We start from the raw sequence: 111,600 nt of genomic DNA on the forward strand, positions 1-111,600 counted from the left end.
ACGCCCGTGTATCGCTGGTCACGCCTCATTGTTTGAAGGTCGTCATAGAGACCAATACCCGGTGGACACCAGGACAACACATGTATCTGAGGTTTCTCACTGGCGGCATGCACACACTGACTGCCCATCCGTTTACGATTTGCTCGATCCCGCGACAGGGCCAACGAAACGAAATGGTCTTTTACATCCAACCCAGAGGAGGAATAACAGCTAGGCTTGCTACAATTGCTCAGAAATCCCCGGAGGCATCTGTTCGAGTTCTGCTCGACGGTCCGTACGGCGGCGTTACGGATCGATGGTTTGCTGGCTTCGACCGATCACTCATTGTTGCTGGGGGTGCAGGGGCAGGATTCTCTTTGCCAATGATCGAGCACTTTCTGCAACGACAACACGCAGAAGCCGCAAACCCAGAAATGGAAGTTATCGTTGCAACCCGCGATCTTGAATTTCGGGAATGGTACTGTAGAGCATTGGACGATATTATTGCTCGATACCCTCATGCCGGGAACACAAAGGCGCCATGTATCTCTATCTCTTTCCATGAGACGGGAACTTCAGGGGAAAACAGGTCGACATCGTCCAACCCAGAATCTCAGGCATATGGTGGAGACAAGGAGGTGATTGAAACACCCGGGAAGTCTTCCGAGTCTGAATGGCAATCCTCTTCTGGGCTGGTCAGTCTACGCACATACAATGAGCGACCAGATGTTTTCGCGATTTCTAGGCGAGCTATTGAGCAACCAGGGAGCGTTGGTTTAGTGACCTGTGGTCCGGCGTCATTGGTCTTCGACTTGGGTCAAGTTGCAGCCGAGGCCCAGAAACGTATTCTGCAAGGCGGTGGTGCCAGGGAGGTCTGGTTTTACAAGGAGAACTTTTCGTAAGTCTACATTGACTTTTACCCATTGTAGTCATTGAATGCTAACTCGACTATCAAGATATTAAATACAACTCGTGAGCCGCAAAGAAAATTCTGAGTTCTCAGCGTTGTACCAAGTACCTACCAACAATATTTGAATTGGCTGCCCAGTATCACACCGTTAATCCTACTGATCCTTTCCATCATCCTGATTCCATATTGACCTCACTCCGACCACTCCCTCCCCATTCTTGAAAATACTCGTGTCATGATCATCCCTGATGAAACGCAATCTTGTGATTTAGCGCTGTGAAATCAATTAAATAGTCCATGTCGTATACATACACACATCCGCGGTCTGAATTGCTAACAAAACCTGGCATTTCCACGCTCACCGGATGCACTAATGTTGGGCGGACAGTTCATCATCGACTTTGCAGAACTCAGAAGCCAGTGGGCATCTCGCGGCTTGTTTCTCAGTTTGGGTGCGAAGCAAGGGACGGGCACTAATCAACCCCTGGTCGAGATTACGGTTACGTTACCATAGCACAGCATGCGTTGTTACATCAGACTGTTAGTTTGCGGGGCAGCTCTGCTGATCTATCTGTGAAAGTTGGATGAAGTGAGGGGTGATAACACTGAAGCCGAGATACGGACGGAGACATAGTCTTTCTGCATAAATGGTCAATTGACACGACAATGGAGGTAGCTGGAAGCATTTGAAGAGGGCAGGCCACACCAAATTGCGCCGAAACAAGTTCAAGTCATGGCGCTCTTGCAGTTCATCACGGCATTCCTCTGCAGTCCTGTGTTAGCAGGGGGTCTCCAACTTCTGCCGCCCACCCTCCGAACTTCGGAATCCCCTTCAGGCGCCGTTTGGCAAGTGGATAAAAGCCCGAAGACTATCTACATCGAGAACAGTCTTGCCTCCAAAGCCGATACAGATGGCTTGACTCTCATTCCACCAAATGGCCACGACTTTGCGAAGCTCTTCCAACAAGACATAAGCGAGCTTACAGGTGTCAACTGGACATTACAGCGCGTCGATCGTCTCCCTAATGCCGCCAACGCCACTGGCATTCTTCTCGGCTCTTTCACCAGCAACAAATCGTCGCTCACTTACGAAAATGGCAATCCTACGTCGGAAGGTTATGAGCTCGTCATCTCCCCGTCTGGCGCCTTCATCGGCGGCACAGGCGCGCGGGGGATGTGGTGGGGGACCAGAACCTTGCTCCAGCTCCTGCTGGTAGGGAACGGGACTCTGCCCATGGGGCGATCGTTTGACGCGCCGGCATATGCTACGCGAGGCTTCATGCTCGACGCCGGACGCAAGTGGTACGCGCCCACTTTCCTCAAGGAGCTGTGCAGCTTCGCTTCCTTCTTCAAGATGAGCGAGTTTCACTATCATCTCAGCGACAATTACCCGCTCAATCGCGGGCAGAACGCGTCGTGGCAAGACGTCTACTCCCACTTTTCGCTGCGGCCGGAAGATGAGAATTTGCTACCGATCCTTCATGGCCGGGAGAATGAAACCTTGTCCCGAGAAGACTTTGCTGATCTTCAGAGTCATTGCGCGTCAAGAGGTGTCACAGTTATCCCGGAAATCGAAGCACCAGGCCATTGCCTCTACCTGACCAAGTGGAAGCCTGAGCTCTCGTTGGCCAAGCGCGACTTGCTCAATCTGTCTCATCCTGATACTATCCCGACCGTCAAGCGTATCTGGTCGGAGTTTCTCCCCTGGTTCGAGACAAAAGAAGTTCATGTTGGCGCAGACGAGTATGATGCGACGCTGGCTGACGACTACATTGGTTTCGTGAACGAGATGTCTTCTTTCATTAACTCTACTACCGGCAAGAGAATTCGGATCTGGGGAACAAACGAGCCATCTGAAAACAAGACGATTTCCAAAGACGTAGTCATCCAGCACTGGCAATACGGCGAATCGGACCCGGTTCTACTGGCAAACAATGATTACGATGTTGTCAATTCAGAGGACTGGTGGGCATATATGTCTCTCAAGAACGACCATATGCCAATCCTACCTGCTCGCTACCCGCAATTCTTCAACGAGACTCGAGTCCTCAACTTCGCCAACGAACCAGAGTGGCAGTGGACACCAGCGGATTTCAACCCTTTCAATAAGACCATGCAGCTACCAGATAGTTCACCAGCAAACAGAGGTGCCATTCTTGCGGCATGGAACGACAATGGCCCGGATGCCTCTACACAGCTGGAGGCGTATTATGCCATGCGTCGAGGCATAGCGCTGGTCGGAGCACGCGCGTGGAGTGGCAGTCGTGGCGTAGAGCTGGCAGACGAAGGAGTTGCGCCTAGCATCGACTTCTTCACGCCTCTCGCACCGGGACAGAATCTTGAGCGTGTAGTGAAGAAGCCCAAGTCTGCATGCAAAGGCCCACTAGTCTCATGGTCTCGCCCTGTCAATTATTCCGATGCTGTACACCTTGGCCACGGAAGTAAGGGGATGAACTATACCCTGACTCTAGCTGTTACGGGGCCTTTCACTCTCTCCGGTCCAGATACTGCTCTCTCATTAGATGATAGTGGTAGCATCGCATTCAGTGCGGACGGATGGGCTTATCCTCTCCGGTCTGTTAGCAAACAAGATGCCATGGAACTCGACCCTGGGCACCCAGGCCGGATTTGGTCGAACGTCTCTACTTCCACACACGAGGCAGTGTCGGTGCCGAAGCTACCTGCGAACATCACAATCACCACAGACGTGCCTCACGGAAGCATGGCCTGGATCAACGGGCAATTCGCAGGGCGGTTCGAGGTGTTTGTGTATGGAGGTCGCAACACACTCTTCAGCTGGAGCCAAATGGCCTTCGTTGCGCCATTGGAAGATATACATGGCCCCGGGCTACAAGGTCTTGTGGTCGACGGAGTTGCTAATGCAACTTAGAAGGAGCCTGTACACCTATACCAAGAGAGTACCGTTATGTGTTGCAAAATATTTCATCCCGCACCCATATCTTGTCAGAGGCTATGTCTGATCCTTGGTGATCTCGACAGTGACCCCTTCCTACCTGAAAACTAATAAGTCTGGTCCTCTGTCACCGACAGCCCGCACCCTAGATCTGACCTCAAGCGGACTACCTTCATGTATCACGAAGTGGTCGTCATCAAGTTCATCCTCCAGGCCGAGGATTCTGTACACGTTCCTTCCGACCAAGTCCAAGGCAGTCTTCTCGTCCAGCCGCCCTTCGCCATTTTTGTACGCCGCGCCCGCGAGCAAGCCAAGGTCTCGCACGATCCAATCCTCCTCCAGGCCGATAGCTACATCAACGCCAGCCTGAACCAGGACATCGACACTTGTGCCGTTTGTCAAAGGCGCGCCCGTAAGCGCTCGTCGCTGATCCCAAGATATCGCAAAGGACTGCATTGGTGCCAAAACCACACCCACTTTAGCTACAGACAAGGCGCCAGCAACCAGGTGTGCTTCGGCGCCGCCGTTTACGACGAAGCGAAGCCTCTTCGGCCTATTCACGAGCTCTGAAAGAGCTTCTTCCACGATACTTTTGACGTCTAACAAGGCAGCAATGGTGTCTGCGCTGTGCACAGTCACGACAAGTGCCATCTGCCCTCCCAATAACTTTCCGGAGAAATGCAGCCTCCGTGTACCGGTCTTCCACAGGGATAGCATCATTTGCGGCGAACGATGAGACTGCCTTTAGAAGCTTGCGTCGCATCTCGCCAACAGCTCCTGAGATGGATGAGATTCCATCAGCTCCGCTCTTTGCGGAGAGATCGAGAGTGTAGTGCACAGCAGCATCACGAGCAAATACGGCACCACGGTCAAGGATAGTCTGAGCCCCGGTGAGGAATCCAGTGCTTGTGCCGTGATGCGTGCCGAGAGCTGTGAATTTAGGGGCCGAGATGGCTCTGGTCACACCATAGCGGTGGGCAACTTGCAGTTTATCTGTATCGAGGGCGAGCCCATCAACACCGCGACTGAACTTTCCCCCATCCGCACCGTTGTCGGTGTTGCGCTCCGAATCGACAGCGTTTAGACCGATGGTTGAGCCAAAGGCGGTGAAAGGTGGAGTAATATGACCGTTTTTGAGTTGGATCAGAACACCTTCTGGTCTAGACGCCGCTTTGAGCTCGGCTTCGCAGCTTCCAACGCAGGTAATCTTGCCGTCAGAGATGGCCACGTTGTATGTGTTGCCATTGGCTGCCAGACCATTCACCGTCATGGAGTGTAGTACTTTTGAGATTCCTGTAAAGACAACGTCGCCCCGCATGATCTGTGGGTTCTCAATGACCTCGCCGAGACTCTCGTCGGGGACTATGGTACCCTCATAGGTCTTGTTAAGCCTGACTGGTTCGTCATACTGAGCAGTACCGTCAATCCAGACCTGGACCGGCGTAGCCCCAACGCTCAATGGGTCACTATCCCAGACGACGATATCGGCATCGAAGCCAGGCTTGATTTTACCGAGGCGAAGCTCCATCCCCAGTCTCTCAGCCGGGGCAGTAGTAACGGATGCTAGTGCAGCGTGGTAAGGCAGACCATATTTGTACGCTTTTGCGGCTTCAAACACGACGTGCTGCGCATTGAGTACCGGGTTATCGCTAACGTAGATGGGCGTCAGTCCAGCGTCGTAGAGACGTTTCCCTGCGTATTCTGAGCCCATGGCAGCTTCGGCTTTGTACCACATGTTGTCGGCGAAGAGGGCGGACGCTGGTGGATTATTTCCCCATGCCCGTTTGAGGATCTTGGGAATGACGAGTGAGTCAAAGGCGCAGCATTAAGAGATATCATCAAGGGGTTTGCGATGTACTTACCTCGGGCACGAGATACGTCTGGTGGGCATGATGAAATGCGCGAATGGGAAACTTGAACTCATTCGTGTGATCCACGAAAGCTTCGATGTCATTGATGGTGTAACAATGGGCATGAACATGGACCTGGCCCCTCAGCACAGCAATCAATGCCTCCCATTCCAGATCGTTTTTAAGGTAAGTTTTGACGTGGTCAAGACCTTGAGCTGCGGCGTTGCACCAGTCATCTTGCTCGCGGATCAACTTGGTGGCATGCTCAAAAGCCTGACGGAATTCCCAGCTTTCGCCGAGGCGGCTGTACGGGCCACGCTCGCCCGCCTTCCCATGGACCTGCTTGGAATTCTCGCCGCAAGCCATCTTCATATGCCGCCAGGTGCGATCCGGATCAGCCAGCATATCGAGTACGCTTGTTTCATTGCGTCCGTCAGCAGTTCCAACGGCGTGCTTGATCACAAACGCTTCGCCGCCAATATTGTTGCTGGACCCCGGAAGAATCAACGACGTGGTGACACCGCCGGACTTGATGACCTGGAGTTGATAATCCGTCGGCTGAATGCCATCGATGGATCGGACATAGGGAGTGATATCTTTTGACAGTTCGCTGACGTCCTCATTGCCGTGTAGTGTTGGCAGTGAGTGTACCGCAGCATGGCTGTGCATGTCGATGATGCCGCTGGTGAGCGGCCGCCCATCCGCATCATAGACGAGAACATCCTTGGGCAGAGAGGCTATCGCTATGTCCTTGGCGACCTGTTTGATGAGACCGTGCTCAATGAACACGTCGGCTGAGATCCATGAATAGTCGACAGACCCTTCAGCCGGTTCCCCGACCCAAATTGTTGCGTTCCTGATGACTGTGGGTTTCTTGCTGTCCACGAAGCGGGCGTTCCGCGTCCTCCCGTAACCAGGCGGATCAATCGGTCGACTGCGCAATTTTCCGCAAGTAGCCAGATCCTCTCGTAACTGGCGAGTTGAAAGCCCATGAATCGTAAATTCCGGCCCGGAGACGCCGCCCGTGGGGTGAATTTGTCTCCATTGCGCGTAGACGATGAACGCGAGGCATGCTAAACCAAGAACGCGCAATGTTCGCGACCTGCGGGGTAAAACTTGGAGAACCGGATGATGCCGCCGCCGCACTGACGAAGAAGGGACACGGCGACTTTCAGCCGCTGTCGCCGCTGGCGGGCTGTAGGGCGGCAGCTCATCTGTCTTCTCCGCGCCCGTGAGCGATGCCATTGTTTGAGTCGTCGGTATCGATGGCTGAGGAGGACGACAGGGCCACATGGTGGGTTTGAAGTCTGATAACGGGACATTTACTGGCAACAAGGGACATGAATAACAGCTCCAGGCCTCTTTGGGTGAGGGCGCCCTTGTCCCCAGCTTCCAAGGGGGCTTTGATGATCGCAACAAGGATTCAGGACAGGGCTTAACTCGCCTAAATTAGTTCCGGGCAGCCCAAGCTAAAAACTAAACTCCTTCCCAAAGCTCTGTTTCCTCGGCTGATAATGTGATGGTGCTTATGGATCTGTTGGAACATGGAGCATACATGTATGTAGCCGTAGAGGTAGATCTGTATGAAGATGGCATGAACTTTCACATTACTGGATACTCAGTGCCTAGCCCCTTTTGGTCTGTCATAAGTTGCTCGTCCGGCGGGATGCCTCGATTGACTCTGGCCACTGACGCCATCTAGATCTAGACCCCGCTCCGATCACCGTGCCCCTAGATGGTACACCAGAGGAAAAAGAAATACCGCATGATGAATACGAGAGTGTTTGCCAAACTAATTCGGGAAAGATGCCGATACTTCGACTCAAGTGCCAGAGACTTAGGCACAGACTTTAGACTGTACTAAGACGGCACAGGCACTTCCATGTTCACAATTTTGATGAAGAGTTCAATGTTATTTTTCATCATTCAGGTCGATTCATTCAGTTATGATTTCGTCGAGGGGTATCCCCCACTTCGTGATATGTCAAGCTAACGTAGGTACATGTATTTGGTCTCATTTATCTACACTAGTACAACCGCTTAATGGGCCTCAACCAAAGTCTCCTTCACAGCCGGGGCTTGCTTAAGCTCCTCAGACACCTCAGGCGCGTGCGCCTTAGCGGTCGGCTGCGCGTACGGAGTCCACTCCTCATCGGCAGTCATGCCGCCGTACAACATGGACGGGGGAGCAAGAGCCTGGATATCGGGGGTGGCCTTGAAGAGGTAAAACTTCTCATCGTGCCACTGGCCAGCAGTGACGTATCTTCCCTCGCTGTCCTTGAACATGGTGTCGTTCTCGGCGCGGAGGAAGTAAGCGATTGAGTAGCGGTGCTGCTCGGAGTTATAGGGGACGACGCGGTGGATGCACGACATCATGGTGTGGCCACTGGCGAAGCGGAGGGAGTCGCCAACGTTGATGATGGCGCAGCCCTTCTTGGGAGCGACGAAGCCGAACTCCTTAGTGCCAGGAGGGCGAATCTGCAGACCCCACTCCTCAGCGAAGAGTAGGGTGAGGGAGCTGATGTCGGTGTGCTTCTGGTGGCCGATCTGGGTGTCCTTGATGGGGTCGGCGGGGACGTAGTGCATCATTGCCAGTGTAGAGGTAGAAGGGCGGTCGTTGCGGTGGGCGTTCTCGTAACGGGCAGCGCCGACGAGTCCCATGGCGGAGGAGAGACCGGACAGGACGGTCTTGGTAACCAGGTTGGATCCGGAGATAGCGTTCTTCAGAATCGCCTTTTCCTTGTCGTTCTGGAGGATCTTAGGGAACTTAGGGTCGGATCTTTGAATCTCATCACGGGAAACCTGGAATGGATTAAGTTAGCTAGAGCTCATACTAAGCGCTCGTGGAACTCCCAGGATGACATCTCACCTTGAACATCTCATAGCCGTCTCTGGTGTTGGGAAGACCACCCGTTCGGGAGCCGACAGGCTCATATCTAGGATTGAACCGTAAGTATTTTCTGAGCATTCCAACCTCGTAGATGCGGTAGAGACATACCCGAGATGTGCGGTGATGAGACCGAGCTCGTTCTTATCCTCAATAGGGGCCTCAAAGTAGCGGTGCATGAGCTCCAGGGTCCTTTGCTGGTCGTCGAGGAATCTGCTGCCATCGAGGCCGTTCAAGTCCAGGTAGAAGAAACCCTGCTGCTGGCAGATGCGGAGCATGTTCTCGAGCTCGGCTGGCTCTTGTGACAGGACGCGTCCAAAGTCCACAGTCTCCATGGGGTAGACGGGGACCCTCTTCCCGGACCACTCGACGGTCTGCGGGACTTCGGTGGAGATACCCATTATGAAGCTGTGTGTAGGTATGAGAGAGTTAAGATTTGGGGCAGTGAAGACGGTCTTGAAAAATCGAGTTTACAAATCGCGGGCAGAGACTTTGTTTCAACGGGACGAACAATTCTCTCGTACTTCAACCCCGCCGGCGAGCTCTCCTACTTATACAGTTCGAGACGACCCAGGCCTAGAACCCTGAAGACCTGCACAGCTCTGCCTGAGCTACACCTGAAGCTCCGAGTCTGATCTGCGTAGGCGCACCAACAAGACTCTTTGCCCCTCATTGTCAGCAACGCGACGAGATCCACACACATCATCATTTCTTATCCTCCTTCCAGATTGCTGTGATTAACAATGTCCCATTCAATGAGACCTAAGGTTTCATGCAATAGTGCGGGGTCTCGGGCCAATCGGCACATTTCTCCATATCACATGCGTCCCGCGCCAACGAGACTATCACTGACAGCTCGAGGAGCTCGATGCCTCTTTCGTATCAAAAGTGGAATTCAATGCTCTAGCGCTGCTCAATCTGGTTCGCGATGGCGGCACTCTGGTAGGACCCCGCTGTCTCACACTACTCAATCGGATACGGTCCGTCTCATGCAGGGCGTAGGAATTGCACCATTTCTTGGCCATCTTCTCATTTCTGGAAGAAGGAACCATTGAGTCTAGCCGAGAAAGAAAGCGTCTCTTTTCAATCTCCAAGTTTAGCCAGATGCGTTTTGTAAGTACGTGGACGCGGGCTGTTGGCCTAGGCAACACCACATAAACAACAAACACCCCGCTCTTGGTAGATTTCCTTACATGCTTGGAGGGGCATAATTTTCTTCGGAATTTCATCCTCTCGGTCTTTTACCCGACACTAAGATTGCCAAGCCCGGCAGATGGCCCATCATGCAATGTAATTGCTTATTCATTGGCTGATGTCGGACAGAAGGGATTTACCACAGCTCTCTAGTGTCTCTCCGGCCACACGAAGCTGTGCTGGAGTTCTGCAGCCAGGCTGACAACTTGGTCGCAGACAACGTGTTGTCCGCGTGGCAGCAAACTTGAGCCTTTGTCGAGACAATGCCATTGTCTCCTTGGGCACAGTCAATGAACCACAAGGGTTGCTCTGAGAGGCCGCCACCATCCGGGAGCATCCGCCAAAAGACCCCTGGCTAGGATCTGACACTAGGCGACCAACCACTCATCCCATCCATCTCGAATTGGCGATGCGGGGTAACCTCAGTGCGGTATCCGCGGGAGACGCGAAACATCTGCAAGCGAGCAGTGTTGCACGCATGTAGTTGGGATTCGGAGGAAAGCCCCCGACTATAACCCCCACGGCGATGGCTGACCGAGACGACGGAGTTAAGGTTGTTAAAGGTTGGGATGACATTTGACGTTGCAGCAAACAATTGGCGATCATTTCGAGATGAACACGTCGAAACTTGGCATCCTATTGTGGCCAATGAGGCTGTGGGAGTCGCAACCGAGGTTGCACTTTTCTTAACGAAAGTCGCATTGGCCAAGGGTGCACAATTAATAAAACAGGTTCAATGACTCTTGGCTTGTATTCGGAGTTTCATCACTCAACTGCGAGTCCGTCTGCTTTCTGCGGTAGCAGTCAATCACTGGTTTGCTTCAAGCATCGCAGTCCCTCCTTCATTTCAACTATTGTTAGGTACTTCAAGATTGCTCATGGAAATGATGATTCCACCCAATTGTATCGCATGAATACTCCAATTGCAAAAAAACGTGAATTTCAATTGAACTTCAGGTAAAGTGATGCGCATATATGTCTATTCTTCAGATCTAAACATGGGATTCAACTCTGCTCTAGATTCCAGACGGGAATCGTTGATGTAAAATACTCATCAACAGACTTGTCTCTTTCAAGCTAGGCTTTCTAGAACAGAAGAATCATTCCATCTCTCCCCTTCGACTCTCCTAATTGAGTCTATTTGGGGCATCCAATACCCCAGCCAGTAACAGTGTCACAGCAGTCGGCGTCCTATTCAGAAGTCAGTAACAAATTCAACCGCAGGAAAATTGCAGTGGCTTACACAGGTGGCCGACACAGGAGTGTTGGTGCCCTGCTTCATGACGTTGTAGCAGAAGTTGGCCGAGTTGGACGCGCACCAAACTGAATCGCCGTTCTGGTTCATGCAAGACTTCTGGCCCTTGCCCCAGCAGCAGTCTGTCTGGGGAGTGTTGCGTCCAACTTTGCACTAATTCACTGTTAGTTGCTTTGTGACTGAAGGGCGTCGAAGACGATGAAAGCTTACCTCAGCGGCAAGAACGGCAGGAACAGCAACAGCTGAGAGGATGGCGGTGATGACGACGGAGAACTGCATTTTGAATGAAGGTTGATGATCGAAATATGATCTTGAAATGAGAGTGTTTTAGTAAAGAGTGGAAGACTGGTTGTTGCTTGGATATGTGAGTGTGAGGATGATGAGAGACAAAAGACGTTCAGGAGGGATCATAACGCTTCTTATATCCTTCAAGCCTCGTAGATGAATTTCTCAATTCTCTCATGAACCCGATACAGCCATATTCTCGGTGATCCCGGTTCCAGACTGTACGCAGGACTACTCAACTCTGGACAACATAATCTAAAGCAGTTTTGACAAAGCGAAGTGACTGAACTTAGTTCGTAGAAGACGGTGCATTCTCTAACAGTCTAGTACACCTAAGACTGCTCCGAGATAGATTCCCATCAAACGCCGGTATCCACAACACCTTGTAGGGCTGTGGAGGTGCCGTGCCTGACTGCGGCACCACTCAGCGGTCGAAAACCACGATCCGACGCCGCGCTATAATTGCGAGTGCGGTGCATGGATAGTCTTGACTCAAGCGTCTTTCGGCTCAAGGTGGCGCGATACCGAGGATTTGGGTTGAATATGATCTATCCGTACCTGACTTGCATACACCATCACGGGCCATCTTCTGCTCCAGGCCGTTGGCACGAACTTGGCTTACGACGCACGAAGATAAGGTTTACAGGGGAAAACATCTTCAATGTGAGACTACGAGCACGAAAGCACGGTTGTTAGTTTATAGCTGCTTCATATCGGAGAGTCTGTTTTATGGGGGTAGTGCAGTCGGGGACATCGATCAAATCTAGGTGAACTCCACGTGCCAAGCCAGAGTTGTTAAATGGTAAAGCCTACTAAAGTAAACTTTCCTTTAGTCTCCTGCCAAGATGTGATGGTCTGTGAACGATTATGATGATAGACAGAGAATAAGGTGGAACTTTAGATTGGAAGGAAGAAGAGTGCACAAAGTCGTAAAGACACAATTTGGTGAGAACTCAGTCAAGGTTTGATTTCAACTGTCTCAACTATTGTCGAAAGTCATTCTTGTATGATCCTAACTTACTAGCGGATCGACTGAACCCATTTGTTTAGAATACATCTATTGTGTACGTTTCTACTAGAGGAACCACTGCTGGGAGATGTACCGAAGTCTGTCACTCGACTTTGTTTCAATTAGGCAGGTGAAATCTTGTAGAGCGAAGAATGTGATTTGGTTGTAATCTGCCAGATATGCTATGACCACTCCTTCTATCTAATTTGAATCAATCCCAATACCGCTAGGCCATCTTTCCTCTTAGTCTATTTATTTGGGGCAGCCGGTTCCCCAGCCGTTGAGGGTGTTGCAGCAGTCAGCATCCTAGTATTCAGTCAGTAAGAACTAGTTATTCTCGAATCACCGCTTAAGCTTACGCAAGTAGTAGAAACCATAGCCCCGTTGGGCCCCTTGACATTGGTGCAGTAGTTGGCGGTGTCGGCCTCGCAGAAGTACTATCCTATCCGTTAGCACTGTTTTCCACCATTGACCAAAAGAGGTGTACACACCCGGTTGCTGTTCTGTCGCAAGCAGGACTTGTATCCGTCGTTGCCTCCCCAGCAGCAGTCAGTACGAACAGAGCTTCCGATCGCGCACTGCAGCTTGTTAGCGAGCTCAAATCATCTCATTCCAGCCTGTTGCGGAGCACATACGTGAGCAGCCATGACGGTAGAACCAGCGGTGGCAAGAGCAGCCAAGAGAATGTTGGAGAACTGCATTTTGGAAAATGTGTGAAAAAAGTGAAGATGATAGAATCTTGAAGTAGTGAAAGACTGTGAGTGAGACTTGTCGAGTTTGACTGTGTGGTAATGATTGTGAGTGATGAGTTAGGAAGGTAGATGGTGAGAGGAGAGCCAAGTTGATAACTTATATACACGAGGGCATCTCTTCATCGCAAAGAGCTAACGTACGCAATCAGCAAAGCTAATCTCCAATATCTGGAAATGAAGACACCAATCATGGCGCTATGGCTGAGCCGGGAGATTCTCTAAAGCCGATACCATGACGGCAAAGACAATGAATGCTTGGCCTCGTTCCATCACAAAAGCATGATAAGTTGGTATCCCAACTTCATCTGAAGATACGACTTGAAGTCTAGAGAAAATTGTCAGGGATATCTAGTCAAGGTACGGTGATGTGCCGAAGCTCTGGGCAGACGGTGGGTCATTCACGAGCCCTGCGACGACTTGTCGAGCCACCAGAAGGCCCGAGTATGGGCTATTAATGAATACGCTTGTTCAATATACCTCGTCCTACCGTTTAAAGTGCAGATCCCGTGAGGTAAATTCAACTCTCATCTACTTGCAGTGCTGTGTCATGGCCGGTTTCGGATGCCCAGGCCGGAGTCGAGTCATGGATCCGTGATAACTAAGCGGGGGCCCAATCGCTCGATTGACGTGTCCTAAATAGGCAATTCTAACATTTCCATCATCTCAGCCCCATTACCAGACGAACAAAGTTCTGACTGACTTGGAGATCCAGTTCGTCTTCACTTGTGATTGCACGGTTGGGCATCCCACCTCCTGCCTGCTCGGCATCCCCGCATAGCCGCCTTGGTCTGCACTGTCAATCAACCCAAGACAGACAGGATCGGCTTCTGGGTTTGTCTAGTGAGACTGACTCGGCTTGATCAATTGCCTAGACGCTTACTTGTAAAGGGTTTCTTGCGGAGAATATTGTAAGTCATTATCATCCGTGCAGCCTGTGGGGCGTCTTTCGCCGTTTGATACAGCTCAGCCGCCTTACACCAGCAACTTTCAATCTTATGGCCTACAGACTCTACTTGCCTACTCAATTATGTTGAGTTTGTAGGCTGACTTTGAGACGCGCCGTATTGATTGCAATTAGCGCTTCTTTGATTATCTTGTAAAGTCTGTAGCATTCCTTAGAGACTACCATGAAAGGTCTGTTCTCAAGTCCGAAACCGAACCACACACGTAGTCATTCCATGAGACGGCGATGCCGTCTTCGAGCATCAACGTTAGCATTCCACTTAGTATAAAGTAAGACAGAAATTCCCACACAATCCCAAACTATTCTCATCACCACACTCACACAGTCAACTCACAGTCTCTCACTATCAACACGTTCTCTCAACAATCTCACTTTCACTCACTTCGTTTTCAACTTTACAACTTTCAACCTTTTTCAAATCATCCATCATGCAGTTCTCTAAGATCGCTCTCATCGGCCTTGCCTACACCTCCGGCACTCTCGCCGCCTCTGTGAGTCTCTCATTTCAATTAGACTGTGTCTGATTTCAGCTACTAACGTACGCAATAGTGCCGCATCTACAGTTGGTTGAACGGCGAAGCCGTTCTCGACAACTGCTGCTGGGGTAAGGGCCAGAAGGCTTGCACCAACCAGAACAGAGGCGGCACTGCCCGTGGTACCAGCGCCGCTTACTGCGCTGAGCAGAGCGCCAGCTTCTGCGAGAATGTCATGCTCGGAGGCAACCCGATCACCAAGACTTGCGTAAGCTTTCCTCCTCAAAAGAGTCTTCTCCTATTTGGATTGGTACTCACATTTGAAACCACAGGATGCCGACTGCTGCTCCACTACCACCGGTTGGGGTATTGGCTGCCCCAAATAAGGGCATTCGGATTGGATTCACTGGAGGATACTAGCATACTTTCTTTGTGCTTGGATAGATCAGTGAATAAGACAAGTTGACTCTTACTAAGCCTCAAAATTCTCCTTTTGGTGACATCGTGCCTCTACCGCGACTTTTCCAAATTTCATGTCATACTACCTGGAAGGCAGTGAACACGGAGTATTGCATGATAGAGGAAGCTACTCGTGCCTCGTGGCTGAAGATGGCGGATTACAACATGGGCCCGAGGAACCATTAGTTACACGATATGCGAACGAATACATATAAATCGCCCAGTTGCCTGGCCAAGGCCATAGGACGAGAACTTTGAGAGGAATGCATGAGCAATATCTGAAATGTACATGACCTAGTGGAGGAAGTATTAACGCGTCATTGAGTCCTGCAAAGGTTGCGAGTTCGAAATTGGTGGTCCTACATAATGCCACAGACAGCTCCCTTTTGGCTTTTGTTTCTGGTTAGAACATTTCAGTCACAGTTTTTTATGGTAAACTTCATTGATTTGGAGTCATATCATTAATAATGGGAACTCAGTTCCTACAAATTGTTTCAGCCTGTCATCAGATTATACTAATCATTACTGATTTCTCTATCGTGTACGCGTGGTTGCTTGAGCCAAATCTTTATTTGGCAACAGATTTTAAGCAGATCTTAACGTCTGTGAGACATTTGCCTGATGGCTTTTCACCTTCAAAATTAGGCAAAGGGCCAGTACGCCAGTTCGTACACGTACCCGGTCGCCATCTTCGCGTGCTGCAAGACGTGATCGAACGAGACATACTCCATCGTGTCATTCGGACTGTGGATGTACGGGTTATGGTTGCCGAAAGGGGTCTCGAAGATGAACGACGACGGATAACCATTGCGGTTGGCAGACGCGTGGTCGGAGCAGGCATATCCGCAGACAGTCTCCTCGTAGGGGATATCGGTGTACTAATGAAGAGGACATGTTTTAGCACCGGCGCATCTCCAAATAAAGTTTAACCACGAAATCAGGCTAGATAATAATTAGTAACTCACAGTGTCAATGACGCGCTTCATGAACGCAACCTGGTCGAGGTCCACCCAGTCCGTGACAACGCCGAACCTCTCGACGCCGTCACGGCCAACGTAGCCGACCATATCTTGCTGCAGCATAGACACAACCTGGCGGCTAGAAGCACGGTACTGGGTAAAGATGTCCTGGCTTCCGAGCAGACCAGCCTCTTCGGCGCCGTACCAGTGGAACTCTAGAGTGTTCAGGATATCACCGGACGCGATCTTCGGGTCGGAGAGCAGGACACGGAGGACCTCAAGAATCATGACGGAGCCGGAGCCATTGTCATCTAGTATAGCGGCATCATCAGTCTCTTTCTCTTCATCAATAAAGGAGTGATCAGCGGCGGAACTCACCAGCACCAGGCGCACGACCAGCGCCACGATCTCCAGAAATGACTGAATCAAGATGCCCACCCAACACAACAGTCCGTTGATTGCGTCCTGGAATCGTAACAATAATACTAGGCTGCGACCACGCGGTATGACGCACATAGCGGATGTTGGCCGTGGGGTGTCCCGCGACATCCAGGACGGCGCTGATTTGACCATACAGCCACTCCGCAGACTCAACGCCCGTCTTGGAGAGGTAATACCGATTGTGGAAGGACGAGAAGCGCTCGAGGTGTGCGCGCATGTTGTTCTTGTTCAGCTTCGGGATTAGGGCATTGACGTGGCACGTCTGGTTCATCTCCGTTGGGAAGGGCAGGGCCGCCAGGAGCTTGAAGTCTGCGGAGGCGGCGACGGCGGGGACATCTGACCATTCTGTGATGTCGAAGAAGTGGACACGTTTCTGGACGTGTTAGCTGCGCTCGCGGGCGTGAGGAATAGAGGTAACGTACATCCATCATCTCCCATTTCTCCTCCTCTGTGACGGTGACTGTCTGGCCTGGGGCAATTTCCAGCGTGAAGAGCTTGTTTGGATCGCGGGGCTCGACAAATGAGCCGACGGCCGAGGAGGCCGCGAAGGCCGCGAGGAGAGGAGTGAAGCGCATGATGACAGCGAGTCTCCGCAGTTAGTGACGATGAAAGACTGAATGAACTCCCACTGACATGGGTCATATTAGGTCGCCTGGGCCCTTATATACTCGTCACATCTCCCGGACGGCGGGTCGATGCATCAATGGGATGCTCCAGCTAGTCCCCTCACCAAGCGGCATATTACAGGGATATCACGACTGCTGACGTCCGTAATACTTGTAGCCTGGCAGAAGAGTAACTTTGGTTGAGGGGTAGTTGTATCTCAAGCGCAAACCGGGGCAATGGACCCAAGAGCGGCGCAACTCAATCTCATGTATGCCGAGAACTACAAAGGGAAGTTGGGAATTTGGGAAAGCTTAGCTCGCACGTTGGCGGTGAGTTGAGCGCCCTAAGTGCCAAAGGGAATCTGACTTTGCGAACTTTTGAGTTGGTAGGGCGTAAAAAGTCCCTCGGACCATATATGAAGGTAGATCTGCAGCTCTGTAGAGCCATTGACCAATAACCGCGACGGTAACTATCCAAGACCAACGTCTGTGCTGACAAGGCGTGGGGATGTTCGCTTGGCTGTCACCTCGTCCGAACTTCCAAGACGGTGTCAGGTTTTCTCCATTATCTCTGTCGCGGCTTATGCAGGTCGAGACTTGTTGCGTTGTTTCCTCGTCAGGCGTGGTTGATGTAAACCCGAGAGTTCCGACGGAGAGAGAGATAATATCTTGGAAAATGTAGAAACATTATTTGAGTGTCATCTCGAATGCGCCGAGTTGATGATGCGCCAAGAGTATCTCTATTCGGAAGGTGACTTTTAGCCAAGACGTTGCGCGGGGGCTTGCAACTGAGGGGTTGGAAACCAAAATCAGCCAGGCTTTGTCTGACTTGCGGAAACAAACATCCTAGCATGCCAAGTGTCGCGTAGAATGACCATGGGAAATCAAAACTCCGTGCGCGATCCGCGGGGATGGGGAGCTTCTGCGATTTGATGATGCTTGAGGATCGTGTGGATGAGTATGTGAGGTAGGGACCTCGATGACAATATCAACTCGTCCTTTCGAACCCCAAGATGGTTGATAATATCAGAGTCACCGCTTCGTAACAGAATGTTCACCAGAAACCCAACAAAGGTTGTCTCTCAAATGACCGCCATCCTTCATCCATGCCTTCGCGCAGGGCAATAACCAGCAGAAAACCTCGCACACACCCAGCAAGGCCATCATTGACCACAGGCCACCCAATCAGCCGATACCAGTCAATCCAGGACGGCGAGTACGGCGGATACTTGACTCGAAGAACCCAGGATATCGCAACGAGACTAAAGGTGATGCATTGGATAGCGAGACCAGGAAGGCTGAAGGCGCCTGCGTTGCCACCTCGGGAACGTATCTCGCGTGCTTGTAGAATTGCGGCGAAGATGATGAATGCTGTGGACAGTGGAATGAGGAGGACGTAGTGGAGTAAAGCGAAGATATCTTGGGCCCATCGTCGGGGCTCAGATCTGGATGATGGGAGGCTTGCGTCTACGAGGACTGGGACGATGCTGAAAAGGAGGAAGACGGTGAAGATCGCGATGACGGCTCCTCTTTGGATTCTTTTTCCAGGGCTTCGGGACGCATGCCGTATAGATAGAACGAACCTGGGAAAGAAAGGGTAAGCTCAAGCTCATTGACAAGATCGCGATCGCTTTCAGTCTCCGGGAAACTCACAAGTAGAGAGAACAAAGCCAGACGACCACCAAATGGCCGAGGTTCAGCCAGTCCCCCGCCGTGGCTGGGGTGTTGACAAAGGCGTCGGGTCGCAGAGACGCGCCATTGTTGACGTTGAGAAAAAGGCCGATGGTAAGTTGTTCTGTAGCGCTCAGGAGATTGAAGAAAACATAGTATAGTGAAAAACCATTGCAGTAGCCTTGTTCGCGGATTCGGTGGCATTGTGGTATGAAGGAGATAAGGCTTAGGATGCTGAGGGCTCTGAATGACTGGAGTTAGTATATCGCAGAGAAGGGAATGCCCTTTCCTAGTCATCTGTAGGTAGTCCTCTTTTCACATCCCGGTGGCTTGTCGTTGTCATCATCCGCAAGATTACAATCGACCGGGCGATGACTGATGGGGAGCTTGGGTGAGATGGTAGCAGTCACATATGGATGAAACTCAATGGAAGGTTGCTCACACTCTGGTAAAGTTAGGCAAGATGTTAGGGGCCATCGTGAACCTAGCGATAGCGGAATCGCGACGCCGAAATTTTGACAATGACTAAAAAATGGGCGCCAACTTGAGGCAAATAGGTACCAACATTCTCTCTTCGCCAAACCTAGATGGAATGCGAAAAAGGTGAAGTTCAGACCAGTCAAAAATGCGGTCAGTTGGCTGTTGTATGTTGCCATCGAGTGATCCTGTAGGATTCAGGCATCCCATCACGTGGGTCGTCGAGTCACGACGATTTGATTGAGTGAGAAAGTCCCGAAGGGTCCACAACTGCAACATCCCAGGCTCGCGAGCTAAGAGGATATGTGAATGTACTCGCGGGAAGTCAATGGATTATTAGGGCTATCTCCTATCTCATCTATCGGAACGCCATGTATTATGGCGTAGAGCCGCATTTCCTAATTCATTAATCCATTTGATCATCTTACGCAGGTCCTAGGCCAATAGTATGGCCAACCAAGAGCAAACAGAGCCAGTTCAATTCCCGACCGTATGCAACTCTCCTTCATTACCGTCGACCTACAGCTTTTACAAGATGTAGAACCTTATGCGATACTTCTCACCAAACTGCCAGGAGAAGTCGCAGTGCTCTCCGCCCCAGAGACGTATCCGGGTCTGGCTGGGGTCGTACAGCTTGAGAGCCTTGGTGAGGAGGATGTCGAGGTCCATGTTGCCGACGGTGGTATCCTGACCCCAAGGCCACCAAGCGATACGGCAGGTGCCAACTTGGGCAAGAAGGGTGGCATGGCTGCTTCTGAACTCGTCCCTGCTGAATTGAAAGCGGAAGCGGCGGATAGACATGAAGTTGCGAAGCTTCTCGCAGTCGGCGATGAGGGGAGAGTCGGGCTTGGCGCCGCCCCAAAGCTGGATCTGGCCGGAGCATCGCTTGGAAGGGCCGAGGGGCGTGTCGTGTCTCTCCAGTCTGGTGCCAAGTGCCTTGTTGTCAGCGAGGCGTGTGCTGAGGAGGTTGGCGTTGAGCTGGGCTGTGATGTTGACGCCGTTGCTGTCGGTGACGGTGTAGTCGACCCAGTTGAGCGAGGCATTCTTGTTGCTAAGGATCATGGCCATTTCTGCTGTAGCGGCCATGTCTTCGGGGGAGCCAGACTTGACCATCATTGCACCTTTCTCCGCAATCTCTGGGACGGGAATAGCAGAATTGAGGTCCCGCTTGCCTTCCTTGTAGTCTCTGGGGATGTGGCCCTTGGGTGCATTGCTGTCTCTGTAGATGAGATGAAACTCGCCCATGTGCTTCAAGTGAGTTTCTTTCGCGAAGCCACACATAGCGCCCATCTTACCAACGGTGTAGTCAGATCCGGATTGAGCCCCGTCCCAAAGAAGCATACGCTCAATGAAGTTGGCGATGTCGAAGCCGGTGAACGTGACGTTGTCGGTAGTCAGAGGACGGAAGCCGACGGCACAAGTCTCGTGGGCGGCGAACGGCACCAGTTCGTAGTATTGGTCACCAAACACTGCGACCCTGGCTGTGTTGGACTTGAGGAAGTCGAGGAGCTTCCCACAGTCTCTTCTGAGGGGGCGACCAGACTCTTGCCAATCCGCGGAAAGCCACATGGCATCGCAGTAGGGACCTTCCGCAGGACCACCAATTGTCAAGTCGAATTTCGGCTCGTCGTCCTTCTTGGAGGAGATACCAATGTCAGTGGCATTGATAGCGTGGGCAGTCCCACCACCGGAAATGAAGGCGGAGGTGTTTCTGGGGATGTCGTCAAAGGAATGGACAATGAGGGGCGCCTCACGCTTGGTATCGCGAGTCTTGATGATGGTGGTGTTGTTGTTCGGGATGAAGGTATCATTGCCCACATTGAATGCCGGTTCATCAAGAGGGCCGCGTTGTTGAAGTCTCCAGTAAACAGGAGCAAAGCCCGCATCGCCTTCATAGATAGTGCAGTCAGCCTCACCAGAAGCAGACATGCGGCCCTTGTCTGTCCAGGCCTTGCGGCTCAGTGATCTGTCGAGGAAGTTGGCCATGTCGCCGCTTGAGAAAACGACGTTGTGGTGGACGGTGCGGGTGCGGTAGGCGCAGGAACCAACAAAGGCGACCTCGGCCCAGCGGTTGAGGTCGACCGTGTTGTCGAAGTAGAAGTAGACGGGGTAGCTGTGACAGAAATCGTAGAGGACCTGACAATCATCGCGACGAGGAGTGCCTTTGCCGCCATTATCCTTCTGACTGGCACGGACGGTGCAAAGCTCCATAAGCTTAGGCACCTTCTTGATCTTGAACTTCTTGCCAACGTCATCGGGGAGCTTGGAGACGTCGTCAGCCATGAACACGCCAGGAGCGACATGAATCACGACATCAGAGCCGTTGGCGGCCTTGAACGTGATGGCGCTGTACTCCTCGAAAGGAGCAGGAACCTCAGCAAGGGTCTGCTCCAGTACAATGTGCTCGGATGCAATATGCTCGGGGACGGCGCGCGCGAGGACCACCGCCGCAAAGGCAAGGACTGGCGCAAGAATTATTCGCATCGTGGGACTAGGGAGGTAAGACGGTGTCTCTGGTCTTGAGGCTGTACTTTGGCTTCGCGGAAGGAGATTGACAGGAAGCCAAGTCGCGAAGTGATTAATGATTGGGATTCGAGGAAAGGAGAGAAGAAGAGAGCCAGATGAGGGGTCGATGATGGAGGAAGAGTGAGGAAGTGAGGAAAGAACTTCTCCAAGGAGGCACTGACGGTGAAGTGCTCCTTTGTTCAGGTTTGTGGGGAAAAGGAAAATAAAATCAGGGCTGGGTGATGGGAGGCTGAGGAAAGATACTCGCGTAGCTAGGCGGCGAAGAGGGAGATCACGGGACTTTTTTGCTCCTATTTCCTTTATTGTCGATTAAGGCGGTGAGAGAGCGGTTACCGTAAAGATTTTCAGATGAATATACGTCTGAATCAAAAAGAGAAGGAGCTCTCACCCAAGGAGCTAGGTGAGTAGTGCCTTTCTGAAGTTGCTATTGCGGCTCACCTAGGTAGCTTAATGAGCAGTTGTAGGTGAAGCAAGGTGTATAGCGGCAAGATCACTGGGTAAAAGTTACTACTCACTCTTTGGGAAAACACTTCACGCTTGATATGCCGCGTACGAGATTTGAACTTAAAAGCTGGAATGCAAACACACGAATTTTAGGTAGAGCCACTTTCGAGTTTGATTTACCCATCCGAGTAAACTTTGCCTCGAGAAGCCTGATAAGGACCATATGACGGCAGTAGAGCATGGTATGTATGTGTCGGGCTTGCAGTTGAGGCGGGAGTAAGGAAACTCCTGAGCGGTGACCATCCCTTGCAGGCACTGAGCGACGGCTTGGTCACACACGCTAGAGTACCTTTGGGTTGACTACTTTGCAGTTTTTATTGTTGATGCATTGGAATGGGTGACTTCTTCACTACCAGAGAGCTGCAGTAAAATTAGCTTTGAGAACAATGACCCTACCCGTAATGTCTTTCTTGCTTGAACAGCGGTTTGGTCGTACAAGCTGAATTATCATTCATGCAAGGGCGAGTAGCAAACCCCTCCGACGTTTACAAACTCATTGAATGCAATTTCCAAATTGCGGGGTGATATTGTTGCTGCAATGTTTTGTTTGGTCTTATTTATCTGAGTTTGGTAAGGAAATTATGATTGCTCATCGTAAGATCGGGAGTGTTTATTAGAGTTGACAAGAATCAAAGCTTCAACGCTGTCCAAGCACGTAAACTCTAGTTGCAGAGCCGCTAAGCTGACAGAAACAACTTTATGCCAACCTTCCTTCTTCGTCATTTAGTACATTGCAATCCTATTCTCTCATGGTGCCCCAAATCAGATAGGAGAAGATACCGCGCAAAGGACAGACCATTCCAGGGATATTGAAACGCACGACGTGGCAGTTTACCAGCAGTTCGCAAGTCCCGATTCAGTGAGGATTGATAACCAGCTTCTCTAAGTTGTTCTAGGATCGCCTCACGCTCGCCCTCACTGCTGATCGCCTTTTCAATTCTCGTATAACATCAAAATTCACAGTCTGGGAATGACGTATTCCCAAGTTCACTCTGTTAAACATTTGCGGACGAGCACGCCTGTCTTGAGTAATGCAAGCGTGCCTTGGGGTATGATAGTAAAGTGCTCCTGGCATCAGGCATGAAAAGGTGTTGATGTAAACAAATCAGGGAAGGAGTAGACATAAAATTAAGGAAAGAACTTCTCTTTTAAGTTCTCCAAGAACAACCAAACTACCGGCTAGGTGAGGTAAGTGAAATGATACGTTCCCGGTTGTCTGCTCTACAATCAATACTTAGGCTTCTCCATAGATAGGAAACACGCTTAAGACAGACGTGATCGCATGCGTTGCTGAATTTACTACGAGCTGTTCGATTTCGAGACCGGATGCAGTCTACATATGCTCACGATGGGCCACTTCTCCTCCCCATGTGCACCAGCAATTCTCAGGCTGGAGTATGTCCAAACTACCCCTCAAGGATATTGATCCAAGAGACCATGGTCATCAATATGACCAACAATTGAGACCCTATTGCAGAATTTTCGACTTTTTTGTCAAATGCTTTGTGTAGATGCGGCTAATACGTAGTGCGCGTTTAGCTGCCGCTGGCTTCTTGGACCTTTCCTCATAGGAGCCCAGCAACACAAAGGCTCAACTAGAGTCTAGCAGTGGGATGCCTCAAGCACACATGATAGCTGTCATTGGAATTGAGAGTCTTAGTCAATCGTTCCAGATCGGGTTATTCCAAGCAAAGCACCTGCACCCCAAAAAAGAAAAATCGGCTATCTATCCGGAAGAAGCACACCTTGGCTCCCATTGAGCCACACCGTAGCTCATGTTCCCGCGGTATGATTGTCAATGTACGTCTGTCATGCATGTCAAACCTCTGAGTAAATTGGTTCGATATCGTTGGTAATGAAGCGGATCGCCGGAACCGGAACCTTGGACCGGGGGGCTGGGAATGTTTCCCGTCCGTTATCAAACGAGTCCGAGGAACCCCCCCGCCAGCCGACGAGTCATTTTTACGCCTTTGGGCCCCGTCGGGCCCCGCAGAAACATGCCAACCCCATAGAATGATCCGGGGCCGCCATGCAATGCTGCAATAAACCGCAGCAATAAGCATGAACTAGCCAATTCCCCGGGTTGGAGTCTGTTGCTATGCCGTAATCTTATTCTGCCCAGACCAGTTGATCCCCTCCAGCTATCAAGATAAGTATCAGATAAGACCTTTCGTCGTCCATTCACATCTCGTTACAGGCTGACAAACATTGAATACGGGGGAGACTCAAGAGCCCACTCACCGAAGCGGCCCAAGATGGAGACCATCCCGGGACTTAACCACTAGGTTGGTATGGCTCTGCCGACGACGGCACTGGTCACTATTTTGCCGAGCTGATAAGAGGAAACCCGAGAGCACGGAACCAGCGTTCGCCTGCCTTAGCCTCGAGCGCATTCGGAGCCCAAACCCACGTGTGATGGGACCTAAGCCGTCGAGATAAGGTCGATGATGATTCTCTGGGCAGAGTATTGGTCAATTGGAGCATCTTCCATGGTTTCTAGCGTTGACATGGAAGGGCCGGGCGAGTTATTTTTTCCCACAAGCCGGATGTTGACACCGGAACCCATGGGAATTCGAATTATTTCTTATCGCCTTGGCTACAGTCAAGTATGTTCGCGACAAGTCGTATCCAGCAATCGCTATATAAGACAAAGTAAATATGCCGCCAAGTTTCGTTCAGCCAGCAGAGCAGTTTAGAGCATCTCCCTCTCTTCATAGCCCCCATTGTCCTCTGGAAATTCACCTGTAACTTCGGTGACGTTTTCTAAGCACGACAAACAGCCAAGATGCAGACTCGCAACCTCCTCCTCGCGGCCTCCCAGCTGGCTCTCGGCCTCGCGGCCCCGGCCCCGCTTCCGGCATACAATCTCCTCTCTACCCGCGAGACGCACTACAACGCCAGCCTGCCCAACATCACAATCTTCGCCACGGGCGGCACCATTGCCGGTTCAGCTTCCTCAAACGCCCAGACCACAGGCTACCAAGCCGGTGCCCTCGGTGTCGACATCCTCATCGCCGCCGTCCCAGAGTTGTGGAATGTCTCCAACGTCAAGGGCGTGCAGGTCGCCAACGTAGACTCGGGCAGCATCACCCCCGGCATCCTCCTCAATCTCACCCGCCTCGTGCAAGAGGCTCTCGATGACCCCTACTGCCAGGGCGCCGTCATCACCCACGGTACCGACACAATGGAGGAGTCTGCCTTCTTCCTCGACGCCACCATCAAGAGCGAGAAGCCCGTCGTCGTGGTGGGCGCAATGAGACCCGCCACGGCCATCAGCGCCGACGGCCCCATCAACCTCCTCGAGGCCGTCACCCTCGCCGGCAGCCCCGCCGCCGCGGGCCGCGGCACCATGATCGTCCTCAACGACCGCATCGGCAGCGCCTACTACACCACAAAGACTCACTCCAACTCCCTCGACACCTTCAAGGCCGTCGAGCAGGGCTACCTCGGTTTCTTCCTCGATATCAAGCCCGTCTTCTACTACCCACCCGTCCTGCCCCTCGGCCGCGCCTACTTCAACGTCACCGAGGCCTCTGAGTTGCCCGAGGTTGACATCCTCTTCGGCCACCAGGCTCTCAACCCTGCCCTCGCCACCGCCGCCGTGGCCAGCGGCGCCAAGGGTCTTGTTCTTGCCGGTATGGGTGCTGGTGGATGGACTACGCCTGGCCGCAACGCGCTCAAGACCCTGGCGCAGGAGAACGGCACGCAGATTGTTGTGTCTAGCAGAACCATGGGTGGATTCGTCGAGGACGACGATGCCCTGAACACGTACGGTGGCTGGAACTTGAACCCCCAGAAGTCGCGCATCCTGTTGCAGCTTGCGCTGTACTCTGGCTATAGCTCCGCGCAGCTCGAGACGCTGTTCAAGTTCGCCCCTTAGATGGGATGAGACATAATGACATTAAATTATGAGATTATGAGTACATAGATACAATAATAGATAAATAGTAATTTTTATCATCAAAATTGAGCAGTCCCTGCAATGTCTCAACTTTTATCTCGCCTTGCCAAATGTACGGAGAAAAGGTGTTACGTTTACTCCAGGTAGCTCTGCGACGCCAGCAACCTTGATCGCCTTCTTTATTCTGATTCCGGAGATCTTGACGAGGTCTTGAATCGATCAACATCAAGTCTGGTCAAAGACGAGAGTACTCCATGTAATCTCAGCTCGCAGTGCCGTCGCACCGATGCCAAGACAGTATCTGCCCGAACAAGGCCTACATGTCCTTCTTTACAGAGCTCTTTTCTAACTCAGCAACCTTGACAAAGACTCGCTTTGTCTCCGCACAGCTTTTGACAATGAGATAGATGGGTATGATAATCCAAAAGGCGTTGAAGAAGACGTAGTAACACCAAAAGTAAAAGTCTTCGGGCCGGCAATAAATCATCTTCGCGACGAGCTTGTCAAACGAGCACGTCGCAAAGTACAAGACGTCGCCGTAGAGCTGCCCAAGACTAATAATGATCTGCAGCGGGTGGCGGAGGGGGTGGCCGGTGACGATGAAGTATGCGCACGCGAAGGACAGAGGACCCCAGCAGAAGGCGGTGATGGTCTCCATGCAGACGATGAAGGAGTCCTGGGTCAGGTAGCGGGAGTCTGAGAGGGAGTATTCTTTCCAGAGCTGGCCGAAGATGTGGAGGGAGGCCGGCATGCTGGATTGATTGTATGAGAAATAGCCTGCTCGGGTGTTAGTCAATATGATCCTCACCCTTGTCCAAGGTAGATGAAGGCTAGGTGGCCGAGCACGGATGACTGACCTTCGAAGAAGAGATGGATAAAGGCGCTGAGGGTGAACCACAGTGCCGTGGCGACCTCGCCATTAGGGAGGTTTGGGCTCGTTCTTCTGATGATGCGGTATGTCGGTACGAGTATGGCGGTTGCCCCTGCGGCAAACATCCCACGCAGCGCATGCGCGCTAAACGTGTTGGCAACGTAGCCTGGGAGTACAGCCTCTGCAGGGAAATATGGGTGCGCCGGAATAGTGGCGTTCATGACGATTTCTGCAGTCATGTTAGAATCTTCCTATTTTGTTCTTTAGCTCTAGATACTGTTTTCTAGCGGAATCACTTACAGCGAAGGGAAGTTCGTGAGTTTTATGGACGTCAAACTGAAGGATTCAATTCCCACGCTTCGTGATCCACTCTGCCACAGCCGGGAGGACTGCCATCCGCGTCATGCGATTTTCAGCTCTTGTTCGCACAGAGGCATCTGCCAAGTGCTAAGCAAACTAACATTCTATTGGCTACAGGGTCAGCATAAGCAGCCAAGCGAGATTGCACCCGCGTCGTATTCGGGTTCAAGCAGTTCTGTCTGACATAACCACGGCCGAGAGAATAGTGAAGAGGACTTTAGTGCTATTCTCCGGGTCCGCCAGGTGCAGAAGCCCGATCCGGGATCCACACCTGGAGCCCGAGTCTGCCGGCGCCCGAAGGTCCACCGGGCTGTTCCACCGAGTGAAACATGACATGGAAGAGGATGCATCACAAGATTTTGGGTACTGAAGTTCTAACATCATAGTCTAGATATCTATCTACCGACGATGATTACTTTTGAGTTGGGTATCTTATTACAATCTTTACATCTCGTCACCCCGTCTAGCGTCAAGCCTCCACGCCCTTTCCATGGCTAAGACCTTTTAAACGTCACCCTTCTTTTCCCCCTTCTTCTTACGGATATCGACCCAGCCCATACCCCATGAAAGAACAAACGCGAGACCACCAATTCCGACCATGAGGTAAAACACCTCACCGATACTCTTCGAATATGCCACCAACACCCCAGGCAAATCGCCTTCTGGTACAACAATCCTGAAGCCTGTGCCGCCCGCAGCCAGTACTGTCTTGACATTTACTGCCGGAGCGTACTTTGCCAAGTTTTTACCTAGACCTTCGCTGAAGATGACTTCGCCTGCTGTCAGGAAAATGGCACCGCCAAATGTCTGCAGGAAGACGAGCATGGCCATCGATACGGATAGGGTCGCGGGTGGAATGTTGGCTTGCACGGCGATGATGTGCTGGAGAATCGTACATGTTAGCTTAGCCTTTGTCACTCATATGGCAGCATATCTCACCATTTGCATACAGGCACCGCGGCCAGCGCCGAGAAGGACTTGATACCCAATCCACTTGGCAGAATCTGTAGACGGGTCCCAAGTCGAGATGAGGCCGTTACCGATCGCCGATAAGACTGAACCAAACACGGCCCAGGGGAGGTAGTATCCCAACCTGCCGACTGTAAAGGATTAGCACTTCCACATTGCCATAGTCGCGATTCAAGGAAGCAATGGCCGTCGGCTTACCCAAAGCCCCAGATGCCACAGCAAAGACCAACTGGGCAATGATAGTCGGCAAAAAGTGAACACCACCCCGGAATGGCGTCTCACCCTTGACACTCTGAAAGTACATTGGGATGTAGTAGCTCGAGACCTGTGTAATGCTCATGTTCAAGGCTCCCACGAGACTGCTTGTTAAGACGATCCTGTTCTTGAACAACCCCAATGGGATCATGGCTTTCTCATCGCCCTCCCTGTGCTCCCAGTAGATGAACAGCCCTGCGGTCACGGCGGCGCCGTTGAACAAGCCGATAACTACCGATGAGTCCCAGCTATAGTCATTGCCGCCGAATTGTAATGCGAGAAGGAACATGATCGCCGCGGGAGCAAAGAGGGTGAAACCGGGAAGGTCGAGGTATCGGGGGATCTGGAGGAAGGAGACGGGCTTGGTGATCTTTGACGGGATGTGGATTAAGAAGAGCATAGCTGCAGTAAGTGCACCAATCGGAAGGTTGATGTAGAAGCCTGTGCCTTAAGTCAGTGTTCTTCCCATTCGCAAATTGTAGTCCAACTACCGGGAAAGGTAGTTAAGCTGAGAAAGGAGTAAACTTACACCAGCGCCAGGTCGTATACTGGGTCAAGGCTCCTCCCACGAGGGGTCCAGCGACAATGCCAATGTTCGAAATACCAATCATGATCCCAATTATCAACGGTCTCTTTTCCAACGGGACGGTTGCGCCGATGATGGTCAACGCGCCATTGAAAAGTCCGCCAGATCCCATACCTGAGACGGCCCGTCCAATGATGAACAATGTTGACGAATTAGAGAGGGCGCAAATGAGAGATCCGGCCTCGAACACGAAGAGGAAGGCAAGGAATATTTCTTTCGAGTGACGGTGCGTGTAGAGCTTGCCGGCCAAGGGCTGCAGTGCGGCGCTGATTTGAGATACAGATCAGCTAGGATTCGTCGAAGAGCACTTGGCTCGAAAGCTGTCCCTTGCGAGAGACATAGAGTTGACATACCCACAGAGACTATACGCTGCACCATACCATCCAACGTCAGAGAGGGAGTTGAACGCCGTTGTGATCTCCGGAACGGCCTAGACCCAGTGTCAGATTTGTCATGAGCACCTTGCCACATCCATCACTTGACAACCGTACCGTAGTGATGATAGACATGTCCAGCATCATGAGAAATACAGTGAGTGTTAGTGCTGCCAGAACAAGCATGAGCTTGAGGCCCCCGATGTACTCCTCCTCGGCTTCCTCTTGCTCCGCCGCCGTGCTTCCCTCATCTTCGGCGCCGGCTTCCTCCTTATCGGTCTTCTCGACGTCCGAATCACTTGATGGTTGCAGAGGCTTTTCCGACATGTTGAGAATGATAGGAGTGGCCGATGGTTGTGTCATGGCCGACGCCGGTGATGTGAAGCGGGTCTCGTTGAGCTCTCTGGAGCTTTGTGAAGTAGGCTGGTCCATGTTCAAGATCTGGAGAAGATCTGGTGTAAATGTCTGGGCATCAACAAAATAGTATGGATGAACCTTGGCACATCTTATGTAGCAGGTAAAATCAACCCCGACAACATGAAGACACGCTGATGCGCGTGCATGTAAGAAACTCAAAGCCCGCATCTGAACTCCGTCTCGTAACTCCCTACATTCATCCTTAACCCCGTCGAGTCAATAATAAGCAAACGCCAGCCGGCATTTTCTGGTACTAACCCGCTCTCGGGTGTCCAGACTCGCTTAACCCGGGTCACGGTGTAAGGCTGACAATAACGCAATCGCTGCACATCCGGGGTTCACACTAACCCCGAGGGCACTTTCGTAATACCTAACCCTTCACACCACATCAAATTTCCGTTCACACGCCAACGATTGGTCCCAACAGAGTGGAATATACGGCTCGGGCATGTTTGCCCCGTTCTCTACTAATCTATCTGATCATTCAGCTTACTTCAAAATGCTTACCTAGTGCGCTGGCTGTTTTGTTAGCCGTTTGTTGGTTTTTAACACGGGAGGATCCGACTAGCTGCATACTGATTGCGATTGATTACGACTCAAAACCCCCAGCCGGGATTTGGTGCCACGAGGATCTTGAAATCCGTCCGGTCAGCCATCCCGTTTCGATTTACGGCCGCTGCAGCAATAGTCCGAGCCCACTCCGCCTGGCAGTTGGTGTTTTCAAGCAAACGATCCGGATCCGGGCTTGACCGGTGCAGGTAGCCAGAACTCGTAGACTTTGCTGAATGGTGAGGTCTCAGTTGGTCCGATGATCAAACCGACATATCGGCATATACCTATAGGCTGAACTCAAATGCTCATTTGTAAGCCGCATTGACTCCTTGATCCGGTCCCAACGGCCGCGCGTATTTTCATTGGGAACCCGACAAACACAATACGTTTATATCGTCAACATCACTTCCATGAACAGATTTCAGGAATTCAACGTCCGTCATAGCCTCCTTAGGTAAGACACAAAGTATCACTGCATAAATACGATATGTGACCGGTGAATATTTCTGCACTAGTCTAGTGACTTGTCACTGCATGTGATTTTCGTTGCCAACAATCCGTCGCTTGTACACTAAACGCAGCAAGGAGATCAGGTGAAATAGAGCCGAAAATCGTTTCTTTCCCTAAGATACCTAACTAACTGGATTGTGAAGGTCAAGGATCCACTTGATGAAGATTTCGACTAGCAATAACCATTCAACCCAATCGCGGATTGTTACTTTACGATACCATAACTCCTAAGTTCCGGTACATTATAACACCAACTCTTTTCAAAAAAAAAAAAAATGAATTTTCTCTGCGTGGGCCCTTCGAGTTGGGGCACGTTACGTCTTCGCACCATTCAATGTGCCTGGTTGCCTCATCTCTTCGATATTTCGTAGAGTCTATGCTTTGTTGCCAATGAAGCACCGTATCCCAGTCATCGACATCCTCCACTCTGATTGTCTTCTGGCCCTCTAGAGTAACTCGGGACTCTTCCAATCTCCAAATGTATTCAAAGCCACAGTTTTCACAGCAGACTACGGGCGTGGAACCTCGGGGCAGGCCGGCATGTATGCCGTGTGCCATAAACCTCCCTGTGAGATTAGGACGGGTTGTCGCATAGCATGCGCAACATCCCCTGTCAGCTCTCGCGGTGGGATGCTGATTACATTGCCGTTGGGTATTATACACACCTGTTTCCCTGAAGCACACGCAGAGGTGCCAACTGAACGGTGCCATGAATGCTGTATCTGTGAACATCCGATGAGGGCAGCAGAATTCGCCAAAGTTTTCTTGCAATCGACTCAGAGCATGACGGAGACGCTCTTTCGTCACAACTTCTTCTTCCTTCAAGTTCAAGACTACAAGCTCCCAGCCCAACGTAAAATTCAAGAAACAGTCCCTGGTGACGTTTTGTCGTTGAGGCCATTTTTCTGGTACATAGATCATTGCGGGGGCCTTCTTATGCTTTCCAACTCTTTTCACGCATACTGGGCAATCTAAGAATGGTGTTCGCTGAAATATTGCTTTGATTGTTTTCCATTCTGGGTCTCTTGGATTGTAGGTCGCCAAATGTGCCAAGACTTCTTTCCAGGAGATCTGAACGTGCGAACATAATTTCAAATTGCCTTGGTGACTGATGCAGATGCGGTAATCGATATCAGCATGAAGTCGATCACTAGAGAAATAGGCCCAGTGTTGCCTCCCGCAACCGTTGCAAAACCGTAGTAGTAGCGCATGCTCTGATATATGGTATGCGCGCCCTAACGCATTATCAAGTTCTTCCATCGAGCATGAGCGGCGGTGGGAGTCCTATCTGGCCCCATATGAAAGTTTTTGGTGATGTTGTCTGAAATCATAAGCCGCGCCTCCAACAACAGGCCGGCCGCGATTTTCGCTGCACGTCTGACACAGAAGCTCGGTTCGGCGCAACTCTTTGATTTTGACTAGCTCGTAGAAGGGAAGCTGGAACAATACTGGCGGCGAGAAGCGAGGTGGGATATTCGGAGCACCCAAGACTGCTTGCATCGATTGTTGAAGCTGTTGAATGGTCCCAAAATCTTCCACCGATGTCAGTTGTAAGAAAACCCGCGATGCATGGCGAAGTCGACAGATGTCTATGGGCTTGAGGTGGTGGATTTTCTCGAGTACAACTTCGCAAGGGATCTTGTACAAAAAGCTTTGCTCCTCGTTTCGTTGTTGTCTAATTTCCCAACCTGAACGATCACGATAGCCAGTGTAAAAATCTGAAGAGCCATAATGGGCGATCGTCTCGGGACTTTGGAATGTGATGATTCTTTCGTCGATGATGTTGTGACGTCCGGTGATCTCCATTGAGTCTATGTCGATTACGGTGGGCTACTTGTCATCCAGTCCTGATGCCATGACGTCTATATATGTTGGGTAGGATATGTTTGTCGTCACGTCAAAACCTGCTTGGTGTAGTAAAGACTCTGCTCATTGTGTATTGATGTTTAAGAAAGAATAAGACGTTACATGGCTGGTGGTCACTTAAGCCCTTCATGTTCTTTATGGAAGACACGACCAGTAAATCTCCGATATAGATTTGAATGAGACATACTGCCGCACGGCAAAAGTCATATTCCTCACCAATCTCCATTAACAAAGAATCTGTAGTTACCCAACCTGAGGGTCTTGTGTGCCACAGAGAATGGTTTCGCGTCGCTATCGAGGTATTACCACCAGTCAGTAACCGTCAAGCTCCTAAAGTGCTTGCAATTATTGGCAAACGAGTCCATAATGACCTGGACTATCTAGTTTATAACCACACATGCAGGGAACCCGCTACCAGTGTTCTTGCCATTTCTATCGCAACAGCCAGTGTACAGCTTTTACATGGCTAGCCATGCACGCTAGACAGCTTCATACTGAAGAAGGGCATCGTACAGGAGGGTTGGGTCCAAAGTAGTTGCAGCAAAGAGCGTATCAGCCCCAGTACGAGTTGTAAGGGAAGGGAGACTCGCACCCATTATTGTAGAGTTTTGTTGAATGGCGCGCAAGCTGGGTAGATCTGGCGCTGGGCGGGGGGGAAGCGGTGACGCCGACCATAAAGGGGAAGACAAGAGCTGCTATAGAGAAACTTCATTTTGTCCGGTGCAAGGATTCGATTGAAGTCTGGGAAAATATCTACATAGGATTCCGGGAAAAACAAATGAAAGCATATGTGACTTGGTTCAAGCGACCCTACGTCGTTGTAGGTGAGCCACACTTCCTTACTTCAGCCGCTAGCTACATGACTTTATCATTTCATGATATATCATGTTTTGTCAGTGGGGACAAAACATAATAAAGAGCTCAGATAAAGTAATGTTTGTACACTTACAGCAGCCCTATCCTAGCCAGAGAAGGCACTGCCAATGTAGGCCAATTCTTCCGCCTCTCTTAGTGCGCTCGCAGTCCGTTCGATTCTTCTTCCCTTCTCGAGAAAATCAAAGAAAAGCAGAAACATCAGGGACCGACGTGTCGCCCAGATTTAATGCCACCTAAACACAATCCAGTAAGCCAAGGTTTTGCCTTCAAGCAACACCACTGAAAGTATCAGACTTGGAAAACTTACCTTCTTGCCCCTTCCGTTCTCCATCTCCTCAAAGGCCTTCAGAATCACAAGCTTCCTCTCCTCGCTCCTACACCGAAACCTCACCGGCATTTTCATCCCCGGGTTTCCAGGCAATGAATCAGCGTAATCAGCAAATTCTAACGGCGTCTTAGCTCCCTCAGTAGGCAAGATTTTGAATGCCCAGAGGATACGCATCATGGTTACGACGGCGGAGCGTTCTGCGACGGTGTATCCGGGACCTTTTCACGCGCAATAGATGTCAGTGGTGAATCTTTCTGTGTCAAGGTAGGATAGGCAGAAGGCGGACGTACAAACGCGACGGCCGGCGCCGAAGGCAAAGTGGTCTCTCTTTGTCGGGTCCTGCGCGTTGATGCTTTCCATCGTCTAGGAAATCGTGTCAGTTCTCGTTTCATCCCGGGCTTCTCATTGATTTACCCACAGTAGTCTCGTCATCCTGAAACCTCTCCGGCCAGAACCGATCAGGATCCTCGTGTCTCGCGGGATCTCGACTGATAGCACTACACCTCAGAGTCAGCGGCAACACTTCATGTCCCAAGACGAAAATATCCGGCCTTACTATGCATTCAGATGGATTCGCGCCCCCTTGGGGAGCCTATATCCCCCAACCTCCACCTCCCGCGAGGTAATGTGAGGATGACCCAGCGCCACCGGCGGTCTCCACCGCCATACTTCTTTGAGGAGCATGCGGACGTATGGAATCCGCGCGTAGTCTTCGTATGTCGGCGGCCTACCGCCGACGACCTTGTCTAGAAAAGATAAGCTGGTTAGCAAATATGCCATGGAGAGAGACCAACGATGATAAAATCGATATTTTCAACATACCAATCTCGGCTTGTGCTCGGGCCTGAGCTTCGGGGAACTGCATCATGGCCTCCACGAAAGACCACGTCGTCATCCGGCTCTGTAATTTTGCGTCAGCTATATGGACGCATTTTGGCAGTGAAGCCAAGAGTCAGGATACAGTGCATCGGTGAAGATTACTCACAGTATCCGCAGAAGCAACAATCAAAGCAGTGCTTAAAATCGCGAGCTCCTCCTTACAAGACATGCCCTTGAGATTTTTATCGGCTAGAGCAGAACCCAAAAAGGTACCTTGGAACGAGGAATCTCCTCTTGCCATTGCCCTTTCGACAGTCTACAAGCGAACCATTAGTCAAAGGTGTTCTCAAAGCATGTCTCAATAGGTATGCTAGGTTTGCTCTCACCTTAACTCGTTTCATCCCCCATGAGAGATCGCGTCTATACCTCGCGCGGCCATGTCTCTCCCAGGGCTTGAGGGAGAGAGGCAAATTTCCCAAAGAAGGGACAAGGTCAATGATGTTGGCGCCAGGGAAGGTATCTGCCGCTCATTGTCAGTCTACCCCAAGGCGTGGCTTTCACAACATTCCTTTGAGATGATGGTCGTACTTATGATTTGATATTCCGAATCTGGATCCATAACCATCAGCGAGTTTTTCAAAGTACCTTGAAAGCCCAGATCTTGACGCACCTTGAAGAAAGTCGATAACCGAGTCATCTGCGTCAGATACCTACAACAAACTCCAGTCAAAACCAGTCCCCGTCAGAATGCAAGGCTCGGGCGATATCTCACATCCATGCCCATGATAACCATTGCGAATGCACTGTACGTATAACGCTCAATGCCTCTCAAGAGCTGAAGCCCCGAAAATCCGCCTGACGGTTCGAGAACGTTATCGCGAAGGAACCTCATTGTCTCGTACTCTAGAAACCTATCTTGCCATCAGACGATTAGATCCATAGAAGATCCAAGAAGCATGAGTAGGGTAACGGAATCGGAAATAAAAATCAGCTTACGGCACAATCTTCCCTGCCTGCTGGGGACTTGTGAGAAGCTGCTGAATGACCTTCCTTTGGTTCTGCAGGTATCAGGAGTTTCAGTCAGCATCGCTCAACCAGAGATGGCAAAATACTTTTACCTTCCATGTTGGATCACTCGCATCCAAGAACAAAGTATTAAATCCATTGTTCAAAATCTCATTTGACATGATCCACACAGGTCGATCCGCCGTCACCGCAGACTTTTTATCAAAAAGCTCCTGGTTCCATTGTTAGAACCCCGGCCTTTTCGCACAAACATCACCCCAAACCAGGCACAAGCCCCTTTAGAGCTTCTACGGTTCGGTCACAAGAGTGACAAGCTCACCTTGACCAAAACATCAGAGTTGATATAATAATCAACAATATACCCTGTCCTCACTCCAAAGATAGCGCCATACTCCCTCGCCCACCCCTCCAACTTCAAATGCCATCGTCGCGCCTTATTCTCCCTAATCAAATCCGTCAAGTGGCCCAGAATCGGCTTCGAGGGTGGTTGAGGCGGTAACGGTAGGCCGGATGTTCGTCTCGTCGTTTTCGTCCAGAGCACTAGAGCTATAGTCGTCGTGAGGATGGCATATATCAGAGAGGCTTTCGGGTTGGAAGTTACAGCGTTCACGATGCGGGATGGAGAAAGGGCGTCCATGGCGTTGGTTGTGATTTCCACGGGGATGGTGCGAATGCTCCAAACTTGTCTAATCTCAAGACAAATCAGCGACATACGCATCATCAGGAAAGAATTCGTCCAAATTTGTATGTATTGCGATGTTTCTCATAACCTTCTAGTTATCCAGACTCCGCGATGGACCGTCACAACAGCATCGGATTTCCCGCCATTTGATGTCAAGGTCGGTGTCGCTAGTTTACAGTTCACCGTCCTAGCGACTTCGCGTTACCGCAGGTTTTAGGATAAAAAGGCTAACCCCCACCGGCATTGCCGCCCGGCCTCCGGGAGTGCGGGGGTGCTAGCTGCCCAAGCGTCCGCCCTCCCGTGGGTAGTAATTGCATATAGACGATTGGTGGTAGGACTGGTATCAGCAGCGCCATATTCCATGTGCCGGCAGGTATTCGTTTGCTTCTAATCCTGGTGGAGCATGTTCGCACTAAGAAGGCGTTCAGACCACTCCGCATCTGCAAGACGATTGAACCGACTGGAAGTCACATAGAAACCATGCTGGAGATGTACGGGGTGTCGGCGCTGATATAGCCGTCTCAACTCGGATATCCCGAAGCTCTGTCCCTTGTCCTTTCAAATTGCAGTGTGCTAGGTGTTCTGAATGGAATTGTTGAAGCCTCTTTCTTTTAACCCACCTGCGACGATGTTTTTCTCTTTGTTAACGTGGCCTTCCCTAGTCCAGGGCATGCGCAGGAGGAATTCAGTCGTAACAAGCGAAAGCTCCCCAAAGACAGTATAGACTAAGCAAACGTCTGTATGCCTGCACACGGTCATTACCTTACATTATCTCACTTTAAAAGTGTTTTTCTTTAACATGGCAGACAAAGGCATGCACGCTCCGGCAGAAGCATCGGCATCAGACTTTGAATGCCTTCACACCCCATTACTGTGAGTCGTCTTCACTTTCATGAGCCGAGATGATCTGGTTCTCGAGATATCTTCAATCTGCTGTTGTATCGTCCCGTTATTGCACACTATCATAAATCGCAAAACTCGTGATTCTATAATTAGTATCAATAGAAATCTCCATGCAGGCTGAGAAAATAAACTCCGCTCCACAACACGCAAATATCTACTCCAAATCCTTTCCTCGAGCCTCATACCTTTCCTATGCTATCCCGTACGGCTTCCCAAGCATAACCATCAAATCATCCTGCCCTCCCCCCCCCCAGCCTCTCTTTATTCCCACTTCTATCCTCATCAATAGGAAAAGGGAAATGCCGCGTCGGCTGCATCTGATACCGTTCTCCCCGTCCCTTCCCATCCCCATTGGACACGAGCTCAGTGCCCCAGTCCATCGCCCGCATGTCCTTGACTTCCAGCACCCAGGTCCCACGCCAGTTCTCACCTTGGTCGACGACCTGCTCGAGTCGCCAGGGGAATTCGGCTTCGCGGCGAAAGGTCCATCCCTTTTTTGTTGGTGTTGGTGGTTCAGGATCTGGAGATGATTGTGTTTCGAAGTCGCGGTAGCGCGTGAGGGAATCAGCTCTGCTTTCGACTTTGGTGTTGTCTTTGATGTCGACGTCGGTGTCGTGTTCCGGTTCCGCCTTTTTCGGGCCGGTGATGCGGCCAAGTACGGCAAGGAATTGCTTTGCGCGGTCCGTTGTAGAGGTTGTGTATATATATCCCCTTTAAGTATGATCTATTCGTGACTTTGCTGTAGCCAGTCAACTCACAAGGTGGTCAAAAGCAGACACAACAATGGCCAAATCCTGTCACTTCACAAAGGGGGTAGATCGTGAGCGCGGTAGACGCGATCAACATTGAGAAGTGATATTCTATAGCTACCTAAGTCCATGTCGTCCAGTGATCTCCAACTGAGCATGGAGAAGGGGGGGGATACTAGGGGCGATAGTAGTTCTATCTTGTGCTTAAGCGCGGATGTGTTGTGTGCCTACACTTGAAATGATATCTCTTAATCTAGTAAATTTCAGGGTCTAAGCCTGCTATTTCCTAGTGCCCGAGAGAGAAAAAAGAACTTGATAATCTGAATGATGGGGTCTAATTTGTATACAGGATAGATTCGTCTCTGGGTATTTGGAGATATTTAAGTACTCACGGTTTCGAGAGAAAGTCTTCAAGTCTCGGAGGCATGCGGAGGTTGGATACTGGCAGACTCTTGGCGACATGGAAGAAGCAGCGGGCTTTTGTTTGCTCATCTGGCAGCTGTCCCGCAAGGTCCCTAAGAATGTCGCTTAGGGACCTTCATGGAAGATTGAGGGCATCTATGAGGAGTCATTGCCGGAAGTATGTTTGATGAGTCCTACTATACGAGCGCGTCTTGATACTGATATGTGTTATGTTAAAAGCGTGCCACTCTTCCGGACTCGTGGGCTGTATTTGAGGCCATGGAATAAAAGCGATTCAGGTAGGCAGAAGTGTAGAGAGAAGCCTAGTTCTTTGCAATCGAGCTTTGATATGGAGACTCTCCTAGTGAACTCGCACTGATAAAGCATAATGGAACTAGATATAAAATGCATTGGGTGGCGTGTTTGAACCTTGAAGGGTTTCCGCCTCTTAGGGTAGGGCACTCTGCACGCACTACAATATGGGCTATCTAACAAGTCCCTAGCTGTTCATTGGGGAACATTTAAGGGAATATTCGCTTGACTCTGCTACTATTGTCAAGTTTTTATTTTTTCAAAATTCTTGAAAATTCTTGAGAATTAGGGACGCAGCTTGAAACTCGGAACTATTCCGCTAAGGTGCAAGCTGGATGTTATAAACCAAGGATTACTAGTCCAGCTAGAAAATCGTGGGGGTTGTGTCACATCCAGCCCCTGATACTTGCACGCTTTCTTCTAGTCCTCATCCCCTAACCCCAGACTTGCCACACTATGCCCGTTGGACCTAGGCCCTTATGGCGGATAGCAGTCCTTGCCGAGCGCTCGTTCGTATCTGTTTGAACGTGCTTTGACTGCCTGTTTCTAGAAGACTAGGCCGAGGAAGTGAATTTAGAGCAAACTTGACATACAGATCTCAAGTTTGACAGCTGATTTGGTATGCCAAGTTTCCTCGGTATCTAAAATTGACCTTATATGCTAGGATACTAGATTATTGTCTATGTTCGAGTCTGGCTGTCAACCCTGAAGGCTCACATTAACCTCCAGTCCGCTCGTTTGATCGGTTCTCCTATCACGTATAGTTATGCAATCTACCAACAGGCAAACAAATTGGTTGTAATGATACAAAATCATGCTTGACGAAATGAAATGATGAGATTGTGTTTTCTCAAGCTCGTTCCAATCGAAGTTACATGGTGATCCCGAGGAGGTCTCACATGGCGGAACTGGCAGGGCGGAACTGACGGCCACTGCATCGTTCCAGCCTTGCCAGCTAGGTCCAGCGCCTGTGCACCCCACCAAGGTCGCTAAGCGTTGTTGTCGATCAGGCTATCTGTCTGATGGCGGATCCGCCAAAGAGACCCTAGCGTTTCTTAGCATCGAAACTTGTGTCCTTATGGAGTCGGGGTTGATCCACTTTGGATGGGCATGGTCATTGAACACGACACCGCGCATGATATCGTAGACGAGGCGATTTCACCTTATCTTAGGAATGATAGTGGAAGGCGGCTTTCCATCTGGTATCACCTCACAGGGATTGGCCAGCGGATTGTTCACAGGCCTCACTTAGGTCTTGTAAGTTCGGCCATCGTGTACTTGACAACTCAGGCCACAAATCGTGATCAGGTCAAATTGGACACACTTTCATGGATAGCACGGGTATTAATGAGCCACTGAAGGAGATACATTCGTGTAACTATTTCACGCAAACAACTGAAAGATACGGCCACTCCTCTGGTCAATCGTCTCAGGGTCATAGTGATAGGGTGATACATGTAAAAATCGGTTTGCCACTCAATAAATACTATCCTGTAACACGCTGAATCTTTTCGAGAAATTCCCTTCAGGCAGGGACGCTCATTGCCGCGTTGGCCTCGTAGCCCTTACCTGCGTGGGCAGTAGCAGCCTGAGCCTCACGAAATTCTGCTTCCTTCTCTTGTTGAATCAGATCGCAGCAGCCACAGCAGCAAGCAGTAGCAAGATCGACCAGACAGCTGCCCTCAAGATTATGTTTTTCGCGAAGGTTGGCGCGCTGAAGGGCGAGGGGGATCCAATGAAGACCAAAACAAGTAGATCCCCAGAACATGAGACACTGTAAAGCAAGTCAGCGTTGTAGAGAGATGTGTATATATGGAGATAATAGCAACGGGTGAAGTAGGAATAATAGACCACTGAGCATCAAACACTCCAAGTGTAGAGATGTATCGCTGTGTCAACGTACAGAAGTATTGATAGGTTCATAGCCCTGCAGGCTGCCGTTTTTCCGAAGACGGTAATGGGTCTTGCCAAACGTCACGCAAGGGACGCAGCAAGTTATAGCGCAAAGGTCAATAGGGCTGAAGCAGCTGAAGAAGCCATTATGCCAAGGTTGGGAAGTCTCGGGATGAGACTTGGAGTTGATGTGTTCACTCGGACGGGCGAGAACGTCATTGAAACGGTCCTTCCACTCGTTGAGGTCGTTGTGGTCAATAGGACCATTATTGTGGGTGTTGGCCTGACCCGCCATTTTGGGGATATGTAATGAGTGAATTGAACGTAATTGAGTGACTAGAAGTGGAAGGGAATAAAAAGCAGTGCCGGTTTCTGAGAAACAGTAGACAAGAGATTCAGGGATTGGGTTACTCTTATGATGTTAAAGAGCCGGCCTGCGCTGGTTAAAGCAGATGATCCCCGTTTGAGACAAACCAAGAGTGGGCTGACATCCCTAATCAGCATCCTCAACCTAAATGTGATCGACGTCCTGATAATCACGAACCCAGGAGCTGAAAGCATTTTGATTTGGCAGCCATTCGCAATTTTAGCGCCACCAATTTGCGACTGAGTGGTGGAAGTTGAGCCTAAGCGTGCTGGCGCACGGTCTAGTATCAGCAGCAAGCCTCTAAGGCTGACAACAGCGGAAAAGTTGCGCACTGAACGAAATAACACTAATACGGGGAAATGCAGGACAGGGGCTCGCAGTCCGGTGTGAGTCAGCAGATGAGCATGATGGCATCCGATGAGGTTTTTCGAGGATGCCTACGAGTTCGCTTCGATGGCATCCTCGGCAGCGGCTTTGCTGACATTCGAGCTTAGACCTTGGGGGCAATGAGGATGTGGAACTTGCTACCATGGATATCACAAGAGCAGTTGGCTAAACGGTCGAACTCCCGCGATAGGATGTGAGCAGATGCGGCAGCATTAAAGTTGCACCCGACGCTTTCCTTGGACCCCTCAATGGCAGTGGTGGCTTGAGCAACAAACCTGGTCAAGATGAGAACTGATAATCTGGGGCAATTAGAGACATGATGGGCAGGGTACTCAGCCAGCACGCCATCGAGATTGTTCTTGACGTCTGCGGACGTTGAGGACAATAAGTACGGATTGATGGCGAGAGGGTTAACGTTGACGGTTCAGGAAACATCGAGGAGAGCGTTCCTCGCCTCGAGGTCCAGTTTTTGCTGCTCGAAAGTGTCTCGAACTTTCTTCTGTCAACACAGGATCGTATGAAGAGGAGCAGAATACGCACCACTCTTTCAAAGGTTGAGAGGAAGCTTCTCGGCGGGAGGAAGAGACATTATACCAGTGATTGCACGTAGTTAAGGGACTTCAAAGGCTGGATTGAGCAAAGTCGGTTTGGATGAGAGCGACAATCCGCCAGAAAATGAGAAGTCCAAGAGCAGACATTGCAGAACATACTGCGAAGGATTCAGAGGTGATCCAAGCAAGTACAATTTCTGAAGCATGTGGGGTAGTAGTAGCGGAGGGCCGAGTTGTGCTGTCAGCGCACTCCAAATATATTGTAATCGAGCACTTGATTTAACCTTGCCAAGGTAAGTACATGAAGCTCCCGCGCTCCCTCAGCTGGCTTTCACGGCTCATATGCGGGCCAACTTTAGAAGATCATCTGTCCAACCAAACCAGCAAGATTATCATGCCGTCAAAGGCGAAAAACCCGTTGAAGAGACGAATCCTATGATAAGCTGCGGACTCAGCCTAGGACGGCACGCTCATCCACACTCTCTAGTATCGTAGGCTGCAAGTGACCTTCAACATCATGCAACTCAAGTGGTCAGCTCAGCGCTGCTTGAGTACTAGCAAGAACCAGTAGTTCCATGCAGGGAAGCGAGCAGCCGCCACCAGTAGAGTACCTGCACCTCCGCCTGGCACGGTGTTAAGCTTTCCAGCTGGCCTTTTTGCTTTGCATTTAGCACGAACTAGCCAAGGCAGAAACGGACAGCCAAATTGCCGGTCACCCTTGCCCACAACTTGAAGTCGTGATTAAATTTCGACTCTTCCTTGATTGCCGTTCAAGGTCGACTTCACCAAGTACATTGGACTGCAATGACTTGCAATACTTGAGATTATTCTAAAAGTAACCTTCACAATCTCAGTCCTATACAAACTTATCATAGATTAACCCGACTGTCGTTGAGGTGAATGTAGGTGAAGAAGCGATATGTCTCAACCCAAGGTAGCCATAACCATCGAGATGCGGAATGTGGTGCAGATTGACGTATTTCGATAGCTTGTGTGCGCCGAGATAGATTGCCAAAATTAGGTACGTGAACAAGAGAAGCTATCACGCGATTTGCCAAAAATTACGATCACTTTACAAGCAACGCCAGGATATTACCATGTTTTGTACCAGTCTCCAGCACGCACCATATGCTCAGCACGACGCGGTTTACAGGGGAATGTCCCGGTATTTTTATTCATCAAGAATCTTTGGTACGGTTAGGCATCTTGGCACAGAAAATAGTCATAGGGATCGTCGCCTGCCAAAGCCATCGTTGCAAGATCTTCAAGGTATGCCCGAAACCCTAAATGCAACTTGACCTTTGGCGACCAATGATAGAATTGCATAACAGAGAACCGGAGCTCTCTCATTGCCTCCATACTACCATGCGTTTCCAAGACGTACTGGTCGACCTGTTTCTTCTCATCCTGTGTGAGCGTAGGATAGGTATCATCGAATTGCCGAAGAAGAAGCTGCAGCTCCGCTGGACCAAACATCCAGAGACTCCCTTCGTCGCCAGCCGGGCCTAGGTCGACACCTACTCCGCTGTCCCAGTTGAACTTCGTCCAAATGTCTTTGGATGGTGCATGCAAAAGCGGATTCGCTCCGAATAGGTGAAAGTCCACGTGTTCCTCCCTAATAACTCGAGCCGCATTGTAAAGAATGCCACTCAGGTCACCTGCCGAGTCCTCTTGCTCCGGTCCTTGAAGCTTGAATCCGTCGCTGACTGTAAGGAACGTCACGTAGTCTGGGTCTAGGACGCAGTGACCATTTTCGTCAATTACCCGCCTTTGGAGCGCTTTTATGTCCTCTGAAGATGCGGGAGGACAGATATACATTGCTCCAGTCAGGCTTTCCGTCGAAGAGAGCAGAGCCTCGTTCAAAAGTCCGGTGAGCTCCGCTATAGTCTTGCTCGGTAGATTTTGAGCTTGACCTCGTCTATGGGGGCCAGGGTTGGCCATTGCCAGAAGTAGTAAAAGTGATGAAGATGATGATCTGGAAGCCTCTGCCGTGTTCCCTTGCGGTTTGCGCTCTTAGCCTCTTAACGACAATGGAGTTAGCGTAGGGTTGTCAGCAAGAGACTCATAGGGTTTGGTGGGTCTTGAACTGATACTTGAGTACCATTATAAGTAGGCCACACTAGTTTCCGTTATCAGCCGATTGATGCAGCCCGGCGCTACATACCTTATCCTGAAGCGGGCAAGGAGGCGAACGCTCTCAAATGTATAGCGCATGGCGCACAGAAGAAGGAGATTGACAAGGCGCACACGTACGGAGAATAGAGAAGGAACCGGTGATAGGCGTAAGGGATGTAATAAAAGGAACTAGGTCGGACGAAGAACGATAAAGGAGGCAAGAAGGAAAGCAGACTAGGTACTGGCGATAGGTTTTGGGAGAAGCTTGTAGCCACTATCTCAATCAACAATACCAACGATGCCTTGCTATAGCCTCCCCTTTTACTACTATTCTATTCTTTGTTTTCTTCTTCGGCCCTTTCACTATTATCTAAGTTAGGGGAAATCACTGTCCCGCCGTTTATAGAACGTAGTGCACGAGCTGACGAAGGACGAGGCGTGCAGTGGGCCGTACCCAAACGGGTTGGATACGTCCAGTTTTTAAGACACTGCTGCCAAAAAATGCCAGTGCGAATGTTTCTAACTGATTGTTCGTTCTGGAAATTGCTAGTAAGGCGAATTATAAGGCTTATAAACAATATTAATGAGTGCGCTGGCGTCCGTTTCGCTGATCTTGTACTCTTCATCCAAGTGGTGATTAGCTACTGGCCTTGTTGGTTACTGAGACTTTAGGGTTAAGTTACTGAGCTGTATGTGATAGCTTTGGAGCTTTATCTCCTCACGACTCATCTGCTGCAAATGCGCTTCCCCTATCGAGTTCTGCGCCGCCGCTTCTCTGGATGTACGAACCTAAGCTCAGACGAAGTATGTTTTTTTTCCCTTCTATTTTTCTTTCCCCTAAACTCTGTCTGTATCGACATTGCTCTGGATACGGAGCTAGACTTAATCGTGGTTCGATTCGGGTCGTGCGCTTGAGATAATAACTTTGTATCAAAATTGTTATATTCAGTTGAATAAGTACCTGCAGTATACTATTTATATAATGTTGTTGAAAACTCCACTATATTGAAGAATTATTTTTTTCAAAATTTAATTCTATTCAAGTCGACTTTTTACTCTCTCCAGGATTACCAAGGTACTAAAGAGCCCGTTTATATAATACCAGGATATAAGAAAGATCCTCGTAGATAGACGGAAAGTCGGTACTAACATCGCCGGCTCAACCCGGATATCCCGAAGCGCTGTCCCTCATCTGATGTTTAATGGTAGTACATCTCAAGTAGTAAGTTTACAACTGCCACTTTCTATCCCTGGGCGTGGCACGTGTCTGGTGGTGATAGTCCTAGTGCTTCTGCCCCTGCTTTTCTAGGCAATTCGGCGGAAAGCAGTGCGAGTCAGTCTTTGCCATGATTAGAGTATAGAAAGTCTTCCAGTCGAGGATGTGAGGCGATGTGAGGTAAGCTTGGGAGATGGGAAGCCCCTTGTCGGCCGAAAGATGTGGTGTACGGAGTTTATTCGACCGAATCGGACGGCCGTTGCTGACATCCTCCGTCAAGATAGCATGCAAGTCGGAGGAACTAGTGCTATGGACCAGCCGCCGGTTCAAAGGTGGTCAGTCAAATATTAGTGTACGATTGCTGAACGTGCCGGCATTGTCGGAGAACGGAGGTCAGCAGGATCCCGCTGACATATCCGGGCGGGTGTCGGAGGGGCCGAGGAATCTTACCCTCTGGATGGCCCCAACGAGCCCACTATCGGATTTGGTCTTTATCGCCGATCTGGGAGTCAATCCTGAGGCTTGGCTCCATGGTCTACCTTAGTGCCTAGCTCTCGCAAGCAGCTCCTTTACTGATTATCATCCTTCAATACGCCGCACTCGCAATGTGTTGCAGCATTTATGATGCCGTTCTAGCGGCCAAAGTTGCAGCCGTAACGACCAACAGCGACGTAAGTTTCCAGTAGTCAAAGTTGCGGGGGACAGAGCCACTCTATACGTCACAGATCAGCCGAGTACGACATCCGCTTCAGAGTGCGATTGGCAGGGGTGCGAGAAACAAGAATGCCGTTCAAACTCCGAGGTTCTCTTGGCCACCGTTTGGCTGTTGGCTGCTGCTTTCAAGGAGGAGGGCGGCAGCGGATGGTGCCACACACGGGAACGGGGGTTTCTTCGGCCGTACATTGTGGAACCAATCCCGAGGTCGCGAGTGAGGTGATGTGAGGCCTTGCCATGCCGCGCCGTGGCCCTGATTTCCGGTTACCGACACTCAGCTATGTCCATCACCAAAGATTTAGCAGAAAAACAGGTGACAGATCGAACCAGAACATCGCTTGCTGCCGTCACGCGCTGTGGTCCCGCGGACTTGAGCGACTTTGATTGCTCGGCTGTGGAGGATCGGTGTGGCCTCTCAGGCGTCTCAGCTTCACCGAGTGGATCTCGCCAGGCGCCGGTGGTCCGGAAACCGGCGGAAGTGATTCCGGAAGAAGTCCCCACTTTCGCAATGTGCCGCAAGGCCGTAAGGCCAAAACACCACCCACCCTGGTCGGTGCACTGATCGCCGGTCGTGTGAGAGACAGAGAAATGCCATTGTTTCGTCTGGTTTGATTCACCAGCTTTGGTAATGGTAATCAGCCCAGTAGATCTGACCGCGGCGGACTGTCGGTTGTCTTTCGGGCTGTACTGTATGAGCTTCCCTCGGCTCCCGTTCCACCAAACGACCCGGTTCAACGGTTGATCCATTCTTTCCAACTTTTGTTCTGATGTCCACAAGACAAAGATGACGACGTTTCCAGAAGGCTGGATACCATCGTGTAGATCCTGTGAAATACCTACCAGTGTTTGCGAGACTCGGCACACAGAAGAGACAAGGGAGCAGAAGCGCCGGACCAACGTGCATCTCCCCAAGACAATACGGGGCAGAAGAGCGACACCAAGGCGGAGGTGTGGTGCGAAATGACATCAACTCCGGGCATGGTAGCGCTGGGCAGAGGTTCCGGTAGGAGACAACAGGGGCAGGAAAAGTGGACGCAACCTCCGGATTTCACGGAGAAAACAGCCTGGCGTCGTCAGCGACATCAGCTTACCAAGTACACTGTACGGAGTACAGTTTGGTTGATGCTCGAAGCCTTGACCCGTTCGCCTCGCAACGCTTCAGCCAGTGGAAAATAGCGCACTGCAGTGAGCAGCGCGCTCTCTTTCTTTCTCACTGTCTCTGGGACTGGGCTTCGGGGCCTGGCCATGACATGACGATTGAATCAGCAGACCGTCAATAAGACAGCGCTACGCTGCAGCAACGTTCATTTGTTTCTGGAGAGAGAGACTTTGAGGTCACACAATTGCGTGCAGTGTGTCGGATGTTGGGTTTCAGATCAGGCTGCTTCGGTAACAGATCGTATGGTGCAAGTGTTCAAAATTCGTTTTGTTTGTGCCGCGGACCGGCACGCTGGGCTGAAGTGAACTGGCACGCGCCGAATCGGGGAGTGCGTAGTGAGGAAACCATCCGCACTGGGCAGGTTTGCCGGCAACACTACGGCAAGTCGGCGCCAAAGAGGAAGACCACCCCCCCAGAAGTTCGGCCGCGAGCTCACAGAACCATGTCCGAAGTCGCACGAATGAAGCATCTCGCCAAGGAACGGGGGGATACAGATGCTCCAGAGAATGCAGTCAAGACCCGGTGTCCAATGTCGCGATCCTCGTCAACCGAGGAATAAGTCGGAACACGACGCGCGAAAGGGTGGATATCGACGGCAGCCGCCAGCCCCGTCTGGATATCTGCCGAGAAGTCTGGATTAGGCTTTTGTTCGGTCACCGGGAGGGAGAGTGTTCAGACGCTCCGCAAAACGAATGCGACATAACGCGCTTCCCCGGCCGAAAGAGATGAACGTAGCGAAATCCGAAGCAGCTTTCTAGAAATATTAGGCTGTTTCCTTCTCCGCGTAGAGTGCTGCAGAGCCTGAACAGCCCTGAAGAGCGGCCCCTGTGAACCAGAGCATGCAGTGGGAAAGGTTTCGCAGCCCGCCCACCGGCTATGCCACACTGTGTTCTTTGAATTTGCATCCCCCTACAGCAGCCCCTACAACAGCGATGAAGCAGACCTCGCGTGTTTGTACGACGTATACCTAGAGTCTGTCTAGAGGGCACGAGAGATCCGGCTTGGCCACGTAGTCGGCACGGTGACAGTGCACAAGGGCATTGTATCCGTACCTGATGTCACAGGAAGAGGTATCGTCAACTTGATGTCCCTCTGTGCCTGGCCTCCATACGTACGGTAGCCGACGTTGGTCTCGTGCCGTGCATATCTTGATATCCTCTTGATGCATTGGGAACCTGACGTAAGACACAGTGGCAGGCCGCAGCATGCCTTTGCTGCAGAAAATGTTGGTGATACGGACAGAAACGAAGAAACGGCCGGGTGGGGCGGGGCGTCGACTGCGCAAGTCCGCTTCAGCACGGGGAACGAGCGAGGGAAAGGAACCAGGTTCAGGCCCGGGCAGGTCGAGTTTGATTAAACAGAAATTTGGCGCGTCGCCGGAACGAGTTGGCGCTGGATTTTCTCGGGATGGCTGCTCCATGGTGAAAACTGGGGGCGAGGGCGTGCTGGGTGGGATGCCACCGGAGCGAAGACGGAACATCTTGCAAATGTAGCAGACCCGGACGAGGCGGCAGCTTCTGCCGGCACTGTCTTTCGTGCACACTGCACAGAAGCAACAACTGCGTCGACCCTCGGCCAGCGAGCGTGCCAGTCGTGTTCCAGGCCAGCCCGATGGCCGGGACGAGCCGTGGACTGGCCATCCCACATACCAGAGACATTCAGCAGCATCATCGTGATAATGTGCAGAGGTACGGTGTCCGGACTTGCAAACCGGCAGAGTCTTGATGAAGGCGCGGACGAATTTGCAAGCTCAACCGAAAAATGCCACTTTGAGGGGCCCCTTTGGGAAACTGCCATCGATGTGCCCCCTAAATCATAGTCATGAGGAGCTTGTTGGGTTTTTGAGAAGCGCATCGGCTCCGCGTAGTAGAGCGTATCGCGGCGGCGCAGTTAGAAGCCCATCGAGCAAATTACAGTTTTGCTGCTGCATCTCCGGCCCCTCCTTATCTCCATCGGTAGAGGCCGTGCCGTCAAAGAAGTGTCCTCCAAAGGCACGAGCGAAGCGTCCAACGAAAGCGCCCTGCCGCGCCGTCACGCCGTGTCTGGGAAAATCAAATTCGGGAGGGGGTCAATCTTCCGTTGGAAGTTGGCGGCGCGATGATCATGGTCAGGGACGGGCAAGCTGGCGTGGCCCTGTAGCCGCCGGTTGGTTTTTTGGCGCTCCGTGGAATTTGGGGACAAGCACTTAAGGGAAGAAAGAAAGGTACTTGGAAGAGGGTGAGATACCGACTCTAGGACCAGGGGGGGCGCGGCGGTTCCAGGCCCGCCCGGCGGCGTTTGTCGTCCACACCCCCGTGGGCCATAAGCCATGGCATATGTACAGTGCCTCGCCATCGTTGTCGTCCGCGGTCCTCTTGCCCAGTGGCCTCACTGGCCTGTAGGCTGTGGCTCTCTCTGTTGCGTTGCTGAAGCCTGAAGGGTGCAAGTCAGGCCAGGTGGGCATGGCCCGATCGCGCAGTCCGCTCTTCTCATTGCGGTGTGGGCCAATGCCCGGCGTGCCGCGGGCCTGGCAGGGTTTGTGACTCTGTGCTGCCGAGGCGAAAGCGCTGTAGCAATCGGGGGGCCCGGCATTGTCGCAGGGCAGTGTGATGAAGGCTCCTGGGGACTGGTCGGGTCCGAAAGGCAAGCTCGGAGGAGGGTGCAGTGTCAGCCAAGGCTCTTCTCACGTTGGATGTGGTACCAGTCAGTCCAGTACAGGAGCAGAGTCGTCTGTTGAGGCTATTCGACTAAGCTTGCGGGAGATGAGCGCATTGCTTGTTGTAGAATTGGCGGCGCAGGTCGCAAGGGAACATGGTGAGACGGAGAGGAACGGTCTGCCCACAAGACGGACGATGAAATTTCGCTGGGCTCGCAAACAAACGGGACTGCGACCGGTCGGCGGCGGAGGCAGAGGACGGATGGATGCGAGACGTGAACTGTGTCGGGGAAGTATGCCGCAGGCACTGTGTCGAGACTGTACGAAGTATGCGTATCGTTTTGGCTTTCGGGCGGCAGCCGGGCTGGGGTCGGGGGGACTTCATTTGTTCTTTTGTGGATTGGGCAGAAATATTGAAAATGTCATGATAATTGAGTGAAGCTTTCGAGAAAGTTGAGAAGGGATAGGGAAAAGAGGCAGATGATGACTGTCACAGAAGGGAAGGAGTATTCTTGCACATTCATTGTCGCTCATTCTCATCAGCATCGAATGCATCCGTAAGAATGGAAGGACAAGGAGCATTTCCAGAGAGGAGGCCCGAGGCAGGTGCCTGCCGCGAGTGTGCAGGTGTCGGCAGGGCAGCGAAGCGTGTCAGGCAACGCAAGCGCGCAGACGCTGAGGCAGGTACCGATTCGACGGAACTTGGAGGGAAGGCAGACACTCACACGGGCAACCTGGAACCTGGAAGAGGTTCCTGGAAGGAGAGACCCGAGGAAAGGGCAAAGGGCAGTACTTGAGTTTTGGGGAATGATTGTCTAGGGTGGTGAGTACCGGACATGTACCTCCCTGAGGGGAGGTGCGACGGACATTGACGCGGAAGGCAGAATGGACAGAGTGGGTCCCCTCGCTCCTGGTTTCCTTCCGTCTCTCCTCATTCAGCTCCGGCACCACCAGCCGATCCGCCCGTAAAACCTCAGCAAAGGAGGAACCTCAGGCCCGCCCGTGTGTAGGCGAGGCAGGTGGCCCAGGCAGCTCCCTCCTGCTTTTTCGTTTTCTGCTCTGCCCTCCCTTCTTGCCTGTTCATTGTGCATTGTGCATTGTGCAGTGTCTCTGGCACTCTGCGTCTGCGTCTGCCTCTTTCCCGAATGCTATTTTTTCGCGCCTGCCTCCGAGGTTGTGGAAATGCCAGGTACCTGTGTCCCCGTACTGTTCCATTTCCCCTCGGATTCTTTTATACATACACCCTTCCTCTACATATCCTCAGCCCCCCACCTCACTCTTCAGTCTTTCACCTCTTTCATTTTTTGGACTTTCCACCACCTTGTTCCTTCCAAAGTAAAAAAAAAAATAAAAAAATAAAAAAATCCGCCGACTGCTCCCGCCTCCGCAGGCCGTGACTTCCTAACCCGCACCGAGCTTGGCCAGCCCTGAGTGGGGACGACCATCTGGCGACATCCGTCCGTCTCGTACGGGGCACGAGACTTCTTCCTTCAGTTACTGTGCCGTCTCCTCCACTCTTGTTCGGGCTGCAGTCAATAGAAGGACCAGTTGTGACGGGATGTTAGGGTATAATAATCAGAAAGTGCGACGAGGGTAGAGAGGCAGAGATAGGAAGGATGGAAGTCAGGGACTCGAGTGCGCTGTTGCAACGAATTTGAGGCCGAGGCCCGCCCGCCTTCCTCACCTTAACGTGAGGTAGGCACGCCGTGTGTACCTCCTTCTCCCGTGTCCACGTTCCGTAACCCGTGTGCCGGTTCCCTCTTGCTCTTTCCTCAGGTCATCGTCCACCTCCGCCTGCCTTTCCACCACTTTGTTCTTTTCGCCTGACTTTATCTTTCCTGCCTCTTGCTCGTGCTGTCTCTAGTGAATGTCCAGTGTGATGTTTCTTCGCTTTTCTCTACACTGATTTCCCCCTTCTTTCCATCCTTGAAGGTAAGGTAACTGGAAGGTACGGATACTTCCTTCCCCCGCTTGCCCTCCGTGCGGCGTGCCCTCCTCCCGTCCTCATAGGTACTAAGTATACGGAAATACGTACTGTATAGGTCACACCCCCTCCCCCATTCTCTCCACACCCTCCCTCCCTCGTACTCCACTCCTTCCTTCCTCCTCTTCCAACCACCGAAACCTGAGGACCACCGCCCGGATTTTTCGCCCACCACCGAGAAATCGCGGCCGACCCGTGCCCTCCGATTCTTCTCTTTTTCGTCTTCCACAGTCCACCGCGTACAGCACAATTTCCAACACTCAACATCACCGCAACTCTCACAACTTTCAACAGAAACAAACATAACCAACTGTCTCCGACACCGTCCCGGCATCAAATCGAAAACAAGTCCGACCCTTTTTTCTTATCCCGTCGCCATCGGCCGCTGTGGGCATCTTTCCGCAAGCTCCCCGTCGCGTTCTGCCCCCTTCCTGGGGCCTTGACGCCGCCGCCCGCCCTCGCCCGCTACCTCCTGCCTGGGGGTCTCGCCTTTCTGGAGCCACCCTTCTCCATAATCTCGGCGCGACGGGTCGTCTTTTCTCTGCGTCACCCGGCCCCAAAACTCTCTTCTCTTCCGGAGCCCCCTCAACAAAACACTCCTCCTCCCGCGACCCTGACACCCCCCGAACTCTCTCTTCTTTTTCCTCCTTTCTTCAACTTCACCTCGTCGACTCTCCGGCTTTTTTGACGCCGACCATCGCCGTGACTTTTGCGGACGTCTTAAGTCACCTCACTGGGATCACGGCATCATCCCACAAACCAAGCAAGATTCATCTACTCCTACCTACACCTTGGGTGGATCAAGAAGTTCATCGCGTCGCGTCTTTTCATCCATCTCCGGCTGACCACACGCGCATCCGGGTTTCACCACACAAACCCTACCTACCGCCCTCATCTTCTTGTCGGCGCACTCTCTGCTCTGCAGAAGAAGAAAAAAAAAAAAAGACAAGTTCCATCATCCAGCGACACACCGCGACTGATCAAGACTGGTTTGCATCTCATCCACTTCACACAAACACTCAACCTCACATACACACAACCGCACCATGTCGGCCAGCGTTGTGCGGTCTACCGCCCTCCGAGCCGGCGGCGCCTGCGTGCGCTGTCGCAAGGGCAAAACCAAGTGCGTCTACGAAAACGGCCGCGCTCCTTGCAAGAACTGTGCCAAGGGCATGCACGAGTGCTATCTGCCCTCCGAGTCCATGGCCCATCATCATGGCCAGTCGCCTGCCCGTCATACCGCCGCTCATCGCCCTGCGCGTGAGAGCCTTCCTGCCTCGGTCCCGGCCGGCGATGTGCGCGCCGCCAACCCGGCTTCTACAACGTCTCGTCACGTTCAGACTCCCGAGAAGTAAGTTCACATCTTGTCCTTCACACTTCAGCCTCTTCATCTTCTTCCCATCCACTGCCTCCGCCGCCTTGCCTCAAACCTCACGCGGCGCACACTTTTTTGCGCTTGGCACCCAGTTGCCTTGCGCGCGCGCGCCGTGTGCCGGGTGTGCTATTCTCGTCTTTCGGCTGTGTCGCCGCCCACCGCCGCCGACCAGGGAGGGGAGCTCGGCCCCCTACTGCATGCGGCCTGGGCGCGGTGGCTTGTTCCCCTTCTCCCATCACACACGCGCGGTCATCTCTTGTTCTGCCTCCCACCCCTTTTGTTCCGTCTGCCCAAGTGCCCACCCCCTTGTTTGCTTTTTCCCCAAGATTTGGCTGCCATTGCTTCGATCTCCCGAAGACGGCGTTTCGCCTCCAACCGACGGCATCTCCCACCGCCGCTAGCCTACCCTCGGAGCCGCCATCTGACGGCGGGCTTTCCCTTGGGATCCCACAAGCTTTCAATATCCATTTGGGTGTACCCGTACTTGTTCTTCTCCCCCCCTCCCTATTCTCATTTCCCGAGTCATATCCCCGTCTCCGCCACTTTTCACTCCACTTCTTCTCCCCCGTGCCAGTCGCCGGGATGAATATCTCGTTCCACGCCCCCCGAACGCAAACCCGGGCGCGAAAAGAAACACCAATGCTGACCTCATCACCGCCAGACTTACACCGGAGCTGATCCAGGAATGCGAACGCGTCATTTCCAAGACGTACCCGGCCTGTGTTGCTTTCCACAAGCCTTCGTTCATCCAGCAGCTCAAGAACGCCTCTCTGGACCCGGCCCTCATCTACGCGCTGCTCACCTGCGCCGCTCGGTACGTACCCCTGCCTTTCGGGTCTTCCGATCCCCGATCCCAATTTCCCTCCTGATTTGGTGTTTCACTACGTCCCCCCCGCAATGTCCGGCTTTTTTTTTGTGGGTGGCGCGGCCTTCCGTTCGGAAGTGTCGTGTCGGCTCGCTTAGCCACAAATGTCCGGACTGGGGCCGAAAGTATCACCACTATTCTTTTTTACTGTGGTCATTGTCTCTTGCTCGACTCAGTCGCAGCCGTGCTGGCTGGCCTTACACAATGGTGAACTTTAGTGGACGAACATCCCCCAACTAACTCAATTGTCCTTCTGCAGAAGCTCTCCCACCTTGATTAGACGCTATGGCGGGCAGTCCGGCGCGACTGGTGCTGCTGAGCATTTTGCAGCCAAGGCCATGGGCATCATCAACCAGAACCTCGACACTCCCAGCCTGGCTGAGATTCAGGCCATCTGCTTGATCATTATCCACGAGTGGGGTTCCCGCAATGCTGTTCGTGCCTATATCTACCTAGGCCAGGCCAGTCGCATGGTCCAGATGTACCGCATTCTCCACAGTCACCATGCGGCCGTCAGTGATGCCGATAGGTTCCTTCAGGACGAGTCGTTCCGTCGTGTGCTGTGGCTGTTGTACATCCTCGACTGCCTGCTTACCAGCACGCCGGGCCGACAGCCGGCTTTATCTGCCAACGACACGGCTGATGTCTCCCTGCCGTGCTCCGACATGAACTTTGCCTTTGGCAATGCCGTCTATGTCCAGACCATCAACCTCAGCGACCCCTCTCGCATGCCTTCTGGCTCCCGTACAGACGAGGTTGGTGAGTTTGGTCAGATCGTCATGGCCACTCGCATTTGGCGCGACGTTGTCCAAATGTTGATGACTACGACCACCGAGACCTTCAACGATAATGTTTGCACTGGTCTCATGGGCGAAATCGAGCGCCTTCGCGCTTCTCTGTCGATGCAGTATGTCGACAAGCCGGGCCAGATTAACCTTCACATCACCATGGGCTCTGGCTTCACATATGCCATGCTTCACTGCATGCTCCACTGCGCATCCATCTTCATCAACCGCCGCCGCCTGCTGCAGTATGTGACTGCACCTGGCTTCAACTTGGAGAGCTGGCGCCTGACCCCCCAGTGCCACGATATCATTGATAGGCTCTTTACGTCGTGCCACAGCACCATCGCCATGCTCACTGCTCTCGAGACTGGCTTTGACAAGGAGGGCATCATCTGCTTCCCCATCTTCATGCTGTTCTCGTCCTTCACTGCCAGTGCCACCGTGGCCTATCTGTCTCTGAAGGGCCTGACCCCTCCCAACGCGGTTGAGACTGCCGGGCATATTGTGCGCGACGGCCTCCACTTCATGCAGGATGGGGTTGACACCTGGCCTCTGATCAGCTCCTGGCTGCGTCACCTTGCCGTTATGCATAGAGTGCTCGGCAACGATGCTGTCGCTGGCAGCCCCAGTGTCGCAGGTACTTCTGTTCCTCCCACCAGTGCCCCGCCTGCCGATCAGGCCTCTGTTAAGGACGAAGCCGCCTCGAACCCAGATACCAACCCCGACGCGATGGACTACGACCAGACCTCCAACTCCAACGCTGGCACTGGAGCTACCGTCCCCCCCGCTCCTGCCACCAACAACCACACTGCCTCTGTGAGCGAGAGTGGCCGTGAGAGCGGTCGCGAAAGTGAGCCTCCTGCGCCTCTGCCTCGCCGCCCCGGTGTCACCACTATCAACGGTGGCTCCGGTGGTGTTGGTACCCCGGCTTCCGTCAGCCCCCCTCCTCCTCAGCCGGCCGAGATCAAGCAGTCCACCGAGATGCTTCCCCAGCCTCCTATTGGCAATGGCGTGGCGTCTGCCGAGCCTGCTGCTCCTGTGCCCCAGGACATGACGGCTAGCGAACTCTGCTCCGCATTCGAGCGACAGCTGCTCGAGCTTGACGACCTTGCTGCCTTCATGGGTGGTGGAGTTTGACTCACCTCTTGATTAAACTTGACCCGTCCACGGAGAGACTTCCAATTCTTTTAACGAAACACTGCACCGCCTCGGCACAGTTTCAGACCGACATATTGTACAGTACGACAAAAATACCCTGCGGATGCCCTTTTTGATCTTGCGTCGGGCAGTCTCTCGAACCTGTTCCAGAATGGGACAATTGTGCTTTGATATCTAGGCGGAGTGGGGTGTTGAGGAGATGGTCGCAAGCACGCGATGTCTTGGGCACTTTGGTATCCAGGAGTGACACTTTCACGAGCACCCTTTTATAGGGAGCAACTGATGTGCTCCTCCTGTGGGAAGGAAGGTAATGAGTTCTCATTTCGGCGTTGGAGGTGGTTCGTCAACGGTAGGCTGCGGCCAGCTCTACGGAGTCGTTGATCTTTATGTCTTTTTCCTGCGATCAGGCAACATTCGAGGATCTTGTGATTGCCTCATTTGAGGCCATGCTGCGTTAGTAAAAAGCAGCCATTATGGCGTTAGGTCCCAAGTTGCATGGTAACTTTTAATCGAATACCCATGGCACACTTTATTACGTTGTCTTTCATACCATGTGAATATTTGCTGCTTCTCTTATTTTACGTGCCACTTGAGTAGTGTAATGCGGCCGCCAGCGTGAACCTACTTCGCTTTGTGCCATTTAATGGTTGACATGATTTGAAAGAAGGGGGAATGAGCATCGGATCAGGTAGAGGGACTGCCTGGTTTCGAACCCAGCAAGGCTCTGGATAGTCCTCTCCCCGCATGATACCTTATAAGACTGTTGCACCCGATATCTTCAAGGTTCGTTCCCAATACCCAATGGGGCAGAGATGAAAAGTTACAATCCTCCGTCATGCCAAAACATCTGAGCTGGCTGATGTAAGATCTTGGATGCGAACGAGTTAAAGTATTCCTAGCGGGCGGCCTTGCGTTTGTTAGTGGATGAGACTAGAAGCGGGGCCGGGAGCGAGAACGGACTTCGGCATTCGGCATAACATACATCCCTGTCGTGTTCGCTGCGCCACACGCAAGCCACATGTAAGCCTCAGGCCCATCTCCACCCGTCATGACAACATTGGAGGCTGTCGTCAGTAGAGTCGGCCGGACTTCAACAATTCCAACCTCAACTCCGCCTATCGACGTACATATGCCGCAAGGTCCTCAACATCGCCCACACCACTCAAGTCCCAAACCCGGCGGGTTTCGAAGCCAATCCTCTCCTGCTCACTCCATCGCTCGTTGTTCCCCCTTCCCACTTCCTAAGTTCCCTTTCTCGTTGGTCTCACACTTCCTGCACTCCATCCAAACGGCATTTGCGATACCAAACGGACACCTGAAGCCCGTTCAAAGCTGGCGGCTGTTTCGTTGGCTGCGAATATCGTGAGACACAGAGTACAGACAGGAGATACCTACACACAGGAGATTGAGAGAGAGAGAGAGAGATTGATCGCCTGCAGCCAAAAAGCTTAGTAGGGCAATTTTTGGCCTGCCACCAACCCCGGGACCTGGCACCACCGTAACCATCACGCAACACTCACACACGCCGCTCAACCAAGTCCGCTTGCCTGCCACCCCCGGGGGGGAAGGGGACTTCCGGATTCTCGGCCCGCTTACCAAAGAAAGCAAAGCCTTGCACATTGTACCGAGTGTACTCCGTACCCTTTTACCATCTCTTTTTTGTTTTTGTTCTTTGACCTTAGGCGACAGGGGCATTCACCTCCAAGTTTGAATCCCGGATGCCGACGGGGATCGAAACCCGCGACTCGGGGGCCGCCGAGTCGGTCAACGGCGGCATCGCCGCCCCCTACGGCCGGGCCTGCACCAACTGCTCCCGCGCAAAGTGCAAATGCATTCTCCGCCCCGTCGGTGGGGCCTGCGAGCGGTGTCACCGGCTCGGCAAGTCATGCCAGCCGAGCAACCCCATCCGGAAACGCTCCAAGAAGCCGCCGTCTAGCCGGACCGCGCAGCTAGAGGAGAAGCTTGATGGGCTTGTTACGCTGCTGAGGCAGTCGGGTAGGCCGAACTTGTCGGCTGGACTGGGGGTTGATATTCATATGTCCGGGGGGTCTGTTTCTTCTTCGTCGACGACGGCTGGTGCTACTGCTGCTGCTGCTGCTGAGGCGGTGAGGAGACAGTCCTCCGAGATGGGAGATATGCACGGCACTGGCGGCCGCGGTGGTGCTGGAGGTTTCGACTCGGCGCAGCAATTCGGTAAAGGTGATCGTAGGGACCGTGGGGCTTCGCTGCCGACGCCCACGCAGACGGCTAGTCCCGAGGAACCCGGTTACGGTGACGAGCTGCCCTCACCAGACGAGGCGGAGGCACTTTTTGAGGCGTTCCGTGGGCAGAATCTCAAGTATTTCCCGTTTCTCAACTTTAAGGCTACGATGACGGCCGAGGAGCTGCGCGGCGAGAGGCCGTTTCTGTGGATCTGCATCATGACTGTCGCGTCGAGGGTGTCGAGTCAGCAGCTTGCGCTGGGGCAGCGGGTGCGGCAGATTGTGAGCCACAAGCTGCTTATTGAGAATGAGAGGAGTATTGATTACCTTCTCGGGTTGTTGGTGATACTGGGATGGTCAGTTCAAGTCACGTTCGTGCTTTCTGTTCTCTCTCTCTCCTCTTGGCGAGACAGTTTACGCATTTGGCTCGTTGTCGCTGACATGCTAGGTGTCTTTTCAGGGCGAATCACCAGCTCGGTAACAAGCCGTTCATGTGCTTGTTTTGTCAGATTGCCATTGGTCTCATCTTTGATTTGGGATTGTCCCGCGACCCCTTGGATAACCTGAATCCTTTCCTCTGCTGGAAGGCTGCTCAGGAGAGGGCTGACCGGGAAAAGACTGGGGCCGTGGGGCAGACTCTGTATGTCAAGTCGCAGATGCCGCGGACGATGGAGCAGAGGAGGGCTGTAGTCGCGTGCTACCTCATCTCATCGGCGTGAGTACCCCCGATCTCCCCGACTAACTTGCCTATTCCCGGCGTTGGCACTGGCTGAGACAACAAGGCTGACATCTGTATAGCGTCGCGAGTTTCTTGGGCAAGATGGACCCCCTTCGCTGGACACCGCACATGGACGAGTGTCTGCAAGTTCTCGACGAGCAGCCCGAGTCGCCCTCGGACAGGACCCTCGTCGCGATGGTCAGGATGCAGCTACTCAAGGAGGAGGCCGGGAAAATGTCCGCGGCATGGCGTCCCGAGACCACGTTTGATATCGTCGACGCGCACAGGACGCCGCCTGCCATGTATGTCAAGCTGCTGCAGAGGCAGCTCCAGCAGCATATTCAGAGCCTGCCATCAGAACTCCAGAGTACAGGTGAGTCTTCCCCTTCGTCCTTTCTCCTCCTGCTGCTCTTCCACGCCCTCTCATCGCAGCAACTCATCTTTAACACCCTTGACCAGATACAATCATAGCCCAACTTCACTGTACAGAACTCTCCATCCAAGAAATCGCCCTTTCCAACAAGACAGGAACATGCGTGCCCGCCAACCTCCCCGACGTAGCCCGCCTCGACATCTACTACGCCTGCCTGCACGCGGTCAAAGCCTGGTTCGACCACTTCCTCACCCTCCCGCCCGCGGCCTACTACACGACCCCCTTTCTCACTTTCTCGCAGCTCTCCCACTGCACGATTGCGCTCTACCGCCTTTCGGTGCTCGAGGACCCCGTCTGGGACCGGGCCAGCGTGCGGTCGACGATCGATCTCATTGCGACGCTCGACGAGATTGGGGACCGGTTCATGAGAGTTTGCAGCGAGGCTGGGTTGAATGTCGACGTTGAGGAGGGGAATGCGTTTGCGAAAGCTGTCAAGACGATTAAGGGGCTCAAGGGGACGTGGGAGGCTTCTATGGCACCGTTGGCTAAAGTTGATGCGCCTGCTGCGACGGGGGTTGATGGGACGGGTGTCCTTGGGGCTGGGATGGGCGGCGGCGCTGGGGTTGGGGAGGTTGAGATGGGGCAGTTTGGGTTGGATTTGATGGACAACCGGTGGTTTACGGATATCTTTACGCCGTTTGATTTCTAGAGGATATTGCCTGGTGTGTTTTAGGGTGCACTGGATGGATCACGGATGGAATGTATCATGGGTAAATATCATGGGCTGGACTGGGTTAGGTTAGGTTAGGTTGGGTTTGGATTGTCGAGTCTGGCGTTGATAGTGGGATGTGTTGTACCTGGGTTTGCATCACCGCTCCTCGATCGGTTGGGACGAGTACTTGATGTACTCTTTTGGGATATAGGTAGGGAGACTTGGGTGTACGAGTTTGTGTACGTCTGCTGCGTATCGTAATGAGACTGGATACCTTGAAGGAGTTGGTGTTAGAATCTGGTGACTTTGCTTGATTGGTGAAGAGGGCCACGCTCGATGTCTTGAACGGGCGAGGGAGAAGGCGGGAGAAGGAGAGGTTGTCGACTTGATAACGTCCGCTGAGGTATAGCACTCGTGTATTGGTTACATGGAGTGTTCTAGATGTGAAATGGCTATCCTGGCAAACGTTTGCGAGTGGCGATAGATTCGCATCACAGAAGAGCCTTGCAAGATAAGGCCAGGGATGTCCATCCAGTCTGGAGGATGTGCTAGAGAGAGGGGGCCGAAGCTCCAACGCGATTTTTGAACTAGAGATGTTGAAGCATGTGAGGGGTTTAGGAGTAAGTTATAGGTTGAAGTATGTCAAGCATTCGTTGTGTGGTCCCATGATGTGCGGGATGCTGATGATCCGGGATTCTTTTATTTTCCCTTCAATAGGCAGTGTGATGAAGTCCAAATTGAGTGTGACGGAAGACCTCTCAAGAGTTCAAGAGAAGTTTGTGCGACTGTACAAAGGCAGTGGTTCCATGTCTCGTGCCATACGCTTCGCCTCGCGGGTATTGCCGCTGACTCACTCCAGTTCGAAAGAATCCTCTCCTTAGTATTAGTGCTAGTCAGTCCGACTAGTATTGCGTCTGTGAGATTCAGAACCATTCGGCAGAGCCGTGACGCAGGCACGCCGGACATATATTCAGCCGCCTTGATATCGTTCTCTCCCCTGAGTCGCCGTTTTTCCAGGAGAATCTCCCTCAAAATTTGAATGAGCATCTTTGTCTTGCGTGGTCTGGGCCGATTTGATGATGTTCAAGGTTTTGATTGAAATGCTTGGCGGGGCGTTGGCCAAGACGTCTTTTTCCCGGGATTGTTCGATGGCGCTATTGAGCGGCCCGATGTCGACATGAAATCCCACCCACCCCCAAGCCGGCAAGGAGACCGAACGCTCCCACGCGCCTCTTTCTTTTTTCCTCACAGAGAAGGTGGCGGTCCTCGTATTCCCAAGAAAACCTTGGCTTGAATGGCGTTTAAGATGTTTGGTCAACGTCAATTGGCTTCTTCTTCTTCATCGCGACTGCCAAGCTTTTTCGTTTGACGCGATGAAATGACCGCGCTCTGCTCGTGGCAGGTGCCATGGGATGGGATGATTGAATGGATAACGCCATGGATTAGGTGATTTCTTGGTAAGACCGTTTTAGAGATGATATATCAAGGGGATGTTCAGCCAAGGGGCGTCTCACGCAACGGTCTTCCCGTGTTCGAGGCTTGGCCCTCCCATCTTGGGAGCATGATCCGAGTGCAGGGACATCGAGAGACGAATAGAGTGACATTTTGGTGCTGAAATTGAACTGAAGCATCTTTGCTTAATCGATCTTGAGCTGTGGCCAAGGTCAAAAAAAAAAGAGTCGTCAAATTACATCGGCAGGGCCGTCGTCCGTCGTTCAAGATCGTGAGAATATTGGACTAGGTACGCGATCGCGGATCAATCTTCCATATAGAAAAGCCCATTCTCTGTGTGTAACAGATTCTCAGACTTCAGCTACCGCCTCACTGAACACCGAAGAGCAGTTAAAGGCATGGAGCCATGCTCAATTGCCGGTTTAGAACATTTGGTACCGGCTACCGGATGTCGTCATTTACCCTCGGTGTTACTCCATCGCCAGCCTACCAACAATATCCACAAAATTCAGTGGGACACGCCCGCGCGGGGGTGGATTCGGCGCGGGTAACACCACGTCCCTCGCACATCCGATTTGAGCGAATCCACGGACGTTTCGAGGATGAAGAAAGAGAGAGACTAGGGACAAGCCGCGGTGGAAACGCGCCTCTCCAGTCTCCACGGTTGGTCCCTGGAACCCGTTCGTTCCTCTTTCCGTCTCAAGGTTTTCTCCATTGCCGTTGGGACGTTACAATCGCGCATCTCGGCAAGTAGTGTAGGACGGCCTGGACGGGGGTGGCAACGGTTCCAAAGTCGTGCTAACTTCAGCTCTAGTCCAGTTGTGTGTTCAGGTCGGCCTGGCCGGCTGGATGTCGTTCAATTGAGTTCAAGAGAACTGAGCTGACCCTCCATTGCGTGCTTCTGTGCCTCTTACTGTGGAAGGGTTTTCCAAGTGCCAAGATGGGCCAATGTTAACTTGTCAAGCAACTGAAGCTAGCATGGGAGCATGGATCAGGAATATTGAGCCAAGAGATAATCGATTGTGTGATTTGGTTACCCCCCCCCCCCCAGTTATGGTGCCTGTCGCATGCGAACATGAGTCGGGGACGGATGGTGTGAGGGTGTCACTTGCAGTCTTGGAGAACGACGTGGGAGGACGTATCTCTATATATGTATGCTCGCGCTACTAAAGCGTTCATGTTGAACTCTCCTCAAGATCGTGCCGTCACCGCTTTGGCCTCTGCGAACTCACCCGGGTCCTCGTCCACGTGCCACCTGTGGCCCCGTCATATTTGTGCTGATCCAAACGCTATTCTTTCGGAAGACAGCGCAGCTGGGGGGCACGGAATCCACCTCGACAGCAATGGTATTTTCGAGGCTCTTCCCGAGCGAGAAGTCGGGCGGCGCCGACTCAACTGTCCGCGCCGACCCCGAGGCCAGCGACTCTGAGCCGTCCATTATCCACGATGGCGATCTCGCGTATACCAGGGTCAAGGGAGGCAATGGTTCCAAGCCGTCGTACCAGGAGGCTGTCGGTGCTCCTGTTGAAGCTGATTCGCCGTTGGGGTACCACGTCAATTGGGTAGCCATCATTTTCTTGAATATCAACATGATGGTTGGGACAGGTGTCTTTTCTACTCGTAAGTTAATCTGGGCTCTCTCTTGCTCGTGCGGCAAGGTGGTCAAGGTCAAACTCTGGCTTCTTGAGATATATTGGATACTGACATTATTCCGGTATAGCTGCTAGTATCCTCAATAGAACAGGATCAATTGGTCTCGCCTTAATGTACTGGGTGATTGGCTTCCTCATGGCCTCAGCCGGCTTCAGCGTCTATCTCGAATTAGCCAGTTACTTCCCCAACCGCAGCGGTTCGGAAGTCGTCTACTTGGAGCAGCAGTACCCTCGCCCCAAGCACTTCTTCCCCGTTGCTTTCGCGGTCCAGTCGGTGATTCTGTCGTTCAGCAGCAGTAATGCAGTCGGTGAGTGAAAGAGAACATCGACGCCAGAGCTGGAGGAAATCGCTAACACGTGTGGCAGTCCTGTCTCGATACCTGTGGAGAATGGCTGATATTACGCCCTCGGAATGGCAGATGCGAGGCGTCGCTATCGCAGCGTACACACTTGCCGTCATCTGCGTTCTCGCACACAACAGATACTCACTTTGGCTCGTAAACTTCATCGGCGTCCTTAAGCTTCTCACTCTTGTCTTGTCAGTATACCGCCCACCACGATCAAACTTTCCATCACGACTAACACTCCAATCCCCAGCATCTCCATCGCAGGCCTCGTAGTCCTAGGCGGCAACGTCAAACACATCCCCGACCCAAAGGCAAACTTCCGCAACGCCTTCGAAGGCACAACCAGCAACGGAAACGACCTCTCCAACGCCCTCGTCAGCATCATCTTCTCGTACGCGGGCTACTACAACGCCTTCAACATGACCAACGAGATCAAGAACCCGATCCCCACGCTCAAGAAGAACGGCATTATTTCGCTGTTGACGGTCGCCATTCTCTACATGCTCTGCAACATTGCCTACTTCGCCGCTGTACCGAAAGCCGAGTTCAAGGGTGCGAGCGAGATTGCTGCGGCGGTCTTTTTTTCAAAGTTATTTGGCGGGAGCAAGGCTGCTGCCAATGTGTTGAACTTCTTGGTCTTGTTGAGTGCTTTTGGGAATTTGTTGGCTGTGTTGATTGGATCTTCGCGTATGATTCGTGAGATTGGCCGGTTAGTATACTCTCTCCTTTTTCTGATGAAACTTTTACTGACTTGAGTACATAGACAAGGTGTTCTTCCCTTCACCAACTTTTGGGTCTCGACTAAACCATTTGGTACCCCCTTGGGTCCGTACATGTTGAAGTGGACAATGACCTTCATCATGATCGTTGCGCCCCCTGCTGGCGATGCTTTCTCCTTCGGTATGGGCCCCCCTGACAAGCGGTCCACTAATCCCCGCCACGAGCTCCCTCCACTAACATCAAACCTCAGTCGTCGAGTTGGCCAGCTACCCCAGCGCAATCTTTAACTTCGCCATGACCTTCGGCGTCTTCGTCCTTAGACGACGTCGCCAACGCTCCGGCATCAGCCGTTCCGAGTTCCGCGCCTGGGACTTTGTCGTTCTCTTCTTCCTCGCCATCCAGGTATTCGTCCTGGCGATGCCGTGGTGGCCGCCAAAAGGTGGTCCGTACGCGGGAAGCGTCAGCTTTTGGTACGCCACGTACTGCGTCGTGGGTATCGGCATGTGAGTCAACCGTTGTTCTTCAACTATGAATCCCAAGCATAAAGAAATCCGCTGACTTATTTTGCATTCTACCAGCATTCTTCTCTGCATTCTGTACTACGTCTTCTGGATGTACGTGCTCCCTCGCTGGTTGGGATACGAGATCCGCACGGAGATTGTTGAGGTCGATTCCAACGGCGCCAACACGCATCGACTGGTCAGAGTTCCCAAGGCCGAGGTTGCTGCGTGGGACGATGTGCATGACGAGGCGGGAAATTTGAGGCGGCGACACGTTACTACCGAGCTTGATTCTGGCAACTCGAACGAAAAGGGGATTTGAGCCTGTTTTTGGGACACAAGGACGTTTGGCTAGCCTAAGGATGGAAGAGCTTCTTGTCCAGGTTTGCTTAGGGTCTACCCAATACGGGTTTCAGTGGAAGGGAATGATGTTGGTGGTTGTGTAACATCGGTAGTTGTGGAGGGTTAATTCTTATATATCTTGCACTATCAAGCAGTGGACTACCTCTTATACGTGACCCGGTGCAGAGTCCGTCTGAATTTGGTCTGACTTTTGCACCAAGGGGGTTAGAGACTTATGATTCTCGGTGGTCTCACCTGTCTTGCCCAGAAGACGACCCGTACGACGACTAGTAGGCCAATATTGGGAAGCGGACACGGAAGGATCAAAGTAACTGTACGAGCCATAAAAATTGACCAGAGTTGAGGCTCACCATGGTCAAGAATAGGGCTCAAAGCAAGAATGACATAGTCTAAGACGAAGTCAGTGTCAAGCAGTAAAAAGGGCAAGGGGCACCTGGTGTCTGGTCATTAAAAGCCCTCCCAAGGTATAGGTAAAGTGGGCTTTCAAGATCAAAACGTAGCCGCTTCAAGTGTTGTGAATCGTGCACCTTCATTCCATCATTACTCGGCGTCTGAACGAACTAGAGTCTTCAGTGACCCCTGGTACTCAACGCTGAATATGGACTTCTGTCGTCCTCATGATACCTTTACTATCTCCAAACCCATGCCCGGTCTCCAGTATCAACTCTTCACTGCCCGACCTGTCGCCAAAGCTGTTCTTCTTTTGGTACACAGCAACTGCTGCCGGGGTATTATTTCCGCCTTTTATGGTCGTACGGTAGAACTCTGGGCTTGGTGAAAAGGGCCCGTCCTCGAGTTCATAGTCTGGTGCCCCTTGGCTCCCTTGTTCCCTGTAGCCCTGCCTTCGAGCGGTGCCCGTAGTGATGTTACTTGTTCTGCCGGATCGTCCGGTCGGGTATCGATTTTCGTAGAGATTATCGCTATTGTAATGACGGCTCGATGATATCTTGAGAGCGCGGCCGACGAGGGGCTTTAGCGCCGGTGCGCAGGCGGCAATGATGCCAACATTGAGTTGGAGACTGTACGAAGACACATTAGCTCTAGTTTGTTATTCGTCCGTGAACTTTGAGGAAACTTACAAGCCCCAGAACTGGATACTTTGGTAACTAAAAGCACCTGTCAGTAGTCTTTCTTACCAACCGTTACTCCGAGGGCTTACAAGGTTCCGTCTTTGCTGCTCGGTTGCGCAATCTGATAGATGGCTTTGATGATGCCCATAATAACAGCCCTGGCATGGATTAACCCTGGTACGCAGCCTAGGTGTAGACTGGGACAAGACTCACAAGTATCCCAGACTGAGTACGACGATCAGATACACCCGTGTGCGCAATTTCATCTGCAAGACCCAAATGATGGGGATAGGCAAGGATGCGAAACAAACGTCGGTAAAGATGTTGAACGCTGAGATTGAATTAGCTTTTCAAGCCATAGGAAAGGGTAAATATCTCGACTCACCAGTATTGACTAGCGCAAAGTTAACAAATAACTTGATGTTGTAACATTTTGGCTTGAGGCTCTTGTCCCAATATCCCTCCATTGGGCTGCAATACAAGAAGAAGCTGAGCCATGCCATGATTGTATAAAGCACTACGAACACTGACGACATGTTAGACAAATCTAGCTAGTCCACAGTATAGGGCTGGAAAGATACCATACCAATTAAAGCCCATAGTGATCTCGAGTACCACTTATTTTTACTTAGGCGTAGCAGGGATAGAGCGATTGAGATCTTGAGAAACGCCAGCGCAGCAATGGCGGATATAATCGATTGGAAGAAGCCGACCTTTGAGAAGAACACTTGATCTGGCTTGCTGATTGTGTCTTTGTGTCTGCCAAGTCCGTAAAATGCCTGAATAATGAAGATCACCATACCCCCCACCCAACGCACAGAGCTACTAAAGTCAGCATGGCCGCCCTCGTCCTGATATGATGGCAACTCGGTGTCCTGGATGGCGTACCGCGGACATGATCATCATGTAATCGTCAATGCCTATCGTCTTTACGATAGCGGCGCGGGTATACGTTCGGAGGACGACGAAGACGAGAGCGAGAGCGTGGAATGTCCCCGTCACAGCTAGGATCATAGCCGTATTGCTTTCCTTGGCACGTTCCGGGTCGACGGCCGATGTGCTGGACGTCGAAGACATTGCGGCGGATGGCGCGGCTGCGTGGCGTCAAACAGACGCACAGATGATGGAAGGAGAGTCGAAGAAAGCCACAAAGGTTCAGGAGAGTGGACACATTGAGCAGCGAGGGGATCTGCGGATTCTTTTAAGCATCTTGCCGTTCCCATCTAGTACCGCAGATTGGGGGCTCATAATCCGTTCTGTAGGAGAAAAAGGAATTACCTTAGATAGATGAAACCCGATCCACGGGGGCCACACTGCAGTAACCACGCACGCGGTACGAACGGGGCTGTCGGAAGGGATACAAGCACAGGAGATCACGCAACGGGTATAGTAAGAAGAGTCATCATTGGGTGACGGAATTGGACTCCGTTCAAAGAGGAAGTCTTCGTTCTGCCACGAAGCCACTCCAGTCTGCCTCGGGAAGGTGATACACTGTGCCCTTCTAGACTGCGTTCCAGAGCAGGGAGCCTATCAGCCCATTCGGCCTAGAATTTGGCACCGAGTCCGCGAGGTGTTCGCAACCTTGACTCTTTTCTTCGAGAATTGTGTACCGGAGTTTTCCTTGTAGAGAAGTGGATCGACGGATTTAATGTGCTGCACAGTCTGCACCTGCAGGATCGCCTAAGCAGGTGATGGGCAGGATGTAGAATGAGAAGAGTGTGAAGGATCTCCCGGGGGCCACATGGATGCCTCCCACATTACGTGCCACCTTGTCGCAGTGCCGCCAAGCGTCTCTAGGTGCTTGTATGCAGCAGCAAACAATGCAGTGCTGCGGTAAGTTTTACCCCTAAGTTGTCAAGATGAAAGATGATCGATACAATGAAGCATGTTAACACAAAAGTCTTCAGCAATTTTCCCGAAATTGCTAGTTGGTGAGGAGCGGCGTCAAGGAGCGATATTGATCCTGCCATCCCAATCGGGCAGCAGCAATTCGTAAGTCCTCCAAGCCACCCTGCAAAAGTGTATCGCGCTGTCGGCGCGGAAGAAAAGAGGGGAGAATACTGGGTTTCGGCGTCGGCCATCGAACCGAAGAGAGAATCTTTGCATGATCCCCGGCTGAAGAACCTGGCGGCACAGAAAAAAGAAAGAAATAAACACCAGGTTATTGTTGTTGGCGGCATCGGGTGGGAGGCATGGAGGGTGTCACCGACCCATGAAAGGATCTAGTGGCCTGCCAGTCGGAAGACATGGCATGCATGCCAAGATTAAAACGGGACAGTGGAAACAACATAAAGATTTTGAACAAACCACCATACGATCTATCCGGATCGGCTGGTCGCCCTCGACATGGGAAGCGGAACGCTGTGGAGTCGGACGACGGCCGACCAGCTGGACACACTGTCTGTTGCAATTTACTGTTGCATGCGGGCAGTTGGGATGAACATGTTGTTGTCCGAGCCTTTTTTTGACTTTAAGCTTATGGAGCTCTAAGACTAAGAGGGTGTATAATGCCGCACAGATTTGGCCCACGGAACAAGGTGATTACAGTTCACCTTAGTCCACGTACTAAGTTATTGGCTCATTATCATCGTAAACCCATACTGGGACAACGAATCTTATCGTCAACTTGCCGTCTTCCCGATGCCAGTTGCCGTTTAATATCCGCCACTTTGAATCTGTGGCGAGTTAGCGACCAACGGCAACGCATATCCCCTGTCACCCGTCCACCGGCCGGCTCCGTGCCACCGCGCTTGGCCTAAAGAAGGTTACATTCTTCATCCCAGCATCGTGGGCCCCGGATCTGGGCTATCGAGTCTTGGACTTCTCCAATTCCTGGTTGCCCTATCCACAGCATAAAAACCGTTCGATTAGTGACCCCCCTTCATAATTCATTCCAATGATGGTTTCTCCCCGGCAATGGATACAATGCTTCCCGCCAAAAACGGCGGCGTTGTTGGATTATTCCCGCTGCCCAGTGCGGTTACCATCTCCGTCCCGCGGATCCGAAGCCCTGCAGGCCATGGCCGGAGGCACTAGTGCAGAACAACGGGATCTTTAATTTATTCCCAACGTCGGACATGCATCTGTCTATATAGCTAACGAGATCTGTCCGGTGGTTTATTCTCTTGTGACTGTTCCGGACCGTCCTGTCCGCTCCCACTTCCCACTTGACCTTGCGCACCTCGGGTTCCTTGCTGGCGAAGTCTTGTCCAGTTCCCTTCGACTGTTGACGTGCCTTGGACCACATCTTTCCCCCAATTCCTTGCTTGCGCACGCGACTACCCTGCAGTCTGCGTGTTCCATCTTGAACAAGCAAGAAACTTCCAGCAATGCTTCCCATCACCATCACGGCTGCGGCCGTTGGCATGCTGGTTGCGCCAGTCATTGCCTCGCCCATTGAGACTCACGATGTTCTCGCCGAACTCCAGGATCGGGCCATGAGTGCCTTGTCCGCGTCAAGCGCGGGCAACAAGCGCAGTAGCTGCAATATCTTCAATGCTCGCTACCGTCGGGACTGGTTCGTCGCTCCCCCACCATTGCAACGCAGCTCTCGAGTTAGGAGCTGACCCGCCTTCAAGGGAGGCATTCTCTTCGCAGGAGAGGAAAGACTACATCAGTGCCGTCCAGTGCCTGTTGACATCGCCTTCCAAGTCCGATCCCGAGTTCGCCCCAGGTGCTCGCAATCGTTACGATGACTTTGTTGCCGTGCACATCAACCAGACAACCAAGATTCACGGAACTGTTAGTAGAATCCACACTTACTACCAATCGAGGTACGATCTAATGACATTTCAGGGCAACTTCTTGACATGGCACCGCTACTTCGTCTGGGCATATGAAGAGGCTTTGCGAAACGAATGCGGCTACAAGGGCTCCCAGCCCGTAAGTGGATTCCATTACTATCGACGGGAGATCTTGAAACGGATCTGACAATTACTATACAGTACTGGAACTGGTTGAAGTACCAGGACGATCTCCGGAAATCCCCTGTCTTTGATGGCAGCGATACCAGCTTGAGCGGCGACGGCTCCTTTCTCCAGCACAACGGCAGCGTCAGCGGTGCAGGTGCCATTGTCCTGCCTTCTGGTGATGGTGGTGGCTGTGTCACGAGCGGTCCTTTCAAGAAGTAAGCTTTCCTCGTAGATCTCTGTAGTCTTTACTTGGTCGACTGCTAACATCCATCTAGCATGACCGTCAACCTTGGTCCAGTCAACCCCGGCATGGATGGTCTCGAGGCCAGCCCGACCGGCAAGCTTGGCTACAACCCTCGCTGCCTTAGTCGCGATCTGAGCAACTACACGGCCTCAACCTGGTTCACGAACGAGAACATGCTCAACATCACGGTCGGCGCAGCCTCCAAGAGCATCGAGCTCTTCCAGAACGAGCTTCAGGGCCGTTTCTCCGACGGTTTTCTCGGAATGCACGCATCTGGCCACTTCTCTGTCAACGGTGAAGCTAGCGACCTGTACTCCTCCGTCGTCGACCCCAGCTTCTTCCTGCACCATGCTATGGTGGACCGGGTATATTGGTTGTGGCAGGCGCTCCATCTGTGGGACGCTGTCAACATTGCTGGTACGATTACCATCAACAACAGGCCGGCTAGCAGAGACGCTTTGAAGACTGATATTCTTGATCTTGGCGTCAATGCTGAAAACCGCACTATCGACGAGGTCTTGAACACTATTGGCGGCTCCCCTCTTTGCTACGTCTACGCATAAGCATAGGGGCCATACACGTTTGAAGGTTGGACTGCATGTGCTCAAAAGATGTCCGCAAGTACCATGATAATAGCCAGAAAAGGCCCAGTGCATTGCCAGCCAGGACCATTGTACATACGAGGCTCTTCTGTGTAATAATTACACCATCGATTTAAAAGCAAATGGGGAACTGGCCGCCGTAGCGTTGTAATTATCGAATAAGCCTCGATCGAGACTCTGAAGAGACGTCTCACTTGAGCATGACGTCTCAACTAGATACATGGGCAATACTGTACAATTTCGATGAGTCGAGTAGATATTACGTTTCTTTGGTATGGACTCTGGCTCTCAGATCGGAGTGTGGAAGCCGCTAGTGATATTGCGGGTGGAGTCTCGACATGGCCTAGCCCTCACTGATCCACGCACAACTCACGATGCGGCATCTTCAACCTCCAGTCGCCCATAACAATCACACACCTTCAATAGCCTGCCCGGCTAGCTCAATCGGTAGAGCGTGAGACTCTTAATCTCAAGGTTGTGGGTTCGACCCGTAAGTCTATTTGAAACTCCTGGAACCATTCCAAGCTCAACATCTAACGTCTCACAGCCATGTCGGGCTCAATTCCCGTCAGCGATTGACAAAAATCATTCTTTTTGATCTTTTCCTATCTCAAGTTTCCTCTCTGTCCGTACTGACGGCAGTTTGCTGATGCCATTATATATCTATGTATATCTAAGGATACTTCTACAGATAGCTCATTTCAACTTTTGCTCGCCTGCTCATATTGACGGAGTGCGCTGTCCTTTAGAAGCCGGTTCATGGCACTTCTTTGCATACAAACACTGACATCAAAGTCACCAGTGTCGGCAACATCCATGATCTGAACCAAGCCATCAATCTTTGGCATGACGCCCTGGACGTACCGAGCCGACTCGTCCGTGCCAAGGAAATCAAGCTCGTAGGTTTTGGCTCTCACCCAGGATGTCACGAGTGTATGGTACGTTCCCAAAAAGCCTTGCCATAGACGCTGAGGGCTGACCTCGTGTGCAGCGTCATGAATATAAGCTGCCACTGCGTCTGGCGTGAAGCGAGACGTCATCTGCCTGATAGCGCCGGCGATGGGCCCAAGCTGGGTTGAGCTAGCTTCGTTGACGGTTTCCTCAACGTATCCTAAGAGAAGAGGCGATCCAACAAAGGTTTCCGGTAGGGGTGGATCGACGCGGTTTCGAAGACCCAAGGTGATGTTCAGATACGCTTGTCCAAGTTTTCCTTCATGGCCGCGCGCACGGTTCATCAGAGTCCAGATATGGGCCAGGACTGCATCAAGCCTAGATATTCGGAGTGATTTGATGTCGTCTGGCAAGCTATCTTGTGCAGCTTCTTTCATCCGCATCAACTCGGCTGCAGCGAAACGTATTTGAACGTGGTCGACTGGCACACTCATGTCCCAAGTTGGCCACGGGGGATATGTTGACGGACTTAGCTCGATCGTTTCCGGTTCGTCCGGCGATGGCATGGTGGCCAGTGAAGCTGGTCTGACAGCGCGAGGATATCCTGGTGCGTCTTCTGCCCACCAGTCGAACCGGTGCATAGGCAGTGCCCGAGCCTTTGCAACTATTGCTGCGTCCGGGGGACCTCCCGGTGTGAGCCCCGCAACCTGGTCGAGTTGAGCCGGATCAAAGACAGGTTTGAATAGTCCTAAATCATCGGACGCGGCAATATTACCGAGTAGAAGCTTCGACCTTGTTGCCCAAAAGTACATAAAACTCATCAAACACACAGCATCTGCTAGCGGATGCGAGATCATGGCGCTGATCCCGAAGCCTCCGCACTTGAAGGACGTCAGCTGAACAGCCATGACAGGCAGCCCTTCGATAGCATTTAGAGACATGAGCGCAATCTTGGTTTTTGGCAAGAAATCGCTTTGCTGAAAGCTCGAGGCGTTCCACTCTTTCAGATTCGTCGATCTCTCGGCCCGGCTGGGAACTACATCGCTGAGCTTCGAGTCGTGCGTGGCGATGGATAGCTCAATCCCCGGATCTTCGGTCGAGCCATACGCAACGACTAGCCGGCCAAGGTGTCGCGGGACTGCATCATCCTGAACCTGCTCAGGTGTAGCCCATTGGAGTTGGCCTGCAAAGTGCGGGTAATTGTCTAGCGTTTGACTCAATGCGTGGCCGAGGGTCTCGAACAACTCGGTGTGTGAGAATTGTAATGCTTTTGGCTTGTCGTAAAGCCATATCGCAGCTGTGGGTGTGAAACGAGCGACTGTCGAATCAAGTATTGAGAGCTTGGAGACGAGGGAGTTCGTGGGAGGTGAGTTGGGGAATATTCTCCGGGTTGCGTCGATGCTGCAACGTTGTGCAGCGCTTGTGGTTGCTGACATTGCTTATTAATTTCGTTGGCAATTGCTGTGAGAGGCTTCGAATGATGCAAATGTCTCACTGTGACATGATGTGAGCTCTAAACAAGGTGCAAAGCAAGCCTACGGACAAGATGCTGCTTGTTTAATAGGTCCAAGTCTTCAACACGCACAGACAAGACGCTAGAGCCGGGGGACGACATGGGTGTCCCCGTTCGAGGTTCGGCGAGCAGTTGATCTGGGTCCGGTATGATTCATTCTGCATCATGCCTGAAGTCGACTAGCTCACCACTTGTTGATTGGGCGTTGAGTCTGATATGGCGCGCGGGAGGGCCCTAACCCCTGTTGATCTCGCTGCAACATGACCAACGAAGAGTTCTGTCGTCTAAGCGAGCTTCTCGTTGATGCATGTCAGATCACGAGTTCCCGTTCAAGCTGCTGTGCCTCATGTAGAGCTTTTTGATAATGAGCTGGGGAGAGGGGAGTACTTGTTGTTATCTTTGCTACTACTAGATATGTGCTTGCCTCTCCATATTCGCTGGATCAGAGAGGTGAGGATCAAGGATGGCTTGGGTGGAAGGCGGCAGAAATGCAAGTCCATCGAGTTTGCACCAGCCTAGCTATGCTTGATAGTGGCGATGTGCTCGAATGTAGGTTACAATAGGATCAGGTGCTTGATTGGTGAAATCCTGCGCGAGCTGTGCTCGAGGATGGGCTGAAATGTGAGAGCTATTTCCAGTTTTTTGGGTGGTATCAAAAATATCACTAGAATGATGCACATGCTTGACGGGCTGGCCATCTACCAATACTACCAATGGGGACTTCTAGCACAAACATTTTGGCTGTGAAACAAAAAATCCAAGGTACAATCAGCAATGAAGGAGAAAAGTCCTTACACGCGAGGCATGATCAGATGGTCTGGCTTGATGTGCTGCAAAGTCAGCATTCCCATACCGGTCTACGCTCGCAGAAGATCACGTCTTCTCTAAAGGAGAGTGTTGCCTAGTGACTTGTCAAACCCTACACGTACCTTGCCAGGTTCAAAAGCTCATTGGAAACGTAGACGCTGAAACAACCGCAAAGAGTGGTTCAGCGGCTGCACACAAAAAAGACAAAACCAGTCAGATGCCTTGTGAGGGAAGAAGACGGGCCAGCAATTGTGTATGCTATCATTGGAGCGAGCGACTAGATACTGCCGATATCGCATGGGCTGTGTTCCTGGCACTCATCAGTGGTGGCTGAGTACGGCACAGAGACTAGAGCTCCTGAATATCTAGGTTGCCGAGACATCAGCTATCATATTACGCGCCCAACTCGAACAAAGGGAAAGAACAGAATGATCGTGGGAAGGACATGCACGCGGTGAGAGTGACACACGTAGTTTCTCAATGCAACCCCATGCCAAGCTAAATATACGTGACGTGTTCGTCAAACGTCTTCACCTATCGGATCAGTCACCCTATGCAAAGAATCCTACTACTTCCCTTCGCTGCATACATGCTCCCAGATTGACGGCTATCTGGCCTGCGGCACCGAAGAAGACTGATGGAAGTAAGCACAAGTCTGCATGTTTGCATGAAGCACTTCTTGAGGTGACATAAGCGAGGGTGGTCAGTAATCAGTGGTTCGGAACGATATTACCACCTTGACCTGCAGCAGTTCTTCCCAATCAGGAAACCTACCCTGCCCATCTATTTAGGGCCGAGCCGACTGGAGTCAACCGTGAATGCTTGCTCTGGCCGTCCCCGCACTCCAAGCCATCATAGCGGTACCTAGAAGCGCTCTTAGTGGATGCCACGTCTCGTGCGATAGATGCATACGTGCGGCGGGAAGGCTGGGGGCCCTTCCATTCATGCTATCCGAATCCTTCAAGTCGTAGCTCGCTCTTCTCGGACCAGAATGCTGTGCTCGCATTCCCCAACTTCCCCACCAAGACCAAAGACAGTCTCTGGTAGATGCAGACACATGTCGCCCAGCCACAACCTGTAATATGCACTCAACTTTGATCCGACAGGACCTGGTGGGGAAGCCTAACTTGTGCGTCATTCATAGGGCTGATGCTGTGGTACAGAGATGATACAAGGTCGGTGGGCAGTGCTGGTAAGATGGCACTGCCCTGACGTCGGGCGTGATACAGACTGGGGGTTTATCTGAAGATCTTGACTATTTGCCTATTCTCAAGAATCAGAACGCAGTCACAATTTGTATATATCGGAGGCAGTCGCTTCTCGAAAATCAAAATGGATTCCCAATACTCCTCACCACACGATACATCTCAGACATCTTCTTTTCTTCTGTTCTCTCCATTTTCCTCTTCTACTCCTTTTCCTTTTCCCATTTCAAACCTCAAACCTTTCCTCTCGACCTCATACTCAGTGTAAACTATTAATACCTCATTTTTTATACCTATTATTAATAATGCCGATGCTCACTTCTATCCGCAGCCGCTCAGGTTCTCCTCCGGCCATGTCCAGCCCTGAGCTTAACAGCCGTCCTTCATTCTCCATACAATCACTTGAGATTGACAGCATTCAGTTTCCGCGCTCTTGGGAAGCGGCATGGAATGCATCAGGCCAGAGCAACTTTGAGCGCGCGCAAGCGTTTCTGTTCTTCTACCGCGGAGATGATGCCTCCATCAACAGCGAGCTCCGGTCCATCGCAGCAAATCCTAAGCACCAAGATGTTGCCTCTCTTGCGTCTTCAGTCCAAAAGCATGTCTTTGGCAGCCGTCATTCGACCTTCAACACGACCTCGCTTTTGCAATGGATGCGCTTTGTGCTCATCAAGAGCCAAGTTCTTACCTCCACCAAGACGAACGGAGTTCGCGATTTCTTCTTTGATCCATCGGTGGCTCGTAACCTACCTCAACTCCCTCAAGACCCGGTTGTCTATCAATATCCAGCAGCTCCTCTCAAAGTCATGATAATCGGCGGAGGTCCTACAGGCCTAGCTTCAGCGATTGCTCTCGCCGAGAAGGCCGGACCCAGGATTGAGGTTCATCTCTACGAAGGCAGATGGATTCAGCAGCCGGGTAGCTCTTTCGTCAGCTACCCACCAGGGGCTCGTCGTCGCGACCAGGTAGTCACGCTCCAAGACACCGTGACAGACTTGATGAGCGATAGAACGAAACAGGCTGTCTTTGGTGGAAATCCCGAACGTGTTTGGCCTGGTTCCAGCAATCTTCAGATACGCAAGCTCGAAGACGGTCTCTTACGACGGGCTCAAGATAGCCAGTTCCGCGACCTCATCTTCCTACACGCGTCGCAGGTCAGACAGGACAATATTTCCGAGTACGGCGACTTTCACCTGATGCTTGGTGCTGACGGCGCCGGCTCATGGCTCCGCAGTGCTTATTTTCCTGGACAGGAACAAGAAGTTGGAAAGAGCTATGCCTTAGGGGTTGCTTTTGATCGGCCTCATGGCCTTCCGTTCTCGCAGCCCATCAACATCTTCCTCACCATGGGCCAAACTCGTTACCTTCTCAATGCCAGCGACTTCGATGGTACAGGATATCTCAACATGCAGTTGACCGAGACTGAATGGCACCAGATGGTCTCAGTCGATGGCCATCCCTGCACATTCGGTCGACCAAGCTGCTTGAAGATCAACGACTGCCTGCCCGATGGGTTCGAGGAGAACCAGGTCTTTGCGCCATCTCAGCAACCTGAGAGCCCGCTATGGAAGGCGATTCTCGATGGTCTGGAGCTTTACGGTTTCAAGCAGTGCGAGGTGAAAAACATCGTTCGCATCCCCATTGTGGTACGCAGGATCAACAAAGCCGTCGAGCAGGTTCCTCAGTGCGACTCTACAGCCCTGCGTAGACCCCATGGTCTTGTTGCCTTGGCAGGAGATGCTGCAATGACAGTGCACTTCTGGCCTGGGAGAGGTGCGAACTCTGGCATGAAGGCAGGCATTGCATGGGCCGATGAAGTTGCTCGCGCTCTCTTCCATGGCCAATTTGTCGGCCTTCAGACTTCTTCGCTGGGGATGTACCACGACTTTCTGCAAAAGCTCCAAGAGCGCGAGCACGGCGGTCGCAGCTTGCCCATAGTCAAGCAAACAGGCGACCCTGACATGATGGCCTGGCTGATGCGCAACGCTCGACTTATCCCGCAGCACGTGGCGATGGAGTGGCTCGTCGGTCAGATGCGTCGCGACGGTGTCCGCATCCAGAGGCGTGCCGACTGGGCTTTTGAGCAGGTCAACAACCTCGAACCGCGACTTCGTGAGATCCTCGAGAAGATGGATGCCGTTACCATTCAGGAGATGGCCGCCACGTTTCCCTGGCCCACACGGGAGATGGCTGGGGCTGAAGTGCTTCCCGAGAGGTCTGTGGTCGACGCGTGCTTGAACGGTCATAAGCCGACAGAGGTTTCGAAGGTTGAAAAGCAAGCAAAATCGAAAAAGCAAGATAAGAAGAAGAAGAGTGCAGAAACCTCCGTTTCCGCCTCTGATATTTCACCGGCATTCCTGGCTAGCCTGGCGACTCATAATAAGCCAGCTCAGCGGTCTTCTTGGCGTTCGTTCACCTTCAGCAGAACGCCTCAGGCTGTCCAGTCGTAGTTTTCTTACATGATAGTGAATTTACGAAAGGCTCAAAAGAATGAAACTTGTTGGCGGTGGCTGCTGTTGGTCTTGAGTCATACGGCAGGAATGGGATGAATTTACACGCGTATCAAAATCTGGAACTCTAAGAGGGAATTTGGCTGGCGTTTGGAAATGAAGAGTTGGATTGTGCTTAGCATCGCATTGGAGTTCAGTGGAGTCGCCCTACTTGAAATTTAGGGATAAGAATAATGGGTTTAGCCTTTAAAATATTCACCGCTTTTTGTAACTTGTTCTAATTGATGATATCTTTAGTGCAACTCATAAGTTGCGTGTCAGTATCGAGCGGTGCAAGTTTTGTCTTGGCCCCCCTTCGAAACACAGCCTTCTCTAAGAACGAAGATAGGTTCCGCCTTGATTGTGCAGTTGGTCGTTCAGTTTGCTTCTCTCAAGACCCAAAGTGCAAGTCCACGCCAACACAAGGCAGACTTACCACGCCAAACCTATCCAACCACTCGCCGCAGCAGGCCAACCAATATGCGGCCAGCCCCAATATCTTGAATTGCGGCGGTGCTGTTGGAGGAGGCCTGGCGCCAAACCATGTGCCACAGGATCGGTTTCTCTAATTCGCTGACGGCAATGCAGTGCAACCAACCCGTACGCCTTGAAGCCCTCAAGGCTGCGTGACTTCACCGCGTGAATAGCTTTATTTAAATCGAGCCATTTGGCATTCTAAGGACCATTGATTGAATTTGAGGTCACGCACGAGTTTTTCCTGATCGCGCCTAACGGAACTCGGTGAGTGTTCGACATGTCCAACGCAGACAGCAAAGGACCGCTATCGCTAGAGGAAAGATGGCAGATGTGCAAAAGTCTGGATGACCACAAGGCCTCCCTCATTGAGGTATTTTCGTACTCCCTATCTGGATCATCCATGATTTGACGAGTAGCTGACCGACTCACTTAGGACTTGTTTTCTCACATTGCAGAGCTTTCCGACAAGCTCTCCGAGGTTAAGATGGAGCTCAAGGAGAAGAAGATGCTGGTACGGTCTTTGTTTGATACCGATGATAAGAGCAAAGATCAGATCGAAAAGCTGCAAAATGAGAAAGTACGTTGTGCAACCCGCTTCAACAGGTGGGAAGGCGCTGACCTAGCTAGGACAAACATTGTTTTGCGATGGTCCTCGTTGACGGCGATTGTATGCCAGTAAGTTTGAACTATCTAGCCTTCTTGCATCCCATCAACCTATATCTCAGTTTTGTGACAACTTTGCGAATAATTAGTTTCTGGGTGATCTCATCGAGCAAGGACTTGAGGGAGGCAAGAAAGCTGCAAGCCTTTTACGCCTCGCCGTTTTTGAAGAGCTAAAAGCGGTTGACCCCTGTCTTCCACACCACCTGCAACTTGCCGTCCGCGTCTACGCCAACTTGAAGGGTCTGGCCAAGACTTACACCGAAATGGGAATTATCCCAGATCCGAGCGTTTTGGATGATTTCGTCCGAGGCTTCAACATGTGGAACGCAATGTGCGACTTTGTTGATGCGGGTAATGGCAAAGAGTGTACGGATGAAAAATTGAAGGGTGAGTTAACTCAAAAAGGCATTCAAAGGGCGGCAACTAAAGGCCTCCAGCAAACTTCGAGTCCAGTGTGTCGGATGTTCACTGTCGACACGTTTTGTTTGGTGGCTCGGCAGACAGTGGTTACGCTCGCCTGTTGGGATCGCATCTTGATAACGATGAGATTCGCAAGAAGATTGTACTTCTTGAGGGACCCCCATTTGCGCAGGAGCTAGCCGAGATCAAAGACCAGTTCCGCGTTGCTTCTTTCAAGAGGGTATTCAGGCGTCAGAAACTATTCAACAACATCAAGCGCAAGGTTTCATACAATATCACACCACCATCAACCCCCTCGCCCAACTATGCGTCAGCCGCTGCAAGAGCTCCATCAGCTTTTGTTGGAGACCTGTCAGTACGACAGCAAATCACAGTTGACTCCAGGATGACTTTGCCCACCTTGGGGCAGGTGCTTCAGAACAAGGCTGGACAACGAGTTGATCCGCCACTCGATTTTACCCATCAGGAATTCATCCTGATGAAGAACCGCAAGCTATGCAATAGCTTTCATCTTTTGGGCAGATGCCCATATAGGGATTCTTACGGGAAGTGTTCACACGAGCACCGAGGCAGGTTAAGCCCAAAAGAGTTGCAAGTTCTCTGGGCTGTCGCTCGTCAGTCTCACTGCCATACAGGCCTCAGCTGTACCGATCCAAATTGCGTCTTTGGCCATCAGTGCCCTCGAGAGAGTTGCAATGGGGCGAGCTGCCGCCTGAGATTCCCGCTAGAGTTGCATAACATTGACAAAAGACCTACTCGATGAGACTCAAGAGATGTGAGAGAACGCAAGACTGGCGCCACCGTAAATCTTCGATTGCTCTGGGCTAAGTGCACACAAGTTCTGAGCGGAATTCGTCAATGAACAAGTTACAAGGACAAGGAGATCAAGTTATGGGTACGTTTAGATGGATCACGGATTCTATCAAAATGTCTAGGGGTGTAATTTCTGAAATAAACTCTCTGCTGCACTCGAATCCAACGTAAAGCAAACTCCAAATCTACATTAAGTCTGTGACAGGGCCGATCAGAGCTTCTTTACCATTATGTTATCAGTTTGGATCACTGATCCAATAGCAAAGTCATGGGTACCGCATTCCTCATACCCCCATTTCCCGTACGCCTTTTGCGCCCGGAGGTTCTCTTCCCAAACGCCCAACCAAATGTGCTTAAACCCTTGTTCCCTAGCCATGTACTCTAGTCTGTCTGCCAAAAGTTTTGCAGCGCCTGTGCCTTGAGCCTTCGGGTACATGTAAATCCTCTGCAGCTCAATAGTACCGTCGAGATCTGAAATACATGGCTCTGATGAGCCTCGGGTGAGCATGGCGAAACCCAGAATGTCTCCAGTAGGATCGACAGCGAGTATCGTGTCTTTGTTGGGGTCGTCGAGATCTTGTGTGATGGCTTCGAGGCTGTACGACTCCTCTAGAAACGCTTGGAGCTCATGCGGCTCGACTGAATGGCCGAATGTGACCGTGAAGACATGGGTTGCGAGTTCTGATATTGCTGTGGCGTCATCAAGAGATGCTGGCTTAAGTGTGGCCGTCATGAGAACACTTTCTTTAACATCGGAGAACTTTGCCATGGTTGATGTCGTCGAAGTTGAGAACAGATTGTAGTGATTCGGGATTTGCGTGGCGCCACGTGGCGTGCGTTTCTGCTGCAACTGATTGCCGACAACTGTGGCAGATCTGATCGGACGGTTCGGATTACTTCTTATGCAACCCAGTGATCTGGTTCTGATGCCCTTTTGTACGATTCCAAAATATCGCAGACCTGCCGTCATCTTCATTTGACCCTAGCCATATGACTTTCCCAAAATCGATGCTTCTGGAAGACACGTCGCTAAAACGCTAATTTTCCACTGGCAGGGCGCGTCGAGCCGCGTCGGCTGTGTTCCTTTGTCTTTGACCGGCTATTGAAGGAAAGTCTCGCCTTTATTAGGGCGCCTTATTGTCAAAGCAACAGGTTCAGATGCAAGCTGATTGGTTGCGTTCGTTCAGACGTCTCCATCTTGCCCACGCCCTTGGCACGACACCGGCCATAGCCCACGGCCGAAATCTACATTCTATCTATTTCAATTACATGGAGAGAACGTGATGTCCGGGACTATTCTTGAAAGAAAATTTTTCAGATTAAACCTCTCACGATTTTTGTCCCAGTTCATGTAGCAGCGCAAAAAATGCAAGAGCTAAATCTACTTCCGCACGTCGATTGTCCTGCCTTTATCATGACTCAGTCTGCAACACTCAGGTCCAATTCAAGTATTCAGTGATGAGGGAATACCAGTAGAATTGGATTCTAAGGTATAAGCTACGGGAAAATTTGCTAGGTGAACGAGAAAACAGAAACTGAAGACTTAGCTTGATTGATATTAATATCCATTGAAACTCCAGCCATCCCAAAAGCTCAGGCGCGTTCCGACTTTTCCTCCGTTTTCTTCTGTCTCGTACCGAAGATGACAATACCACACACAGCAGCACTTGAAATCGCAACGAAGAGAGCACTCACTGTGGAGAACCAACCCACACCAATGCCCTGAATGCCTGGAAGCACTACTGCCGTACCGATGGCTGCAAAAGTGTACCTGATGAAGTAGTTGCCAGCTGGAAATTTACGGTCAGATTGTGTGTCATTAGGTCGATAGGAGAAAGCTCAGTATGCTTACCCATGACTTCAGCTGCCCTCTCTCTGAAGACATCTAGACAGTAACTGTTAAGGCAAGGGAAGCAGACCATCTGCGCAACGCCTTGCAAAAACATGCAGATAACGGGGAGAGGAATTCCGCCCTTAGCCTTGTCGATTGCCCATCCATAGATGATGGTAGTGGCTGGGATCACTACACCCAAAGCGATAAAAGCACTTCGCAGACGGTCTTCCGGAATACGTCGCCCCCTCTTGGCGATCCACTTCTTCACAGTGTAGTCGGCATATCGGCCGCCAAAGAAGGTACCAACGAGATATCCTGCTCCAGGTGCCAAGAAGAAGAATCCTGACTGTAAAGGGGAGGTAAGGTGGAATCTCGGGTTGATAACGTAGCGAACTGGTGTCAAAAGAACCTGCATATTCCACAGGACTGACGATGCAGCAACACCCTGAGTGTATAGTCAGCTGATGATACACGTTGGTGAAGGGCCTTACCGCCGTAGCTAAACATCCACTAGGACTGCCGTTGGTTTACCGTAATCGGTCTGGTGAACACCTCAAAGGCTCGTTGACGACGAAAAGGCGTGGAAGACTCACCACAATGAGGATCTTGGGATATCGGAAGAGATTGATGACCCGGAACGGATTGGCCCACTCCCAGATCTGCCCAATCTTCTCTTTGGTCGTCATTCCCTCCAATTCTTCAGACCACTTTCCGTGACTTGTTTCTGGGAGGAAGGCGACTGCCAGGACCATAGCAGCGCCACCGAGAGCGCCCTGGAACCAGAAAAGAGATTTCCAGGTTGAGTACGTGACAATTACACCTCCGATGAATGGACCAAGTGCAGGCCCGATCCTTATGAAGAGTACATGTATCAGCCATGGATGTTCGGTCGACCAGAAAAGGGCAGAGTGGGAAGGGGCTGGGACTCACAGAGTGCCTCCAAGAAACCAACCCAATGCCGTGCCGCGTTCAGTCGGACGATAAATGTCACTGAGACAGGCTGATCCAACGATAAGGAAAGAGGTTCCCGCAAATGCAGTGATTGACCGGAAGATGAAGAAAGCTGGTAGGTTGGGGGAAACCGCTGTGGCCAGTGAAAACGCGCAGAACAACACTGTCGATATGACGAAGATCTAGGACATTTAGTTCAAGTGCAGGGTGAGATGTATGCCAAATTGGCCGATTAAAAGCTGACTGCAACTATGATACATGATGGTGAGATGTACAAAGGTGGTTTTGCTTACCCATTTTCTACCGTAGACCTGACTTAGTGGGCCCCAGAAGAGAACGCCAATGCCCATCATTAACAGAAAAAGAGCATTGGTGAAATTGATGACAGTTCCAGTTGTGTTGAAAGCCGCTGCCACCTCCGGCAGCGCTGAAAGCACGAGCAGTGAAGCTAGGTTGATGCCTAAGCCACCGAAGGACACAATGGCAGTGATCAGCCGCTTGCGACCGGGTGTAAAGCGATCGTAGACTGTCTCATCTTCACGGTACGAGTATGGTCGGCTGGGTGTTTGAGCAATGATGTTCACACCCTTCTCAGCGTTGGAGGTCCTTAACGCCAGCAGGTCGGGAGGCAGCTCGTCCTTCCTCGTGGGAACCTCTGACAATGTGTGTTCAGACATGGTGGACATGATGACGTTGATGATTCGAACATGGAGAAGAAGCAACAGTAGTGGAGAAGCTGTATTGACAACTTGAACTTCAACTAGGCAGCTGATGAGAGCGAAGAGTTGAAAGAGCTCGAGTTGAAAGGAGAGCGACAGGGATTGCCAAGAAAATGTGTCCACCAAAAACAAGAATAACCAGTCCTGAATTGTTCCGTTTCTTGAGGGGGGCAAAGCGTTGTATATAAAGCATCAAAACCATACCAGAAAAATGTCAGAAAATTCTCGGCTGCATACTTATCCACCTCGGGATCAAGATTCCGAAGTCGGGCACTGGGACTATCACCTCCGAAACGCCTTCAAAGACATCATCCATGGTCTTTGTGAGAAAAAAGCCCCAAAACCAGCAAAAATGTTTCATTGGGCCCCCGGTCTCTGGAGCTGTATGCTAGCGGAGCGTCTCCGCAGCGGGGAATATCTGCAACCTTTTACGTCTGTCACCTCCACTTCGGGTTGGAATCAGGCTTTGATATTGGACAAGGGCGACAACTTGGAGCTCCACTGAGGCTGCAAGTGTCTTATCTAACATCATTCTCCGGGTTAGAAAAGTTTGGGCCACCTTGGAAAATACGGAAATGAGCCGGGGCCGGGGCGTGGGGGTTCACCTGGCATTTCTGGCCCCTCCTGTCGGCGCCGCTGAGCCGGCGCAGGGCAAGAAGGCCGAAATCGCAGCCCCCGAGGTCGGCCGGCTTTGAGGCCTCCGAGAGCCGTTCAAGGGCCGGACACGGGTCCGTCTACAGTCGGAGCGTCGCACAACGTAATGGTGCAGGAGCATTGTACACCGCCTGTCCCTGAAATGAATGGACACCAGCTTGTTCATTTTCTGTAAGGGACTTTATCGTATTACCGCTACATCGTGTTTGCGCCCGCTAGAGGCGTAGTACGACAGTAGCTCCGATTCTCGGAGCAATGAGACCCGAACTAACACTTGAAGTCTGAGTCAAGCAAGTGCTTTGACAGGCCTTGATTTTCATTTTTGATCAATCAACTCTCGACAAAGTACTCAGGTGAAGGAAAGTTTCGATTCCACTCGCCACATTATTGCAAGATTGTGGACAATCGTGTAAACTTGCCTGACTGACTCCTCAGAAGACTACACCTCCCCGATGCTAACTCTCGCGAGCACAAACACTCGCCTAGAACCTACGGCGAAATTTCCGACTGCCGAGTGCCTTCATCTAGTCTTCCAATCGTACTGCAAGCTCCAGGCGTATGCGGCGCGGTAAACATCTTGTTCATGCCACCACTTGCCAATGATTTGCATGCTCACCGGCAGTTTTGTTCCCGAACCTTTCAGAGGACCTTCTTCAATCGGAAGCATACCAATCGGCATAGCCAGAACCGGATGGCCCGATTGATTGAATGGGGCGGTATTAGCAGTCAGTCCGACTTGCTTTCCAATCTTTTCGAGCGGGGACGCGTCATAGGGAGTATGGGAATTGGCAACGTAAGGTAAGTTCGGCGTTACCAAAATATCAAATTCTCGCAGAGCATTGTCATAGCCGTCTCGCAGCTTTCTGCTGAGATTCGTCGCCTTGCCAAGCAACTCTGGGAACACTGCTTGCGCATACATACCGTTGAGATAGATGTTCTTTGACGAAACGTACGCGTTGTCCCACTGCTCTTGGGTAAGATTCTGAAACTTGTCTGTTAAGTCGGTCATGATATGGCCTCTCCTGCCGAATGCGAGGTTTCTCTTGGCCAGGTAGCCTCCGCTCTTGCTGATGGCAGTCCAAATCGCTGCTCCCTTGGAGTGAAATGGAATTGAGACTTCTTCCACGGTCGCCCCAAGGTTTCGGAAACACTGGATAGCAGCCTCGACACAAGCCTTGACGCGAGGTTCCACAGACGGCTGATTCATACCTTCTATCAAGATGCCGATCTTCATCCCCGATAGATCTTTCGGGTTGTTTAGCTTCGTCAGGTTGTCATAGTACTTGGGAACGTTGTCTGTGCTCGGCGCTGCAAACGATCTGTCGTCGATATTGTCGTTGCCTGCAATGACCTGAAGCATCAACGCGTTGTCGAGAAGCGTTCGTGTCATGGGTCCGACGTGGTCATTAGTAGGCTCATTCGAGCCGCAAGCGGTGTATGGTACGAGTCCAAAGGTCGGCTTTAATCCGTAGAGGCCGCACCATCCGGCAGGGACACGGATAGAACCGCCTTGATCAGCGCCAAGAGCCATGTCTACGTCTCCGTTGGCGACTAGTGCCCCTGGGCCGCTTGAGCTGCCCCCGCTGCTGTAACCTTTGGCATAGGGGTTATGTACGTGCCCGGTTGAAGAAGAGCTGCTCGTAGCGGAATGACACATATTCTCGCATACTGACTTTCCAGAAATGATTGCACCAGATTCTAGCAGCCTTGTAACACACGTTGCGTCGGTGTTCTACTTAGGTCAGTATGATTGATCAGAACAACATTAAGCCATGTTGATTTTACTTACTGGGATGTAGTCCTTTACAAAGTCGGTTCCAAGAAGCATTGGAACGCCCTTGACTGCGATGTTGTCTTTGATGGCTATCGTTTTGCCTGCCAGCAATCCTTCGCCCTTGGTCTTGTCCTCTACTCGGCACCTCCAAGCCCAAGCACCCAAAGGATTCTCCGAGACATCTGGAAATCGAATGTCCTCTCTTGGGAATCTTTCCTCATCTACTGGAGGCACATAATCTGCGATGTAGATTGTTATTGGTATGCCTTTAATCAAGGCTTGGACATGCAACCTACCAGGGAGTGACATAAGATCCACCACAGACTCGTGGAACACGGCTAGAAGCCTCTGGTATTCATCTTTTTCCTCCGGTTTGATCGTAACGCCCAGTGCCCGCAAGCTGTCGTCCAGGACTTCTGCTGTCACTGGGTTTGCCTTTTCTACTTCCAATGAGAAGACAGACATATTGTTAATATGCTTCAAAGGGATTCAAGACTTAGAAAGTTTCAGATTAAGCTGGGAAATGGATTCTGCACATAGGCTGTGGTCCGTCCCTGACTGGGCATCTATCAAGGCGTCAAATGTGAGTTATTATGCCCGGCCTAGATCGCGTGAACCGTACTAAGATAGGTAAGTCCACGTCGGCATCGTTGGGCGAACTGCCTATCTCTATCTGCCTGCTCAAAAACGACTTATCTTAGCGTCTTCGGGCGTCCGAAATTCCATGTAAGTTATCGAGCGATCGGAGGGAATGAACCGGCAGTAAAACGCACCTTAGGTGCCTAGTTATTCGCCGCCATCGCCTTATCTCGTGGAATATCTCCCCACCATCAGCAATACCCCGCTTGGTATCAACCATATCGCGATAACGCCTGATTGGCCTCCACGAGACCATCTTGCATCGAAGAGCCTCACCTTGAGCTGGATGTAATATATCATGGCGCCTTTACACATTGAATTCTTTCTTTTTTCAACATCTCTTGTGCCAGCTCAGATAGCTAAAGTAGTAAACACGGCTCTTTTAGATTTTCTCTAGTCGCTGAAATCCATCATCCACAATCCGATTACTCTCTGCCTTTACCAAAATGGTTCATGTTGAAGAAAGCTTGCAGATACCTCGTGATTTTGAGGGTGAGTCTGTTGTTACTCTCACCATAGTCGCAGTCACTAATTCGATAACCCCTAGGTTTCGGCGAGGACGGCTTCGATCCAAAATGGCCAAACGGTGCTCGTATTGCGGTCTCCTTCGTCCTCAACTATGAGTATGTCCGATTTCGACTAACTCTATGTTATTGTTACTAAACCTGAGTCTAGGGAAGGCGGAGAACGAAGCACATTAGACGGAGACCCTTTCTCAGAACCGTACTTGTGGGAGAAAGGCGCATCTGGTGGCTACAAAGAAGGCGCCAGGTATCTGAATGCTGAGCAAGACTTTGAGTATGGCAGTCGCTCGGCCTCCTGGCGTCTTATCCGTCTCTTCAAAGAGTTTGGTTGGAGCTTCACTACTTACGCTGTTGCATACGCGCTCAAGCGCAACCCCACCTTTGCAAAGGCGCTGGTCCGAGACGGGCACGAAATCGCTTGTCATGGACTCAGATGGCTGGATATCTGGAACTACTCGCTCGAGGAGGACAAGGAGTACATTAGGCAGAACATTTTGATGCTGAAAGAAGTATCAGGTGAGATGCCCGTCGGCGCTTACTTTGGCCGTGGTACACCCAATACCCCCTCGTTGTTCCCGGAAGTATGGAAGAGTCTTGGAGGAGAGTTTCTCTGGTCTTCTGAATGCTACAACGATGATGTTCCATATTGGCTCGACTTGCCATGGGAGAAGGAGTTGCCAGAGGAGAAGCGAGAAGGCATGCTGCTCATCCCCTACAATTACGATTGCAACGACGGAAAGTTCCACATGTCGCCCGGCTTTGGCAGTTCTGTTGCGGAGACTTATGAGCAGTATTTGAAGAACACCTTTGATTGCTTGTACAGAGAGGGCGGCAAGTTGATGAATATTCCATTGCATACACGTATCATTGGGAAACCAGGCAGATCGGAGGCTTTGAGGAAGTTCATGAAGTACATTGCGGAAAAGGAAGGAGTTTGGGTCACAACGAGACGAGACATTGCCAAACATATGAGAACAAAATTTCCATACAAGGCAAACAGGGAGTGGATGAAGGGTAAATAAATCACATGTATGTAGTTAATGTCAAACTGTTTGAAAGACAATTGCCGAAGGCTTCGTGAGAATTTGATCTTGATCGTGTCATGATACCATCCTACTTTGAGATATGGAGTCTTCTCTGGCTCATTGGAATCGAGGACTGGCTCGGGGAAATGAACCAATGGATGTAGACCAGCCGAAAGAAACGGAGAATCGTGGACAATTATCGCGCAATTGGTAGTCGACCAAACACCGCTTGTTGTTAAGATCCCAAGATTTCGGCCAGAAAGCTCCCTGTTGTGACAGTCGAATGCCGAAAACGGCCAGTTGACACAAGTAAGGTCGGAGCCTCCGATCGGAGGTGACTGCAAATAAAGTCGGATGTTGTCCGAAGAGACTAGCCCTGCACGGATTAGTTCCAACAACCGACCGCATTCAGGCGACATCCGCAAATTTGAGGAGGATCCGACAGCTATGTAAATCGGATCTCCGCCCCTATCGTCCGAACGAAGTTTTCGGGGTCTCCAGCACGACAAACCTTGGCATCAAAGGACGGGCATGACGTCCGAAACTCAGTACTCTGCATCACCGCCCCTGGCCACGCCCGGGGCCGTAGCTGTAAATCCCCGGAAGAGGGGCAGGACTGCGTGTACGAGATGCAAAAGTCGTAAGCAAAAGGTACTTATCCAGAGCCAATCAAGATTGCACGAGGGACGTTTTTCTCTGATTTTAGCTTCAGTGTGACGACCAATTTCCTGCTTGCTCCAATTGTCGTAAATCAGGAGCACAGTGTGATAAGGCAGATGTCGCCGACGACGCTCCATCGACTGCGTAAGTAGTTGGTAGTTCAATGCCCATCAAACTGACATGTCTTTGGATCCAATGTGTGTGGACTGAACTCTGATGCAGGTACACACGGGCTCTAGAAGAGCGAGTAGTTTTCTTGGAGAACAAGCTAGCTCAAGTCCCTATTCCAGAAGCAACCGAAACTCCGAGGGAAACCGCAAGCAACTACTCGGTTTCGTCAGGTAGAGACAAAAATGCCCTTAGTGATGTAGTAGCACATGTCTCGTTGGGAAACTTTGAGGCTCCAGCCTACGTTGGGCCATCATCGGGACTCTCCCTAGCTCTGAATCTTGGCGAGATGGTTCAAGCGACTGTCTGGAATAAGATGTTGCCAGACATCCAGGATGGAACCGCGGGCAATCAAGCTAATTGCATCAATCCTAGTCCGAGATGTATTACAGTGGAAGATCTCCTGGCTCATAGCGTCAAGGAGCCTCCGAGTGATGAACAGGGGTCTCAAATGCTCAAGGCGTACACGTCTCAGCTGCACTCTAAGTACCCCTTCCTCGAGCCTGAAGAGTTGTGGAAGTTGCATAGCGAGAGACTTACCCTGGCTGCCAAACCACCACAAACTCTCACAAGGGTTGAACGCTTCGGTATCTTCAAATTGTATCTCGTGTACGCTATGGGGGCGACCTTAGTGCAACTGACTCAGAGAGGGCCAGTTTTATCTCCAGAGGTATGATCTTGCGCTATTATGAAATCGTATCACCGAGACGACTAACAGAATTCCCCAAGGCTCTCTATATCACTGCCTTGCAGCATATCTCAGCGGCCAGAGAGTCGAGAACAGTCCAAAACATTGAGGCAATGACGTTACTTGTTATGTTTCACCTTCGATCAACATCTAGCCATGGCCTTTGGTACATGATTGGCTTAGCAATGAGAACATCAATCGACTTGGGCCTGCATCGTGCTGCACACGAACAGAATCTTGATGACCCTCTCGTTCAAAGAAGACGCAGACTTTTCTGGTCTGTCTATTCTCTCGAAAGGACCATAGCAGTGTCACTCGGTCGACCTTTGAGCATCGCAGACAATCAGATTGACGTTGAGCTTCCGAATAGCATCATCAACGGAAGTCCATCTGCTTCGATAATCGTGGGGAACGATATAACACTGGCACTTGTTCTCTTCAAGCTCCGCAGGATCGAGTCCAAGATTCATCACTCGGTCTATCGCACGGACAAGACTTTGGACGCACTCCGGCCTAAATTAGACCGGCTGCATCAGAAACTCAAATTCTGGCGGGACTCTCTGACGGACTGGATTCCGGCAGGCCACCCAGATCTGAACTATGCACTCCTACTCTACAATCGTGCCCTCCGTCTCCTAATTCAGCCATTTTTGCCGATATTACCAGCAACAGACCCATTCTACGGACTGTGCATGCGAGCCGCAGGTGATATCTGCCAAGCACACAAGAGATTACATCAGACCCTGGATTACGGCCACAGCTTCATCGCAGTCCAAACAGTATTTGTTGCAGGAGTCACTCTCGTGTATGGAATCTGGACCCAGGGCAATGCCCTTTGGTCGGTCCCTGTGTCAAACGATATCAGAGCTTGCTCCCTGGTGCTTTTCGTCATGAGTGAGAGGGCCCCCTGGGTACGCAAGTATCGAGACGCTTTCGAGGTGCTGGTGAATGCAGCCATGGAAAAGCTTCAGGATAACGAGACTGGTCTTGCTGATATGGCATCGGCCCAAATGAGAGCCGGGAAAGCATCGAGTGCTACTGAGAGTTGTGGAATACAGAATCCTGGTCTCAGTGGGAACGAAACCACAACACGCCCGGGCGATAGCAGTTCAAATCAGTTCTTGATGTCCGACGACGGTGGAATAGCGGTGGGAGAGTTCGAGGGCGCTTGGCCAATGGTCGCAGAGCTTGCTAATTGGATCGATCAGGATACGGAAGGTGGAAGTCCCGTATGGATGCCGAATTTTGAGTTGTTACAGAGCCTTTCAGGTACCTGCAACGAATAATGTAGCAATCTAACATTGTTTCTACAAATGATAGATCTCAGTATGAATTTCAATGATACATGTAGCAGTGTCACTTGACTGTTGGCCTTTTGGCAGAACCTGTCGTTGCTCGGAAAGGGCTGTTGTGCCTACTGATCACTTGCCGCAAATGGAAAGATAGATTTTGATGAATTTATTCAAGCAATTGAAGATGCTCGATATTCACACTCAAACCTTAGGTTGCGTGACAACTTGAACAACAAAAATGCAAATGAGTACACAGATACTCCAGGACATGATACTTTAGACCGTATACTTCTCGCTCACAGACTCTGCACCGGGGCTCTTTCCGATGGTCTGTTGAACTTCGGTCCCCTCAACTGAGTAAAAGACTCCCCGAATGGTATCAACACTCTCACCGGGGAAGAAGCCCTCCGACGGTGCCATACACTCAAACCCTGTGTTTGCCTGCGCCTCCAGCTCTCGTGAGTAAACCGAAATGGGCCAGATAACACAGGCTATGTAGTAAACAAACGAGCCCATGGCAAGAGAAAGCAGGAATCCAAGCTTATACATGTTCTTGCTTGCCTGATTGACGGAGTCGGGGTCCAAGTTCCCAGCAATGCCGTGTACAGTAAACGCAACGCCAGCGACCCATGCGGCAACCGCGCGCAGATTCCAGCCTTTGTAGTACGTGTACGGAGCGCCCTCTACTTTTGTGTACAAACTTGGGACATGGAGGTTTCCTCGACGGATAATCCAGTAGTCTACAATCATGATCTGGAAACTCGTTAGCTCGACGAGGATTAGGTTCTTGTAGGGATGAAGACGACTTGTACTTACGCCGCAGGTTGGCATTAGGAAAACGGTGTATGATCCCAAGAAAGTGAGGAAGGAACTAGCGCTGGCGATGATCTTCCACGGTACACAAAGAGGCGCAAGCAGGGCACATATTACCTGACCTCTAACTATGTTTATGTACCTTGGCCAAAGTCCGCTGGTGTCGGCGCCGACAGGGAGAGAATTTGAGCCAGCATTAGTCGCGATAATCGCCAAGATCATGCCCTGATACACCGATTAGCAAACTGAAAGGCGCTCTGGACGATTTTTATCTTACCGCGGAAGCGAAGAACATTCCAGCACGCGCTCCAGGAACCCAATATTCAGTCAGAATGGCGTTGTAGAGATCCCAGACGTTCCAGTAGCTCTTGCCAAGAACACCAGCAGCCGCGCTAGTTGTTGCACAGCTAAGGAACATGACGAGCACCTTACTGACCAGAATACCAATGGCTTGTGACCAGGTTGCCTGTGCTGGACGTGTAGCGTACCGAGCGACATCAGGTTGGTTAACAAGGATCGGGCAGAGCGCCGCCATGACGCTGTTGATCGCTTGGATCATGGGCCACACAAGCGCTGCGCCGCTTAGAGACTTTGCTCCAAAGTTGAAGCCACCCAGGCTCCCACCATTTGCATGTACTGCCCATCCCAGGACGCCGACTAGACCTGCTGTTGTTGCCACTGACTTCACCACAAATAGGTGGCGAAGAATAGTCGGATGGACGAACATGACAGGGAACTGAACAATCCAGAAAATAAAGAATGCCAATAGGTTCTTGGAAGTGATTCCCGCGCTCGTTGGTAGGCGATTGGGAATATTGTCCCATCTGGAGCCGAATATGGCTCTGAGGGCCACTGAAGTGAGCATGCCACCATAGAATGACTGAGTTGCGAAGTAGATCACAGCGACAGAGGCGCGCACGACGATGAATAGCTTTGCACCACTAACGCCACCAGCAGCACGAACGTATACGGGAAACCCGACATGATAGCGAGTTGCACCGCGGGAGTTGAGGATAACCACGACACTAAGGATAGCTGAGCCGATTACAGCTGCAATCATTCCGTGCCACCATTGCTGCGCGTTGACTGTCAGAAACTCCTCATAGAGGACTGTGGAGAAGAACTTAGAGTCAACTTACCAAGCCGATTGAGATGAGAGTTGCTCCAAGATTGTAAGAGCCTGGAGAAAATGTTTGGGTCAAGTAGTACGTGAAGAAGTGTAAGGCTGTCCAACTTCGGTGCTCTTCAGGGCAAAATCAGCTAATTACTCATTGAGTCCAAAATAATTTCAAATAACAACTGACCTGGAGGAGTAGGCAGCAAGTCTTCGTTAAAGTATGCCGTACCCTCTTCGGGATGTTCTCTGGTTTGGATGAATTGTTTGAACTCTTGCCGGGACAAGCAGGCTCGTTTAAGCCTCGTCAACAACGTCATTGTTCAATGCAAGTTATTGAAACAATTCGAAAGCTCCTTGCTTTGCCTTTCAATAAGCTCAATTAACACACATCACGAAGATTCATGTCAAGTTGCGGTTGTTTCGCCGTCAGTATTTATCAAATTGAGGTTGTATTGCCTTATCATGAAACTGCCTTCTTCCCTCATAACGCTATCCCATCTCCAACTCAACCTTTCGATAAGAGCCAATCTAGCTGCCAAGTTGGCATCTACAATCAACCAGACGAGCGTATACTCTCTGATAACGTGGCTTGCAAAGGAGCGAATCATGCGGGATAAATATTAGTGTCGGACATCCTCCGAGAATGATAAGCGAGCGACATTGGCAACCAGCCGACAGCATCGGATGTTCCGACTAGCAAAGACTTTTGTGGAGTCCACCGCTTCAAAACTTGCCGAAATCCCTTGTTGGCCTGGCCTAGCCATGACGCACCCATTTTTTCAACAGTCAACGTTGAATTCGCCCCCCTTCAACTTTCCAGCCCAATTTTTTCGCTGCCGAATCCGGAGCCGATATGAGGCCAATTGACCAATCTTTGACGGCGGTGATCCGAGTCTTGGCTCCTCCGGATGCTGGTATCCGCTCTCAACGTCGGATTGTACCACGAAAAGTTTTCATGCGCTGGTTCTTTTACGCATAGTTTCAGCCGCATGTCCTTTTTGCATTTTCAAATCATTTGGCCATAATCTACGCTGGTATCTTTCCTATCGAATTTCATTACTTTGTCCCAAGTGATCGACTGGCCAGGGTTGCAGCATGAGGGGCGATCAAGAAACAACCAAGGCCGAAAAGGCTCTTCACGACCAGACAAACATTTTGCCTCTGAAGAAACTCCTAGTTGTCTTTGCAACTCTTGCAGTAACTTTGTTGGTCTCCTTCATCGACCAAAATGGCATCAGCATTACATTGCCGACAATTGCTGCGGACCTCAACGCGCAAGATACAATATCATGGGCGGGTACGTCATCGCTCATTGCCAACACGACATTTCAGATGCTTTACGGGCGCTTCTCAGATATTTTCGGCCGAAAAGCTGTATTTTTGAGCGCTATCGGTCTTTTGTCAATTGCGGACTTGCTCTGTGGACTTTCGCAGAACGCGACAATGTTTTACATTTTCCGTGGTGTTGCGGGCATCGGCGGAGGCGGTATCACGAATCTCGCCATGATCATTGTCTCTGACGTTGTTACTTTGGAGCAAAGAGGTAAATACCAAGGAATCTTGGGCTCAATGGTTGGTTTGGGAAATGTCCTCGGGCCATTTCTTGCTGCAGCCTTTGTTGAGAGGGCAACGTGGAGAGCGTTCTTTTGGATGCTCTCACCACTTGGTGTTATTGTCGGTGTTATCTCATACTTCTTCCTGCCATCTAAGCCTCCGGATGACGACTTTATGAAAAGTGTCAAGAAGATCGACTATGCAGGCTCATTCACCTCGTCGGCCGGCGTTATCTTGCTGCTTATTCCTATATCTGGAGGTGGGTAATTCCTCGACTCGATCCTGTCCTAATTCAGGGATTACTCACTTACTCTGCTAGGTGGCGCATATTTCCCATGGAACTCAGCGATGGTTATCAGTATGCTGACAATAGGAGCACTTGCTCTTGTATCTTTTGGCATTGTGGAGTGGAAGTTTGCCAAGCTTCCGATGATGCCAGGTAATTCCCGTCAATAAGAAAATGGCCCCAAGTGCCGGCTAACAACACTCAGTTCCCATATTCAAAAACAAAGTTGTCGTTGTCCTCCTGGCACAGTCGTTTCTATTTGGGGCAGCGTACCAGGGATACCTCTACTACATCCCGCTGTATCTACAGAACGCTCATCAGTTCTCTGTCATTCATTCAGCGGGGATCTACGTCTCCCTTGTCGTCTGTCAATCCGTATTCTCCATCATTTCGGGACAGTACATATCGAGAACTCAGCGCTATGGAGAAGTCATCTGGGCAGGCTTTGGCCTCTGGACACTGTAAGGAAATTCTCGATTCCGGCTACTACGTTTGCAACTGTCTGACAAGTGATACAGAGGAGCAGGTCTCACACTCATTTTCGATCGAAATACCAAGCCTGGAATCATCGTTATTCCTCTCCTGATCATTGGCATTGGTGTCGGGTTTATCTTCCAGCCGACTCTGGTGGCCCTCCAAGCGCACTCCATCAAGTCTCGCCGGGCAGTCATCACTTCAAATCGCAACTTCTTCCGATGCGCCGGCGGTGCTTGCGGATTAGCCGTCTCCGCGGCGGTTCTCCAAGCAACCTTGCGAGCGAACTTGCCTCCAGGATTCAAGGACCTTGCCAGCAGCACTTACTCCATACCGCAACTGAATGAGCAAGATATGTCCGCGGTTCTCGACGCATACATGGCGGCCAGTCGGGCTGTGTTTATTCTTCAAATACCACTCATTGGGTTATGCTTGGTGGGCTGTCTATTGATCAAAGATAGAGGCTTGCATCCGATTGAGGAGGCGAAGCCAGATGATACATCCAGTGAGAGTCGGGATGAAGAGATGGGGCAACCGAGTGAGAAGAGCTCACACGAAGGCAACCGCGATAGCGACAGGCAAGTGCTGGCCCAGCGCAACAGCGCACCGCAACAACAAGGCGGAAGCACGTGAGCTGCATTGCCATTGCAAGATTAGGGCAAAAGATGAGATCGGGACGGAATGTGGACTGATAGATCATGACTAATGTGAAAATGATAGACTAATAGATGGAGGATCGGAGGTAAACGTCAAAATATGCGTCGGCTATTAAAAGTTCCTGCTGATTGGGCCCCTGAAACCGGGTGTGGGCAACTTGAATAAACTAGCCGCTTTCATAACTTTCTTTCTCACGGTGTCAGTCGCCTCGTAAGTGTTGGCGGAAGGTCAAACCCGATCGGGCCGGGCGGGAGCGTGAGGAGAATTGCTCGAACGGCGATAAGTCAGTATCCACCCGGATGCGCCGCGACACACGCGACTTCGGTATGAACACCGATATGGCTGCTCATAACAGATCCACAACATCCTGGCATAAGCTGCCCTTCAACAGCCGCTTGCTGGAAAGTGAGGTTCCTCAGCCTAAAGGACCAAGTTACTTGGGTGACCTGATGGGATTATGCCGCCAAGAAAATACTTAGTGTATCCGTAATCCGCGGCCATTCGATAACCTCCGGCCGGGACCTCATCAGTCAAGCGGCCATAACGCACAGTTACCTGACTTTGAAGGTGTTTGGAGGCAGGTTTGTGAGATTTCGGGGCCATTCCGCTGCACGCAACACATCGGCGGGCGTCAGCCGTGCCAGCTAGATCCCTTCGAGTCATGGCGAACCCACATCACGAATTCGGTTCGTAAAAGAAACTACCATGTTCGGGACAAGCCAAGACGCACAATTCCAGGTGTGGATAATAAGGTGAGCGCGAGGCACGAGAACAAGAAATGCATGGCTGGATTTTCCGAGCCAGACAACTTGTGTCTGACGTGGAACGGGAGCAACACCGCGTTGAGCAGTGGCCCGTACGAAGGGTGGAGATCGTGGATTTCCCCATGCCTTCCCCACGATTCCTCCACGTATTGAGCTTTTGTGCCAGCCTCCGTGGGGGTCATGCCAGAGGTGGGGAGTGAACCACCAACGCCAGACGTGGAGTGCTCACCTGGTGACCCCAAACTTGGAGGTGGATCGTGTTGTTACACATGTGCCGCTTCATGGCGGACCTTCATGATGCGGGGAGCTTCGTTAAAAATGGGATGAATTATGAATGATTGAATGTGCTTGACCTCTGCTCGGTGTGTGTTGAGTTCTATCACGACCAGCTTCTAATCGTCCAAAACACCATTGAGCCATTCCCCTACTGTAGTACATCATGGCTAAGATCGCGTCCGTGCGGTATTACCGCGTAAAGCCCCGTTGGCTCATGGTGAAGATCACCGACGAGAATGGCGAGTATGGTTGGGGCGAGGCAACGCTCGAGGGTCATGATTTGGCTGTGGAGGGCTGTCTTGAGGAGATGATTCCTAGGATAGTCGGCCTTGAAGCAGGGTAATCTGATCAACTCATCCTCTCTAGAATTTGTCTGACTTATATGCAGCAACATTGAGCACATCTGGCAAATCTTCTGGCGCCATGGCTTCTACCGAGGGGGCCCCGTTTTCATGTCAGCAATGTCAGGCATTGACATTGCCTTGTGGGATCTGAAAGGTTCGTGCAACATTCTGAACAAAGATCTGGCATAGCCGAGAAAATTGTCTAACTGCTCATGATCGATAGGACGTAACCTGAAAGTTCCTATTTACGAGCTGCTAGGCGGTCAGGTCCGCAACAAGGTGCAAGTGTACTGCTGGATTGGAGGCGACAGACCATCAGATGTCGAAGCAGCAGCGCAAGTACCCAGATATGAACCAATTTCGAAAGATACTGACCTCTCTACAGGAAAAAGCGCATTGCTCAAGGCCTGACTTGTGTCAAGATGAACGCAACAGAAGACATGAACTGGGTTGACTCTCCCAGAGTCCTGAAGGACACAATTGAGCGTCTCAAGCAGGTCAAAGCTCTTGGTCTCGACGCTGGTCTCGATTTCCACGGCCGTCTTCATAAAGCAATGGCAAAGCAGCTGGCCAGAGCGCTGGAGCCATATGAGCCCCTCTTCATCGAGGAGCCCCTACTTTGCGAGCACCCAGAAGCCATTAAGCAGCTTTCAAATCAAACGACGATTCCAATCGCTTTTGGTGAGCGTCTTTACACTAGATGGGATATCAAACGCTTCCTCGAAGACGCCAGCGTCGACATCCTTCAACCAGACATTGCTCATGCTGGAGGTATATCCGAAACGAAGCGCATCGCGACTATGGCCGAAGCGTACGATGTGGCGATTGCCCCGCACTGCCCCCTTGGCCCCGTCGCCTTTGCGGCAAGTGTACAGGTCGCCTTATCAGCACCCAACTTTTCCATTCTCGAAATGAGTCTGGGAATGCATTACAATACTGAGGCAGGAGATATTGATCTCTTGACATATCTGAAGAACCCCACCGTGTTCGATATTGAAGGCGGTTACGTAAAGGCGCCGACAGGCTACGGGTTAGGCATTGATATTGATGAGGAGATGGTGATCAAGATTTCCAAAGAGACAGAGCCGTGGCAGTGCAAGGTCTTCCATGGCCCTGACGGCAGCATCAGGGAATGGTAGTTGAACGGCTCACTAGACGACATTGTAATGAAGTTTTAGCATCAGCACTAGTTATTGCTACTAGCATCTTGAAAATGTAATAGTCCATTCATCTGAACACGCAGTAGATACTAAAGGTCTGGGATCACATCACGTCCAACTTGTTCTCGGGTCATTTCTGCCAGTTTATTTGTGCTTTGAGCTATCGTTGGATGATTACGCTTGCAATCCTCTTGTCGTTCAAGATGTCTTGGCTGTAGAGGCTAAAGCATACCCAACCTCGGGATGATTTGCGTGGCCGCATAACCTTACAGAATCAGAGAATCGTAAAATGCCCGAGCCCCCACGCAAAATCACACCATGTTTACTCGGAGTAGTTCTCCCTGGCTCCTCGCCGATCTGGGATCAGGTGTCAGTCAGACCTGTAGCTAAGCGGGGAAAGCAAGTGCCGTTAAGTACAAGACACATCAAGACGTGGGGTTCACTCAGCTCAAGATTCCATCCCATGAGCAGTGCTTAAGCCTGCAGATCATATTGGTCCTCTTCCGGACCGGATGTTACTTGGTATTCTCACATCTCTAATTGACTACACATCCTCAAGTATCATCGGCCCATCCAGCCCCCATCAACAGTCAGCAGCTCTCCCGAAACGTACAAACTCCCCGCCCCCGCGAGAAACACCGTGGCACCCTTGAAGTCATCCGGGGTGCCCCATCTCCCCGCGGGGATCCTGGCCAGAATACTCGCTGCCCTTTCCGGGTTGTTGATCAGCGCCTCATTCATATCCGTTGCAACATATCCAGGTGCAATGGCATTCACGTTGACACCCTGACTCGCCCACTCGTTGCTCAGGGCCTTGGTCAGCTGTGCTATGCCGCCCTTGGCCGCTGCATAGGCCGGCACCGTGATGCCTCCCTGGAAGCTGACGAGCGAAGCCACGTTGACGATACTACCGCGGTGACCGTTTACCGAGTTCGGGCTGCGCGTGAGCATGTAAGCGCCAAAGTCTCGGCAAAGAGTCCAGACTGTCTTGAGATTGACTTGGAGGACCTCGTCCCAGTCGCTCATGGGGAACTTGTGTGCGGGATGTCTGCGTTGAATGCCGGCACAGGTGACTAAAATGCTGACATCGTGGCCATCGGCTAAAATGCGCTTAGACAAGCTTTCCACTTCCTCTTGATTTGAAAGGTCTGCTGTGTAGATGATAGCTATTTTGCCCAAGGCCTCGACTTGTGTTTTTGTTTCAGTGTTGCTTTCATCTCTCTTTTCTTTTGTCAATATCGAGCTAAACTGCAAAGTCTTGGTGATTTCTTACTTGGATGAGGATGATATCTGAACCGGCTTCTGCAAGGGACACTGCCATGGCCTGGCCAATTCCCCGTGTGCCTCCCGTCACTACGGCCGTGCGGCCCTCTAGAGAGAAGAGCTTTTCCATGATAGTCGGCATTGTTGTGTTTGTCTGAACAAATGTTGCCAAATAACTTGCCGCATTCCTGCCTCCTGAATATTCTTCATATCCTTATTGGAGTTACGACCCTGATGAGCTTCATGATGATCTCAAGCCTCCCCCCGTCTACGTACGACACGTTCGTAGACCCCCACGAGCCGTACCCGCATTATTTTCCGCCAGCTAGATCCGATTGTCGGCTCAAAACGGGTTTCTGCATGTTGCCAAACTCAGGTGATTCGTGTGCCGTCTCGTATGATGGGGTGCGAACTAGGTACCTACGGGGAAAGCTGACTTGAGATGTCAAGCCTTGAGAGAAGAGAGGGGAGCAACCACCAGAGACGCATCAGACCATTTCCGAACAAGTACACAACCTCTTTCGCGGATTCGTGGTCTCGCGTCCGACCCGCTCCCCGCATGGATTACGGGATGAATGGGGGTCAGCCCCGCAGATCCGGACCCGCAGAGCCGCTCGGACGTCGGGCTAGGCCCCGAACAGAAACGCCAGACAAGCCAGAAATACCTAGATCCCTTCGTGGGGGTCAGCTCGTTTCCTCATCCGGGGATGGTTTGGCCTTGTTGGCACGTCGTCAGAGTTTAGACGGGTTTAGCTCGGGGCACGTAGCACGGGGTTTGATGCGGGGTTTGAAGAGGCGATATTCATTGGGCGACGGATGACGCGAACTGCTATGGTGATCTATTGACGACAAGTGAAATGAGAAGGAGGGAGTTTTATGCAAGGCAACGAGGTGAATCGAACGAGTTGAAGTGAGAGCGACGGTCATGCGACACTGTTCTGAGAGCGTTCGAGACTCCGGGAAAGCGGGGAAACACAGACGGACTTCTGCAGCCTGTCGCCATCTGTGAGTGCTAGAAAAGCTTCATCATAGCTGGATAAGGATCGGCAGCTTGGATCAAGGTGAAGAGACAAAATGTTGAAACTCTGGACATAAATTTTGGGCCTTGCTACATGAACTTATTCAAGAAAAGTCTCAAACTTCAAGTGACGAGTGTCTGTAGCACTTCGAAGTAGGTAGTGAACTCATTAAGCAAATGTCTTTCCATCGATAAGGGCTTGTTCTATTCAGTCACACGCGTTTTCATTGTTTCAAAGGACCATATCGTTGTCAGAGGACTTGAATGAATTTCGACTTTGATCGTCAGGCCGACAGATTGAAGGACATGGCGTGAGATGCAGGGGTGTTGCTGTGTGCAGTTCAAAAGTGCCGATAGCCGGGCCACACTAGGTGGGACTTCTGAACACGTTGCCCAGAAATGTTGTGAAGTGCCAGGAGCTTGCGTTGCTGCAGTCCATGGTATCGCGATGTCTTCTAGTCTTAGAGCAATGGAACCTGCGCTTGAATACACCATCACGGGCTGCACCTTGGCCGACAGCGATGAGCTGACCAAAAACAACATCCCCGCCTTCTGGGCAGATCCCCACTGGCAACTCGCCTGGCGCCATCGGACGCTCGAGTACCACATCACACAGATAGCCAAGCGAACGCCGCGAAACCTCATCAATGACCCCGATACGAAGCGACACCAAAAGGCCGTGGATCCCACCACCGGGCGAATAGTGGGATATGCCCGGTGGATTCTACCCGCATCCCACGCCAAGAGCATCGGCGGGGCTCCGGCTTGGCCCGATGCCGTGGTTCCGTCTGTCAGTGAAGAGGAGGAAGCGGAGATCCGGCGCGTTGCCGCGACGGCTCATTGGGACCCTAAAGAGGAGTCAGATGAGCTGCTTATCCCTATCCGTGAGGCAGAGGATGAGATTCTCAGTAGGAAGGATTACATGCGTGTGTTGACAATTCCTCTACCTTGCCACCAGCATTTCTCGAGTACTTATTATACTTCTCCCATAGGACTGGACTACCTGGCGGTTCACCCGGACAACCAAGGCAAAGGCATAGGCACTGCTCTGGTCAAAAGTGGCTTATCAAGAGCCAAAGATTTGGGCCTTGACGTCTTCATACATGCCATGGAGGCCGGAGTGGATCTTTACAAGCGCCTTGGCTTCGTAGTTGAGGCGGAATTTCTCCAAGATGATACTAAATATGGCGGGGACGGGCATGTTTACAGGGCTCTCATGATCTTGAAGCAAGACCAATCACAATGAGCGTTTTGTCGACATTACAACAGAGGCTCGCATAACGTCACCCAAGAATACATACTTAGGTGTTCGAAAAGCATGGCCAGAAGGGTGCTCCCAATAATCCGAATGAGAAGTCTTTAGCGCTCGAGTGTGGGAGAAGTTCACCAACCCATGCTCTGGACATCAGCCGAACTACATGCAAAAGGCGATAATGTGCACTTCAATTTCCCGGTGGGAAATACAGACGTGAGAGGCGCCATATCCATCGCTGGTCTTGGCAATGTCTTCAGGTGAAAGTTCCTTCATTGATCAATACGCTATGATTCTCTTGAAACCTGTCCCAAAACCCAGTTTGTTACATGCATCTATTTTTGCAATGCCTTCTCAGCCTGAATCAACTCTGAAAACCCGTCAATCTGTTTTGTTAGGCTCTCTCCCTCGAGCAATGTGCAAGGCTTCCTCGGAAGCCCTCCGTAGCTATAGTATTCCTGTAGTGCCGCCTTGACGGAGACAAACCCTCCTTGAATAGCAGTCCAGTCACCGCGGGCCACAACTGCCTGCAGCTCTCTCGCTTCTACCAACTTGCCCTCATCCCAAAGCTGCATCAGCTTGACACAAGCAAGGGGCGCGATGTTTCCGGTTCCACCGATGATGCCATGGCCACCGACGACAAGTGTTTGCAGAGTGAAGTCGACGCTACCGCCGAATGTTCGGAATGGTGTCGTGTTGTTGTCGCCTTTCTTGGGGGCTGTAGCAGCGGCTATCCGAGCCAGCTTGCCAGTGTTACCGCAGGTCAGTTTCACGCCGACAATGTTGGGGTGACTCGAGAGGTTGATGATGGTGTCCGAGTTAAGATCGAGGCCGCTGCAGGCGCCAGGGTAGTTGTAGATGAGAAGAGGAACCGGACTTGCGTCTGCGACTTCGCGAAAGTGTTGTAAGATGAGGTCGGTGGTGAGAAGGCCACCGTAGTACGCTGGCGGAAGGACGAGTGCATAGTCGCCTCCTGATGTGCCGGCTTCTTTGCAGAGTTGAATGGTTTCCCTTGTCGACTGTGCGCCGCAGCCCACAATCAGAGGGAGTTCAGCCTTCCCTGCCGAGTCGAGCGCGGCTCGTGTGGTGCGGTTGATGAGTTGTCTCTCGTCGTGGTCGAGGTGCACTGCTTCGCCGTTGGAGCCGTGGGTGACCAGACCAGCGACGCCGGCTTTGGCGAGACGGACGGCGTGGGAATGTGTGGTCTCGACGTCTACTGAGTCATCGGAACGGAAAAATGCTACCGTCGGGACGTAGAGGCCGGAAGTCAGAGCCGGCCGTGCTCCGTGTTGTGTGCCGTTGCCGTTGTGACTGGCGGGACCGCCGTTTGCTGAGGGAGACATTGTGGACTGATTCTGCGGGTTTGTGGCACGAGGGAGCAAGTAGTTTGCGAAAGCAGATCCAGCAGCAGTGGTGGGATGTGAGGAGAGTTTTGGTAGATTAGCTTACTCGCGAACAAAGCTTTTGTAACAAAGAATTCATCCAAACTCAGAATGCAAGGGAGTCAGACAGACCAGCGCAACATGGATGATCATGGGATCGACTTTCGCCCCCTTCTCTTGTGTCGGTGTAAGTCGAGCACGAAAATAGGTAACATAAGCCGTAGGAACGACCCATGTAACCACGTAGTCTGAACCCCCACGCCGGCACCTCTTCCAAGATGAGTCTAATGGTAGACTATTTCGTGGTCCGAGGCCATCGAAAAGCCTCTTCCCTACCCCCCACAGAACGGAGGAAACGAAAGAGTCGGAGACTAAACCCGCGGGGGGCGGTTTCTGGTACCAAACAATTACGGTTTTCCCACCCACCAACCCCATCAAACTCCACTGTATCTTCTCCACAATGGTTTGCCCAAGCAGATCATGTATCTGGACTGTTCCGGGCCGGAATCAGCGTGTTGATCAGTCGAGTTGGTAACATCCGCGGTGGAAACCGGCGTGGTTTTTATTCCCTTACGCACGCGATTTCGCTGAATTTGTCGCTGGTTGGAGACTACTGCTTTGTGTGACGCAGGAAAAACCAGCAGATGCCAGACACTTTTCTCTTCCCCGTGGGGGTATTCTTGTTTCTTGTTTGCACGCGACCATGCGACGTACGAAGCCAAAAGAAGAACAACCCCATCTCGCTTTTCTTGCGCTTCCGCTAACCCTTACCCGGACTGGCGTATGTCCGGTCAGATTTCATCTCACTCTCTGCAAATGGATCGACACTGGCCCGGCTATGTTCGGTAACCCAACCCACGTTGGCTCTCTCAACTTTTTCTTGGTGACCGCTTGTGCTCCCGACGAACCCACCAGCGCCCCAGCGGCCCAGGGCCGCTCTCTCAGCTCGCATGCGCGATCAGGTGAGACAGTCGAGGCAACTGTCAGCGGGGATGGATTGTCATTCCCGACTTCTCGGGCGAGCCTCCCACACTGGCAACGGAAAAACGAGCCCGGTATTGCCACTTGGTCCAATCGGGGAATAGGTCATGAATATTAGCGGGATAGTTGCTGAATTGGACGAACACCCTTCTCTTCCTGACTCATTTGGGAGCCATACTGCGCTCTGTTTCCCACCACATACCTTCATGGGGACCCCGAACACACGAGGCGTGGACGAAGGGCTCGCTTGGAGCCAGACCCAGTACCAAAAGTGCCTGACTCCCCCAGTGCAGGGACAGCAGATCTCAAAGAGTCCAGAACGTCTCAAAAATCTGACAGTCACGGCAATTCTTGACGGCCAATCACCCACCACCTCCGAGCTCGCCCGCGGTAGAACAGATGACCAATAGAATTACGTAACTGGGGGCAAGACTTCGGGCTTCTTCACCGGAACTTATAAGTGGCTTTTTCGTATGTTGGAGTATGTGGACCACCTGGTCCGCATCACGAGGTTGAATTCTTTTTTCCTGGTGGGTTGTTCATTTCTCCTTTCATGTTTGGTGGTTCGGTTGGTCGGGCAAGCAACCTCACTCTTCTTGATATGCCCTCGTTTGTCTGAGCGTGATGGGCGATGAACGGGAAATCGCAGATATTACACTTCAACTTTTGGCAAGAGCGGGAGAAATTACGGAAAAAGAACAAGGCACGATGCCGTCTGCAACACTGGCATCAAGAGTCCGGACGGGAGCAGGAGCGAGCGTGGGTCAGGTCAACTCGAAGGCTACTCCAGCGGATGGCGGGGAAGCACATCTCCAGGGATCATACGAGCATAGAGGACGACACAAAACCATCAAAGACGCAACTCCAGGAACTGCCCAATATCCCGGAGATCACGGCCAGCCATTACCGCGCACGTCTACCACAGATATTATGAGGATTCTAGGTCCTCTTCCAGTGCGAAGGGCATGGAGGGTCAGGCCTGGCCGGGTATCACCAGATATCTCACAGGCACCCGTGTTGGAAGCTGTCATGCTTCATGAGCGAGGAGACCTGCAAGGCGCCGAGGACGAATGCTCCAAATGTCGGGGGGGAAACGGGATCTCACCAGAGTGCGTCAAAATGCCGGGCATCTACAACGGCGCGTGCAGCAATTGTCTGCTAGCACGGACTTCGAACAGGCCAGGATCATCGGCGAGGCCGATACGGAGCTATTCCGCCGAAAGGCGGTCCATCTCCGCGACGATATCACCAACCATACCAAAGGAGGACCTAATTGCTGTTTGGAACCTGATTGCAGGCGTGATCGCCATGCAGCCACAAGAATGCTTCACTGAGGATGGATCAGAGCCACCGGGAAAGAAAATCGAAGACGCTGCTCGATTAGTGGCAAGGTCGGCAGACGAATGGGGCCATACGATCAAGGAGGAAGAATCAGATCCTGGGCAGACACCCAAAACACCTTCGGAGAGAAGCAGGCTTGTCAGACAAGCGACCAGAATTCGAGAGACAGCGCTGCAGATCGCCAACTGTGCGAGGGTTTGGGGCGAAAAGTTGGAGAAGAAGAGGTCTTCATCACAACTACGGAAGTGAGAGAGAGTTGCGGTTCGACAGTACGCAACCACAAAATCACAATTCAAGTACCTAGGTAATCAAAAGCGACGTTTCAAGGCTTGCTAGGAATACGGTCAAATTTAACATGATTAAAAAGTCACCTATTGCAAGTGAAAACTCTTCTCTACGTGCCTCTACCGGGCCCGATTTTCTCAACTTCTTGCAGCGAAAATCTACGCAGGGGCAGAGTAAGCACGCACGGCACGATGCTACGAGCATTGAATCCATCAGTCACACCGATGATATCATCCTCCAAAGGACAAACAAACGGCTGAAGCCCCCCTGAATACCCCACGGACCCGAGACGAAGGTCGACCGAGATTCACCACACTGAGGCCTCCAATCACGAAAAGAAGGTTCAGTACCGGCTTCCCCGCGTCGGATCAGGAAGATGGCCGAGAAATGAGGGGGAAAGATGGGGTGATGGGGTGCAACGTCGGACACCTCTCCGAACCCCTAGTCAAAAGCACCGGATGCAACGCCCGGCGACCCCCATCTAACCCCCAAGAAACCTCTTTGGCACGTTCCCCCACGATACACGGGCACACGACACAAGGTTTGCTGATCTGAAGGTCACGGACGCTGCGAAGGATCAATCTCTGGGGTAGGTGCCCTGGCGGGTTCTCCGCCTCCGCACCGAACATCGGGGGCTGAAGCCAGTTGCCGGCCGGTATTCGCAATAGGAATCTGACGGATTAGTGTACAAATACTAGGCCGAGTGAGGAAGCCAAACCAGAAGTGCATACTACAGAGCACAGTTGAACGCCAACTGAAGTCCTTGCGCCACCACTACCAGTCAATATTCACCTAGACGAGGCCCAACGAATACCACGATTTGGACCATGACTGCAGAAGGCCAGCAGGTCGAGGTCCTCCTCTACGGGCTGGGGGCGTGGGTTGCCCACCCCGAAGACCTATTTGGATGAGAAACTGACACCTTCTGTTCAGTATCGGGTCATTCTACGCATTTATTCTCAGCAGAGTACCTCGTATCAGATTAACAGTTGTTGCGAGGTCAAATTACAACGTAGTGAAGGAGAATGGAATCACTATTGCGAGCGAAAACCATGGAGAGCACAATGTTCGCCCTTACAGAGGTAGGTATGCATATGAAATCCAGGGGAGCCGCTGGGGAGCGAAACCATGCCCTTGACCCTGTCAATTCAGCTGTCGAAAGCTAACGCCCTCAAGTTGTAAGGAATGCCGCAGAGGCGGAAGCGAAATTTGACTACATTGTCTGCGCCCACAAAGCCATCACGCAGGATGCAGTCCCCGCGGAAATTGCTCCGGCAGTAGATGCGGAGAAATCTACGATCGTCATTATTCAGAATGGTGTCGGTAACGAAGTGCCGTTCCGCAAAGCGTTCCCCCACACAACAATCATTTCATGCGTGGTAAGTCACAGGGGAATAGTCTTCCAATAACCTGGGGTGAGCTTGTGCTAATGAGACAGACCTGGACCGGAGCCGCTCAGCCGCAGCCTGGGCACATCAAACACACAAAGTCCGAAGACATGCAAATAGGGTTGTACCCGAATGATGCGGATCAGGCAGTCGAGCAGCAGCGTCTGGATGAGTTTGCATCTCTATTGACGGAGGGCAAGACAATATTCCAGGTGGTGCCCAATATCCAAGTACAACGCTGGGAGAAAGTTGTATGGAACGCAGCTTGGAACTCGCTCACAACGTTAACACTGCTCAACACGCATTCATGGCTTAGCTCCTCACCAGACGCTACCCCAATGACCCAGCGATTGATGAGAGAAGTTATCGATGTCGCTAAGGCATGCGAGGTGCCCATCGATTACGACCTGGTCGACAAGCTGATCAATAAGATCCTGGCCATGCACCCCATCGGCAGCAGCATGCAGAACGACTTCAAAGCCGGCCGGCCGATGGAAGTGGACATTATCCTCGGTTACCCCTACCGAAAGGGCAAGGAACTAGGGATAGCTACCCCAACACTAGACACCATCTATGTGATTTTGACGGGCACAAACCTTCGTCTTCTCAGGGAGTCCGGGCACTAGACAGTTTCCCATCTTAAAAGAGTATAGCAAAGCTGAACACGTCCACAGTCCCGGGTCAGTTGACAGACACCAAGTCGTCCTTATTTGGTGCCAAAGTTAATCATCAGCCTCTGCGTGGGGGCATCGAGCTGTCAGTCCTTTCTCACACCTCCCTCCTACTTGCAAGACACCGCCGAGGTCTGTCCTGTCAAGGCCGCACTAGGTCATAATTGTCCCATTTGTGTACGGTTTTATGCACGGCTAGTCAGGTAGCCTGCCCTTCACCGCACGCGGACTTCTCTCCATCCCCAACATCCCGTCCCCACCTCCCGAAGGTGGGCAACGTGTGGTTCGTGAGGGGAATTAGTGCCATTTTCGTCTGGTCTCTCCACGCGTTGCCAGCCATGCGTGCCATGCCAACCTACAAACTTGCTTAGCGCGCGGTGCTGCACTGAGGGGAACGGGTAGGACCCCATGGGGGATCCTCTCACACCCGCCTATCTGAAGCAATTATTGGATGAGATGGTATGGGTTAGATGCACCTCGTACGGTCAATTGTTGCTCATGACGAACTTGGCTCGAGCTTTTCGCCGAACATCTGAGCGGCCTACGACGCGGCCGGCGATACGACGATAAACAGGGTCTAGGTATAAGATGGTTGGAGATCGCCGCTCATCTTCGCTACCTGGATGTTTGGACCATCAAGGGAGAAGCCGGTTCTCTCTCCTTGAATTCCTGTCTTCTTTCTTAGTCAGCCATTCATCAAGAGAGCAGCTTGCCGCCGAAGAACAACATGGACACCGCATCGAAGACTGGAGACGGTGTGTCTCAGCTTGAGCATCGCAATACCGAGGACGTCGAACAGCTCAAGCACCAGGGCCAGAACATTGCCAAGGGCGCCGACCGCGCGGCGAACCTTATTGGTGATCAGCAAATCGAGGTCACAGAGGAAGATGTAAGTCGACCTAACTTGCAGGTTCTCATCACATTGCACCATAGCTGACCCTGTCAACGTTAGAACAAACGCATTCGCCGAAAGACCGATAAGCGAATCCTTTCGATCCTTGTCTGGGTCTACTTCCTCCAGATCCTCGATAAGTCCGTCCTCGGATACGGTGCCATCCATGGCCTCAGAACAGACTGCAACTTGACCGGAAATGAATACTCCATGGTCAGCTCCATCGCTGCCATCGCCCAGCTCGCATGGCAGCCCTTTTCCTCTTGGCTCATCGTCAAGGTGCCGCACCGCATCCTGATGCCTTCCTTGGTCCTGGGTTGGGGTATCGCGCAGGTGTGCATGGCCGCATGCCACAACTACGCAGGTCTCTTGGCAACCCGCTTCCTGTTGGGCTTGTTCGAGGCCGGCTGCCTGCCCCTTTTCTCCGTCATCACTTCGCAGTGGTACCGTCGCGCTGAACAGCCCATGCGCGTGGCATGCTGGTACGGCACCAACGGTCTTGCCACCATGTTTGCTGCCTCTGTCTCGTATGGCCTGGGCCAAATCAATGGATCCATCCACTCGTGGCAGATTCTCTTCATCTTTGTTGGTCTCATTACCGTCCTCACCGCCCCCGTCGTCTGGTACTTCCTCGACAGCGACATTCCCTCTGCCCGGTTTCTCACCGAGCACGAGAAGCTGCAGGCCATCGAGCGTCTTCGCGCCAATCAGACCGGCACGGGAGGAAACGAGTTCAAGTGGAGTCAAGTCTGGGAAGCTCTTTACGAGCCCAAAAGTTGGCTGTTTGTTGGTATGGCCGTGTGCCTCAACGTCACCGCAGCTGTGACAAATACTTTCGGCCCCATTGTCATTTCTGGCTTCGGCTTCGATAGCATGAAGAGCTCCCTGCTCAACATCCCCTTCGGCTTCGTGCAGCTCATTGTCATTTTCCCGGCCTCCTACCTCGCCCATCGATTCCGTATCAAGTCAGCCTTCCTCGCAGCGGTTCTCGCCCCTGTCCTTGCTGGCGCGGTCATGCTCTATGTTCTCCCCAGGAACAACATTCCTCCTCTCTTGGCCGCGTACTACATGCTTGCCTTCCTCTTCGGCGGCAACCCCCTCATTGTCTCTTGGATGATCTCCAACATTGCGGGTACCACCAAAAAGTCCGTCATCATGTCCCTGTACAATGCCGGATCCTCTGCCGGTAACATTATTGGCCCCCTTCTCTTCAACTCCAAGGATGCGCCCGAGTACAAGCCTGGCCTCACCAAAGTCATGGGCATCACCTGCGCCTTGCTCGCCGTCATCGCACTGCAGGTCGTCAACCTCTTCATCTCCAACAAGATGCAGGAGCGCAAGAGAGTGGCCAACGGCAAGCCGAGAAAGATTAAGGATCTGAGCATGGAGCACCACTATGTTAGCGCACAGAATGATGACGCTGGTGCTCAATTGGGAGACAACGCATTCATGGACTTGACTGATCGCCAGAATGATGAGTTTGTGTACGTCTACTAAGACGAAAAATTATAGCAATATTGTTTAGAGCGTTTCCAAGATACCTGATCGTTGATGATTCACAAACTTTTCTTGCATCCTGATGGCAACATCTCTAACATCTCCATCTTTAAGTCTTCAATCATCGAAGCTTCAAGTGATCCATAAACCTTTAGTGCCCAAAGCTTCGCTTGTACTACCTTAGCAGGTAGTTACCAGTCCCGATCCAATCTCTCAGCCACACCACTGACATGCCAAACACCGCCTCTACCCACGATCCATAGCTCATTCTCGCCAAATGCCATGTTCACTGCCAAGTTGCTTCCTCCATCCACACGTATAGTGCCAAGTGCTAGCCCAGAGACGGGGTCAATGACATCCACCCCGTCACCAGCCCCAACAAAGATCCAACCGTTTCTCGAAACCCTAATCCCGTCGTAGAAATACGAAATTGGGTTGTTCAAGAAGCGCGCATTTGTGAGAACACCTCCCGCTGCAACATCGTATGCAAAGAGTGCGCGGGTGCCGTATGGATTCTTTCTATCCACGGGCTTGGCTTCGGAGACACCGGTGTCAGGAAGATACAACACATGATGGCCGTCTTGAAGTGGCGAGACAGCAACCCCGTTGGCGTTTCCTGTTGTAATGTGCACAACTCGCGGTCGCATGGTTGTGCCGTTTACCATGTAAACAGTTGGGTTCGTTGGGGGAGTATAGTCTGTCAGGTCCCGGCCCTGAAGTAGCTCTTATTAGTCATGGTGTGGGACTGGGGGTGGATTGCATGTCGTCTATGTGATGACCTACCCAACCAGACTTTGAATCTGTGAACCAAAGGTTTCCATAAGAGTCAATCTCAAGATCATTAAGACCTGCGAAAGGCTGCTCGTAGTAGTTATTCAACAACACAGTTTTCTCTAGCGTTGTAGGGTCAATGTGGATGAGAGCTCCGGTCTCGTTATGGCTACCGTCCGTTACGACGTGATAGGCCCCGTGGTAGTAAACACAGCCGTGGGCATTGAGAGTGGGCGGGTTCGTTGTGATCTTTCTGAGAGTATTATT

General features: G+C 51.6%; 31 protein-coding genes and 1 non-coding gene across 32 annotated transcripts; 15 read left to right on the forward strand and 17 right to left on the reverse strand.

The window, feature by feature from the left end:
- Positions 1-1,622: 1,622 nt before the first annotated feature.
- N0V96_003044 (uncharacterized protein) lies at positions 1,623-3,779 on the forward strand (the record flags this gene model as incomplete). The annotated part of the gene is made up of 1 exon (XM_053189800.1): positions 1,623-3,779. One exon carries the CDS (start codon positions 1,623-1,625, stop codon positions 3,777-3,779), a length of 2,157 nt encoding a protein of 718 aa, XP_053052723.1.
- Positions 3,780-3,899: 120 nt separating this feature from the next.
- Positions 3,900-6,898, reverse strand: N0V96_003045 (uncharacterized protein; the record flags this gene model as incomplete). Its single annotated transcript, XM_065756719.1, is given in 4 exon segments — positions 3,900-4,423; positions 4,437-5,595; positions 5,666-6,587; positions 6,804-6,898. 4 exon segments carry the CDS (start codon positions 6,896-6,898, stop codon positions 3,900-3,902), a joined length of 2,700 nt encoding a protein of 899 aa, XP_065614486.1.
- Positions 6,899-7,693: 795 nt separating this feature from the next.
- Positions 7,694-8,941, reverse strand: N0V96_003046 (uncharacterized protein; the record flags this gene model as incomplete). Its single annotated transcript, XM_053189798.2, has 3 exons — positions 7,694-8,455; positions 8,523-8,589; positions 8,652-8,941. The coding sequence occupies 3 exons, from the start codon at positions 8,939-8,941 to the stop codon at positions 7,694-7,696; spliced, it is 1,119 nt and encodes a 372-aa protein (XP_053052721.2).
- Positions 8,942-10,871: 1,930 nt separating this feature from the next.
- Positions 10,872-11,268, reverse strand: N0V96_003047 (uncharacterized protein; the record flags this gene model as incomplete). Its single annotated transcript, XM_065756720.1, has 3 exons — positions 10,872-10,925; positions 10,978-11,142; positions 11,200-11,268. The coding sequence occupies 3 exons, from the start codon at positions 11,266-11,268 to the stop codon at positions 10,872-10,874; spliced, it is 288 nt and encodes a 95-aa protein (XP_065614487.1).
- A 1,267-nt stretch (positions 11,269-12,535) lies between these two features.
- On the reverse strand, positions 12,536-12,984 carry N0V96_003048 (uncharacterized protein; the record flags this gene model as incomplete). Its single annotated transcript, XM_065756721.1, has 4 exons — positions 12,536-12,589; positions 12,643-12,720; positions 12,775-12,861; positions 12,919-12,984. The coding sequence occupies 4 exons, from the start codon at positions 12,982-12,984 to the stop codon at positions 12,536-12,538; spliced, it is 285 nt and encodes a 94-aa protein (XP_065614488.1).
- A 1,443-nt stretch (positions 12,985-14,427) lies between these two features.
- N0V96_003049 (uncharacterized protein) lies at positions 14,428-14,858 on the forward strand (the record flags this gene model as incomplete). Its single annotated transcript, XM_053189795.1, has 3 exons — positions 14,428-14,490; positions 14,549-14,740; positions 14,805-14,858. The coding sequence occupies 3 exons, from the start codon at positions 14,428-14,430 to the stop codon at positions 14,856-14,858; spliced, it is 309 nt and encodes a 102-aa protein (XP_053052718.1).
- Positions 14,859-15,572: 714 nt separating this feature from the next.
- N0V96_003050 (uncharacterized protein) lies at positions 15,573-16,906 on the reverse strand (the record flags this gene model as incomplete). Its single annotated transcript, XM_053189794.1, has 4 exons — positions 15,573-15,809; positions 15,897-16,201; positions 16,269-16,704; positions 16,754-16,906. The coding sequence occupies 4 exons, from the start codon at positions 16,904-16,906 to the stop codon at positions 15,573-15,575; spliced, it is 1,131 nt and encodes a 376-aa protein (XP_053052717.1).
- A 2,706-nt stretch (positions 16,907-19,612) lies between these two features.
- N0V96_003051 (uncharacterized protein) lies at positions 19,613-21,568 on the reverse strand (the record flags this gene model as incomplete). The annotated part of the gene is made up of 1 exon (XM_053189793.1): positions 19,613-21,568. The coding sequence occupies one exon, from the start codon at positions 21,566-21,568 to the stop codon at positions 19,613-19,615; it is 1,956 nt and encodes a 651-aa protein (XP_053052716.1).
- A 3,331-nt stretch (positions 21,569-24,899) lies between these two features.
- Positions 24,900-25,994, forward strand: N0V96_003052 (uncharacterized protein; the record flags this gene model as incomplete). The annotated part of the gene is made up of 1 exon (XM_053189792.1): positions 24,900-25,994. The coding sequence occupies one exon, from the start codon at positions 24,900-24,902 to the stop codon at positions 25,992-25,994; it is 1,095 nt and encodes a 364-aa protein (XP_053052715.1).
- Positions 25,995-26,331: 337 nt separating this feature from the next.
- N0V96_003053 (uncharacterized protein) lies at positions 26,332-27,107 on the reverse strand (the record flags this gene model as incomplete). The annotated part of the gene is made up of 2 exons (XM_053189791.2): positions 26,332-26,767; positions 26,824-27,107. The coding sequence occupies 2 exons, from the start codon at positions 27,105-27,107 to the stop codon at positions 26,332-26,334; spliced, it is 720 nt and encodes a 239-aa protein (XP_053052714.2).
- A 643-nt stretch (positions 27,108-27,750) lies between these two features.
- N0V96_003054 (uncharacterized protein) lies at positions 27,751-29,862 on the reverse strand (the record flags this gene model as incomplete). Its single annotated transcript, XM_053189790.2, has 6 exons — positions 27,751-28,128; positions 28,186-28,346; positions 28,414-28,911; positions 29,000-29,322; positions 29,410-29,486; positions 29,548-29,862. 6 exons carry the CDS (start codon positions 29,860-29,862, stop codon positions 27,751-27,753), a joined length of 1,752 nt encoding a protein of 583 aa, XP_053052713.1.
- Positions 29,863-34,534: 4,672 nt separating this feature from the next.
- On the reverse strand, positions 34,535-35,027 carry N0V96_003055 (uncharacterized protein; the record flags this gene model as incomplete). Its single annotated transcript, XM_053189789.2, has 3 exons — positions 34,535-34,725; positions 34,802-34,880; positions 34,965-35,027. The coding sequence occupies 3 exons, from the start codon at positions 35,025-35,027 to the stop codon at positions 34,535-34,537; spliced, it is 333 nt and encodes a 110-aa protein (XP_053052712.2).
- A 17,912-nt stretch (positions 35,028-52,939) lies between these two features.
- N0V96_003056 (uncharacterized protein) lies at positions 52,940-56,055 on the forward strand (the record flags this gene model as incomplete). The annotated part of the gene is made up of 3 exons (XM_065756722.1): positions 52,940-53,244; positions 53,930-54,082; positions 54,393-56,055. The coding sequence occupies 3 exons, from the start codon at positions 52,940-52,942 to the stop codon at positions 56,053-56,055; spliced, it is 2,121 nt and encodes a 706-aa protein (XP_065614489.1).
- Positions 56,056-57,794: 1,739 nt separating this feature from the next.
- Positions 57,795-60,077, forward strand: N0V96_003057 (uncharacterized protein; the record flags this gene model as incomplete). Its single annotated transcript, XM_053189786.2, has 4 exons — positions 57,795-58,633; positions 58,738-58,992; positions 59,076-59,368; positions 59,485-60,077. 4 exons carry the CDS (start codon positions 57,795-57,797, stop codon positions 60,075-60,077), a joined length of 1,980 nt encoding a protein of 659 aa, XP_053052709.2.
- A 2,798-nt stretch (positions 60,078-62,875) lies between these two features.
- Positions 62,876-65,073, forward strand: N0V96_003058 (uncharacterized protein; the record flags this gene model as incomplete). Its single annotated transcript, XM_053189785.2, has 7 exons — positions 62,876-63,152; positions 63,253-63,492; positions 63,551-63,722; positions 63,782-64,240; positions 64,295-64,431; positions 64,502-64,754; positions 64,830-65,073. 7 exons carry the CDS (start codon positions 62,876-62,878, stop codon positions 65,071-65,073), a joined length of 1,782 nt encoding a protein of 593 aa, XP_053052708.2.
- A 1,116-nt stretch (positions 65,074-66,189) lies between these two features.
- N0V96_003059 (uncharacterized protein) lies at positions 66,190-67,261 on the reverse strand (the record flags this gene model as incomplete). The annotated part of the gene is made up of 2 exons (XM_065756723.1): positions 66,190-66,204; positions 67,073-67,261. The coding sequence occupies 2 exons, from the start codon at positions 67,259-67,261 to the stop codon at positions 66,190-66,192; spliced, it is 204 nt and encodes a 67-aa protein (XP_065614490.1).
- Positions 67,262-69,513: 2,252 nt separating this feature from the next.
- On the forward strand, positions 69,514-70,902 carry N0V96_003060 (uncharacterized protein; the record flags this gene model as incomplete). The annotated part of the gene is made up of 5 exons (XM_053189783.1): positions 69,514-69,701; positions 69,763-69,925; positions 69,980-70,066; positions 70,129-70,310; positions 70,371-70,902. The coding sequence occupies 5 exons, from the start codon at positions 69,514-69,516 to the stop codon at positions 70,900-70,902; spliced, it is 1,152 nt and encodes a 383-aa protein (XP_053052706.1).
- A 472-nt stretch (positions 70,903-71,374) lies between these two features.
- Positions 71,375-71,439, forward strand: N0V96_003061. Its single transcript has one exon. It is a non-coding gene; the product is annotated as a tRNA-Lys (tRNA).
- Positions 71,440-71,642: 203 nt separating this feature from the next.
- N0V96_003062 (uncharacterized protein) lies at positions 71,643-73,268 on the reverse strand (the record flags this gene model as incomplete). Its single annotated transcript, XM_053189782.2, has 1 exon — positions 71,643-73,268. The coding sequence occupies one exon, from the start codon at positions 73,266-73,268 to the stop codon at positions 71,643-71,645; it is 1,626 nt and encodes a 541-aa protein (XP_053052705.2).
- Positions 73,269-75,668: 2,400 nt separating this feature from the next.
- On the forward strand, positions 75,669-77,807 carry N0V96_003063 (uncharacterized protein; the record flags this gene model as incomplete). The annotated part of the gene is made up of 1 exon (XM_053189781.2): positions 75,669-77,807. The coding sequence occupies one exon, from the start codon at positions 75,669-75,671 to the stop codon at positions 77,805-77,807; it is 2,139 nt and encodes a 712-aa protein (XP_053052704.2).
- Positions 77,808-78,600: 793 nt separating this feature from the next.
- On the forward strand, positions 78,601-80,122 carry N0V96_003064 (uncharacterized protein; the record flags this gene model as incomplete). Its single annotated transcript, XM_065756724.1, has 5 exons — positions 78,601-78,693; positions 78,757-78,900; positions 79,076-79,373; positions 79,424-79,815; positions 80,042-80,122. The coding sequence occupies 5 exons, from the start codon at positions 78,601-78,603 to the stop codon at positions 80,120-80,122; spliced, it is 1,008 nt and encodes a 335-aa protein (XP_065614491.1).
- Positions 80,123-80,430: 308 nt separating this feature from the next.
- Positions 80,431-80,988, reverse strand: N0V96_003065 (uncharacterized protein; the record flags this gene model as incomplete). Its single annotated transcript, XM_053189779.1, has 1 exon — positions 80,431-80,988. The coding sequence occupies one exon, from the start codon at positions 80,986-80,988 to the stop codon at positions 80,431-80,433; it is 558 nt and encodes a 185-aa protein (XP_053052702.1).
- Positions 80,989-81,812: 824 nt separating this feature from the next.
- Positions 81,813-83,681, reverse strand: N0V96_003066 (uncharacterized protein; the record flags this gene model as incomplete). The annotated part of the gene is made up of 5 exons (XM_065756725.1): positions 81,813-82,009; positions 82,072-82,498; positions 82,647-82,905; positions 82,984-83,186; positions 83,298-83,681. The coding sequence occupies 5 exons, from the start codon at positions 83,679-83,681 to the stop codon at positions 81,813-81,815; spliced, it is 1,470 nt and encodes a 489-aa protein (XP_065614492.1).
- Positions 83,682-84,897: 1,216 nt separating this feature from the next.
- Positions 84,898-86,616, reverse strand: N0V96_003067 (uncharacterized protein; the record flags this gene model as incomplete). Its single annotated transcript, XM_053189777.2, has 3 exons — positions 84,898-86,109; positions 86,167-86,390; positions 86,448-86,616. 3 exons carry the CDS (start codon positions 86,614-86,616, stop codon positions 84,898-84,900), a joined length of 1,605 nt encoding a protein of 534 aa, XP_053052700.2.
- A 620-nt stretch (positions 86,617-87,236) lies between these two features.
- Positions 87,237-88,336, forward strand: N0V96_003068 (uncharacterized protein; the record flags this gene model as incomplete). The annotated part of the gene is made up of 3 exons (XM_053189776.2): positions 87,237-87,282; positions 87,338-87,413; positions 87,466-88,336. The coding sequence occupies 3 exons, from the start codon at positions 87,237-87,239 to the stop codon at positions 88,334-88,336; spliced, it is 993 nt and encodes a 330-aa protein (XP_053052699.1).
- Positions 88,337-91,423: 3,087 nt separating this feature from the next.
- N0V96_003069 (uncharacterized protein) lies at positions 91,424-93,394 on the reverse strand (the record flags this gene model as incomplete). The annotated part of the gene is made up of 5 exons (XM_065756726.1): positions 91,424-91,900; positions 91,964-92,185; positions 92,238-93,035; positions 93,100-93,203; positions 93,265-93,394. 5 exons carry the CDS (start codon positions 93,392-93,394, stop codon positions 91,424-91,426), a joined length of 1,731 nt encoding a protein of 576 aa, XP_065614493.1.
- A 3,857-nt stretch (positions 93,395-97,251) lies between these two features.
- Positions 97,252-98,571, forward strand: N0V96_003070 (uncharacterized protein; the record flags this gene model as incomplete). Its single annotated transcript, XM_053189773.1, has 4 exons — positions 97,252-97,427; positions 97,477-97,586; positions 97,656-97,719; positions 97,818-98,571. The coding sequence occupies 4 exons, from the start codon at positions 97,252-97,254 to the stop codon at positions 98,569-98,571; spliced, it is 1,104 nt and encodes a 367-aa protein (XP_053052696.1).
- A 343-nt stretch (positions 98,572-98,914) lies between these two features.
- Positions 98,915-99,618, reverse strand: N0V96_003071 (uncharacterized protein; the record flags this gene model as incomplete). Its single annotated transcript, XM_065756727.1, has 2 exons — positions 98,915-98,949; positions 99,210-99,618. 2 exons carry the CDS (start codon positions 99,616-99,618, stop codon positions 98,915-98,917), a joined length of 444 nt encoding a protein of 147 aa, XP_065614494.1.
- A 1,724-nt stretch (positions 99,619-101,342) lies between these two features.
- On the forward strand, positions 101,343-101,913 carry N0V96_003072 (uncharacterized protein; the record flags this gene model as incomplete). Its single annotated transcript, XM_065756728.1, has 2 exons — positions 101,343-101,801; positions 101,866-101,913. 2 exons carry the CDS (start codon positions 101,343-101,345, stop codon positions 101,911-101,913), a joined length of 507 nt encoding a protein of 168 aa, XP_065614495.1.
- Positions 101,914-102,460: 547 nt separating this feature from the next.
- N0V96_003073 (uncharacterized protein) lies at positions 102,461-103,468 on the reverse strand (the record flags this gene model as incomplete). Its single annotated transcript, XM_053189770.1, has 1 exon — positions 102,461-103,468. The coding sequence occupies one exon, from the start codon at positions 103,466-103,468 to the stop codon at positions 102,461-102,463; it is 1,008 nt and encodes a 335-aa protein (XP_053052693.1).
- A 3,698-nt stretch (positions 103,469-107,166) lies between these two features.
- N0V96_003074 (uncharacterized protein) lies at positions 107,167-108,128 on the forward strand (the record flags this gene model as incomplete). The annotated part of the gene is made up of 3 exons (XM_065756729.1): positions 107,167-107,200; positions 107,291-107,493; positions 107,553-108,128. 3 exons carry the CDS (start codon positions 107,167-107,169, stop codon positions 108,126-108,128), a joined length of 813 nt encoding a protein of 270 aa, XP_065614496.1.
- A 772-nt stretch (positions 108,129-108,900) lies between these two features.
- Positions 108,901-110,562, forward strand: N0V96_003075 (uncharacterized protein; the record flags this gene model as incomplete). The annotated part of the gene is made up of 2 exons (XM_053189768.1): positions 108,901-109,062; positions 109,126-110,562. 2 exons carry the CDS (start codon positions 108,901-108,903, stop codon positions 110,560-110,562), a joined length of 1,599 nt encoding a protein of 532 aa, XP_053052691.1.
- Between the last annotated feature and the right edge of the window lie 1,038 nt (positions 110,563-111,600).

The sequence above is a fragment of the Colletotrichum fioriniae genome (assembly GCF_027942845.1).
Source record: "Colletotrichum fioriniae strain IMI 355084 chromosome Unknown scaffold_3, whole genome shotgun sequence".
Classification (NCBI taxonomy): Eukaryota; Fungi; Ascomycota; class Sordariomycetes; order Glomerellales; family Glomerellaceae; genus Colletotrichum; species Colletotrichum fioriniae.